Raw genomic sequence first — 144,179 nt, forward strand, 5'->3', positions numbered from 1 at the left:
TATAGAATAAGCACAAATCATGCCTCTCTGATTTGTCATTGCTAAATAAAAGCATTAGAGGACTGCATATTGCCAACTGTGCTTTGGGGTTTGGGGTTTTGTTCCCAAGTGATGTGGGGATTCTGGGTGGTTGGTTGGGGTTTTTTACTAAAAAAAAGTAAGAGAACAGAAAGGGAAAACTGTCACTATATGTTTGTTTAGTTGAAAGTTTCAAGTTATTGGAATGTTCATCCTTTCATAAAGCTAAACCAGGATGTGTTTTTTACTTTTTTTTTACTGAGTTACTGTTATAAAACAGTGCATATGGAATTCATGCAGGTTAAATTGTCTGCTTCTGGAGCAGCTCTGTTCATTTCCCTGAGCTGCTCTGGCATCAGGCACTCCTGTTTCCTGATCCTCTGGATGCTGAGGTGTGGAGGCTGCTGGCTCCAGGTACTGCAGGGATGGGCACCCATCGGCCTGGGTCACCTGGAGGCTCCCTGGTAGCCAGAGGGGGCATAGGAGAACTGATAAAATGAGGAGTTTGGGGTGAGTTAACATAGGAAACAGAGAGAATTCTGTGATTTAGGATTGTTTTGAAGGACTTGGATGTAAATGATGTGTAATGCAGTTACAGATTAGCCTTTCTGCAGTTGTCTCCCACATGGATTGATTGCTTGAGCTCATTCTTGTACATAGTTCTTTAAGTTCAGCTTAAAATAACACCTTTTCATTTTTTACATAAATTTATAGTTTTCTCTTTGCTTGCTGTCCCTAAGAACACCTGATTACCAGTGTTCACTGCAATTTCTGTGAGAATAAAATCACAACCATCAGTGTGCTCTGACTGAGCTCATTCTCTTGATTACTGTCTTTGACTCCTGATTGCAAATAAGCTTTTAACAATAAAACCATACAAAAGAAATTAGAAAAATGTCAGGGCCAGATCTACTAGTCCCTCCTGAGGACTGCAGGATTGACAGAAATACTCAGTACAACTGATGAAATGAGAAAAATCATAGCTCATCTTTGAGCTCTGAGCTATAAACCTTTCCACTTAGCAGAGCTCACATTTACTAGAGTTGTTTGTTAAAGCATCTTTTGTCTCTGATCTGTCTCTCAAATGCAGTTTAATCACATTTATCTACTTAATATTTTAGGAAGAGAAGTCCTAAAGCTTAGGGAAAAGTGATACATTGACTTTTATTTGACAGTTCAGTATATTGCAAAGGACATTGCATTTCATGGAAAGCTGACCCAGGGACGTCAACAAGTGCCTCTGAGTACTAATTTAATGCTTCAGAGCTTCTCTGTAAGTGAAACTCTTCTAGCACAGGTTTGATTCATTAACAGCAATTCCAGGCATGTCTCATCGAACTCCCCCTTCCCAAATCAAATTGCCTTGCAAGTCATTACCATTTTTACTTGATTTTTTAAAGTGTTTTAAATGTATAGTGTGGTTTTCAGGTCTTTCAAATCTCTATTCATCATTCTCAGAAAACACTTTAAAGTCTGCTGACAGAACTGGGCTTCTCTCAAAACAGTATGGAATAGCATCCCCCTTCTTGCCTCCCTATCACAAAACCCATTAATGTGGCATAACAGAACCTTAATGCAGGAAAGAGAAGTTCAATTTCTAAATAAATCCAAGAGAATTAAAATCTCCTCTTTCAATCTCTGAGAGCACAGTTCTGATAGACCAGGTCACACAGCAAGGGGGGGGGAGCTCCTCCCTTCTCCATTTTTGGTTCTCTTGAGCAGAAAATCACTCAATGGCCTGGAAGTGCAGTCAGGTCAGATCCAAACATTACAGACCAGCAGGTAGGGCATTAACCTTGGAGACAAGAGTCACTGGTTCTAGTTCCTTCTTTGAGTACTTCTTTAGAAATTAAACTAAACACTCCTAAAACATAAACCATAAACTAGCCCTCTGCTTCTAGAAGAGTGAGCCCTAACCCGTGAGCTTCAGAGCCGTGCTCACGCTTGTTGTCTCTTTCTGGTTCCACACACACATAAAAAAGCATTATCTTTGTTTCCCTAACTGGCAAAAAATTAAATAGTGTTAGATGAACAGATTAAATTTTTATTTATATAATGCATGTGGTTTTGCATTAAGGCAGTCTAAATTCTTCCCAAGAATTGTTACAATATTTGTCTTCTATGGAGACAGGTTTAAGCTGGAAATACCATTATGATATCAGAATGCTTCTTTTTGTATTACTTCATTTTGCAGACAAAGAAGTTGTTTCATTGCAGATTGTTGACTCTGAAAGAACTTACTTGGAAAGTAATTTGCTTTTAATGCCAACTTCTCAGATTCAATGGATCAGGATTCAGATTATAATGTTTCTTGCCTTGCATGGGATCTCTGTGTGATCTGAGGGCTGGTGCTCATTCACAGACACAGCCTCTGAATGCGTTTGGAGATGCTGCAAGTTTTGGTTAAAGTTTTGGACTTGATAGACTAAATAGAAAAACGTAGCTTTTTTATGTCAATCTAAAGAAGTGGTCATACATTTTGAGCAGAATAGCTGCTTTTAAAAAAATTATTATAATTATTATTTGCTTAAATGAAGACATTTTTATCTAAAGAAGGTTGCTTGATAAGCATTTTTTGCAACCATTTAGAAACAGAACCATTTGGTAGAATGTGTTCCACAGTATCTGTTTGGAGGCAAAAAATGTTGAGCAGATCTGCAAAAGTAGGATGACAGTCCCTTAGATAAGCTTTTATATTTTGTCCAGACATTCCTGAAGCTTCCACCTCTCATTTTGTCCATTAATGTTCTATCCTGATAATGCCTGTTATTTTGGTTCGCTGAGATTAAAGTTGAATTACTATTGCCTGGGCAAATCCCTCTGGGGATGATTTAGAAATCTTTACAAAATCAAACTAATTGCAGAATGATAAATTAATTAAGCTCCTCAACATTTATTCACTTGGAATAATTCCCAGATAATAAAATATAGTAAAACAAGTCTTTTTTGTAGAATAATTTTCTTTTGCTGAGTGTAAAAATCTGAATGTAGCTTCTTACTATTGGAGTATCTCTAACATAATAGTGTAGATCACTGTAAATGAGCTTTGTTTTGAAAGTTCAGTGAATTCCAAGCAATATTTGAAGTCAGACTTTCTGTGGAGAGCAGAGGTCTCTAAGATAAGCAGTCTGTTGCCTGTGAAAAATATGTTCAAACCACGTATAGCTCACTGTGGGAGTGCATGGTATCTGTAGGCCATGTAATGATTCATGATTTATACACAAGCACTAGTCATAATAAAGAAGCACAAAAAGAAAACAAATTATTCAATTGCAGCCTTTTCATATTAATTGTGGTTGCCACTGTTAACAAATTATTCAGTCTAGCAATGCAGATAGAGGTGGGATTTAGGAATGCACGTATTGAGGACTATGCTTGCTTAAGGAATTAGGCTTCATCTGAATTTGCCAAGCATGAAGGAGATCAAGTACAGTCCAAATGACTCAGCTCCTCTCAAGTTCAGGACTTCATCAAACACACCACAAGTGCATGGCAGCCTCCCTGAAAGACACCAGAGTCTTACTCTGTACTTTCCAAGCAAGAGAGAAAGCAGCTGCACCTCCCTTGCTGTAGATTCCTGTGTGGCAGGCAGGGCACCTCCAGTAAGTGAACAGCCCTTTCTGTACTGCTGGACAAACTGTATTTTTCTAGCAATTTTGTTCTCCCCAGCAAGTGCTGCTCCTTGTGCATGCAAAAAGCTCTTCTGATTCTGCAATTGGAGTGTGCTGAGGTAACACCTCGTAGGAGCTGTATTTTACTTTCTTCACATCTCAGGGGTTTTTGTGGCCCACGTAGCTGACAAATGCTCAGATAGGCATTCCCAGATGTGTCTCGCTTCCTTTGCCACGTGTATGGAAACATAATGTGCATAAAAACCTGGCACAGTCAGGAAAAGATCAGAAGGCACCCAGCTGTATTACTCAGGGGGCACTGCATTGCTGAATTTAAATGTTTGAACAAGCAGGAGTAGTATTAGGGAATCATGGAGAAGAGGAAAAGGTAGCTCTTGCTCCTTCCTGTCAAGCTTAGCACATACAAGTTCTCCTTACACTCAGATTATGGGAAGGAACTGAGGGGATACAGCACAGCAGGGCTTGCTTGTGCTGCAGTGCTCGATAGGTGATGGTGAAAGTGCAGGTTTGACCAGCCTGATCTGGAACTGGGCTGGCCAGAAAGGAGAGCATGGTTTGCTCTGTGCACTGCTGGGCTGAGAGGGGCTTGGGGCACTGAAGAGTTTTGCCTGGGTTTCAGAATGAGCTTCTGGTAAAAGGGTGTAAAAGAGAAATCTTTGCACTTACAGACCGTTGTAAACTTTTTGACATTCTTAAGTTTTCATGTTCTCCAATTTTTCCTCATGGAATAAACAGAATTAGTTAGTTACTCTAACTTAGTTAACAAAGTTAGTTACTCTTACCTCTGTAACTTTCTGCCGTGAGCCATTGTCTCAATTTTTGCCTCTCATTTCCAGGGGCACAATTATTTTGCAACTGGTTGGGATTTTTCCAGTTGTGTTTCTTTACATGAACTATCTCAGCTTTGCAGTGAAGCTCTAGTATATTAAACAAATGTATGCTCTAAGCATTGTGTCAATTTGATGTGAGTGCCTGACAAATAACCAACGTTTTCTATGTCTTGCATGGATTTAAGGAGGGACAATCACGTAATTCTCTGTCACTGGCTCTGCCAACCACTCACATTTTTTACTTCTCAAAGCAGTGAGCAAGGTTGGCTGAACAGAGCAGGACAGAACTAGTGCTTGGTATGTCTCCAATTTCCCAACGTTTTAATCTGTACCGGATAAAATTGAGTTGGAAGCAGAAGGGTTCCTCTAATCTGTAAATAAAAGCTGCAGCATGTTACATACTTGCTGTTTTAGTGGTGCACCTTCCTCAGGTGGAAACCAGCAATGTGTTCTGCACTGAAAAACCATGGTTTATCCACCTTGATCACATTGCAGTAGGTTCAGATTGTGCCTGAAAATGTTTTCCAATCAAAAGAGTCAGGATGATTTTTTAAAAAACGCTGATATTCTTCTGAAAGCTGTCAGCATCAGAATAGCAACAGTTGGGCCCTTTCCATCTGTACTTTTTGTTGCTGGATTAATTTTAGATGTGCTGCATATGGATTATGCATAAAACGTTGCCTCCCTGCTTTTGTTGTTGCTGCAATTAATTCCACAGTAAGTAACTCTTCTGGGGATTTCATGGTCCAGCACGTGAGCCTCTCTGACAGCGCTGCTGGCTCTGGGAACAGACACGTACTGAAACCTAAGAAGCAGCTCTAGGTGCATTGCACAGACACTCGTGGTTCTAAAGCTGCCTGTGGCAGGGAGCTGGAGAGGCACAGCCCCCAGCAGAGATTCCATCAGCCCTGGGCTCTGTCCAGAGCTGAGTGTTATTAGTGATGTGCTGGGCATCCCTGTCTCCACCTGTGGAGCTCTTGAAATTATCACGCTCTGGAACTCAAATCAATTTGGATGCAAATGGCATATCTAGTTTGATTTGTCACATTTTCTCCCTCAAATATTTTCTAGTGGCATCAAGGGAGCAGAAACTGATGGTTATATGATAAAAATATGTCCTCTGGTGACTGTCATCTATTTTTTCAATGTAGATTTCCTCTGCTTAACAGCTGCAGGTTGTTTAAATAGTAATGGGGGGTCTGTTGCCATTTGCATTAATCAGTAATTCTTGAAAATACAGCTAGCACAGGGAAACAGGGCTTTTGTGTTCTCTTGATTGAAAAAGTTGAAATCCTGCTTTAGAAAGAAAAGCATCCCTTGGTGATAATGTTCACATAAAGTCATGTAAATGAACCAAATGTAGCCCCTTTAAACTTGGAACCTTTACTAGCACTGCACTATTCTTGTAAAATACGTATATGTGTTCTGGTGCTGCCAGTGAGTATTGGCACTTCAGCATAGATCAATACAGCACAGAAGAATCACAAGCAAGAGTTAAATTTTAGTGCAATGGAGAAAATGTTTATTCTGTGCAACTTTTTCTATGTAACTAAATTTTTAATTTCAAATCTAAATTCCAATTAAACAGTGTAAATAGGAACTGAAAGCCTCCTTTGCAAGGTAACTATGCACTAAACTGAATGACAATGAGAGGAGATAAACATTAAAGTAATCTTTCTGTAGTGTTTCCTATTAATTAATGCTAATGTGTCTCTTCAGACGCTGTAGCATTACAGTTCCATTTATATGCCTTTTTGGGACAACCAGCACAGGGATTAGATGGTGGAGCAAGGACAATCTACAAAAATCATTTCAGTAGCATTGTATTGAAAAGAGAGAAAAAAGTTAGTAGAGTCAAGGTTTAAAAAAGAGAAATTTAAACGTAATATGTTGAAATCTTGGAGACATGGGTGGAGTGACAGAAAGATAACACAGTGTGAATACTAGATGGAGGAAAGCCGCAGAATCTTGAAAATAGCCTAAAAGTGGGGTATTGCCCCCAGAGGGCCTATTGAAATTATTAATTAAGTGAAGAATAATTAAGAAATGCCCAAATTTTATGAAGTATTTGTGACAATAGTGAGATTTTTCTTCATCTGAATGAGTGTACTTGGGTCACAAAATCTCTAGAGTTAATCACTCATGACAAGTATTCTCACAATCAGAAGAATTTTTTGTCTAAATCAGCCTTCCTGACATATAAATTAATTTCTTTCAAAGATCTAAAGGCCTTTTATCTGAACTAATCACCTCCCTGTGAAATATCGCTAAGACTTCTGTGAGAAGAGCAGACTGTACCTGCAGTATACAAAAACAAACAAAAAAGTAGTTTATCTGAAATACTTTGTGACTGTTTAACTTCAGTACATGAAAACTGCCTTCAAATATATCTAATAGTGAAACTTTTGTGGGAATGTGCTAATAATAATACACCAGCTTGTCACCTTGGTTAGAACCTGTTTCTTTACAGAAAAGCTTTCCTAGGAGAAATGCAAAAATCAGATTCCGTGTCATGGCTGTCTCCTCCTGACAGCCAGCACTACCTGTGCCAAGTTATGTCTTTTCATGGTCATTCCTGCCTAAATAGCTAAATGTTATATGGGCTCTCTGATTTACTTTACATCTTCTTGCTTCCACAACCTTTCTCAAATATTCAACAAATATTTCAGACTATCACTTTTATTATAATTGTGCTGATAGGATCGTTGTATATGAAGATGCTCATTTTTAAATATTGAATTTTATTTAAGTTCATATTTAAAATAATGTAACTAGTAATTAAATGATATAAATTAATGTTATGCTGCAGGTTAAGAGAAAAACCTGAATAACTTAGCACTCTGAACTATGAATGGAAGGTTTTCTAAAGTGAACTGATGCCGGCAAAAATATTACAGAGACAGAAAAAAACTATGAAAAAAAAAGAAGATAAAACAAGGTTACAAAATATTTGCTGACCTTTTATTTCTTTCAAAGTTGCTTCCTAAAAATCCACTGATCCAGTATCAAAGCAAAAAGGGTCATATTATTGATTTAGTTGAAGTATCAAACTACAAATCTGACTCCACCATGGTTTTAGCTGCCAGGCCAGCTTTTAGTAAATATGATCTCAGATAAGATGCCCTGGTTTTAGTGTTCTCAGCTGAATTCACTGTAAAACTGGGAAAGCTTCTTTTCTTCTTTGAATCCATAGATAAAGTGTGCAATTATTTGTTACTAATCACTTCTGAAACACTGAGGAACAGAGGGACCAAGAAAATCTTAATCCAGCTCATTCAAATACAGATTCTGTTACCATAGGTTATTAGATGTTTTATTGTTGAATAAAAGCTTTTGAAGTGCAAAACATCCAAAATCTCTTTTTCTTTGTGTTATTTAACAAATCAATTATAAAATGTTGTTTTTCTTCAAATCCATTATATTTCAGTTGCCATTCTGAAAACAGCTGGATGCATACCACCTGTTAAAACAGCTTTAATCTGTAGCTTGAATCTGTAAATATTTAATTAGAAATATTATTCACCTGTTACAAAATTTAAATGTCAAGATTCTGAGTACATGTGCATTTTATACAACTAAATTATACATTGCATGTGCATATTATTAAATTATTATATAAAATATAAATTACATGTGCAAATTATACAACTTCTTGAATATCTGCATCATATTCTTTTGGTCAGCAAAGGCGAGTATCAAGTTTATTGTAAAGGCTTGCTTAAAATAAATTTATCTTTGAATCTGCATATGACCATAATTTCTAATTAATGAGAATTATTCATTTTCAAAGACAGCAGATAGTACAAATATAAAGACTAAAAGTGGTCTGTTAACTTTGGATTTACTGTTTGCTGGCTTAAATCTTGAGTAAAAAGACTGTTTGAGACTTTAATTTTATCAGTATTGCACAACAGCTGAAAATTAGTTTAACTTCTGATTTTTAAAATAACTCAAAAGAGAAAATGAACTTAGGAAAGTATAAATTTTTTATTTTTTTAATTTTTTTGTGCTGAATAATCATCATGGAAGACCAAGTAAGTATAGGAAAGAAAACTTTTCTGACCTTTGTGACTTTTCAGTAAGTATACACTAAAATTTACTGACTACTGACCTGGTGTAAACGATACAGGGAGGTAGGGAGGTGCACCCAGACTCAACTATGCAACCCACAAGGACGTTTTATTAGTCACAGACCCATCAACTTGAGCTGGTTCTGTCCTGGGGGAAAATTCATATTAAAAAAAAAAAATATGCTCTGGCTTCTCTTCCTATAGAGAAAAAATTATCCTCCATCTTCTAATAAACAACAACTGGAAAAAATTTGCTCCATGGGACCTCCTGGATCCAAATTAGCCAGGCAGCAATGATCTTTGTTGGGCACCAGCAAGAGGCAGAGCTGCTTGCTTGCACTATAATCCACAAAGGGTCAATGTCTTCCAAAGCCTTTGCGAGCCAAGAAGCAAACTCTGTACTACAAATTCAAAAGGCTGAAATATTATCAAATGCCAGTTGGAGGACAGAGATACCCATATGAGTTTGTGTCCCAAGTAATCTCAGAACCATTTTCTCCAATAAAGGCTCCATCTTTCTCTGTGTTTTATCAGAACTAGTCAGTCTTTTCTACTACTTTGTTCACTAAATCACAGTTTAGGCTCTACAGACTGTAACACGAAGATAAGAGTTTGAAGTCTAAATGGAAAAAGATTTATCTCTGTGAGCTGCAGTTTATGGAACTATAGCAGATAAAGAAAAATATATTTTTGGAGCTCATTCAGGTTATTTTTCTTCTGCAATCTGCTGTGCTGCTTAACCAGCAAATTAGGTAGGTCAACTCTTCTAGGTGATAATTTAACAAACAACAATTTTGTCCTGCCAATCACCTGGGACAGTTCCAAAAGGGAGCATTATAAAGACTAGAATGTACCTTTGTGGCAACAGAATAATTTTGAATAACTTTTTAAAATTTGCTTTGATACAAAACCTTTCATGCTCAGTGGTCTGAAGACCTTTCACTCAGAAAAGTCACATTGGAGCAGAAGAAGAGAGACTGTACATTATAAAAGTCATGCTAAATTCTCAGGTTTTCAATGTTACATTTTGACTTTTAGGCTTCCCCTGACAAATCCAAGCTTACAGCATGTAAAGTATTAGTTTATTATATACAACAGGTACTTTTTTTAGCTTCATTTGTGAAAGTGAAAGTATTTCAGCCATCTGAACTTTTGTGGATAGCTAGGAATCAGGGATAAACCACTAGGACAAATCTAATTAACAGAGCTTGCCCAATTTCTCATGAGTTGCCAAGTGTTGGGATGTCAAATATCCTTCATAAGGCCTCACTGAAGCAGGTAATATCACATCAGGATGTTATGGCTGAAGAAGTGCCTCTGGTCTGAAGCCCTCCCTAGGAGAACAATAAGTTATATTTTTCAGGATTCTGTAGGATGATATAAAGCTCATCTGGGAAACAGCAAACTTGAGTTTTCTGCTCGCAGAATTTTATCCACAGCCTTGACTGTACTTCTACAATACAATCAATTCAAAGAATTCCTTAAATGCAGATTAGCATCAGCAGTAGAAGGCTATGGATCCATGTATTGCTTCAGGTCTATTTTGGTCCAGTTAATATTGAATTGCTTTCTGCAAAGGGCCTTCCCCAGAAGGGCCAGACGGTGCTTCTGGCACTTGGGACAGTCTGCTAACACACTCACTCTCCAAGCAAGGGGCTTTGGGTTTGGTGTCAGCCTCAGCCATTGCCTTCCCATGTGCTGAGTGACCTGAGGCCTTTGTAAGAAACATGGATAGTGCACAGCCATCCCCAAAAGGAGGTGGCCAGTGAGGTGCAGAGCTCTGGTTCTGCTGGATGCACAGCTCCCAGGCTGTGCTGGACTGGCAGCCTGGATCATACGGGCTGGCTCTGGCTCTGCACACCGCTGTGCCTTGCAGGAGCTGAGACAGAGAAGTTCAGAGGCACCTATAGTGTGATGGCATCTAGGTAGGGCTTTATTGGATCACAATTCCAGAAATATTTCATTCAATCCCACAAAACTTTTGCCTCAGGGTAATTTTTTATTAGATGTACCATATATCTGCTCAAAAATTACTATTTTTTGGTCACATATGCATCAAAACAAGAGCTTTATTTCACTTTTTTATCACATTCAAATTTGAAAACAAGCTTTACCAGCATTAGAGCTCTTAGTGATTTGAAACAGGCCACAAATTTTCTACTGTTTTTCTGTTTGCTTTCTTCTTGGTTTTGCTGTCCTTTTCAAGAAAGTGATCACTCACTATATCTTTATCTTCATAATGTTTTAGATGAGAGATAAGTTTTTTGTTGGGGGTTTGTCTCTGATGATTCATCTATAAATCATGATAATTAATAAAATAATTATATTTAGTTAATTGCCAATCAGTTGTAAGTTGTTATTAAAATTTGGTTTCCTACCAACAATTACTCCTCAGAAACCATATTTTATTCATTCTGTAAATCTATTGCACTGTTCGTAGTGCTATTATACCTGTGACACTGTAATAGCAACAGTGAAAATCAAGTCATCTTTCTGCTGACAGAATAAGAGCAGTAAATGTCAAACTAATGAATATAGAGTGGGCATATGTAAATGACCTAGGAGAGAAGAGAGATTCTTAACATTTCTCATTTTAAGCATAGATCAACCTGAGTTTCACCAAGTGAAAGACTCTTACATGGTTAATCTGCACTGGCTGTAACTTGATCAGAAATAATTTCTAAAAGGGCTTCATATTCTTGCTAAAAATTATATGAAGTTCAATAGATATCCAGCTTGAGAAGAATAAACATTCTGAGCTCCTATTCCTCTCCAGGCCGAGCTCTGGGGCCAGCGGTGCTGCCAGAGCAGGGATGCGTTGGCATGTGCCGCATCCTGCGCGGTGCCCAGGCGCTCTGCTCCTTCCCAAAGGGCTCAGGGAGTGCTGCTGGGGGGGAAGCTGCCTGCTGGCCCACTGCCCCCTGTACAGCTGCCTTCAGGAGCTGCCAGGGAGCCCCAGGCTCAGGACACAGATAGAACTGAGGACACAGATAGAACCTGCTCTTTGCCTTTCTTCTGGAGAATCGCCTGTACATGCTCGGTGTCTCAAACAGGGCTTTTCTCTGATGTGATTTCCCATCACGGCTTCTGCTGCTGTTTGTGTCTTTCATCTTTCCTGAAACTGGTAATTGAAACAATAAGAGATGAGATTTGTTCAAAACAACTGAAATTGTTACATGAAAAATGGGGGTTTTGATAGTTGTTTCAAAACACCCTCTCTTCTAAAAATCTCTTTTATAATATGCTGAAAAAAATCAAAATATCTTCTCTGGCTTTCTTACAAATTAAAGAGCATTATTGGCTTTTTTTATTCAGCTGGAAATAATTTCTGTTTATTTGGCTAAATACCCAACCACGATAAGTGGTATTTTTAACAAAATAATTCATATAGGTAGTCAACCATAGGAAAATATTCTGGCTAAAGAAATAAGCATTGATTTAACAGATTTAAAAATTAAAAAGGCACTGGTATGAATGAAATACATTCATAAACATAAACATCATAAATAAAACACCTGAATATAATTTTCTGAGGCTGTCCCAAGATGAATGCCATCTGTGCATCCATAAAATAAAAGATTATCATAGACAAGAGGTTAGATGATATAATTCAAGAAATTGGACAAAATATGCTGGCTATTCTGAGCATTCTTCTCTGGACTGAAATGCCAATAATATTTTTCAGCATTCACCCTTCCCTGCAAATGCTTGTATAGATGAAATCAGCTTTTGTTTAGGAGTGATCAGTCTCAACCTGCTCCTAAGGCCCCTGCCAGGGCTCTTTGTACCGGCACTTGTGCTGAGCAACCAAACCACACTTTCTTCAGGAGAGAAAATTAGAGATTAAAAATCTCTCATTCTTCCAGTTCAGAGCTATCCAACAAGTATAGGTACTTTCTTCAACATTGAATTAATTACAGTGAGGATTTTACATTAGTTGGGCTGAAAAAACCCAGACATTTTTGTAGATGAGAATGTCTTCCGTGTATCTAAATTAAAATCACTTAAACAAATGGATTCTCTATTTAATATAGCATTAGTTCGAAAAAAAGCACATGACACGGGGATTAGTATTCAGTAGACTCCTTATTTTATTGTATAAAAGTAATTACCTTTTAAATACTATCCAAATTAACATTTTAATACTCTTCTAGGCTTATACATTTTAAAAGCATAATATAACTTGGTACCTAATACAGCAGAACCCCGTTTCCTTTTCTGCTAAATTAGTCTGCTGTATAAATTTGAATAATTTGCAATGCAATTGGCAGCAATCCTTTTTATTACAAATAAGACTCATATTACAACAAAAGATATGCTATGTTTTCAGCACAGGCCACTTAGAATGGGAAGAGTTTAATTTCATCGTATTTGTATTTCTATTTGGGGAAAAGAGTCTTTTATGTTACCCATCTTTATGTTTACCAGACCTTGTCAAGGTAAAATATATGACCCAAAATGGAGTTCCATCTCAATCCTCTGGGGAATTTTGCATATTAAAAGTCCCAGCTGGCTGAAATGACACATAGAATTCACTTTAATCTATTAAAATTGAGACCATCTGACTGTTTACGTAGTATACGTGGATATGATTTTTGTGCTTTCACATAACATTTTTTATCAATGTATATTGTGATAATAAGAAAAACTCTTATCACTGAATTTAAATTTGCTCAGGTCTGAAGCAAATTAATCACTTTTTCATATTGATAAAACCACATAATTTAGTAAGACCTTAACAGTAGAACCAAGGGGACAGCTAGGAAAAACCTTTAAGTTTGTAGAATAAAAGATTAATCTGGAAAAAATCCAAATGATAAGTGAAGTGCGGGAGAGATATAATAAAGTGGTAGTAGACTCATCCACCAAATATCTCAGTGGTCTGTTAACCACAGGAGTACATGGGGAAAAGACAGGATTGAGTGGATAGTGAAAGATCAAGGGGTGTGCAATTTTTAAAATTATTTATTTTATTAAGTGACAATGATAACTGATAAATGCCATGGTAATAATCATAAGGCAGCCCTGTGAAAATGCAAACTGCTCACTGCCACATCCCAGAGCAGGTTTTAGTGAGAGAGCTAGAGAGGCATCCTCTGCAGATCCAGAAGAGTGGTTCTGAGCCTTGTTTCTGGCATCATCCACACTGCTGTTATTATATCCACATCCTGGGCACTTGGATTATTATCTCAGTGTGAGGCAGGCCCATGTGCTGTCCTTGTCCTGTGGGCTACTGAAACTCCTTATCCCAACAGGCTGTCTCATCTCCTGACCTCTTTTGATCAGCTCTATTTCCTTCCTAATCCTCTAAAATATTGTGTGCATTATTTGCTGGTATTGGGCATGACCTTGGCCTTGGCTCGCTCTCCTGGCTGCTGTGTGGGTTTGTGCATTGGTTTCAGAGGTGACAGCCCTGACAGGTACAGCAGGAAAAAAAAAAATTAGCTTTGTCTTGTATGGCAAAGTATCAGAACTGGGTAGTTCCTAATGTTCTCTGTGTTTACATGTCTGAAAATCCCTGGGCAAAAAGCTTTTTTGGAGAACCAGGTAGAACTGCAACTTTACAGGTCTGTGATGCCACAACCTGTCCTAAAATATCCTCGTAATTTCTCTGAGATTCTGGGAATGTAATAGCTAGTAAAATAAATAAATGTTTATCAGGTAATAATAGATTCACTAGCTTATTTTCATACATTTTTCATACATTCACCCTGAAGTACAAGGGACATATGTGTGTGTTATATTTATGTATAGATATATCTGCAAAGAATTGTAGCTCACTCGCAGCTAAAAGCTCTGACTCTTGCCCTCTATTAGGTTTCTCTTAAAATACACATTTTCCCTTAAGCTTAAAATAATGACATTAAAAACCCATACATTTTCACAGAAAAATTTTACTGGTGGCTATTTTTTATTTGGGTATATATTTTTAATCATTTTAAATATTCATATAATGTATAATTTTTCCATTTCAGTTCAAGTTAAGGTTTTGACACAGCATCATGAGCAGGGAAAATGACAGTCTAATTCAACAAAGTAAAATTGTTTCATTGCCTTTGTGAAATGGACTTGCAACTGAGACCATGAAGCTTGAAACAGAGTTTCAGAATATTACCACTGCCCTTCATTTAAAGGTTTAGTTTTTTTTAAAAAAAAAAAAGATAAACCCTCTCCCCCTTTTTCTTCTTTTTTATTGTTACATTTATGAGCCTCTCATCTCCCTTTCTCCTAGGTTCAGTTATAATATTATCTGCCAATGTAGTTTTGCCTTCAGCTGAGTTCCTCTGAATGTATTCTCATATAATGCAACCAGAACCGGTCCACTGGCCACTGACAAGAACTGTCCAGTTTCCTCTTACATACTTCAGGTTCACCAAGTCAAAAGCATTTCTGTGTCATTCCCTTTGGAAAATAAAATAAACTGGTTTTGTTTCAGATGCAGAGTTCCCAGTGAGCAGTCATATCAGTAAAATACTGAAATGAGCCTTGCTGACCTAGTGAAAGGAAAATCTGCTGCTCTGGTGCTCTCATGTAACCACAGGAGTTCTCTTAGGGTGCCAGGATCATGTGGAGAAGAAGGATTTGGCTCTCTCTTGTAGGTTTTACATAGGCTTAACATATATTTTATTTGCTTCTTATGCTGATCCCTTGTCAATAAGAAATTAATTGGCCTGTTCTGCTGTGTCTGACTCCTTATTTAGGCAGCTATGGTGAACTTTTATATTAATTTAAACAAAGAAAATTGAAGTCCCAATGGCACATGTAGCCACTGTGTGATTTACCAGCAGCATTTTGGTTGACCTGCAAGTAAGGGACTAAGATACCACAAATCCCACAGCTGTGGAAATAAGGCAAGTGCTCATCCAGGTGTACCTTGAAAGAAGACAGACTTTGGGAATGGGATGTGCTTCTGCCTTGAGCACTGTATAACTGTGCATAGTTTAAAAACTCTGAAGGGAAATTAATATGAGAAGTTAAAAAAAAAAAAAAATGTTAAAACTTATGCTTAAGGAAGAATGCCTTGAATCAACTTTCCCTGGGAAAAATGGTCATTTATACTCACCTATTTCGTTTTTGTCAAACCAAAGGGATCTGTTTTAATTATAACAAATCATTGGCAGAAATAATACATCTTAAGCACATTTTCAAAAAAGAATCTAATAATTCTCTCTCTAGCTAGCCAGTAAGACAAAAAGCAAAGTGCTGTGGAAATTCTCCAGCCTTTTATACATATTTGAGTTGAAATGACAGAAATTTATAAATTTGCAGGTCATGAAAATTACATTAAAGCAAAGCAATCATATTTGTAAATTAGCAATGGTGTAATACATGTGAATTCTAATTTTGTCCCTTTAGTCACTGCATAACTGAAAGCAGCTTTTTACAAAAGTTTGGGAGAACCAACCACAAGTATGTTAAAACAGACATTTACTTAATACAACAGAAATCTTTAACAAAAAATTGGTCTTTTATTGTTGTCATTCTCAATCCCATTGCAGGGGTACAGCATCTCTTTAACAAGCTCTGAAAGCATCCACAGAGACAGCATTTGCCTCAAAACCTCTTTTTTCTAGTACAGCAAAATACATTCAGTATCACTGGCAATCCCTGAATATGAATACCAATATTAGGATCCACAAGCATAATAAGCATACAAATGTTGTTCTACATAGTCTAATGTGGTGGAAACCTGTACAACGCTTTGAGTTTTAGTGGCATTGCCCCTGCCCTGTGTCAAACTTATTGCTGAAATTATTTGGCTTTCTCAGGCAGAAAACTATTTCCATTTGTGTGTAGCAGCATTTTCCTCCACACAAACAAGAAGTGAGTACTTCCAATAGAAATATATTTAATGTAATGTATTGAGCTCATGGAATATTTTCAACACATTCCCATCAAAGGAAGATGAAGTAGATTTCATAAATCTATCCAGTTCTTTGGAAGCCAACTCTTCATTTTTCTTCTTCCTGTTCTGGCTTGACTTTTTCTGGCTGCTTTGAAGCACATTTGGTCATGACTCTTTTTCCCTGGAGAAATCAGAACTTCTCCTGTTTTTAAAAGAGTGGATGAATTAGATGAGAAATATCCTGGAGCAACTAAAAGTTCTGACCAAATATACCACTGAAATAAATAGAAACATTTCTTGAGAGGCAATTAGATCATGTCTATTGAGATAATTCTCTAAAATCCCATACAAATGAGGAAGCTTGGGCAAGGTGGAGCATTCTGGGGGCTTTCAGTCCTTTATACTCATCATGTTTCAGGTCGTTGTGAGAACTGAGGAAGCTCTCAGTCTGTTTTACACAATTCAGTGGCAAAAGCCCTAAATTCCTTCATTAAAGGAAAGACTTCTTCCTTGCTTTCATAAAATTGCCTACAGACAAAGGATTACTGCAAAATCTTTGCATGGAATATGCAAATTCCTGCCTCTCTCCTCAAGCTGGGTGAAGGGAAACACCACTCTTGTGCAGCGAGGCTGAAATATTGTAACAGAAACATCTTCAAGATTACAAGGCCGGGTTTCAGGGTATCCCTCTGCAGTCTTGCAGCAAGGTACTGTTTTGTCTTGTTTTACCTCCCTGTTGAAACCATGGAATCATTCATATCTCTAATTGCATCAGGAGCAGGCATTTTTATAGACAAACCTGCATTCTGACTTATTTCAAATATTTTATTACGTGAAAACACATCCTGGCAAAAAATTATCCAGATTAAAGGAAAGTTGGTAATTATACCCAAGTTCAAAACTTCATATATAGGAAAGACAAAGATATTTTAAATCCTATGTTTTAGGCAATTGTAGATTTTCTTTTAAAACAAGAATAAAATTCTGGATTTTATATCATTTTCCCTAGAGCATGTTGGTTTTCTCTTTTCTGGGCTGATAGAAGATTATTTCAGAAAGAAAATACTAATATTAAAAAAATATATATTTTGTAGCATTAACTTTATGTGCATAATTGAACTTTGATTTCTTTTCTTTTAATGACAAGTGAAAGGGCCTTAGCATGATTTTCGCTTGCTGCATTTACTTCTTTCTTTGAAGACAGAAGTAAAATTTATGGATTTGTCAGCTTTTGCAACTATTGTTGGGAAGTAAATATTCATTTCATTTGCCTAATTTTGTATTTTCCATTTTGGACAGTAGATTTGACTGAGGAATCCCTGTTGTTTTCACACAGATCTGGTTAGTTTAGCCAAAGATGCCAAGTTTCTGAGACAATTATGAGTTTATCCAGATGCATTCTTTTATATTTTTCCATGCTTTAAAAGAGATTTTTCAAAAGGGCTAAACTAAGTTTACTTCAATAGCTTGCTTTCTCTTCTCTTGCAAAAGGTAAAAATAAGTATACTTTAAACACATTTTTCTGGAACTAGCAAGACCACACAAAAACTGAATTAATTAAATATCATTGGTTTTGACTGAGTAGATGGAAAACTAGAGACAAAATATTTATTCAGTCTGGTGTGTTGGTTTATAAAACTGTATGATCTCTTTTGGAAACTTTGATACATTTGTATGCATTTTTTTCTGAAGTAACTCTCTATGTAAAAGATGGCAAATGAGAGAAATTATAATTTCAATCAGTAAAGCCACAAAGTTACACAAATCATCAAAATATCATCCTCAACAATCACCATTTATTAATATCTTTTAGAAATAGCTCAATGCGGGTTTTTTAGCTTGCAGCACTTAGAAATTAATCTGGGAATCATAAGAATCTTTCCAGTTTTCAGCAAATAAAAGCCATTCTCTCCTTTTTTGTGATGTCCCTATGTGAAAATAGATTTGGAAAAATAGCAGAGTAGCTGCTTTTTGGGTGTGGGGAATGACAGGCCTGTTTGGCAAAATGTTTAGAAAGTGGATATAGAAAACATAATTCACTTCAGACTCATTCTGAACCCACTCTTTAGTGGCAATAACAACCTTAGAAGACTTAAAACCATGAAGAGGGATGGAAGTTTGTAATTCTTGCAAATTTTAAAGATTATTCTTCTGATTCAGTGTTTCTCAAGCTATTTTTAAGTTCACTTGCTTGAGCCCTTCTCTTAAAGAAAAAAAATCTAGTCCTCACAGTCCCTACCTCCTCAGCATTTGAAATAAGAGGTGCCTTCTATTCCAGGATATTAATAATTTTTCATATTAAAACCATTCCCCAGGTCTCTTAATTTTCTCTTTTCTCTTTCTGTGTCTTCCTGAGAAATATGTTAAAAACAAGAACTATTTCTTAAGAAAACTGCGAAGAGGATTTGATGACACATTGATCTTGCACTTTTTCTGAGAATACTGCAATTTAAATACGTTTTTTTTTTCCTGAAAGATTAGAAAAATAATGTGAAAATTCAATAGCTAAGGGAAAGCACAAAAACCAATGGCATTGCTTCTAACACCTTTCAGTTCTGTAACTGCAGCATCCTTGGTCATTAATTCAAAACTTAAAATCCAAAACAAAAATCCAAAAACTTAACTCAGTAATGTTCTTTTAATAATGCTGCACTGTTTGGAGCAATGGCTGCCAGAAATCTGTTTTCCTACCAGGATGCAGGGGTGAAAGAGTGAGTGGATTTTGTCTGCATTACTTATAGTATTAATTTGATAAATAATTCCCTCCTTTATGTCTCATTGCACTAGATTTATTTGCCACCCTTTGACACATCTTTCTGCAAGTGTTGCTGGCTCCAAGCAGAGCATGAAAGACATTGTTTTTCTTTTATTGAAACTGAAATTTTCAGTGTGGAGCAATAGATGCATAATAACTAGAAGATATTAACATCAATTTGTATGTTTTACTACTCTGCTATTTCTATTACTACCCAGCCAGACTCTTGCTAAACAGAGGAGTTTGGCAAGTGCCAATCCTGTGTTCAGTATTAGATGTACAGGCTGGTAGGTGGTGGGAGCTGGAAAAAGTGTTAGGAACGAGGTTCCTACCACAGACAGTCTCCCTCTAAAAAGCAGGGGCAGGAGGAGTACAATTCTCACTTTCTCCCTCCTCACTTAGTCAGTGTTTTGGTGGCCTGCCTGTGCTCTGGTTCCTGGAGTATTTTATTTTCATTTTTTTCACAGTCCTGTCTATCTGATTCACCCTTCTGGCTTTCCTCTGGAAGCACATATAGGAACACACAGACCACGAGTGCAGTCTCTCCTTGGATTTGCTAAGAGCACATGTTGACACAGACTTCTCATTCACCCATTCTTGTATTACCCCTTTGTCAGATGTGCAGTGAATTATCCAAGTGAAAAATGCTACTGCTGCAGTTAGATATTGTGATGCAGTTCTATTTATCTATCTTTTTAAAACATGGAATGTCTTATTCATGCTCCCGATTATTTCCTTCTTGTTCTTAAGGCCTCTTTCCATTATAATTCTCTCTGAAAACATTCTCTTCTTCTCAACTTCTTCTCTGTGTGATTGAGCAATGGGACATTCTTCTAATCTTGATACCTTCTTTACTTTTCCCCTAAAATACAGCTCCATCTAAAAACACTTTCCAGTGGTCTATATTTTGGTTTGGGTGTATAATGAAACTTTGTACTAAGTCTTTTGGTGGGTTTTTTGGTGTTTGTTGTTGTTGTTGTGGTAATGTTGTTGTACTGGTTTTTGGCTTTTGGTGTGGTTTTTTGTTGTTTTGTTTTGGTTTTGTTTGTCTTTTCTTTCTAAACATATCCAGAGATCAAATATGGATGTCTCCAAAAACTTTAAGGATTGGTATACACACCATAAGAACTCTTATTCTTTCCTGGGCTCTCATTACCTGAAGCAGATGGTAGAGGAGAGCTGGACTCCTGCAAGATGTTTTCCCAGAGGAAGGAAATTGACTTTAGTGACAGCTGGGCAAATGTCAATTTCTGACTCACAAGACACATATTTTATTTAAAAAAAAAAAAAAAAAGGAAAATTCTTATTTGGAGGAAACACAGCTTCTCAGGTTTTCCTGCAGAATAAAAATGCTGGAACTTCTGTCCAGAATTCTAAAATCACCTTCTGAGTTTTTATAGTCCCACTTGGAGCCTTCCCAGATTCATCTATTTGTATATTCTATATATATTCCCATATATAGCCTTACACAGAAAAGAAAAACCTACAGAAGGCCTTGAAAACTTCTCACTTATGCTGGAAACAAGCAGACAAACAAACAAACAAAAAATCCCGCTGTTCTGATAAGTAATAAAGAAGCAACAATAATTTCATGTTGAATATGGAAAACATGCTTGAGTTAACATGAGCTCTGCTCCATACTCCAGAGCTTGTGGATGCTCTGGGCCCAAATCTCTTCTTGTCCCTGTGCTTAATATTGGAACATTTAAAAGAAATAGGATTGTCTCACATCAATTTGAAACTTTAGAAAATCTGAATCTTTAGAAAACTGTTTTGAAGCTGGAATACAGCCTCTTACTCTGTGATTCTCTTCTGAAAATGAGGCCAAAATGTACTCCCTACTGTAGTGTATGAATGCATCTGAAATTACTGAAGCATGTTTCAGTACACATAGCTCAGCACATCAGTCCCAGGGCTTGTCTATGTGCCAGTCAGAGGCTCAAGTGTTTGCAATTACGTCTGCAGGCTTGGAACAAGGGATCTGGCACTGACTGCTCCCTACTTAGCCCAAATTAACATCACTGAACTCATTTAAGTCATTTTTGCTTCATACTTAAGAAAGTGGGGACAAAAGTTAGCCTAAAGTGTGATTTGGTACTGAGGCAATTTGATAATGAACATGTCTTCTTACTGATGTCCCAACATGTGAAAAAGCAGATCAAGTTCTGAAGAAATCTTTGTTCACTTATGTACCCTCACCTTCTGCTCCAGCTGGAACAGGGTGGGCAGTGCAAACTTGGGCCAAAGAGCTCATCTTGATCTTATGAGTTGTTTTATTATTTTAAGTTATTGTAATAGTATCTTACACAATTGCTACATGTTATATTAATACATTACGAGTAATATATTAATATAATCAATATGTTTATTATTCATTTTTAAATTAAAAAAAATTTATAGTCTTTGGCCTGGCTGGGCTGATGGAAGAGATATTACCAAAGTCAGGAGAAGTAAGATCACATACTTGGACAAACTGCAATGGTGGTAGAAAAAGCTAGAACCAGAAAAAGTAAATTATCTTTATTTGTACACACAGCAAGGCTTTAAATCACTTTAAGCACAAGTGATGATTAAAATAGGTTTTCAAGAATAAAGTCCAGGTGCCTCTGAAGTCATAAGGTCTTAAGTTTATTTTTTCCTTACTGACTCCAGAAGAGAAAGAAATCCAAAAGAGTAGAAGAGCTTTCAAATAGACAGTAAATGAACTACTGAAGTGGAACAAGGACTAGCCATACATCAACAGAAACGGCTTGAGCACAGTCTCCATCTAGATTAGAGAAGTGCTCAGCTGAGAAAGCCAAGAGAATTAAAGAATGAAGAGATGGACAAAGACCAGACAGATCCTGAAATAAACTGTCATCAGACACATTTGTTATATTAGAAATATAGCACAAGATTACCTGGTGTGATTTGCACAGCAGCACTGCAGCTAACTGTGCTGCATGGCTGTATGCAGCAGTAGATGCTGGTCCATGTGACATTACTCAAACTCTTACAATCAAATTGGAAGTGTAACAAATTCTTTCAGTGCCAGAGTTGCTGTGCAAAGGCAATATTAAATTTCACAATATAGTTCATTTCCAGGCAATCCAGTAAATCAATATTTAATGAACATATGGGGTATTACAATAAAGAATATTTCTATGCAATAGAAGTTCTTTGAATCAGCTTCTTCTTTAATGATTTTTGTAATACTAAAGTGGAAGAAAACGAACTTTTCACCATTCTCAGGTCTTTATTTCAGCTAAGAATCTCTAGGACACAAGGTGCATCCAGCATTCAGACCTACTAAACATTTTTTGGGCCAAACAAATGAGTTAGGCCCTTTTTCCTCACTAACAGCTCAAACATCCTGCACTACATTTCACTTTTGTCCTTTCTTATATTCCTCTTACACCCAAATTCTTTAGGTGATGGTCTTGTTTTTCCAGGCTGATTAGGACTGGTGGGCTCTACCTTGTTTTTTGATGACTGCAATTGCTCAAGCAGCCTGGTTCTTCCTACACACTTCTTTCAAACCTGTGGGGAAAAAGCTAATGTGATAAAACAACAAATTACCACAGTAGAGGATGAGTGACCTTACAGAACAAATTCTGGCTTTTCTGCAAGCTTCAGAGCCTCGTGCATCCCTGCGGCTGAGAGTTTGCGGTTGATATTCCTGTATCTGCATTGCAGCAGGTTGCGATAGGTTGTCCTCAGGTCCCGGTTGAAGAAGGCATATATAAAAGGGTTAATGAGAGAGTTTGCATAGCCCAGCCATAGAAATGTTCTCTCCACCCAGAGCGGGATGCAGCTGCACGCTGTACCACAGATGAAGGGCCTTGCAGTCGAGAGGAGGAAAAAGGGCAGCCAGCAGACTGTGAAAGCCCCAACAATAATCCCAAGGGTGGTGGCAGCCTTCTGTTCTCTTTTGAAGATGGAAATGTTTTTCTTGTCATGCTTTAGGAGTCGTGAAAAATTAGTACATTCTTCAGATTCTTTGTGCAGTTTTACAAGTCCATTCACAGAAATCCCTTCCATTTCTTCCAGACGGGGGAAACCAGTGAACTTGTGTTTAGCAGCACTCCTCCTGGCAGCTTTATAAATCTGATAGTACATGAAAAGCATCACTGACATCGGAATGTAAAATGCAACTGCTGTGGAGTAAATGGTGTAGCCAAAGTCTTGACTGATGAGACAAACCTTTTCATCATTTACATTCTGGGCCCAGCCGAAGAGCGGGGGAATGGTGATAGAGGCAGATAAAAGCCAGACACACAGGATCATTTTGGCCATACACTTCCCATTCTGCCTTACAGGGTACGTAAGAGGCCTTGTTATTCCCAGGTACCTGGAAGGATAACACAGAGTTACTACAGAGGTTAACTGCTAAAAATTATCTCACGTAGTCTGCCCTAGACCAAAATCTTTGGCTGTTTTCTGTTTCATAATTTTCAATCCTCTCTTTGCATGTATTTCCCAGCTTTAAGTTCATGTGTCTTTCATGTCAAAACTTATAGTGATTGTATGACACATAAAAGGTCTTTTACTCCAGAAGGAAATCTCTCATTGGCCATAACAGGCTGTGATTTTTATGCATTTATTCAATCTTCACGCACATAAAAGCATATTGTGGCTTTTAAGAAAATTCTGAGACCTAAATTTTATTTTGCTACCTTAAGAAATCTTGGAGTATAGAAGAATGCTCATCCTACAAAGTCTATCACTTTTTTGTATTGAGTGGACGGTTATAACAAGCAAGCATTCATCTTCACTCTTCTTACATATGCAGCAATTAGGAGGAGCCCTGCCACTAAACTGAAATGATCTTTCTTTCTTTCCTTCGTGTCTCAGGCAGGAACAACAAACTGCGAACTTATATCAAGAGTAGACTATTTCAGTACTAAAATAATTTTTTTAATCATCACTTAACTAGAAAGAAAAGATGTTTATTCACTATCCAAACTTTTACTGAAAAAAAATAAAATCTGTCCCAGTTCAAGAAGACCTGAGGAAGAAAACAGTTTTATAGACAAGAAAAATGTTTATAACGGGTCAATTTTTCGTAGAAAAAAATAGGTCTGTTGACAACTTTTATGTTTCCTAATTTGTGGAATTTTAAACTAAGTATCTTTTTCTAATTACAAAGTATTACTATTGCCCTATATAGCTGGGTAAGAATATCCTAAGTTTGAATTTACTTTCAGCTGTAGAAAATTTCTATATTTCCTCTCTAACAGTGGGAATTTTCTTGCATGGAATCAGATGCGTTTATTTAGACCTACGATTTTTAGTTTAGATTTTTAGTTTCAATTTTTGCTTCTGCTCAGCTGGAACCTACCTATGAATTACTGTTAAGTTTTTTAATTGTTCTTTTTCACTTCCTCCAATAGAATTTAGGGAAAATCAGTGTGAGTTGTTTTGTTACTTGTAAAAGAAACTATTTCAAATCAAGTTTCTGAATAATGTTTTGGTTTCAAAAGATAATGTTTCAAGAGATAATGTTTCAAGAGATAGTCAGTGTTTAATCATATTGTGAAGGTTCTGGAGTGTCACAAACCAGAGCTATAGCAATGTGGTTCAAAATATTTTTGGGGAGCATGTTTTCTCTGTCTATTCACTTAGCACATCAAATATGAGATTTGCCTGACTCTGTGGATTGGTGCATTGTTCATTTTACTGCAGTGCAGTAAATCATGGCCAGTGCTCTTGCTTTATAAAAGCACCTGGGTATAGCACAGTTATGGAAGTAAAAGAAACATAATTTAGTGATCTGTTCCAATGAGTATCAACAATCCTGTTCAACCATGTCACTGGTTTTATACTGCTATTATGACTAGCATTACACAAAGGACAGGTAAATTACAGCAGGTCAGTATTTTGCCATTGAATCTGTGCCTGGAGGGGCCATGAACTGAGAATTCTTATGGGAATTGTCTGGGATCAGAGCAGTGCAATCCTTGGACCACACTGTTAAAAAGGGCTGCTCCTTGTGCCTCTCACCATCAGCATTAGAATAAAGCCACTGGCCCAGCAGCCAAGGGCATCATGCAGACACCATGGAGGTTCCTGTTTTATAGCACCATGGCCAAAACCATTTTCACTCCCAAGGAGCTGAGGGTGTTCCAAGGTGCACCAAGACATGGAAGAGATAGTGCAGTGAAATTTCAGTTTAACTAATTCCAGTATACATCACACAGCTTTAAGCAATGCAACTGCAGCAAGGGTGAGCTCTCAGCTGCAGACTTTTGGGGACAAGAGTGGCCTACCCTTAAAATTTGTCTGAGAATAGCCCGATTTAGGTACAAAACAGTCGAACTCATTCTTTGTAGGCAAAAACTTCTTGTCATTTACAATGTGCTGGTTTTAAAAAAATCCTTAAAAAGTTGGTCTGCCTTCCTGAAGTATGCACTTCTAAAGCTGTTACCTAACTGGCCACTAAAAATAACACACTTTTGAGGTGAACTTTATTATGTAGCTAAAAAAGTTAAGCTGGATTTCTGTAAAAATGAGATCTGTGGGCTGCATACTCTGAGTGCCTACTGATGCATTCTCATGCACCAGAATGTAACAAAAAGAATTCATGAAAGCATAAGTATCCTGAAAAGAATGAAAATTCATTAGTTTTGCCCTGGCATCACTTTTTTTGGAGTGTATCTTTTCTTCAGAAATGCTATTTGAAATTAAAATACGTTAATTAACATAAAAATACACCAGCATCCTTTCTGCCTTATTCATTTTGCTAAATGTAGTATGATAGGGAGAAAGAAGTCAGCAGGCACAAATGAAGGAATGTTATCTTTTAATCTCTCTATATGAAACCCATTACCCTTGAAAACTCATTTGCAACGTCAAAATAATGTAAATCGCTACTGTTTTCTAATACACTAGAGATTCATAGTGTATTATATACAATAGATTCATGAACTTCAAAAATATTGTGTCAAATTCAGTGGGAAAATATGCTTTTTAATTAATAATCTTAAACTTGTACTTTAATTAAAAATACTTAAGGTGAATCAGCTGAACTTAACATATCCAAGTGTAAGTAACACCTTGAGATCTTATTACTGGGAAAGAATGAAGTCAGAGTCCCTAAAAAGCCCATTTCATGTGTCTCAGTTATCCCCCACATGAAAGAAGTGTCTCAGACTTGTTATTCTGAGATTTGTTTCTTTCACATGCCACAGATGTTCATTTTGATCTTGGTGAAGAAACTGTGCTTCAGTTCTCACTTTTAAAAGAAGGGCAATGCTATTTTGTATTCTTCCTGCTCTGAATTTCTTGACTCTGTGGTTCTGCCAGACAGGGCATCTCTCCATATTACACCCAGCACAGTGAGGTCTGTATCTAGGTTATTCCCCAAAAGCAGATGAATGGGCTTTATTTCTTCTAAACTGGTCATGGTATTTTCCATTCAGCACTGCCTGATGCTGCATGCAGAGCACTGAAGTGCAGGATGCTGGACCAGTTGGGCAGCCCTGTGAGAGGCACAACACACGCAGCAGTCATGTCCTGCTGCCATTCCAGGATGCTGGGTGAGTGTAAAACACTGAGAAGGAACAAAACAGCACTGCTGTCTAATGGATAGAGCAAAAAAGAATGATGTGAACACTTTTCTACTGCATCACATATGTGGAAAACAGACCTTTGCTTCGAGAGCTCAAAGTAAACAACAGAGACCAAAAAGATGGCAAATGGCAAAGGGCAGAGTAAACTTCTTGTTAAATGCATGTGTAAGAACACATGAGCACATCCCTGTTCTGGGCTGGTTTCTTATAATTTCTTCAGAGTCTCTTCTTCCCCACTGGGGAGTTTGGAAGTTGGTTCTTCTGCTACTGTCCCATTCAGGTGTGAGGCACAGAGTGTGCCCAGCTCTGGGGAGGAAAAATTACCCCATCTTCTTTCTTGAGCACTGTTTACATCTGGGAGGGGGTAAAGAATTGCCTCCTTTCGCCAGCCATTGTGCACAATTGCCACTTGCCTCACACAATGAACACCAACAATGGAAAAGGTAAACAAACAAATCCTTTTCTTTTGCTTTACAAAAATCTGATTCCCTGTGACATAGAATTCTTCCCCAGTATCTCTAAATGGTTAGCATTTAATGACAAGAAATTGTTATAGAAAATTTAACATAAAACCTTTTTAACTATATAAGTCTGCTCCTGAGATCATTTAGCTTGTGGGCTTTTTTTCATTCTGGCTTCTCTGCCATCATTCCATTACAATGACTACACAGAATAGTTTTTATCATACAGGGCTAAAAAAATCTCTATTATCACTTTAACTGTAGATCACATAGGCACATGGGTCTAGTCCTCACACCTTTTGAAATATCCAGCAAACAACCTCAGACTTAACAACTACATTGACTTAATGGAAAAAAAATAGTAACAGGATGGTCCAATTTGTGAACATGTGTCCTAAATCTTCCTTTCCTATCTCCATTATATGGCTAAAAGATAAAGAGTGAAAGAACTTGCCTGCCACTGTGAGCAAAGTCATAGAGCAATAGAAAATCGTACAGTTAAGAGAATTAAAATAATTTTGAAGCTTCCTGCCCAATTCAGTAATAAATTGAATGCATCATGGCATCAGCATCACTTATGCAGATGTTGTACCACACATGTAGTTCTTTTGGTCTCCGTGTACTTTATAGCCAGGTAGAATTCCATTCTAGTTAGTCCACATTTATGTCTCAGAATTCACTGACTTGATCTAACAGATTCCAGAATCAAATTAGATCTTTCATTATCTGACTATGCTTTTATGAAGCAGATTGGATTGCTATGGAATAAGACTAGAAACATTATACTGGAAATGATACAGATATGTATTACAGCTATTTCTGCCAGGAATCATAACATACTGTTTTGTTATCACTTACCATTTGATTAGAGTTGTGCTTAATATGGGGTTCTGTCAGTTCTCCTACTGCTGTATTTTAAGAATCATAAAACTGCTTTATTCTGAAGACACAACAGTGCTTTCTCCTTTGCTTCTCTGTTTCTCTAGCACAGAAACTTTCTGTCTTCAATATGTATCTCCCTGCAGGATTTCTTTGCAAACCCACATCTATAGAATCCTGTTCTGCATTTCACCTCCAGTAATAACTTATTTTGAAGAATTATGCTGATCTACTGGCTTTTCTTCATTGGCTATGATTCTCTCTTTCATAATTTTTTTCTATTTGGTTCAGCTCAACAATAAGAGACATTTCACAAGAACAAGAGCAAATGCCATTCCTAAAATCTATCCAGCATTCAAAAATATTCTCTCCAGTATAGTAATGTATCTAGATAACTTTTCCTTTTCCTTTTCTTCAAATCTAAATGTTACAAGTTGAAACAAATACCAAATCTATTATTTCTGTTGTAGCTATGTCAAAACACCTAGCAAATACTGTTTTCTTTTCAAAGATTATGTGTTTACACAATGCAAGAGATGGTCTGTCCCTCAGACTTCCTTTTAAATAAAACAAGCTATACAAGCACACAAACTGATCAGGGAAATACTATTCCCACCACATACTTAAGTAATTGAGACAGAACTAAAAGAACAGAAATACAGGAAGACCTAAATGGGGGATGTGAGCACTGCAGTGCACAGCTATGGTGCTATATATAATGTGATAATTACCTTGTTAACTATTGTACAACAGTACTTTACATTTCTGCAATACAGACTAGCCTTATAATCACATCATGATCACTGCCAGTTTATTGCCTGGGAAGAGGGGCATATTTCAGAGGCAGCAAAATACTTTTCTTAGCAGAAATGACCGAAGTTACTAATTTCAGTGCATGCATGAAACCTTTCAGAATATGAATTGGGTCACTTTAAAACCTAAACATAAAATATCATACAGTGGTAGAGTGAGATTACAGAATAACAAAATCAAGACACTACTCAGTGGAGAGAAAAATACTTTGATTAGTTCTATGCTCCAACTAGTTAAATGTTGCATCTTTCCTATGCTGTGAATCAGTACACAGTTTATAAAAGTCTTAGTACAGTGGTCAACTTCCACATCTTAATCACTGGAAATCCTAGAAAGCTCTACTTCATCCTTCCCAGCTGATGGTGAATGAACAAATACAAAATATCTTAAAATGTATGTTTTGATATCTATTTTTCTAGATGCTTATGCTTCATCAAATTTCATCAGATTTCAACATTATTCTTATCATTGAAATGGTGATGTGTTAATTTTGCTATTTGGAAGAATGAGAACGAAATACTTGTTTTGCTTTCAGTAAGGTTATCACTTTACATTATTCCCCTTTTTCTTCTTAATGAAATGTATTTTCCTAAATTCTCTTTATAATAGGATGACCTTCATTTCCACTGCTATAGTGGGTACATACTGAATTTATTCTACATAGTAAGTGTTCTGACTTGATTTTTCTTTTTCTCAAAAATCACTGTAGGGGTTTATTTTTGATGAACTCAAGAAGTGTAGGCTTTCCTGGCAGTGGGGGAGGATTAAATCAATCAAAATTAAATATCTTCATTCTAAAGGAATGTAATTTGCATAGTAGAAGGTTGCTTTCTCCTCTCTTACATTTCTTTTAGTTTTTCTGTGCTTTCCTGGGCTTTCTTCCTTTCATGTTATGTAACTTTACAGCTTCATATTTTTCTTATTTATTTTAGCTCATTTTTCGTACTTTTATTTCACTCGTTTCACCTTCTTGCTGTCTTATTTCTCTTTCTCTGTTATCTCTGTAGTTTTGCCTCTTCATTTTTGCCTACTAATCTTAGACATCCATTCCATAGATAGGGGGATGCATTCTGTTCTCTTTCTAAGAAATGCATAACACCTGTATTGCCAGAACATGCATAACATCTTTCCATTCAACTTCTACAACCTTACTTCTAATTCTGAAACCATATTGCTCTTTACTCTCAGACCTTGGCAAATTTCTTTCACCTGCCCTCACCCTTTGCCTTTCATTTTCACCCTGCATGACTGTCAAAGCATTTATCACCTGTCACATCCCCTTCTCACCTTCTTGACAAACCTGTCCAGTAGCCTTTCATTTTCCACTACAAATAATACATTGCTTGGAAGGAAAGCTCCCAACATGTAGTTGCTGATATTTACCTTGCAGCACTACCTGAATGTTAGATAATATGTATTTCCCACACAATATTTTCAATTACCTTTATGAATATTCTAAATTACAGACTAAATGTTTTTTATTAATTCTCTTTGAAAAAAACTGCACATGTATATTTTCCTTATTCTACCATCACCAGAGACATTAATGTAGGAGATGTAAAGGAGGGAGGTGGATTTCAGCCTGTTTAATCCTTCATCAGCTTCCTGGAAACCAGATATATTTGAAAACTGAAAAGGGTTTGGACACAAATTATTTAGAATTAAGTTGCATTCTGTAATGGAAGACTTAATATTTTAAATGTTTTTCAAAATGTCTGAACTCCATCTTTGTGGGTTTCATCATCACTCGTTTCCTGTATACAAGTGTGGTTTGCTTACTGAGTGCTACAGGATTAATGATATACAGAGCTCAAAAGTGCTTTTCACCCCACTTCTTGATAGATAATCTGTAACACTTCAAAAGCTCTCCAAATCTGGGCAAATCACACAAAGGAAGAATCATTTTTCTTTAGACTGTTCAACAGCGTGGAAGGATGAGGGAAAATAGAAAAATAATTTCATAATTTTCTAAAAGAAAATGCGTAACGCCATCGGGGACGTACTACCCACTTCTGCCTTTTCACATACACACACCCCCTCCCTGATTTCACAAGCTCCTTTATTTAACACAGATCTATTTATTTTTGTGGAAGGAGTGAAGAGTCAAAATGTTTTTCCTAAATTTTTCTTTTTTCTAAGTAAAAAGTTATGTTAATCAAAATATAGAATAAAATATGATTTACAATACATACTAGTAACATTTTAGGAATATACCCTAGAGAACAGCTTCTCAGGCTTTTCAAGAATTATCTAATTTTCTGAAAATTTCTTCGTGAAATTCACGATAGTATATACACAAGCTGCTTCACAAGTGCAGAAGCCTGTGAATACAGCTTCGTACCCTGTGGTATCATTCAGAGTACTTGTTAAGTCATTATATCAATCAAGGAGGAAAAGGAAAATCAAAACATCTTCAAAGTGGCAGTTTTTTTGCTATCTTCAATAAGGGGATTTATATCAGAAAACACTATTTCTATTAAAATTCACATTTCAATTTATTCCATATTGAGACCCTTTTTATTATCCCAAAACATTGTAGACCCATAGAAACAAATGCAGTGCATCATGTCAACTGTTATACCGGAGTGTCTAATTACATGGGTTTTTTACATTCATTTTCATCTGTATGTGTATGATGCAGTATTTCATTTTATTAAGTTATTACAACATGCCTGGCCTCATTTTGAGATGGCAGAGAAGATATTTAACCTTCTGATACTATCTGGGAGACTAAAAGAGGAAAAACTCCTTCTAGGAAAAGAATTAAAGAGGAATTGAACTCTTGCTTATTTCTGTCTGGTTGTGACATTCATTAGCAACTGAACACGCAGGAAAATAGTTTGGAAAAAGCAGGGGGAGAGGTTTTACCTCATGTGGTCTTTTGTATGTTAGTGGAGAACTGGGTAATTGTGCAAAGGGAAAATGAATCTGAGTAAGTGATGTGGCATGACTGGAGGGAGGTGGTGCTGTCAGTGAGCTTGAGGAGCAGCAGAGACCCTGATGTGAGTGCACACGGTCCAAACGCTACTGAGGCTTCAGCTACTGAGGATGAGGCTTTACTTCAAATGTTGCTTAACAGCATTACAGGGGACTTATTCTCCCCTTTAAAGATCTGGTTTCTTGAAGCACCAACTCAGATTAAATCCCTACTCTTTTCAACAGAGGCAGTTTCTGAACAAACAAAAACAAAAATGGAAAATAATATGTTTTGCAGATAGGACCTGGAAAATCCTCGTTTTCCTTGTGTGTTCTCCCCATCTCAACCCTCTTGTCCCTCACACCCAGGGGAAATGTCAGAGAATGTGTGGAGGCTCAATCTCAGAGCTATGAAAAACTGTATTTTGTATTTTAATCAGTCATCAGACTACCATAAAGCAGAAATGGCTAAGGTGATTTTCTCCAACTTCACTACATGAGTCACGCTTGGATTGACACTAAACATCAACTTAAAAGGAATTATTTTGAAAGTTATAATAGTGTTTCAAAATGAAAGCCTCCCACAACTATAACTAGAAAATCATGACTGATGTCTTCAGTACAATTAAATTAAACATTTCAGAAATTTCCATAGTATAAGTGATGAATGAAATGAAAAACCACAGCCCACTGAACGGATAATACCAGTATATTAAAACAAAGTATCCTCAGGGAATAGCTATTTCAATGTGCTGATATTTATGTCCCTTCTCTTCCTTCCTAGAATACAAACAGTTTAAACTTATTATCTCCAGATAAAGCACTTAAGGAACAACCCCCTCTAGAATACTTCTTCCCTCCTCCCCCTTCTTTCTCTTCCTCTCTCTGAAAAGACAGGAAAAATGCAGGAAAGACCAGGTCCAAATTCTCCTCTTTGCTTCTTCATGACAGTAATTTTTCAAGAGCCCTAAGGAACACCTGTACAGTCATTATGGGTGAATCTCAGTACAGACCTAACCTACTTGGACATTTTTGACTTTGTCCATAGCTGTACTGGCCTGACGGCACATCTGATTTTTTTTTAAATCACACAAAAGTTTTGCTGTGTTCCACTGGATCAGGTATGTGAAAATTATAAATGTTGACCTCAAGATGTGCTTGTTTGTCCAAGCCTTGCCAGACAAAAAAACAAACTATAGCAATAAACTTTGTTTCATATACAGGAAAATCTAAGTCTATGGCAGGTTTAATTAAGAATATTCTTTCAAAAACTTTGGGATGTACAAAGCATCTTGTATAATGTTTATCTAGCTGTTTTTTAAAGATACACACGGGAGTTACTCCCCCTACAATAGCAAAATCATTTCTCTCTTCCTAGTATGAATAAGTCTTAACACAGGAAAAATCATATCCAGTTTTGGAAGCAGAGGCTTGGGCTGGAGAGTGCACAGCATGAGGGGAAGCTATCAAGGAAGGAAGGCAGGAGGTTAGATCAAATTGTGAGTCTACAATTCAAGAACCTTTTAGAAAACAGCTGTTAACTGTCCTTTCCAGCAGAAACTTTTGGTTCAGTGACTTATCATTAGATGATAAGGTGATTCCTCCCCTGTAACTTACATAAATGGCTATTTTGTGTAATTTCTTGATATTTTAGCAGTATATTTTCTGCTTAGTTTGTGGTGCAGAATGAGATTATTGTATCTTATCATCTTCCATGCCAATATAAGGTTTACTGTAGCTACCACATTTCTCAACCATATGTCATTTATTTCCTCAGCACTCATTTTAACTAACATGTTCACTTACAGCATGCTTAAACACCCAGACTTGAGTTCTCCCTTCACATGTTATTCTCCTGCCTGCTGTCATTTTTCTCACAAAATATTTCATTAAGTGATATTTTGGAACTTAGTATCAATAAACTGATCAGGCTGAGTTCTCCTATATAAATGGGAAATAGAAAATTTTCAGGAATTTAATATTACTTTATAAATATTTATTCCCTTCGCAATCATTCAGAATCCACAAATACAGAGTGCCCTTTAACTGAAGGAGAAGATTGAAGGAGAGAAAGATCTAGTGATGAGAAGTAACTGCAGCAAAACCCAACCTGCAGTCAGTAAAACTGTACATTCAGCCTTTCCCAACCTCAGTATTTAGTAGTTCATTTGTCATAAAATTTATTTTTATTTTTGCCAGCATCCTTTGGAATGAAGACAGTAATGGAAAAATGGACACTATTTCTTTCTAGCTAATGAATCCTCCACTCTAATGAACTTTGAACCTCCTGAGTCTTGCTCAGACCTGCCAGGCTGTGGTTCCACACAGGTGTCTTTTTTCAGCTTGCACCAGTAACATTCATCCAAATCCAGAAGTCCATACTACCCATTTAAGATGTCACCAGGTACCTTTGTAAAGGTAGCTGCAAGTAGAGATCACTAGACAAGAAACCCAGGGAAAGATCAGCCAGGACAATGTGTCCTCTTTGTCTAGATGAACATAGGCCTGCCCACAACAAATTTCCATTATGGTCTATTCTTTTTTTTCAGCAACATCCTTCATATTTTTCTTTCTTTTTAAAATCATGCAAAATCCGCAACACTAAATATTTTTAAAATATAGAACACATTTCAACACAAACTGCTACCACCAACTTCACAGGCATGAAAACATAGTACAACCAATCTACAAAATGAACGTCTTGCTTTTTTCTTGTCAAGAAAGGAGTTTCTGGCTCTCTTCCCCTGGGCTTTCTGTATAGAATGACAAAATTTGAGGACAGATTCAGCTATTGATTTTTCACAAATACCCATTTTTCCAGCTCAATGTGTGATTGTGTGATCACAATATCTTCATAACACCTTTCCATGTTTCTCAGAATTTAGAATTATACATTTATGCTAAAACAGAAATACAGCTGATGATAGATTATCTCCTCCTCTAAAACCTTTAAGGATAGCAGGATGTGAAGATTATCAAGCATCCCAGAACTCTCTTTTATTTACATTTTCCAGATGCTACACCACACACAAAAGCAGTGGAACAAGTGGGATCAGCAGAAAGAAGCCCTTCCTCCCACCTCTCAGTGAGTATGTCTTTCCTTTGCTTTTTTTTATTCCCTCAGCAACAAGTTGGCAACTCTAAGGTTCTTATGAGATAGGGTGGCATCAGCTCTGCATGGATAAAAAGTAAAATGCCTAAGGTTTATTTCTGTGACTGCAGCTTCCAATGAAAGCAGCTTTCATTGCCAGGCTGAAAACTTCAAACATTCATCTGAATTTAGGAGCAGAACATGGGATCAGTGTGGGCTGAATCACCACAGCTGGCCCATGGACATCTCAGGTAGCTCACTGCAAACTGCAGGTGTTTGAGAAGTTTGACAAGATCCTCCCTTTATTTCAACAGCTCAGTAGCAGTGCAGAAGCTTTGTGTTAAGTAACAGGCTTTAGAAATGTTAAGCTCCTTCTTGTGTTGTTTAATTTACAGACAAATGGTCCACTACGGTATTTTATTTTCAGGGTGTTTTTTTTTTTTTTAAATAATATTGTGTTCTGTTAATGACCATATTCATTTTGCAAAAATAGCTTTTTCATATGAGACAATGCACTTTTGAGACACAACAATCTGTATTGTTACTAAAACTGCTTGTGATAAGAAGTGAGTCTTCAAATGCAGATATTTAGGGCAAGAAAAGGAAACTGCAGTACATAATTCAAAAGTTAAGTCTTTTGAGCCAAAGCTGTACCACTTCTAGCATCAAAACATCTTATTAGACTATTAAAGAAAAGCTTTGCATCTTGTCAGCAGCTCTTTTGGGTCATGGGTATAAATATTCTCAAGTAATTTGTGGCCAGACAACAAACTCTTTTTTCAGGGATTTAATATTTCAACTATTTGCTAAATGTCAACTTCTACAGCAAACAAAATTCAACAACTCACATGGAGAACTGCTGACAGAAAATTCTTTTGGCAAATGGTACTGTATATATATTTCATGACAATCACAACATGTTTTCATGGCTTATATTCATGAAGACAGTTATGTTCTAAATTCTACAATAAGTTTAGATAATAGCACATATTTCTGTTATCTCTACTTATGCCTTCCATTTTTACCTTCTCCTATTTATACCGATTGGCAATTTCTGAACGAACACCTGTTATCACAGTAAATCTTCTAGGGTACTATTCTTTACTTTTATTTAAAAATTCCTGTATTTTCTCACATGGGAGCAGTGCTCTAGTGAACAGATGCTACTGCCACAGACTTGGAATTATTGCAGCTACCTTTCATGTCCCTCCCTAGAGATCTGCAAATCGTACCTTGAAATACATTGTCCCCAGTCTCCTACACTTCTCATGAAAAGCAAACAGTTTATTTATAAGGTACTTAAAGCTCTTTATTGGTGGCCCAATTTCACTTGCAGCAGCAGTAGGCTACATTTCTGATTACAGATACTCGTATGGTTGACAAGAAATTGTGATTCGAATGCCACCAAGGGCATCAGCATTATTCACTGGCAGTGAAGGTGGCACAGCTCCATGGCAGGTTATTGGGTAGAGACCTTGTGATGTGTTTGCCTGGATCCCCAATTACAATCTCTTCCCAAAAACTGGAGAGTTTTCAGCCAAAAAATAAAAAAGTTACAAGTTTGTATATAAGTCTGCCACAAAAATAGTGTTCTTGCAGGTAAATCTTTGCTGCCAGTTCAGATTTTACCCAACTTGGTCAATGTCTGAGATACAACAAGCTCTGTCAATACTCCCTTGGTCCCTGACCAGTTTTTTTCCACAACTATTAATATGTGGCAAGCTGCTGCTTGGCCCTCAACCTGCCACACCATGCAGGACATAATTTCCAGTGTGAGAAAAATGTTACCTTTCAGATGGGTCTGCCTCCACTTCCCACAAGCTCCTTAAGAGACATAAGACATACACAAAAATAGATTTTTGTCGCTAAAAAACTTTTCCTTGTGGTTATACTTTAAATTTCAATAAGCTAAAAATTTTGGCTTTAGATGTTTAACTGTACCAAAATCCCACCCTTTTCCTTGATATATATCTCAGGAAAAAACTTTGCTGCCAATTTTTCCTTTAAGACACAATGTACATCTAAGAATAGACTTCGGTTTTCCTTAACTTAAAAACATTATTTTTGTAATATCCCTCTTGGCTTTGTGTTTCGGTTTGTTTTTTAAACAATTATGACAATTAGCAATGAAATAGCTATCAGTGATGAAATGATAGCTTGTGCTAGCTCCCATTTGATAGCAAAGGCCTCAATAGAAAGAATATGTTCAGTACTGATTTGATTTCCATGCACATCTCTGCTCTGCACCGCTAGAGAATTCATTCTTGTCTGTGCATTACCCAAAAGCCATGTTTATTGTTAGAAGTGAATCACTAACAGATTTGCATACATGCTAATATGTACAGAACCACACAGATGTATCAGATAATCTAGATTTCTATACAAAGCCTTGAATAAACACCAAGGTACCAAAAGAAAATCAATGATTCTCATTCTCTAACTTTGCTATGTTTGTTCAAACAAAATAAAAACAAATTTTCACTATGACGTATTTAGTCCTGGGATCTTTTGAAAATGAAAATTTGCAGTAAAAGATTGTTCAAAAATTTTCAGCTGTTTTTTGCCTCTTTTCAGTACATATAGGAATAATTACACTAATCAATCCTTTAGAAATAGTTGGCTATCCAGTACAACAAGAAAAACTAAAGCCTGTAAGCTTTCCAGGTGAAAGAAATTGTCCTCACCTTACAGACAATAGTGACCATTAGAACATAACTGTGGTTAGCACTTTTTCATGGTACTTGTGCTTTGGGCATGCGGATACCAGACCTTGTGATTTTGCCCAGTCTTTCTTCTGAGAGCTGCACCTCAGCAGACTCAACTATTTCTCAAGCTCTTTGTTTTCATACAAAACCTACAATGGCCAGCTCTCTTCAGACTTTCTGGTCCAAAGAGGAAGGACCAGATCTGTGTGTTATATATTGAGGGGAAAAAAAAAAGGTGTTTGTAGCTGACAGACAGCACCATATGTACTTCCCAACTGCAGATGAAGAAAGTTTCAAAAGTTGCCACAAATACTTCCAATTCAATATTTCAAACTCAACAACAATATGAAAAATAATTCTGTGTTTCTTTGAAAGGAATGATACTTTATATAATTTTCAGGGAGTTTCAGAAATAATTTTCAGAGAAAATCAGGAAAGTAGAAACATTCCCTGATTAATTTCTGTTCTGGACTCTTGTGTGAGCATGCTACTACTATAGAGTAATCTTATTTCAGTGTAAAAACTACAAAAGCTTTGATGTTTCATTCTATGATACTCATCCAGTTCAAGAAAAACACTAGGAAAATATATTTTGGTACCAGTATAATCAGGTTTCACTACACATCATGCCTGTATGACACGCGTTTGCATTTTTGTGACTGATATTAAGATATATTTTCAAAAGCTCCCTTCAAAAACTAAGAGAAGTGTTTTTAAAATTGCATTTTTGCTGTGAATCTTGAGGCAAATCCAACCTCACTTACAGAAACTATTTTTGTGACCTTGATAGGAAAGAAATCACTTTTTAAATGTCTCTAGAGTGCCCTGCTTGGCAAAAATGTGAATTAATGTTCCCTTACCTCTGACTTATCAGGCTCCTTTGAAATGTCTGGATGAACCCCCAAGAATTAGAGACCCCAAAATCACTTCTGAAAACTCATCCAGTGTTAAACCCTGGTAGGAGCAAACAGAAGATAGTTTCAAATGTTGGGGGGGAAATACAACACCCAGTTTCAAGAAAAGGCATTCAGGTAAATGTGGTTTAATCTCAAATTTCCTGCTACTCACTGAACTATAACTCCCCATTGATGCACCTTGAAAAATTACCAATTGCAGGCTCCTTTCCACTGCCACCTCCAGGTTATCTTGCATCCACACTTTGTGACTCCTTTTCAGTAACATTGCTTAAATGCATCCAGTACAGAACAGCAAGAGAATAACCAATCCACAGATTTCTTTTCTACTACATCTTTTAGCTTCTCAAATTTGGTCAGCATCTACTGTGCAGACACAACACATACCCAGCAAACTCCAGATCCTATGCCTCTTTCCTCTGTAAAAGGACAAAACTCCTACTCATTTTGATGTTAAAACTTTTTTTCTGCATCAAGTTTTGACAAAATAGTTCATCTGTTTCATAAAATATCTTTTTTTCTTAATTCCCACCTGCTTATTTTGCATCTGGCAGCGTGTTCATGAAGCATAGTGTCTCTGCAAAGACGTAATAAAACAATACTTGTGGCTAAGACCTGGTTACTCTGTAAGTAAGTGCACCTCTTTCAGGCTGCCTATGTGACACAGGAAAAGATACCCAAGGATGTCACAGAAAGGTACCTAAAGAAATGGGATTGTGTTAATGCAACACAACTCCCCAGATTAATTTACTTTTTTGGCGTGGGTTCTCAGTGACACATAAATACTGCACTGCCTTATAGTACTGAATGCATCCAACTCCCAATTGAACTTCTTCATCTCTGATATTCAGACCAAAAATTTATTCTGTACCTTTTTTGCAACATAAATAATGAAATGGAGATTGCATAAGCGTTCAGCAATAAATTCTCTGCAAAAGAAAGAAACTACATCAGGTTAAGGAACATTCTTTAAATAGACTACATTAGAAAAACTACATGGAAAGAAGAAATACCAAATCTGTTCTTTTTCACTTCAGTTTATCAATACTGTCTATGTCTTTCATAAGCTAGACAAGTTATTTACAGGCTCAGAAATAGTACTGTTGTTTATCAGACTAAACAATGGAAAAAAAGGCTCTTGTCAGGGTGTCTGTTGTTAGCAATTAGCTGCCATACTGATCCCAAAACTTTCTTCTGCAATATAGCCCTTAACTGCAATAATTTCATCACATACTTTTCCTACATTCCCTTTTAGGTTTTTCCTTATTTCTCAGTTATTTCTGTGTATATATATATATATATATATATATATATATATATAACAAAATCTCATGAGTGGCACTACTGGTTGCTGCCTATGTTTATTCTAGATGCAAAGTATGTATTACATAGAGGATTTTTTCATAGCTATTTCTGCATATGTATTCTACATGGATTTTGTGAATGATCTGAGCAGGGTTGGCAGAACAGACTGCTGCCTTTTCCACCCATGACACTGAGGCAGAAAAAGTCAGTATACCAAATAAGAAACCACACAGGACTACTAGGAACCATTAGATTCAGCCGTTTTCAGGTCATATTATCATCTTGGGATGTAGGTAGAATTTAGACATCTTGATTCTATTGAAAGCATTTAAATCTTTAAGTTTTGCTCCAAATTCTTCCTTTGAGGAAATTTGAGGTCTGTGCAATTTCTAGACATGGAATGAGGATTCAAGAAGCCAGTGAACTTTTGGACACATTCTAAGGAGAAGTATAAGTACTCATACTTGGAGCATGGCAACACAGGCAGGGAGAGAGGGCTGATCTTTCAGGATAAAAATCTCAGGATCAACAAAAAGGCATATTTTGCATTTTTCTATTTGCATAAAAATTCTAAATTCTCATCAATGTAATGGAAGCCTGGAATACTCGTGAATTGTTGGCCAAGATACAGACTGGAAAAGCTCCCAAAAAAGTGTTTCATTACTGGTGTGGGTGTGGAGAAAGTGTTATAATTCTTCAACTGTATCTGAGTAGTTATGTTTCTTTATCACTTTCTAAGCCAAAGAACTATTTTTAAATTGAATTAAAAATTGCTACTTATGCAGTTATCCTGTGGATACTCTCCAAAACAGCATTTCTGTAGCTATCTTTGGTCAGAACAGCATGATGAATCAGCATGAAAACAACACCAGTTCAAATATAATCAATTCCCTTTATTTGTTCATTCGCTACTAAAATAAGGTTTGTATCCATCCCTCATTATTCACTCCTAACGTTTTCTCACTCTTAATTGTAAAGAATGTAAAGGAACTGTGATGTGATATAATCTATTCAATTCAGAACCAAAGAAGTGGAGCCCTAAGAGCAACAGAGAAAAAAAAATCCAAACACACTAATAGGAAATTCTTAAAGAAGACTACTGTTCAATTATCCTGCAAAAGTCTCTATAACTCCTACCTTTCTACAGAGCTAATACTCATATCACGGATGAAAGGAATAGCAAAGGTAATCATTGAATGAGTATCAATTTTTCTTGCTGTTTAATCCTTAAATTACATTTATAATCCATTATAAATCCATTAGATTACAAAATTTGAAAAGGCTGAAATACTCTTGTCTCTCTTGTTTTATCTGTTTTTTAGTTTCTCTGTTTTAGTTCTGATAGACCTGTCTGTAAGCAGATAGCCCTTTTCCAAAGTGGGGGCTTAAATACGATAGGGATGCCTAAAAATTATGTTCCTCTCAGGTCACCCTGATAAAGATCTGTGAAGGATTTTATGTCATGAAACAAAAGATATGATCTGAAAAAAAGCATAATAGTCCAAATCTCGGTAACTTCAAGGACATATTCTCATGATCTCTGCAAATTTATATCTTTGTGGATAATCATACAACCTTTCCAACCTAGCTGCTTCCTTGTGCACCCCATGCAAAGTTAGATATCCCCATCATAGCACACTAATATCTACTTTGCACCCTTATTTACCTAACTTAGAATAGAAGCACCTTAAAAAGTATGAGAGGTGCTTGGCGTGTCTAACTAGGAAAAAAATACAAGGTTTTCCAACAAAATGAAACCACCCCATTTGTATACCCCATGCTAAAATTCTTCTTTCAGAAGCTGATATACTCAGCTAAAAAACACATCCACCACTAAGGGCTGGGCAGCAAAATCTCTCTGTGAGCAATAGGCTTGCCAGCTGCTGGCATTTCAGGGCTCTCAGTGTCATAAGCTGAGTAGCACATATTTGTGTAAGGGAAACAAATCAAAAAGCCTTTTCAATTTACTCATTTTATCCTTCTTGGTAGCTCCTCAAAGCCTCTGTTTTACTAACTTACTTGTTTGTTTAATAAAAGGTTATTATTTCTCTTTCTAAGCCCTGCCTAACAATTTGTAACAAATATGGTTGACATTAATTCAGTAGTAATATTCTTTCAACTATTAACCTGACTCTCATATCTGCTTCAGGAAGAGCCTAGAGATTTAACAAATTTTAAAAGAGTCAGTTTATTTATTGTCTCTGCACCTCCTGCAATAACCTCATCTTTTAGTCCAGGAAAGATGTTACCGGATCACAACAAAGGTTTCCTATAGTGCCCTAAAGAACCAGGTGACAGTGTAATTCCTAATTATGTTTCAAAAATGTTTCTTTTTCCTGTCTTAGCCCTTCTTCCTAAACAAATGTCTCCCATGTAGCCTCAGGATCTTCAAGACTTAAGTACATCTAAATCAGTACATCATCTAATTAAGTACATCCCCTGAGGATAGTGGCCAGCTTGAAGGATAGTGAATTTCACTCACTTTCTCTGCTTCTGGAATTTCTGATTGAAATTTCCTGGTCCTGTATTTGTATTAGTTGCCCTGAGATAGTAAGACTAGTAAGGGAGGTATCATCGGTAATTTTCTCCTACGTAACAGAAAACATAGAAGTGTTTTCACCAAAGCCTTGGAAAAATGGACCTTGTGAAAGTCTGTCCCTCTAATGCACTGGATACATTGTGACCTGCAGCTCCTGTACCACAAACCAAACTTCAACTCGGAGGTATGTGTTTTCAAAGATAAATTTTTCTCAGTAATCATTCAAGGATTTCCTAACTAAGTACATGTAAGAACAACTGCTGATATGACAGCATCATTACCATCAATGTTAAACTGGCAACATTTCATCATTCACATTTGATTTTCATAATGTCTCCCTGGTTTGAATATTTTGTACCTATGCACAATTCAAAGATTTCTTAATATCCAAAACTAATCTTTGGCCTGGCTTAGCAGTGTTACAGCAGTATAAGATTAATTATTTTTAAATAGGATTAAAAATAATGGAGTTTTTTTAATTCTTTATTGCCAAGTAGTTGAGACATTTTGTTAATGAATTGCTGCCTTGTCTCCTTTTATTTATGATACCTACTATCTCAACTACATAATGGATTTGGGTGACAGAGGTTAAGCATCATAAGTCACAGAATTTTAATTTCAAATAGGTAGTAGACAACAGTATAATGAATTATGAAGAGATGGTGTTCAATAAACATTCAGTGAAAGAAGTGAGAACACAAAGACAAGAGAATAATTCTAGTTTAAATCAGCACTAGCTGGTGAAAAGCTGTCATTTACAAGAGGTTATATTCTTTCTCAATACAGAGATATATCTCTTGTTAGTATTTCAGGGGGAGAGGGGAGTGGAGGGGGAACTGAGAGAAGACAAGAAGAGATGAAGTCATCAGTGTGACCAGTTCAGTCAAGGCCCCTGTTCAGTACACAGCAGTGACCTCAAATGTTAAACTAAGAAATAGAAAAGAGTGAAAGCTCAGTGCTACAGTGTGAATCATCACACATCCTTAAGAAAGCTTAATTATGTTAACCTGTTTCCAAAAGGTTAGTAGAAATGGAGATGGAGAGCTCAGAGATGGACATAAGAACAAAGAATATAAATACTTTATGGGGAGAGAGTGTAAAAATGAAATCACCCATCTTACAAGGAGTATAGAAAAGCAGAGAATAGCATTGGGAAGGTAGATAAGCCTGTTCATATTCTCTTGCAATACAGGAATTAAGTTGAAAAATTAACTTAGATAAGTTAAAATTAAGCAAATGCAGTGTTACAGCAATAAAATAAAAAAAAAAATCACAAAAAACCAGCAAAAACGTAAACGGTTTGATACTGTCAAAGTCTGTATGTGGATTTCATTGCTACAAGATGCTTTGCAGCATTCAGATAACTGCTGGCCAATAAAGAAGTCACAAAATAAAGAGTCCTGGAGCAGAAGATGCTTGTACAGAAATTAAAGTTCTGAAATTAATACAAACTGTGATGCTCCCTGGTACAAAACTACCTCTATTTACTATAGGAATCTCTTTTGAAAGACTGTTGCTTTGCAGAAATCTAATGCAGAGCTTTTCTTAAAACTTTCTGAAGTAAACACCAAGGCTGCTGTTGGATATCAGAGTTGGTAAACTACTTCTAAAATCTAGTTACAAAGTTTTTCAATTTCAACCAATTGTGTGGAGTTGTAATGAAAAGTTACCTTCTAGCTGTTCAAATTCTTGGCATAGAATTTAGGCTGTGGAAAAGGGAAGCTACAGGCTGCAACTTATTTTAGAATAGAACCTGCATGAAATAAAGGAATCTGTCAGCCTTCCTCTGAACGTGGGCTCAATGGTGTGGTTTTTACACCAGAAGTGAACACCTAAGATATTCTTCTGCAGTGTGTAAACACCTCCTTGTTGCTCCAGTGACTGTATCTTTTGGAAGAAGCTAAATGTCAACGAGCATAACTTACTTTTTAAGACAGCAGGTGAAAAATTTTAAAAAACAAACGTTTAAAAGCAATTTTTGCTTCAAACAAAACATTATTTGTCAAAAATTAAATTTAACTATTCTGGGATTGTCCTAGAACAACAATAAAACCTTAGTAAGCTAGAATTACTGCACCTTCTCTGATCTGGTAAAACTCCACTGAACCCAGAGAGGTTGCACTGTCACCAGCTTCAAAAGAATCAGCTCAAATCTACCTGTGGAATAAAGCGGTTTAAAGACATACGTTCCAAATTTTAAAGCAGCTGAAAATGCCCTATCACTTGCATAAAGCCATGGTAAACGTTGACAGTTTAGGTCCGGTTTTGCTTTGACACCTTGGCTCCCGAGTGACAGCAAAGTTACCCAGAGGGATAACCAGGCACCTGGGCTGGCATACGGGCGGCAGCTCACCCTGCTCCGGCGGGCTCCTTCGAACAGAGAGGCTGCGGGCTGGCACTCGCCTCGCTCCCTGCTCTGAGCACGGCTCATTTCCGAGGGACCCGGAGGAGGAGGCAGGAGACCGCTGGTGGGACCGCTCGCTGCGGCTCCCCCGCGCCGGGGCCGGCGGCCGTCCTGGGCGCCCGGGGCTGCGGGCGGCGGCGCGGGGCCGGTCCCCCGGAGCGGCGGGAGGCCAGGGCAAGCCTCGGGGCGTCGGGCTCTCTCACCTGTCGATACTTATCACACAGAGGGTCATGATGGAGGCCGTGCAGCACATGACATCCATGGCGATGAAGACGTTGCAGAAGAGGCGCCCGAAGATCCACTCGCCGCCGATAAGGTCGGTGACGCTGACGAAGGGCATGACGGCCAGGGCCACCGAGAGATCGGCCAGGGCCAGCGAGACGATGAGATAGTTGGAGGGCTGCCGCAGCTTCTTCACGAAGCAGACGGAGATCACCACCAGGCAGTTGCCGGCGATGGTCAGCAGGGTGATGAGGCAGAGCACGGCCCCGATGAGAACTTTCTCCGCGCTGCCGTAGCTGAGGATCTGCTCCCCGCACTGGGAGTCGTTGGCGGGGAGGGGGCTCGCCGTGGGCAGCGCCGACGGGGGGGGCGACGGGCCGAGCTTCGCCAGGCTGCGCGGGGGCCAGGAGCCGGCGATCATCCTGCCGCCGCTCAGCGCCCGCGGCTCCTCCAGGACCAGGGCCCGGAGGTTACCGTAGAGGTGGCTGCCGTTGAGGGCGAGCACCATGGTGGCGTGAGCAGCCCATGAAGCCTCGCCGCCCGTTCTCCGGCTGTCCCCGGCGCCGGGATGCTCGGGCTCCTCCTCGGGCTCCCGGCGCCGCCCGCCCCCTCGCAGCCGGCCGATCGGCCCGTGGGGGCCCAGCCTTCAACTTCCCCCGGGGCAGCCGAGCTCGCCCACGGCGCATCCCGGGCGGCCGCGGGGTGGGCACGGCGCTATCGCCCCCCAGCCCGCGGGCAGAGGGGCGGGCGGGGGCGGCCGCTCCCTCCCACCCGCGTCCACCGCCCGCTCCCACCCGCGGCTGCTTTCCGAAGGCGACAGGCGGTGGGATGGGAACCGCTCCGCCTCCCTCTCCTTCCTGTCCTCTGAGCTGCAGGTGGGGCTGCGCCCCTTCCCCGCAGCCCGGGGAGCCGCTTCCTCCTGCGGCTTCTCATTCGCGGCCGCCCCAAGCGAGGGTCGCTCTGGGAACCCCCTGTAAATGTGTAAATGTGCACGTGTGTATGTGTACATGTATGTACCCAGGTCTCACCCGGGAAGCTGTGGGCGGGTGGCCGCGGCTGGCGCAGAGGCGACCGCAGGCGGAGCTGCCCCGGCCGGAGCGGGGCACGGTCCTCTCCCTCGGTTTGCCGGCTCCGGCACAGCCCTGAGACACGTCCGTGCAGAAGCATTCGGGCCGGCAGGACCCCGGCTGCTGCTTGAAGAGTTGATAGTGGCCGCTTTTTTAAGATCTATCTCCAACAACATGGCCAGCACTGAAGCACTTCTCTGTGTATAGCCTGAAAATTCTTCGTCATATTAAGTTGATGTGAATACCATCACCTATATTTTCTCATTTACTAATATTTTTATACCCTGATTTTGAATTTACTCAGTGTTCCATGTGTAATTCCTTCAGTAAAGCTAAAACCAACAAACTCCCATTGCTTGAATTACCTGCTTTTCTTGTAGGTTCCCTGGACTCTTACATACAAGCCAACTTCTGGAACTCCCTAGCGTTCTCAATTCTCTAAGTCCTATTCTTGGCTCCAAGTGAGGTGAAAACTAACTGTTTGAATCGTGAATTATCCATGGGATGCCAGCAGAAGATCACACCCCTTGTATATAACATGCCAGACAGATATGACTGAAAACAATAAATACCTGCTCCTGAGTGTCCCTCACATTTTCAACATGAGATAGAAGCCAGATGAACCAGAGAAGGAGAGGAAATGAAAAGCGTTGGTCGCAGATGTTTCAATAACCATGGGGTTTAAATGAGGGGAGATCTTGCAACATAGCAAGTTTTATTTAAGTATGCACTGGACAAGGAAGAACTGTTTGTATGGCTCAGTAGTAAGGATGCAGGATGGTTGCACATTATACCAACTTAAAAATCTGCTTTGAAGACAAACCTAATAAGTATCCAGTTATTGGGGAGAAAAAACCCTAAAACCCTCAGCTGACAGTCTTATGGACTAGTGGAACACAAATCCATAGCAACTGAAACTTCCATACTTGACTCACAGAATGTCTTGGTTTTAATGAAATCTTCCAGTCTGTCAGAATCTCCTGTTTTCTCCATCTTCTTCCTGTTGGAACATGCGCTTTCCAACATGCATGACTCTGCATTAGCCCATATGTACATATGAGCATGTACGGGACTGAGAGGTTGGGCTCAGCTGTGCCTGACACAGATTGAGCACAGGCAGAGCCTCCTGTGGTCAGAAATGAAGGGTTTGGTAGTTCAGTTGCTGCCCCTCCCTACCACCCCCACACCTTGATTTGATTCAGATAATAAAATAATCAATGGTAAGCTTTTTCCCATTCAGTCAGGTGTTTTCCTACACTTTGTTAGTTGCTTTATTGTGTCCAAACACAACAAAAGCAATAAAATCACAAAATAAAAATCCCTGTTTAACCACCCAAAATGTGTAAATGAGCCTTGAGCTTCAGGTGGGTTACCCCACCAGATGATAAACCAAGTCTTTTGTCCTCCTCAGTTAAGCAAATATTAGGAAGAAAAAGGTCTTTTAAATGGCAAGGACATATTTAGATATGTTAAAACATTAAGGCAAAATTTGGAGAGAGATTGTTTCTTTATTGGTTAAACATATTTTTTAAAAATAGTATCTGAAGTACTAAGCTAAGGAGTTAGGAACTTATTAAATTTTGTTCAAAATACATTCTTATCACAAAAGCTGATAAAGTTGTACAGTTTAATACTCCCAGTAAAAGCAATTTTTCAGTCACTTAAAATGTCACAAAGGCAGAGCAAATTATAATCTGGTGCTTCCTGCAAATGTGTTAACACAGTTCATTAAATCAGTCATTCTTCTTGACAGCTTTTTAATACACTTCTGGGATGTGACTCTCTAAATGTTCTCAGTGGATAATACACAGGATCATTTGTATATACTCCTACCCATTCCAACCCAAAAGTAGGACTGAACATTGTCTTTTGTTCTGTATCTTGGCAAGACAAAGCAGCTGACACCTCTCTAAAATATGTTCCTTGAAAGCTTTTTACTAGGACACACCTAAAATAACTTCCAGTTTCCCAGGCTGGGCTGATTCTGGTGAGCTGCTTTCCATGAGGGTTTAGAGGGTTTCACGTGGCCAGCGTCTGGAAAAGCATAGAGAATCAATCATTTCATGAGATGACATCTATTCTAGGTACTTAAAATAACAATACAATACATGAAAGTAGGACTTGATCTTTCCAAGAGCACATCCCACTTTTGTCTTCAGTGATCCTATTTAAAAATTCTAACATGTTGTTCCAGACAGCATACAGAAGTGAAACAAATGTCCAATTAGGTGTCAAGAATAACAAGCTGACATTTGTTCTCTACCCAAGAAATTACGTTTTCACCTTCCATTAGGTTTAAAAAAATATCATCAAATCATTTTTCTGGCTGGGCTTAGTGAAATACTGTTCTTTGAGTAATTTAGACTCTCTGTGCATAAAAGCCTATTAATATTTCCATATACCTCCAATTCTGTGCTGAGTCCTTTGTCCTCCATTCTTTCTGCACTTATTGAAGTTAAATGGTTTTGTTAATATTTGATAATGTACTTTATCTGCAAGTCTCACCCTTGGTATTTTATTGTTGTTATACAGAAAAATTTCAGATTATAAAAATAAAAAAAATTCAAGAGAATTTTTACTTTTATTTTTTTTCCCCTCTCCCAAAGTAGTTAACTCCTTTGTTTAATTTTTTCCCCCCCTCCAGAAACAGTGCCAATCACATAACATCTTCAGCACCTGTTATTCATACTAAGTGTATACTATAGCAGTGGCTATTGGTACCAATTTTTTGCCCCCATGTTAGTGAGATAAGGTAAGACAGGTCATTAGGGCTACCCAAGGAAATAGAGTTTCCCAAGCACATGCTGATTTAGTGTGGCCAGACTGTATCTATTGAAGTGCTTGTGTTGAAAAACCTCACACTAAATCCTGGATCCTTCATCCCTCTCTGGAGGACTTAATGCTTGCAGACAGCAGGTCTGTGCTAACTTGGAGGATCCTGACTGAAATGGGTCAAAGAATGCGGTGCAAGAGCTTCAGCAGCAGAGGAGAAAACGCTGACAGCCCAGCATGGTAACACCTTCCCTCACACAACTGCCTCTAGAAAACAACAGCCCTGCCCATCTTAGCTTAAAAAGTTGAAGGCACTGCTACACTCCCCTTCTTAAACCATTCAATACTGTATACATGGCAGGAAGGTAACATGAGTATGCAATGCAATAAATAAACAGATCAGAAATTTTTCTTGTTCCTTTGTTCTTTCTTTTCATTCCCTTTTTTTGTTCCTCCTCGCCTGAGAGAGCTTATCTCCTTGAACTGTTGTTTTCATTTGCCTCTTCTCTTCTCTTCTCTTCTCTTCTCTTCTCTTCTCTTCTCTTCTCTTCTCTTCTCTTCTCTTCTCTTCTCTTCTCTTCTCTTCTCTTCTCTTCTCTTCTCTTCTCTTCTCTTCTCTCTCTTCTCTTCTCTTCTCTTCTCTTCTCTTCTCTTCTCTTCTCTTCTCTTCTCTTCTCTTCTCTTCTCTTCTCTTCTCTTCTCTTCTCTTCTCTCTTTTGTTTTCTTTTTCCTTTCTTATTAACCAATATAAGATTGGTGAGGACCAGCTGTTGGGAAAAATAAATAAAGTATAGGTATATATTTCTTCTGCCTTGGGGAAATACGTTGTCAAAGCATTTAGAATATTTTATCAGAGACTGACTAGAGGTATTACTGAAACCTCGATTTTTATTCCCAGCATGTGCTGTTTAGCAAATAACACTCTTGTCTAACTACTAGCAAATATGTTGCAGCTGCACTTTTCTTTTCTGTCTTTTCTTGTCTTTGTGAAGATAAATCATCATCACTCTGTGGCAGTAAAACAGAGAGGTAACTAGTCCCATATTTGGCTTTTCTTACCATTGTCAAAATAAATACTTGCATCTGTGCAACTTAAATATGAAATTATGTCTTCCCTTTTTTGGAACCAGCAAATACTAACAACGGCAAGCTGGCATCTGAAAAGAAAATGAACAATTAAGATGACACATGCTTAAAACTCTGTATCACTCAAAATGAGAGCTCCCAACTCTGAAAACTCCATCTGTACCTTTACATAGGAGTTTATTGAGGTTATGAGGTTATGAAAAAAGTGACTGTGCCATTCATGTTACTGAGTTGCTGAGGCAATTAATAATAAATAAAATCTTAGCATCCTAAAAGTGAAAAATTCAGAACTAAAGCAAAAAATGAGCTGCCCATTGAAAACCTATTAGAAGAATTGTGACGGTTTCTGTATTAAAATTTACTGAAAGGACTGTCTTGAAGTCTAAGTGCATTGAGAAAGAAACACTTGGAGTGAGATCTGTTTTCACCAAGAACTTCAGGACAGCAATGAAACAAAGCATGTTAGAAGCTTGCAGCTGAACAGTGAGGACCATAAGGATGTTCTAAACAGACCACTGAGGATGGCATAAATAAAAGCAGTAATATCTAAATAATAACATAGGAAATAAGCCTGTGCACTGTTTTGAGTACATGACTCGTGATACCTAAAAGTGTTTTGTACTCAGATTCTTACACCATTACAGCAAATAGGGCTCTGCAGATCTTCTGCATGAAGATCTGGTTAAATGCCATTTTAAGTGCCTCAAAGAAAGGCTTCTTCTGCTTGTATATTGCCAAACATGCAGGCTGCTTAATCCTCTTTGGTATCTCTGAACACTGCTGCAGTAGGGCCATTCAGAAATAACTGATACATGCTTCTGGATCACTTTTTACAGTCATTAAGACAAATTGAGTTAAATCAAACACTGAGCCAAGGAAAACCTGGAATAATATCTCGAGCTGTTCCATTTTCACACACATTAAAGAAAAACCTTGGCAGTGCCATTCAAGCTGGGCTGCTTGTTCAAATGGCTGGCAGAGATCATCTGCTGATCTGATCTAACAGACAAGCACCTTACGTATGCAGATGGACTAAACCAGAACATCTTTACTGAAATATCTTAACCTAATACAGTCAAGAAAAAGATGCTGCCACAGATGTGGCATGAACAAAGATGGTTTACCAGCTGGGCTTTTTTATCCCTTTCAGAGCAATGAGGTTTTTTCCTGCCATACAGATGTAGGAGCTGTTTTCTACTGACCCTCAAAGATGCTTCAACTCTTAGCCCAGAGTCTGCAGTTTCTCTGCTACCACCATCCCAGCTATTTGTAACTCATCAGACAAGAAGTCCAGAAACATGGCAAGAAGGCACTGCTGTTTCTCAGCCATACTTTGTTAACCAAGTGATCTCGTTGGTAGAAATGGGTCCCAGGTCCCCACTGCTCCCGTGCACACAGCTGGCACAAACTGCATCACAGTCAGACCCTGTAAGGAGGAATGTTCAGGGTTTGGCAGAAGCTTTGGCCTTGACTAGAAGCATTTTTGGTTTATTAAGAATTCAGAGCTCCAGATACTCCACAGACTTCCCGTGGTGAGCATTCAGCTGAATTTGAAGATAGAAAAAGCAAAGAACCCTCGCTCTGGTCTGGCCATCTCAAGTTGGATAGGAATTGCAGACCTGCTGTCTTCAGCAGCTGCTCTAAGTCACAAAAAACCTTCTACTGAGAATTTCCATTTCTGTTTTACATATTCTGTGCTATTTATCAGCGGTAGAACAATATCTGTACTTTTTGTGGCAGTGCTACACAGTGCACTTGTACCTGGTTTTTGGTCTATGACAATCGTCAGTCCTTTTCCGTGTCAAGGGATAACTTTGACATGGCAGCTCGGAGCTTTGTAGGAGAGAGAGCAACTGTAAAACTTTAAATAGAAGAGATTGGTTTTGACTGTTATTGGCAACGTTCAGATGGAGCCGAAGCAGTTTAACAGGGGATAAACGCGCCATCAGAGCAGGGTTACCGCTCCACCTGGTGGGCACCCGGCGGCTCCGAGGGGCGCGGCGAGCCTCCCCGGCAGGCCCGGGGAATGTCCCTCAGAGCCCGGGGTGCGTGGCAGAGAATGAACCACGGAGGATCAGCTTCAGGGCCCCCGCCTGAGACCCGAGCGATCTCCCCACAGCCTCTTCCGGGCCACAGCAGCCCCGTGGCGAGGCACCGGCCATGCGGGTGGTGCCGGCCCCTCACGGGCGGGACTACATGGCCCAGGCTGCCGCGGGCGGGAGGGGCGGTGCCGCCGCCGCGCGCGCTGTCGTGCCCGGGCTCGGCCCGCCCGCCGCGGCCTCAGCATGGCCGGCTTCGCCGACCTGAACCTGCCGCAGGGGCTGGACAAGAAGTCCCTGCAGAGCCTGGTGGAGGCCGCGGCTCACCGTGAGTCCCGCGAGCGGGGAGGTCTCGGTGGGGCCGGCCCGGAGCTCGGTGGGGCTGAGCCGGGGAGGGCGGACTGCCCCGGCCAGGAGAGCAGCGGAACGCGAGCGGCGGCTCCCCTGGCTCGGGAGGCACAGCCGGAGCCTGCAGGCTGGGGTGGGCCCAGCGGGACTCCCCGGGATGAGCCTTCCCTTCCCTCCGGGCAGGCCGACCCTCGCCACCCGGCCCGGCGCGTTTCCCCCGGCCCTTTCTGCGAGCCAGGTGCCCAGGGCTGAGCTGCCCAGCGCTGGGTCGCAGGGGAAGCTCCTGATGCGCCTTGCAGCTCTGTCTCTGCTTGCTTATCGCAATAAGCTGGTTTTCTCCCAACTTGGACGAGTTTTTCCGCCTGCAGTTTCGTACGGCCCGGATCTTTTCCTGCAGGGCTGTTGTACAGCCACGTGCTGCCTGTCCAGTGTTCGGGGCGGGTGGTTTAAATACCCCTGGCAAGTGTATAATCTTCCTCAGAGCCCTTTGAACGATACTTCTCCGTTTAGTCGGCATCGTTTTGAACTGCTCGCTTTGTTTTTTCCGACAGCTGTATCTGTACCAGCTGCGCGTTGTCTGTAGTTTAATAACTGTCCTGAATATACTTAGCAGTTTTCCATAAAGAAAGTCATAAACAGGGCCAGACCCTTGGGGACACTAAGCGCAAGTATTCGTATTCATACAGCTCTGCCATTGAGTAAGAGTTGTCAGGTCGGGACTGTGTTAAAAGCCAAACAGATTTTTTTTTTTTTTTCTCTATTTTAAAGCACTTTTTTGGGTGAACTAGTGTTTTAAAAAAATACTGTGCAGTCTAGACATGCATGTGATTATTAACTGTAACACATTTAATGAGTATTTTACAGTTTTCTCATTGGATTTGTTTCCTTTTTGTTTACTGGACAAAATATTCTTAACTGTGTGTTTTTCAGTGGGATATTCTGTGGTTGCACTTAATCATGTCATCGATTTTAAAGAAAAGAAACAGGTAATTTTTTGGGGGGGTTATTTGTTCTTGCTGTGTTTTCTTTAGTAAACCTGCAGCTTTATTGCATGTTTCCGGATAGCTTTAGCTGCAGAATGTGCATCTAGACACAAATACAAATCTCTCTATTTGTAACAAAACTCCCATTTTATGTTTCAGTAGAACTGCCCTGGGATTAATTTTTAATATGGTTCCTGTACTGTCCCACAAAAATAGTTTTGTTAGCATGGTAAATTTCTTTTCAATATTGGAACACAGTTTTGTTTACATGTAAACCTACCCTGTGACATTTTTAATAACTTTGTTCTGTTCTCTTTCAAGGAAATCATCAAGCCAGTATCCCCTTCAGAGTTGTTTCCATCTTTACCTATTGTACAAGTATGTCTAGTTGCATTATATATATATATATATATATATAGTTATTCTGAGTTACCTTTTTTAACCTGTGTGTGTTTGGATATGTGATTTTGTGTATGAGGTGTTAAGTAAAAAAGAGAAATTTGTCTATTATTTCACAGTTAAAACACGAAGCATTGGGAAAATTGTACACTCTTATCAGGGTAGGCTCCATTCATTGTTTTAGAAATTATTTTAAAAATTGCTTTGTGTGAATTCTGAATCTGCTTGTAGTAGAATAATTACAGTACAATTCTTGAAACTGAAGTTGTCAAAATAACTTTGTGGTTTTGATGGAACAAAATTTGGATATAAAGAAGTACAAGACTGTGTTTCGGGTCACTGACATTGATTAATTCAAGAACCGCTTTTCCTTGCAGTTGTGGCCTGCCTGAAGAATCATGGCAGTAATAAAACATACTCAATTTTTCTGCATGATTCTTTTTCTTAAATTTTTTTCCCTTTCTATTCATCCTCACCCAGAGAAACACAGTAAGTCATTCTTTATAAGGACAAGTATAATATCAGAGAGATAATGTAAATTAGGGAAGTGTAACTACAGACTTAGAAAATTAGTATAGTGAGACTATAAGAATGACACCATTTTCTTTTTATAGCAGACTAGGGTGGAAATTACCACAAATTTTTGCTTTGGATTTTTAAAATTTTTTTATATTATTCCTTTTTCTGTAGGGGACATCTAAAAAAATTAAAGTCTTGACCCGGTTAACACTTGTTGTTTCTGATCCTTCCCACTGTAATCTCTTGGTAAGTATACTCAACAATCAATTTTGCAATTTCTATTTCCTTTTCTCAATGAATGAATGAAACTTTGGAAATTCTATGGGCACAACATCCTGGAATTTATAGGGTACTCAGCAGGGATTTCTGAGATTGCATCTTTAACAAATAATGTGATCATGAGGAGATGCAGACTTACAAGACTGGATATGGCTTCTGTTCATCGTTTGGCAGTATGGAACAGCAGTTCTGTTTCTTGATTTCTGGAGTTCTGTGCATAAACTAGAACACCATGGGCAAGCCTCGTGTCTGGTTATGTTTTTATGCTACAAGATCAAAGCAAAAAGTATAAGTGTCTTAGCAAATGGGTGGGACAAGCCTCAAACTGAGCATGAATGACTTCACTGTAGAAACCCGCTGTGTTACTGGCTTTGTTTTAGTACTTGACAGGGACAAAGGATTTTTCTTCTCATTGTCTTGGTTGTAACCATTGTGCATAGCTTTGACATCTGCCATAATTCAAGGTAGTAATTGTTTGCTCCTTTTGTAGAGATCGACATCTGCAAATATAAGGTTATATGACATCATAGCAGTATTTCCAAAAACTGAGAAACTGTTCCATGTAAGTACAATCATCTCATCAGTAATGTTTATTCAGTAACCTTTAGGGCCTAATGCTAATTTAATTACATGCTTTGTTTTGATTTTATTTCCCATTTTATAAAGACCTCATGGAGTTAATCAAACATTATAGGCTACCTGGTCAGTTGATAGGGTGAGGGGTTTGGGAGGATTTGAAGGAGCCTGCAAGACCCTGAGGTGACAGCTTAAAGTCTGAAACATCTACTTCATCTGCCTGATGAATGGACTTGTATGCACCTGCACTGTGGTTCCCTTTGTGTGCCTTGTACTCTAGTGAGGAGAAAAACATCCTTTTTCCCCCCAGTATATGTGCACTTTTCATGTAGAAAACTTCTGTCTTCAGCTTTAACTTCTCAGACTCTTGACAACTTCCCTAAAATGCGCTTGTGATCTCCTGTTAGAACTAATTATTCCTGGTCTCTAAAATGCTAGGGAGGATAAGTAAGAAGCTGTGGAAGAACATGAACTTAAAAGAATTTTTCAGCAGAATTCAAGTATTAATTATAAGAGTTACAGCTAAATGAAACCAATTTCTGAATTTTATTTCCCTTGCAGGATTTTAGGGCTCTTGGGGTTGTGACAGAGGCAAATGGTTTAAAATATTTTTTGAGGGCCACTCTCCACCTTTCTTTTGATCTCTGGCAATAGTATAAAATCTCACATCTCAGTTTATCATGTGTTACAACAAGCACCGGAAACTAGGTAATCAGCAGGGGTGTGCTGTGAGGGTTTTTTGGAAAAAGGGTATTCTTTCACTTAAGTGTTATTATTGTTTATTTTCAGCCATATCATGACTCCTGCTGCAGTTGGACGTCCAGCTGTGGCAGCATTTAAACTGGCATAAACAGCCACTCATTTCTGCAGGTCCCTGTCTTTGCTGCTGAGGCTGCTTGCTTGCTTAGCTGCATGGCAGTTTGCTTTGAGGAGCCTGGTTTTGGCTGAGCAGTAACCGGAGTTTTTGCCAAGTTATTTTTCAGGCAGATCCACTTTCCCAGTGTGATTCAGCACCCAGCCACGCGGAGAGTTGTGCCAGGGCAGAGCAAGTGGCTGTGCTCTGGCAGGCTGGTGCAGACAGTGCCTGGTTAAGCTGACACTCTGGCAGGTGATGGACAGGGTGTGAGGAAAGAAGCAGGATTGTCAGTGAGATTATCTTCATTGCTTCCATGCTGGCAGCACTTTGTGCTGGGGATGGAACCCAAGCATGTTCCTTGCAAACTGCATGAGATGAAAGACTTCATCCTTACATTTTTACATTTAGGGCAGGTTTGTATGGTTGTCTTTTGTTTAAAGATTTTAGAGTGTCTCACTTTGTGGAGATTTTAGAGTGTCTCACTTTGTGGAGAGCTGGTTCAGTTTCACAGAGGTATCACACAGGGAGTCTGGTGAAAGGGACATTACACAGGGGGTTTCAGCACATACAGTTTGGCTCTTACAACTCATAGATATTTCATTATTAAAATAAAGCTTTTAAGAGTGGGTCTTACATGACAAATTAACTTCCTATTGGCTTTTTACCTCTAGAGCTTCGTCTTTCTCACCAGCAATTTGGCACTTGTATTTTCTCCATAGAACAAGATTTTTCATGTTTTTGTGAAAAAAATTACACCAATTTTAGCATGGCCCAAAACTAGTCTGTGCCCTTTTGTCACAAGCCAGAGAAGCTCTTTTGTGAGTGAGTGTGGCAGTGATACATATTGAAAGATGTGCTTGACACTCAAATTCTTCAAATAATTTATATCCTTAAGGAGATGAGGAGGTCATGTTTGCCAGCTGTAGAATGGGCTCCTTGTTTAAGTCTCCCAAAAAGATTGTTTTGGCCTGCAACAGGAATGCCCACTCCATGCAGGTAATGGGGTCTGTACTTGACACTTTTCAAAAATTTTGCTTTCTGAGATTTTTGACTGCTTTAATAATATTAGTTAGCTCTATCTGCTGCTTGTAAGCACTTAGCACATCACCAGTATCTAAAAAACTTATATATGTAAGTCTGAAGATGTAATGCAAAGTCAAATTTCAATGTTTATTCCTTAAACATTTGCCAAAGCTTGCTTCAGAGCATTCAGACAATGGCAGATGTATTTATTAATAGCTGGTTGGAGTTTCCCAGCAGATGGGGCTCTTGCCCACAGTGCTGCCAGACAGCTGCTGGGCTGTGCAACTTGCTGCTTGTCATTTTCTGGATGATGTTGTTGCACTTCAGATTTTTTCAGCGGGAAGGGTAACCCTAACCTGCCTGCATATCTTGTCTGGCTTGTCTGGGAACCAAAGCTAGGCTGAACATTAGAGTTCTTGGAGAAATCTGCTCTCCGGTTTTCCATACAGTGCAAGAGTTCCTCATGGGGAAATACAACTTTCTTTTGTTTGTTTTTCCTTGGTGGTATTTTATGAAATACTCATGTCACTGGAATCCTGTAGATATCCCAGCTTTTGAGTCACCCCCTCTCCCACTGTGTTTTATTTGCAAAATGGTAGAGTATTCCAGTGTTTCTGGAGCTGATTAGGAAGGCTTGATTTCTCATCACATAGGGCAAATTTCATGATGTCTGTTCTTGCTTTCCTTAATTTTTAGCATTATACCTTCCTGAATTTTTTATGACCTCACTGACATATTTTCTAGGGCATGATTTGGAGCTATTTGTTCTGTGCATGTTCCCATAAATCACCTCTGTGTAGTAGTTTGTACCTCATGTAGGAAAATGAGGGAAATTGACTGTAGTAGGGCTGAACTTCCTCATGTAAGTCTAATTCTATGCCATGAATTCCATAGGCAGCCCATGTCCTGCCTAATGGAGGATAAAGGTAGGGCATGAGGGAAAAGTTTAGTCTGAATGTCCTGGCAGAGACATTTCAGCTTCAAAAACTTTGTGGTTTGACTGCATGTGTACTATGGCTGTCTTGTCTAAGACAGAGTTGTTATCAACAGCTAAGAAGCATTCCTAAAGCTGGGCCTCTGTTCTTATCTCCATCCAAATTCCATGTGAACAAACTGGTAGAAGACCAGTTTGCCAAGCAGTAGTGTGCCTTGTGTTAGAGCAGCCCTTACCCCTGGGGCTTCTCACAGCCCCCACTGCTTTTGTGCTGGTGGGAGGAGGGATGAATGGTTGGCACCTGGCCCAGGTGTATTTACAGCAGCTGCTGGCAGGTTTCTGAGTGCAGAGAGTTCCCCTACACACAGAAAATTTCTTTCCAACTTCTTCAGCCTGTCTTACCTTCCTTGTTACAGCACCACTTACAGACATTAGTCTGGCTCTGTGTAATCATCCTTGCGGAGTAAGCATATATAATTCCTGCCTTGAGTGCATGAGATTCATGTACATCAAGGACTCCCTTTTAGGTGCCCTTAATTTTCTCTGTATCTCTGTGAGGAGCCTCTGCCCCTTGTTCATCCCCTCCATCTCTTAATACAACCCGTAAATTGTGGTGTGAATTCAAAGCTTAGCTCTTAAACTGTAGCCTTCAGTGCTGTCTCCAGACTCTGCCAGAGGTGTGGCTCTCAGGAGGAGCTGCACGTTCTCCACCAGCCAGGAAAAGGGAGGCTCTGAGGATTGGTTTGCAGTATTGGGCATGTAGCACCACTAGTCACAGTCACATTCTGCTTTTTTTTTTCATTCTTTTCTCTATTGCTTCTGGTAAAAGTAATTAATCCTGAAAACAAACAGGTGCTGTGCTGGAAGCAGAGCATGATGGTACATGGGGCAGTTCCTGGGCTCTTCCCTTCGTAAAATGGGGTTGGCCTTTATAATCTGTGAGTTCTTCTGTCAAAAGCCAGCATTGCTTCTGCCTGTCCTGTGTCAGATAAAAACAAAGAAGCATTGGGGTTGACCATTATTTTATTGTAAAATTAGTTCTGTAAGAAAGGGAAGAGTTGGGTTTTAAGTCTCAAATGCTGCTGTTCTATTGGCATGCTTGCAAGGCATAGTACCTCTTAATTTTAAAACTGAGCTCGCCTTGGAAAGACATTTTTTGCATTAAGAAATGAAGGAGAGTATTAGTAGACCTTAAGTTGGTTATGCATTTTTTGGCATATCTAATAATGTGTTGCTATTTCTTTGCTGTAGATTGCTTGCACAACACTAGATGTGGATCTGGTCTGCATAAATGTAACAGAAAAGCTGCCATTCTACTTCCGAAGGCCCCCTGTGAATATGGTAAATTTACATCTAAATTGTTTTCTTGCTGTTAGACTGACATTAAATACAGAATTTGAGTCAAATTCCCTACTGCTTTCCTCCCACCATTCCTATCCAAGTGGTTCTTTTATTTTCTTGCATAGTGTATAGTGTTGTTTCAAATGTCCTTCACTTCAGGGCCTCCACTGCAGCATTTAATACACAGTGATGTATGTTGTTTCTTTTTCTCCTCTGTCCCCCACTTAAGAAGGCAGAAGTGGTGTTCCCAAGGAGTGGAAACAGAGCCTTAAGGCCACTGTGCTGCTAAGCAGGGAGATAGGGTGTGATTGCTGACTAAGCTGCTTCCCAAACCAGGAATGGTACAGCTCTGTCAAAATGGATAAATAGTCCTTTGATTTAAAAGACAGGAAATGTGAATGGCAGTGTTCATTTGGGAGAAGGATGTTGTGCTGGTTACTTGAAAGACAACTGTATTGAATCCATACTTGGACAGAAGAATGTCTTGGTAAATGAAGCAAATGTAGCATTGCTAAATATGTGCTGTGGGACCCAAAATGGCTATCAGTGTGGATCAAATGTAGTTCTGCCTGCTGTTGGTAGTTTGCCAGAAAACTTAATCTGAACACTTTCTTTGGGGAACTGGTTTTCTCCTCGGAATATATGTAAAGGTTTGTTCCATGTGGGCATTCTTAGCTGATGTAGAACTTAGTACTCAAAAATTTGAATTTAGAATTGTCTAGTAATCCTACTTCCTTTTCTTAGAAAGTTTGACCTAGACTAAAAATTCAAAGGTATCTAGATTTAATTCTGAGACAAAATAAAAATAATACATTGGCATGTATGATAAACTGAGGATTTCAACATTCCACGTGAAATAACAATTTTGTATGAAACACTGTATGAAAGTACCCTAGCTGTCTAAAACTCCAGCAGCTGGCCCAGGTAACGAGCTATGTGGCTCTTAGAGCTCTGTGTTGGGAGACATTTTCCTTCCAAGCTACTTCTCATCTTCACACTCCCAGCTTCAAGGCAGTCTGTCTATTGGACTGGTCAGTGCGTCCTGGGGCAGTCAGCTTTGGTTGTTAAGATGCCAGACAGGTTGGCAGGCAGCTGAAGTGGTAGGGATGGCGTTAAAAATCACCTTGACTGGAAATGGGTGTATTGCCATTACCTGTTTGGTTTTGATAAATGCAGGCTTCTCTTGTTTGCAGCTCTCAGGCCAGTTCTGTGTAAAACATTTGATGCATATATATAGCTTCTGTTGTGCTTGCATGCAGAGGTCATGCATGGGTGGGAGCTGGATTAATTCCAGCTGTATTCAGTTACTGGATTCTCTTACAGTATTACCATTACAGCATATTTTAATAATATTTGTGTAAATGTAGAGTATCATTTCAGGCAAATGGAGGATTGCCATGGAACAAAGAGCTCCTGGCTTTACATTGTGTCTTTATCACTAGCGCATGTGCAAGTTGCTTAACCTTTCTGTGTTTGCAAAAACAGGAATACTAGGCTTTTGGTGAGGCACTTTGACAGATAGCAAAGGATGTCAAAGCAGCTGAAAATATAATCAGTATTACTATTTGAAACCTCTTCTGTGACTCATTCTTATTTAACGTTGTCACAAACCCCAGAGTATGCTGTGAGACAGGAGAAGGAGGGTCCTCTTTGCTGCTTTTGTGCATGGAGGAATTCTTCATCTGCAATACATGAGTACTGGGGGAAGTGGTCATCTTTCTTACAGCAGGGTGTGGGTCTAGAGGAGTAGGGTCCTCAAAGTTTCAGGACAGCAGATAACCAGCAGTGGTTCTCTGTGTCCTCTACTCTGTGATCTTGTGATAGTGATAGCCAATCACAACAAATAAGTGGTTGCTATTTGTTAAACCTCATTTATCTGTCGTCCAAGATTTATGCACATGTACCTGGTGTACAGTGAGGCCTTCCCCCACTCTCCTTTCATGCCATGCTGTGCTCTTACTGGAACAATTCTGCCTTAATTTTTTCATATGTGACACAGTTAAACTGAGAATAAGCTGCAGCAGTAATAGACAGCAGTTGTTAGATTGTTAGGCTTCTCTCCTTTTGATTTTTGATCACTCTCTTTCATGTGAAGGCAATAGATCGAGGCATTTACTTTGAACTTCTTTACACGCCTGCCATCAAAGACTCTACAATGAGAAGATACACAATTTCAAATGCCATCAGCCTGATGCAGATCTGCAAAGGAAAGGTAAGCTCTCAAAGTGAAAACAAGGTAATTAAATCAGTTCAAATTCTTTCTGGAGTTGTACAGTCTGAGCCATTTTAAATGAATTTGATGTTGGGACATCTGAAGCAGTGACTAAATCTTGGCCTACTAATACAAGGACACAATCATTCTAGCTCCAGATACTTCCAGTCTTGCACCACTGCATGCTTTCTTCTTAAGCTGTCAAGCTGTTAGATTCTTTTCCCAAAACAACCCATGTGTTGTTATGGTATGCAGTTCCCAAAACAAAGGTGGGAGGGGATGGAAGGAGATTAAAGGGCCAGACATCTAAGGTTTGCACCAAACTGAAATTCATGTATGTCTTTAAAATCCTCCATTTCGTATTTCTCATTGGCCAAAAACTCTTTTGACTGTTTACTTTGAACGTGGGAACTAGAAAACAAGAAGAAGAAAAGTAGAAACCTTGTTTTGTTAGAAGGTTAGTAAATTCTGTGTCCAAAATAGACCCAACAGCTAGCTGGCTCTCAGCCAAGGCTTTGCTGCAGTCAGATGAACTGGATTCTTCCATGTTACTGAAACCCAAGGAAAAAGTAACTTAGAGATGCCTGCAACCCATTGCTTTCATAACTTACCTCCTCTCAGGCTACCAGGTTAAGCTGTCTGTTATGCTGTGTCCTCTCAGGCCAGACTTTTTAATAGGGGCTCATATCAATACATATCAAAGTTAACAGAAATTGTAGCTCCCCCTTCTGTATTGTAAATGGCCTCTGCCATATATGGCTAGTCCAGAGAATCTGGATTTGGCATCTGAATGGTGACTGGATTTCGAAAATCTGAAGTGGGATGTAGAGCTTGGAAGGTAAATTAAAAGTAGATCCATCATTACCTCAGTTCTCCTCAAGCATGGCAGCTTTTATAGAACAGCAGGATGGGTCAAGCAGATTCGTTTCCTTGGTGCTACAGAAGAAGTATTTGCACAGCCTCTCCTGAGAGGCCCAGCTCTGGCAGTTAATGACATGAAGTACTGACTTGGACGTGACTTCTATGCACACCAGACCCCTTTCCTTCGGAATTCCCTTTTTAATGTTGCTTTTCTTTCCTCTGTGCAGTTCAGGATGTGCTTCTCACATGGTTGTTGATGAACTGGAGAGCACCAGTTGAGTTGATGTCATGGACAGGGCAAGTGAGATGTTCAGGTGCTCGGTCTGTGCATGGTGCCTTTTCTTTCTGCATCTGTCAGTCTAGTGTTTCGTCTGTGCCTGGAAGGTAAATCAGCTAGAGCTACACAGGACAAGTAGTTGTTGGGCACTGGAAGAGGACTGCTAGCTTGTCTTCATTCTTTGCATCCAGACTCAGTTGTGGACCAGCAGAGATGGTTATTAGCCCTTACTGAGAGTTTGCCTCTGTCAGTGAGGTAAAGGCCCTTGTTTAAGTGAGACATGGGATGGGTGGTCCATAGGCTGCTTCCATTGGCACCTGGCACACAGCTCTCATGTTCTGTAACACGTAATTGCTGAACCTGTAGTAGCTTTTGGATCCTTTTATTCCTCCTCTATTATAGCAGGACAGAAAAACCTTCAGAAGTTTATTTGTGTTCTCAGAGCTGGCATTGAGTGGTGTCTTTAAAACATTAAAATATGCAGGGAATGAAAGAGAAACTCCCCTGCCTTGCCAGACAGAAGGTGTGCATAGCCACAGTCCCTCACCTCCCGTGTTTCGGTAACTGAGTTGGAGGCTGCCTGGAGCAGTGTACTGAACAGCTGCTGTCTGCTCTGCCTGGGGAGATAGTGTTTTGCCTTTTAGTTTTCAATTTAGTTGTAGCATTGGATTTGCCTTTGCCTGCCTCTCCTTCACTTGCCAGCAGTGCTTTTCTTGTCTGCTCTTGTCTCCTTCCTCCATCTTACCCATCCCATAATGAAAGCCAGTTGCCTTTGAACCAGGCAGAGCATCTCTCCACTGCACAGCAGTGCTGGTTTGAGATGTCTCATACAGCTGCTCTGGGAGCTTCCCTGAGCCTGGGTGACAGACATTAGTTGATACAGTTTGGAGCAGGAAACGAATTTTCCCAGCAAACTCTTGCAGTCAGCACCACTCAGGCTCAAAAGCACCTTTGGGATCCATAGTGTTGTCATTTTAAAGGTGAACACTTCAGAAAAAAAAATGTCCCAGGCTCCATCAGGATGTATGCTGTTAAGTCACTTTGATGTATGTATTGCTTCTGCTTCTGGCTTTCCTTATAGTGATGCAGAGTCATCTGTCCCATCCTCTCCTCTTCAGCACACGAGGAAACCTTGGGCACAGTGTGAACATGCAGTCATTTTTACGTAGGTCTTTCTGCTGTTGAGTTCCAGCTGCACACAGGGCATTTTCTTCCAGTGCCTGCCCAGATCTCTATGCTGGGGAAGTGGCAGGGGAAGCAAAGCAGTGTGGGGAAGGGATCTAAAGCCCCACTTTGAAACCAGAGATTCCGTGATGTCTTGGTAGTGCTGACCTCAGAGAGGAAAAATCTGTCTCTGCCTCAGCACAATTGTAATTCTTGCCCACTCTAGCAGGAATTCCCAAAGTCTTTTATTCAGTATAATAAAAGGTGCAAGGAGATTTTGCTGCTGCAGTTATCACCTGAGCTAAACAGGATCCCCCTGGGTGAGCATCCTTGGAGCTTAGCATTGCAGAAAAGCTCTGGCAGCTGAGCTGTTGGATCTGCCAGCCCATGTAGTCTCATACCTGTTTTGCAGAAACCTTCTGGGAGGGGAGGGAGAAGGATTTCTCTGCCTGGTGATTTTCGTAGGGTGCCAATGTTGAGGAAAATGAATATGTGGCACAAGGTGGCAGCCACTGCCTTAGTGTAGATACATTTCCTGAACCAGTGTGAGTGTGTCAAGGCTAGCATGAATGCTTAGCACTGCGCTGTAGTGCAACAGTATAGGCTGAAAATTTGGGAGCACCAAACTGTCTCAAGGCACTATCTATAAGCTGTTTCTGGGGGATCCTGGACTACTAAATTCATTTCTGTTACAGCTCAGGGTGAGTTGTTGTTCGTGTAGGGCCTTTTTCAGCTGGTGTAAATAAAGGGGACACTTTTTAACACAGTGCCTGCAGCTCTGTATTTCTTCTTTACCCTTAAGGGCACTTTGCAGTCCACCGTGAGAGATACAGGCTGATAGGTGATTGCTTAAGGCCATCACTCTGGACACTTATACTGCTTAGCCAATCTCTCTAAAATGTGATGTACTTATTCATCTTCTGTCTGGCTGTGAAAGGTTTGTAATTGCAAGGGAGGGCTTGTGCCTATGCCCCTGTCTGTGTAGGTGACAGGGCAATGACTAAGTTTATCATGTCCCAAATTAAGATTCCCACCCTGATAGAGTTCACTTCATCTGAGGGCATCAGATACTCTGATGTTTAATTGGGCTCTTAGCTGAACTTAGCTAATGCTCATAAAGTTTTTGTGTCTCGCTGATTTTTTTCATTTCTTGGTGCTGTCTGACAGATGAATTTTTGTTCTCCTTTGTTTTCCAGAACATAGTTATATCTAGTGCAGCTGAAAGGGTAAGTCCCAGATTTTTTTGATTTTTTTTTTTTAAGTCAGAACAATCTGAAGATTTATTTGTGGCAGAAAATACAGCTTGAATTACACATTAAGCATATAAAAATTGTAAATTTAAATATGGTTGCCATTACCAAATAATTATATTGTGGGTTTGGGGATTTTTTTTTTTTTCAGTTGGTTGTTTTTTTGGGTTTGGTTTGTTTTGTTTCTTTTTTGGGGGGGGGGGGGGGTTTGCTGCTGCTGCGGTATTTTCCATGACAGTTTTCTCCCAGATGGAGACTCTTATTTGCCAAAATAGTGGTATTTCTTACCATCTTCAGTAGCTTGCTATTATGTAGCATTTAATCTTGCCTATCTAATAGCCTTGTCCTGCCTGCTCAGCAAAAGCGTTCACATATCCAAACTTCTTTGTTTTGTTTTAGCCTCTAGAGCTCCGAGGTCCTTATGATGTGGCTAATCTGTATCCTTTCCCAAAGTCAAAGGCAGCAGTTAGTAGTAAGATTGTAAAGTTTGAAGTGGTTTTGAAATTTTTTTCATCCTTTGAAGTCCTTGAACTTTATACAGTGGTACTTGTTGGTGACCTATTCAATGAATTAGGACTCTGAGTATGTGTGGAAGATCAACAGATATTGGTCATGGGGTGGCATGAGAAGTAATAATATATACTTAGTAACACTAACTAATAGTGTTTGTGTTCAGCTACAAGAATGGTTTGTTGTGATGTGCATTAATGTTGTGTGGGTGTAAATGGAGAAGTTAATAAAACCCATAAAAATCTATGGACACTATGAACCAAGAAATTATTACTTAGTATCTCCAAAGTGCCACATTTTTGGTAGAAGAAGCTATAAAATCGTATTTATGTAAAATTAAAAGTTCCTATCTGAGCAGTAAGTATTTTGGTTCTGAATTTTCCCGGTCTTTAGTTACACATGTAATGTTAAACAAGTGGTTGTGTCCTAGAAACAAAGGAGAGTGTCTTTTCTTCCCTTCTTTTAGGAGTTCAGATGCATTTTTATTACTCTCTCCATCCCAGAAGCACATATCTGGCCTGTCCCTGGAAGGAAAAGAGCATGCTCTGTGTCATGAGAAACATGTGGGAGGCTGTGTGGCCTGGAAGGATTTTATGTGCAACGTTTTCTTCCCTCTTAAAATGAGTGGTCAGGCTCAACCCAAATTAACATAACTAATGTGGTGTCATCCCTGCTAAAAGTGATTGGAAACTTCAGCAAAATGCTTTTGTATCAGACAGTGCCCTGTCCCCAAAACTGAAATTTCCCATGGGGTAATTTTTTCGCTTGATTATGCATATCTAAAATGTTCCCACATTGACAGACTTCTATTTTCAAAAGTGCAGCTTCTTGTCTGGAAAGAAGCAACATTGCCAGGAGCTTTCCAGGAGGGCTGCTGGGGAACTGCAGCCAGGAGAGTTGGGTGCCTCATTTCTCTGCTTCTGGATAACCTTACGCAAAATGTCACTTTGAGTTACAGCTTCGCTAATTCCCAGTTATTTGTAGAGTAAGGAAATCTACCCTGCAGAGAGCCTTCCCTGTTCTGTTTGTTGCTTTCTGTGTGTTTTGATCCTGAGCAGCAGTGACAGAGGTTTGCTGTTTGGCCTCCCAGAAGGCGAAGCAAAGGCAGCTGTGTCCACCAACTGCAGGGCCACCATGCTGCATGGAGGTGAGCATTTGTAAGATCCTCTTAAGTAACATGTACATTTGTTAAACTAAGTTCTTGTTGATGCATATTCTCCAGAAGGTCTGACCCCTTACAGAGCAAATCAGATCAGGGTTTTAGCTTCTTTGTCCAATGAATGAAAGGAGCTTGTGTGGCTTGTTGCCATATTGGCAGATCAGTGGCTGAACTGATGGTGCTTTCTGTGCTGGAGGACTCACTCAACCAGGTTAATGAGTCATAAATGGTTGAACCAATATAGAGAGCTGCCTGCTGTGCTTCCTAGTGAAACTATCCCATTTCAGAAAGGTTGGAATGCTGGTCTTGGTGACACTGACAGAAACAAAGCGATTGTCTTCCAAAAAATGGGTATGCATGTGTTTTGCATTTGCCTTTTTGCAGCATGGGTGCAGAAGCAACCTTAGTCATGTCCCTTTCTGATGCTGTAATATGTGGATTAATTCTGACTCACTCTTCAGTGTGGATCATTTCAAACTCATGGAAAAATCAACAGGTTCTCCTCCAGCCTGCTACTCATCTACATAGAAATATAGAGTTTGTCAAATTTATATGAGATTTCGCAAGCCTGTCATCTGTCTTGTCTGTGGATTAAATAGCAAGTGTCATCTCCCTTGTCCCAGAGAGGATACTTGCCCCAGAATAAGTAAATATATTTCATCAAGGTTCTTGCAGAGCCTCTCTGCTAATAGAGTATGGGAATCTCTTCTAACTAAATTTTGCAGTAACTTTCCACCAGTAGTTACAAAATTGGATTGGGCTCAATAGGTTATTTGACAAATGTGAGGATTTGGTAACATCACACACCAGAATTTCACAATAATGTTGAGAGTTTGGTAAATAAAATTCTTGAATACCATAAAGTCATTTCCTTGGTATGTAGGGGATCCTCTGCCACTACACTTGTGTCCACATAGTCTAAGTATCCTGGGATATGTGAATGCATTTTTTAGTATTTTTTTAAGAACAGTATGTTTGGCTCAGAAATGCTTTTGACAGTGCTTCAAGAATGTGTCCTTCTGTGATTGTTGAACTGACTAAGCCTGGTTTCCTATGGTTTTGTGTCTCGGCAGCTCCTCCAGCCCTGCAGACCTTGGTGTTCCTTGGTTTGCTATAATTCTACACCCACCATTGTATTTCCCCATGTAGTTTCTCCACTCTATAATGCAGTGAATCCTGAGCTCCTGCCCTTGCAGGCTGCTTCCCTGCTGTGTGTGCTGGCTAGCTGGCTGCTCAACATGTCCAGCAGTGGTTTGGGGCAGAGACACCTGAATTGAATATGCCTTAAATGCATTTTACTTAGTTGAGGTACTGGTACTGCAGCTTCTGCTTGTGTATTCTAGAAACTCGAAGGAGTGCCTGTGGCGTGGTCTACACAGTGAAGAAGCCTCGCAAGGTTGAGGAGGAAGAAACAGCAGTGCCAGCATGCAAAAAAGCTAAGACTCAAGCTTGAGGACTGAACCAGTTGTCAACAGAAGCCTCCATCTCTTCTTTACCCAGTGTTGAGTCTTCCTCCAACTTCCAGCCGATCTAATTTTTCCCTTACTACCTTGCTTAGCCTGCAGAAGAACTATTCTTCCAGCATTCAAGTGAGGAAAACTGTGACTGAGACTGCTGAACGATATTCACCACATCTGAAAGATCAAGCTGGGCTTCTGGCCAAGGTCAGGAGACTGACTTTTCACCCTGCCTTAGGTCTCCTGGAGTTAATGCAAACTCAACAGAACATTTCTAACATGGAAATTTTCACTTGTATGTGTGCATTCCTTTTTTATTAAAAACATGTCTAAGAACACATGCCTTCATAGTCTAGCTCTTCTGATTTCTCAAGTTTTAAACACATCTCTGTACAACTGCAAGCCAATAGATGAAGTTTACCTTCAAGTGGCCTATGAAGAAGAAGAATAATACAGTAAAAAAAATAAATTGGTTCCTATTCAGTTTTATGATCAATGAAGATCCCAGGATTTGTCAGTTACTCGGAGGTATCTTGGATTTGGGTTACAGTAGGAGTGACTGACCTGACTTGCCAGATACATATCCCAAAGGCCATCTGTGTCCTCAGCTCTTAAATCCAAACAGATGTTAGATCCATTAGATGTTTGCCAGAAATGGGAAGGAAGAGCCCGAGGTTACACTGAGGTGTGCTCAGCAGGGGATGTTGCAGTGTAGGAGCTGTCTCACCTAGGCCTGAGCAGCCTCCACCTCACATCATCTTTACTGCACCATTTCCTTCTTCACTTCCTGCTCTGGAATTGTTATCTATGCACGTGTTCATTTTGCTGCCTCTTGCTTTTCTGTTTTCCTTCATTTTATTGCCTCAGTAAACCTAATCTGGCTGCCAAAAAACCAATCAAACAGATATAATCAGCAGAGCATTTTTGGAGCTCTTCCAAATGTTGACTGAAGTTTTTCTTTTCATTAAATGAATATAAAACTCACATAAGCTACTGTACTAACATACTGTTGAGCCATTTTTACTGTGAGTATTCCGGTTCTCTACCAGTGCCCAACAGCAAGTTGAAAAGTGGAAGTGGTAACATGTAAAATATACTGCAGAAATCCTGCAGTGGGTCATTTTTGAGCTCTTGGTGACTGGACTGAACAGTATAGATTAAGTTCTCATAGATTTAACAGTTCTATATAATGCTGGTGTAAGTCACAACAGGTTTTGCTTCATTCAACAATTACAAAATATATTTCCTGTATGTTATTAGTTGTTGAATTTGTGACTTGAGTCCATTTTATTACACATATTGGGGAGTTTTTTATATAATGTTTTTTATATATGTGTGTGTGTAAATATATATATATGTATAAAGTATTTATGGTATTACCTCTAAAATGATGCTCTAACCAGAGAAGAAGCAAACTGTTTGGTGCAGTTTTCTGAATGACATTAATCCTGCCTTGGGCAGAGAATAACCTACCTTGAACAAGACAGAAGTTCATTGGTAACTAACATATGGAAGGAGGCTTTGAATGCTTGAGATCCTTTTTGCTGCTTGTTTGACTTTAAAAAATTAAACTCTTCATCTTTGTCCTTTATTAGACACAGTGCTTCAGGAGCTGATTGAAAAGTTTCTTCTCCCCCAGTTTCCTGAAGCACATTGCTGTGGCCACCTGCGTGCCTGAATGCTGCTGCTGAGGTGATAAACAGACTGAGAGAGCCAGCACTGATCATTTCTGTTTCCTGCAAAGCTTGCTCCCAGTGTCCAGGTAATTGGGCAGAAACAAGCAGTGAAGCTGTGGCTTGCAGCAAAGGGCAGCAATTGAAGGCATATCGTAATTTCTAGAGAAGGATGTATGCACAAATTTGGCCTATGGTAATTAGGAATTTAATTGAATGCAGCACCTGAATACCCCTCTACTCTGCTCTCTCCCACCTGGAGTGCCGTGTCCAGCACTGGGCAGCGCAGGAAGAACATGGAGCTGTTGGAGTGTGTCCAGAGAGGGTCACAAAGCTGGGAAGAAGGATGGAGCATTTCTGTATGGAACTGCTGAGAGAGCTGGAGTTGTTCAGCCTGGACAGTGGAAGGCTCCAGCGCCACCTTAGTGGGGCCTTTCAGTATTTAAAGGGGACTTATCAGAAAGATTTCTCCACAATTTTCATCACAGCTTGTTGTGATAGGACAAGAGGTGGTGGGTTTAATCTAAAAAAAGGTGGATTTAGTTTGGATAGAAGAAAGAAGTCTTTTACAATGAGGGTGGTGGAGCACTAGCACAGGTTGTCCAGAGAGGTGGTAGATATCCTATCCCTGGAAACATTCAAGGCCAGGGGGGACAGGGTTCTGAGCAACCTGATCTTGTTGAAAATTCTCTGCTCATTGCAGAGGGGTTGGAATAGATGAACTTTAAAGGTCCTTTCCAGCCCCAATTGTTCTATGATTCTATGAAATGGGACATCAGGCCCTGGTTGTCTTGCTTCTGCTAAAGCAAGGAAGACGTGTCTGCCTTTCCTAACAGTACTTGACATCTCTCTTGGCTTGGATAACTGGAACTGTCTTGTGCTCCACATAGTGACTAAGAAATTATATTTTTTAAATCAAACTCAGTAATGGAACTGTAACTTTCTTTTACTAGCTATTCAAAGTACAGTGTTTCTGCTTTCACATGTGTCTCCGTTTAACTAAGTCAGTCAGATGGGGTTTATCTAACAGTGGCAGGGACGTTGCTCAAGGGATGGCTGCTCTTGGCAGCTGAGACTTTTTTTAATTTTTAAGAATTTTACAGCAGACACACTGTGAACTTCCTTTAAAGAGAGACAGAATTACCCCATGCATGCTCACCACTCCAGCAAGTAAAAAGAACCACTCTATTAATTTAATGTGAAATGGATCAGTTCAAAATTTACAGAAAAAGCAGTACAAATTTACAAATATACATAATCTGATTTTGCATTCTTCTATCATCATACTTTGTAGTAGTCAAATTTTAAAAAAATTCACTTCCCTGATACAGTCTCCTCTCACCTTCACAACATTGTATCTGAATCCTTCAGTCCAGAGGCGTACATGGTGGTTGCAGCTCTGTCCTCGAGCTCGTTAGCAACCACGATTGCCAAACCCTGAGTAAACACCATTACTGAACTACTTCATTAAATCCACTTGGCACCTCAGTATACCTTCTTCCATTGCTCTTCCACATACCGCCACTCAATTCACAGGTTATTTTAGTAGTGAGACAAGGCAACAGTTACAAGTATTTGCTATTTAGAGCTATTGGAAGGCTTGAGGAAAGTTGCTAATCTAGTTGAAAATGCTGCCATTTAAGACAAAAGGATTTGTGTTGCTGGCAAAAATTGCATTTAGACCATCTATTAAAAAAAAAAAAATAGCTTAAGTAATGAGCATCATTAAAAATTACTTTTAAATAAATAAATAATAAATAGAAATAAATAAAGCTATTTTAGAGCTAGTGGAATTTTAACACTCAACCTGTGTTTTAAAATAATTTCTTTGCAAGTTTCTTGCAGTTTTCAGTGAAGGCACCTCAAATAATCCAGTGTCATAAATATTTTCAATATATGTTCAAGGACATTTTCATCCAGGTTTGTGGAAACCATTTCAAAGCAGCAAGAAGAGCATGGTCTGGTTTCTCTCTTCAGAATTTGCCTAGACGGGCACTCTTTTTGGAATTGTCTTTCAGGCTGTTGAATATCTCTTTGGTGCCATTCTGCCACTGAAGAACAAGATCCATAGGGGTTTTCCCTTCCTGGTTAAAAGAAACAGGAATATTTAATTTCATCCAGTGATGGCCAAGTCCTTGTTCTTTCCTAAATATTTGTTCAGTGCATCTGCATGATGTGAATCCCTTCTGCATACACAGGCTTAGACTTACTCTTGCACCCCTGAGGTCAGAGTACTTCTGCTCTACAAATCTAGTCCCAGTCCTGGTCAGACCCATGACGAAAATTCCCTGGGTTTCAGTGTGTTTAGGCAAATGCTGTGACCAGCAGAACATGTGGGTGTTCCTTTTGTTCTAGTTTCAAGTGATTAGAAACATATTTAGGTGCAATCTCAGTAAGACACTCTTCGTATAATGTAAAATTCAGATAAGAATGAATTAGGGTATGAACCACAGGAATTAAGTAGGACCAATTTTTGTGTGCAGACAAAGTCTGAGTGAGCAAGTCTTTGGCCTTTGGGGCTGTGCCTTCCATAATTGTCATACTCCGATGAGGGATAATGCTGGGAGCAGCCACACTTCAGGGAGGTGGGCAGAGAGTGCTTCAGTGACTGTTTTCTTCCTTGTCCCCTGGGTTTTGACCAATTGTCAGTCAAAACTGGCAATGTAAAACCCATGCCACTGCTGCTAGGTTTGGATCTGGGAGAAAAGTCAAGTGTTATATTTAACAAGTGGTTACAGAGCTGGAGCAAAGCTGCCGCTGCAGTGGCTCTGAGCACAGCCAGGGTGGGATTGCTGTGTCTGTGCTCAGCCACAGGGGTTTGTTGCCCAGCAGTAAGGTTAACAGCCAGTCCTCCAGGTGTAGTGCTGGGGCTGGCCCTCAGCTGTGGCTTTAACTAAAAGGAGATTTCTCTTACAAGCTCAGAGCTTTGTTGTCTCTGTGGTGGCTGAAGCCTGGGAGTTGTGCAGGAAGTGTCTGTCTATTACATCTTTTCATTATATGAGTAATTAAAATAAATCACAGAAAAGTGTGATGTTGTCTAAGTGCAGATAGTGGGTTCTGGTTTTAAAAGAGGTACTGAGTTTTCCTCTCTTCTCTGATCTCCCCCAAGTTACCCTTTCCCTGTCTCAGCTCTGCTTTAATTAGCTCTGAAGTGATCTAATTAAGTCTGTTCAAAATAGTCTCTCCCGGTCTTGTCTTGAAAGCCGTGGAACGGCTCTGGTGGGAAACCTATTTTAAAGCATTTTAAAATCACTTACGCAGTTCTTCAGAGTCAGATCTGCTCCGTGCAGAATCAGAAGCCTGATGATTTTGTAGCGGTTCAGCCTCACGGCGTCGTGCATTGGCGTGTCTCCTTCCTAGAGGTGCGGAGCACATTGTGAGCGCTGCCGGGGGCACTGCCGGCCGCCCCAGCTGGGGGCTCTGCGGGTCTGTGCGGGGCTCTGTGGGGCCGTGCGGGGCTCTGTGGGGCCGTGTGGGGCTCTGTGGGGCCGTGCGGGGCTCTGTGGGGCCGTGCGGGGCTCTGCGGGGCTCTGCGGGGCCGTGCGGGGCTCTGTGGGGCCGTGCGGGGCTCTGTGGGGCCGTGCGGGGCTCTGCGGGGCCGTGCGGGGCTCTGCGGGGCCGTGCGGGGCTCTGCGGGGCCGTGCGGGGCTCTGCGGGGCCGTGCGGGGCTCTGCCGGGCCGTGTGGGGCTGTGCGGGGCCCTGTGGGGCGCTTACCCTGTCCCTGGCGTTGAGATCTGCCTCGCAGGCAATGAGGTGCTCGCCGCAGTCGTAGCGACCCGTCCGCACTGCCACGTGCAAGGGCGTGCTGAGCAGCTGAGGGTCAGGGAGGAGACGGTCAGTGACAACCAACAGGTCAAAGCTGCTTCAAAAACAGCTGCTAGAAACTACTGGGAGTAAGGGACAGCTTTTCGTCTTCAATTAAAAAAGCTGCAGACTTCCTGAAGCACGTACCTTGTCTCTTGCATTTATGTTTATCCCTTTGTCCAGTAAGAATTTCAGAACATCCAGATTCCCACCCCGGCATGCCCAGTGCAGAGCTGTAGAATGAAGCTTTAATAGGAAAAAGAAATTAAAAATATTTTAATACAACATTATATTGAAATGTTATACTTAAAACGTTATATTTAAAAAACCTATTTTAATCAAATTAATTTAATTCATTTAATCAAGTTAAATTAATTGTATGCGATTTAACTTAGAGCACATCACTGCGATCACACAGTGATCACAGTTTCCAGTAAAAAAAAGTTGTTTCTGGTAAAACAAAAATTGTTTCTAGCAACAGCTTTTCTTATTTTGTCCTAATTTCTTTAGTACTGTGAATTTCTCACTCTTCACATTCATTGCGTATTACTCCTAAAGACAGATCTTGGCAACGCTGCTGTGGGAGAGGATGTGTTTTGTCTATTCTTTGAGCTTAGAAGTTACCTTTAGCCAGGTATGTGGCTGGTATATGCTATTTAATTTTTTTTATTCAATGCCTTTTGGGTTCTAAAATGCATAGAAAATGAAGTTCAAGGGAAAGAATAATTCTCTTTAAAAAACAAACAAATCCCCAAGTTATGCAAGTCCACAAAGGGAATTAAAACCCCTTTCCTCTACAAGATTTAGCATCTCTGCCCTGAGCTGTGCTGGAAAGAGTCCCTTGCTGGTCCCATCTGCCTGTCATTCCGTGAGCACCGGTGGGTTAAGCAAGGGGAGCAAGGCTGGACGGTGCCAACTGTTCAGCAAAGGGAAAAGGGTGGAGGAGCAAAGAAACAGCTGCAGAAGCTGTTGATACTCAGGGGCCCTTGTGGCCAGAATTCCAGAGGAGCAGGGGGCTCTCCCAAGCACAGCCTTGAAATCCTGGTGTGCGTTGTGCTGACCCTGGACACCTGCGTGGGACAGCGCTGTGTGAGCACCTGCCAGCAGGCTGAGGTGGGAGCCTGAGCCCAGCTCTCTTTTTGCCCTAGGCTTTCTTGTTTGTGGCACTCTGCTGGCCAGCACTTCCTGTGTTTTCCAACCATTTTGGCACAGGGAGGCAGATGCTCCCTCCTGAAACCTCTTCTCCACAATGTTATTTTAAGAATAATCTTCAAAGACATTGTAAGGCCTTTCAGACTCCTCCTCTATGAGAAGCACTTCTATAAATGGTTCTCCTGGCACATACAAGGTAATGAGCAGATTTTGGAGAGAGGTGTGAGTGGATGTGCATACCATGTCTTTCTGTTCAAGCTGGGCCCCAGCTTCCACCAACTTCTTCACCACCTCTAGATGTCCTTCAGAGCACGCCCTGTGCAGCGCGGTGCGTTTGTACTGGCAATTGAAACAGTGCAAAGTTAGTTATTGTATATGGCACAAAGGTATCTTCAAATCTCTTCTCCCGCCCTCCCTCAGATGATGGCAAACATACATACATACTCCATGCTGATTCCTTTTAAAGTCCTAATACTTTTGTGACCTGAAATCTGCTAAAATTTTAATAGCAACCTGATAGCTGAGAGCTGCCTACCCAGCATTTAAAAGGATTGGAGAAATACCTGCCGTATGGCATCCAGATTTAAAATAATGCCTGTTGAGTTCCCCATCCAACATGCTACACTGTGTTTTGAAAGTGCAGCTTATGCATTATGGAGTATGAGGGCAGACACTTATTTCTGTTGTTCTGCAGAAAAATTTCTTACCCCTTTTTCCATAGCATTGGAAGAGCAACTTATATGGAAAATCAGGTTCTCCTGGGCACCAACAGCCCTCTTTTAAATATAAAGACTCTTTTGAGGTAATATGATTTGGAAGGGTCTCAGTGGCCACTAGAAAACTTGATGTACAAAACTTCCAGCATTTATTTACTTTCCCCCACCCCTCTTTTCCTTTCATGACAGTGGAATCTAAAAACCTCATGGTAAAAGTTGTTTTTGCTCTCTTCTGTAGCAGGCTTTGCGTCAGGAAGAAGACTGTACCTTATCACAGACATTTGGATCCCCTTTGTCTGACAGGTATTTTTCAATTACTGGCAACTTATTCTCCAGTGCAGCTTTGAAGAATGTGGGAACATCCACAGGTCCTGTCTGAAGGAAAGAATACAGAGAACATAAATGTGTGTGGCACAAACCCCCATTAATGTTTTCCCAGAATAAGATACTTGGAAGTAACTTACTATAACTTCTGGTTCAGGTTTCTTTAAAACAGGTACTTTCACTTTCTTGTATCTTTTCTTCTTCTTCAGCTCAATAATTTTTTCAAGATCTTCCAAGTTTTCAAGTTTTGACCTGGCCTCTAATTTCTTCTTCTTCAGCTGAAACAAATCAGGGAAGGCAGCAAGTTGAGCTGTGTGACCACCTCTTCCTTTCAGAGTGGCAGGAAACAGTGATACTATTCAGCTGAATTCAATTAAGACTGGATGAACTTTGAAATTAATTTTTTGTTTTTTTAGATAGGGCTAGTTGACCATTACAATAAGTTGCTAACTATGTGAGAAATTCTACCTCATGTATAACTTTTCATATACCGTTAGACCACTCCCTAACTTCTTGAGCCATATGCTGTGACATTAATTTAGGCCAGGAGTCAGAGCAGCTCTGCTGTCTCTTCTGGCACAACAATTTTAAAAATCTCATGTGCAGTTTATGAGAGCTGGAAAGCTCCTGCAGTTTCAACTGACTCACTTCCACCAAGTGATTTTCTTCAATCACTTTTTTTTTTCTTTTTAATGATGCAGCCTCTAAATTACTGGAGCTTAGTTTTCTTTGCCTAAAAACATAACCTCAAGATAAGAATAAGGTTTAGAATGATCCCAGCATTTCAGTCCACAAGTGTTACTACATTTTGGGAAGCCATGAAGAATGTCCTTAGTGTCCTTGATGGGGCAGTTCAATAAATGTTTAAGTCTTCTCCAAACCTGCTTGTAAAAAGCATCTGGGCATGAAGTCAGTGTGGGGCACTGCTGACACCAAGGGCAAGTGTGTTGCCTGAACTGAGACCCCACAAGGTGTCCTGGACTTCAGAAGGGAGACTCGAGCAAGGGCTAACAGGGTGAATACAGCTGACAGATTCTGTCCCATGGTGTGATTAAGAGTGAATACACTGGTGACACCCTGTCACATAGTATACAGTTTTGTCAAATGAATTCTTATTCAAGTTATTTCCACCTCTTTTTATTGTTCTCTGCATTTGTGGTTTGATCTGCAGATCATTGGCCTAATAGAAAATAATTATGTTGACTGTGAATAACTGGAAACCCACAAAGTTCTTAGGAACATGCTTTGAAGGAACTCAAAGGAACAAACTTTGAAGGAACTTTGTAGCCAGTAATGATGTCTCTGTTGAAGTTTAAAAAGTAGGTTTTATTCTAATGTTTCTGAGACTGACTTTCTCACTCTTCATTTTTTAGAACAGAGTCTTATTTCCCCTGCTACTTAAACTTCATCGTTTCAAAATAATTTTAAATTTTTAGGCCAGTTGATTACAAATTCACAAAAAAAAAAAAATAAATATTACAGCTACTGTGTTATTGGGGGAAAAAAACCATCAATTCTTAGGGATCTAGGGAGAATTGTCATGCTCCAAGAACAGAAATTGGTACTTTTCTGTAGACCACTATGTGTTTCATTTGTAACTGTTCTTCCCAAATGTGCTAGTAAGCGTAATGCTGTGTTTTCATAAAAATAATATTTTCATGTTAATTAAGGCTTCTGGCTTCATAAATGCACTCTTACACCTTTTGTGGGTTAGTTATTTTTGGTAGCAGTCATTAGGTGTGCAATCTGAAGGTGTCTCGCTGGTTCTGCTTGCTCCCCCCTCACTGACAGCCAGCAGCAGGTGACCCCTGGGCAGCTCTCAGGGTTTCAGTCAGACAGTATAGGGGATGCTTTAGCTTCTACCTCCAAGTGCTGCTGCCTGCACCCACAGACTAGAGAGGTGAGCAGATCTCCATGGTCCTCAGTGGACTTTAGACCAACCTCCTTTGTGGTGGTCTCCCAAAGATTTTTCTAGCTCCCCATGCATGTATTTCTAGCTTAGAGAGAGGCAGAACTTCAAGGACTGCAGCAGGAGATGTATACATGATGATAAAAATCCAAGCAGAAAACACAAGAGCCTACCTCTGCTTCTAGTTTTTTCTCCTTCTCATAAGCCAGATCACCTCGGGTCAGTGAGTGCTCAGGGACTGTCTTCAGGTCCTCCTGCTTCTCTAACCTTACAGCAGCTTCATACTCTCCATTTTTGAAGTCCTCAGGGAGGAAGCTGCCAGTCTCTTTATCATCCACCTTCTTCCCAGTCACCTGTAAATGCAAACACAATATAATATCATCAGTGGATTCCTGACTGCAGTAGCCACCACCTGGGAACATGGATTGCCTAGGGCTGACTGCAGCTCATCCCTGCCCTCTCTCGGAGTGTGTGACAGCCAGGACAGGCCATTCTGCCTGTGCCTGCATTAACTGGGGATGCAACTGGCTTGGGCACTTCTCCCATGCAGTTAAATCAGGTTGCTGAGTGATTTCAAGGCTGGTTTTATCCATTGCTGTCAGTACCCAAGTCCCATTTATAGCAGAATGGCAGAAGCTATGTGATGCTGTGCAGCAGCACAGCTTTCAATAGTTTTCAGAAATATTTCTGATGCCCAATTAAGCGTGTACAGAGATAACTTGTTAAACTTAATAGAGGCAAATGTGTATTTTGAGAGCGGTTCATGTGGCCTAGACTGCCTTTCTGTTTGATTGCCTTGTAAAATTGTATTTGTTACAGAGTCTAATGCAGAAGAAACTATGAGCACCTTGACAAAGAGTTCAATACAGCATTAACTAGTTAGGCATTGTATCTTAACAAAGCCATCTGGGAAAATAAATGCAGTGCTTCACTGAGTCATTCCTGTTTTCCCAGTTTCTCAATCAGATCATTCTTAGTCTGAATCCTGCAGTGGAATGTCCCATTACTTGTGGTCTAGACCTAATTTTTCAAAGACTTTTACATCATGAACAGCAGTGGCTGTAGGAATTGCTAGTTTATTATTAGAACACAATACAATTATTAAGATGTTAATTTAGTATTATAAAATACTGTAGTTTCCCTGCATTAATATGTTGTCCCAGTCCCTTATTAGATTGGAATTACCTAGTGTGATCATAACATTACTGGCTTCTAAAAATATATATAAATTAAAATCAAGGACAAAGTCAAATAAATAACTAAATTTTGATTGACCTTTTCCTGGTGAACTGTGATGTGTTGTCAAATCAAAACAGCTGTATAGTTGTATCTGTGGTGAGACCCTTTCCCAAGAACTTAAAATGAAAATATAATAATATAACAAAAAGTATTTTACACATAGAGTGCTGCAGTGCTGATAGCCTGCTAAATCAGAGATCCACAAGTGTCGTCTTTTTCTGCCTGCTCTAATGACAATCTAGAAAACAATTAATTGTGAGTAAATGAAAGAAGGTTGCACCTACCAGCTCTTCTACTTTCATCATCATCGTCATGTTTGCTGGTGAGCGAAGGCTGTGCTCCTGTATGGCTGAAACCTCCCAGGGCTCAGGCCAGCTCTGCAGGGACCACCACGCTCACTGCACTTATATATCTTTGGGAGAACTGTGCTTGAATGAGATAATCTTCCAACCTGGGAATCCAAGTATGCCCCTTGCGCTTGCCAGCTGAGAGGTGGTTCACGCTCATTCCAGACACGTTAACGAGCCAGATCTGGTGTCCAGGCAGCCAAGGGCGTCAGCCGGGCGAGGAAGGGTGAGAGCCCCACAGTCTGACCACACCAGTATGGGAATCAGAATGAAATGTGAGCTCATCATTCCTTTGGCAGTGACTGCACTGCTCAGCAATGCGAGCCATTCTGTGCTCCCAGTGCCCACTAGGACAGCTGTCTGTTGATACAGCGTTATAACTTCATCTTCTTTTTTTTTAATTGACATTCAGATGACTGTAAGACACTGGAAAGGGTAAGTGGCTTATGTACAGGGCTTATAGCAATATCTTTCTGATAAATGGATTACTTCTAGTCTCAAAAAGCCATTCTCTTCATTGCTATTTATTCTTGGGTGATAAACACTTTTAGGGGAAAGGCTTTTTCTCATCATGATGACAGTCTTCTATATTTGTTGGAAGGAATTCTCTGAAAGGATTACTATAGCAGAATGATGTCTCCAGTGCTAAAAGGGCCTATGACACGATAAGTTACAATCAGTGTAAGATATCAAAACACTAAGATTTGCATTTTTCTGGACCCTTGTCAATGATTATAAGCCAAATAAAAAAGGGAAAACTTAATACTGTTTTCTCAGGCAATATTTTCCTTCTGAATATGAGAGAATAGGTGCCCAGAAGTGATTTATTTATTTTTTCTGATAAGGTGAGATACACACAAATCTATGTAAATAATGTGTGTGTTTTGGGGAAAAAGAGCTATTGAATCCTTTGGGAAAGCTTATCTTATGCTAGGAATCAGAGTAGTCTGGAATCAAGAGAATGATCACTAGCAGAAAGCAGTTTTATAAGAGGAAGAGGCACTAATCTTTGCATTCAGAGTGTGGATAAATGCCAAGAAACATCAGTTCTGTGACAGTGCAATGCCTGGAGCGCCTGTCCAGTGAGGTATGCAGGTCACCTGGCTGAAATGAATACAGCAGCTCAGGTGCTTCAAGGACAACACGTACATCAGTGCTTCACCAAATTGAGACCTATCTCGGGTGTTGTTTATATCATTAGCATCATTAGCATGCTGCATTCCTGACATTGACCTTTCAAGGTGTCTCTCCTCTGAACTATCCCCCAGTAATCCGAGTACATCCAAACTTGTCTTCTAGTGCCCATCATACCTATGCCCTCCCTTTCCCTGAAATGAAGCTGGACATCAGGTGGTTCCTTTACCACTCAGAATATATATGACATTAGAGGATGAGTCCCAGAACGAAAATAGAGTATGTGCTAGCAACACAACCTTTCAGAACATTTTTTTCCAAACTTAAGTACAGCAACGCTATCATTCCCCCCTAGTGGTATGTTCTGAATCACACTGCCAGGCTTTTTCTCACTGCAGTTTTGTACTCCTGCTAAATGTCTCTATAAGAGGCAGCTCTGGCTCTTTTTTTTTGTGTGTGTGTGTTCTAACAGCTTACATCAATCTGTTCAATTCTCTGATTTTTATTTGGGAGATTGTCTTGAAATCCACAGCCCTAACGGGATGGCTGTGTAGAATGCTTCTAGTTTAGTGAAAACAGATCACAGCAGAGACCTGGCACAGAAATATAGACGTTTGCTTTTAGAACAAAAACTGTTTAAGGAACTGCAAACTTCCTCTGGACTCGTTTTTTTGAAGCTTACTTTTCCCTTTTTTTCTTTCCCTTTGTTTTTTTTTTTAACAGCTTGATATATAAAACTGACTCAGCAAAACCTAACGTGGAAGCTTTAAGTGGGTAGATCTTCCTCTGCAAATGGGACATAAATCCAGAGCCAGAGTAGCTTTACAGGAAAACTCAGTGCCCTGAGGGGAACCAAGTTCTCACGAGTGCTACCGAAACACCACAGTTTATTCATCTTTAAAGCATCCCATCCATGACGATTAAAAGAATTGTAAAGAATAAAATATTCCTTGATTATCCCAAGTATCTATTTTAAAAGAGTGGCACCCAGAAACCCACTTTAACCTAAGGCTGGGATCTAAATTAACCTAACAGTAAATGCTTTAAAGCTAAATGTCATGTAAACAAAGGCAACACTATTGAAATAGCAGAAATGCATCAGTTTGTATCAGCTAAGACTCTTGGCTTATCACTATTGCTTAATATTGGAGGGGGAAGTAGATAATGAGCTTGTAACCTTGTACTGGATGGTAACCACTCAATTGCCTTTCATCAAGTGATTTCTCGTTAAGGTGGTAATAGCAGATGTCAGTGGGCGAAGTGTAACAGGAATCTGAAAAACTCTTGCCACCCCACTGAAGGATAAGGGCAGAGAAATCATCTGCAAGGTGTGAGGCAACTGGATATTGTCACAAAAATCCTGTACAGAGAAAATACGAAAGGACAGCAGGCACAGCATGACAGGGAGAAATCTGTGGCACACCCTGTTCCCTGCTACCAAAATGGAACTCTCTGACTAGAGTAAAGAATGTTTGTAATTAATTTTTCTAAGTGATTAATGGTAGAGTGAAAGCATCATGTGATAAAAATGATATTGCCACCTCCTGTCAAGTGTGTGACCATCGTGTTTTCAACTCGTCTACCTTACATTTTCCAGTTCTCTGCCCTTGGCTCTGCCCATGCACCCATAGATGCTGCCCTTGAATGCCACTGTGCCTGAATTCCTGTTGTCCATTTCCTGCTGCTAAGTAAAGGTATGAAAAAATCAGGTGCTGAGGAGTGGTTATGGGCCAAAGAGATTATTGAGCCAGCAAACTCTTCCACATGTGTGCAGTCAAAGATAAATTCATAACCAAAGTACACAGAAGAAGTAGTAACCCACAAGTTACTCCTGCTTGGATTAGTGATGTGTTAGTGTGTAATGGCATGTTTATTTTGCAGTGTGTGTGTGCACCCAGCACTTATATATCCCAGCACCTTACATATCCACAGGCAACAGAGCAGTATATAATTGCATATTGCAAAAAAATGCATTTATTTCCTCTTCTTTCTTTTTAGCTGTTGGTTTTCCATAAAAGATAGGAAACACTTTTATTTGTCTAACATATACTCTTCGATACTTTTGTCAAGAAGTTAATTGATTTGAGAATTAGTTAACTGTGATATGATAATTATAGCACTCATTTTTTAACTTTTTCAACATAGCAATATATATATGTCTATCTGCTTTTTCTAAAATGTTCAGGAAATTGCTATATAATCTGATTGGAGAGTACTTATCAATTTTTTGGGTCTAAAACTAAAAGGAAGTATACTGTCTTCTCAGTGGGAAAAAATCCCACAAAACATTTTTATCCAGGTATGTTAAGCTAGTCAAATACATAGTTAGAATGTAAGAATTTATTGAATAAAAAGATGAGGTTCATTTTTCCATTTTTTCAGATCATTAGCAGATTGCTGGTGTGGCCAACACAGTTCTCTGGTGTCAAAACTCAAAGCAACAATGAGTCAAGAGTTGCATCACTTCAGATAAGCTTAAAAAAACCTCTTCAAATTACATAAGGGTTGGGGATCTCACATAACAGGAAAAAATACAACTGATTTCTGCTCAAAAACAAGGTGTTTGAATGTATCTGAGGCTGTGAGCTTCATCACAATAGCATTTCTACAACACATGAATCTAGATAACTCATTTGAATGGCTCTCAGGGAATAAGCAAGTGCACCAAAACACATCAGAAGTTGTTATCTGTGGTCAAGTGGGTTTATCTCTTAGGTGCTTGCCTTTCTAGTTAGCAGTACAGGTCAGGGTCCCGCTGCTCCAACCCGTGCTGATGCTGTTCACATAACCTCTGACTGCATTTGTGTGTGGGAGATAATGTACATCATTTCCTCAGCTACTGCAAAAAGGCTTTTCTGTGGAAGTGTGGAGTTGTCTTAAAGGTTTCTACTGTTCAGAACTACTCCAGAACAACTCCAAGTCAGGCAGGAAAAGAGAGTGCTTAAAGTAAAGAACAGTGAGTGCCTGCCTGCAAATCCTGGCCACCTGAGTCGCAATCCAACACTGGCCACTTGCTCTGCAGTAAAGCATGGCCAGTACTTCTGAATAGCAGCAAGGGAGAATTCATCTTCACTCTGGAGAAGCTGTGGCATTTTTAAACTTTATTTTTATTTAGAATTTCACATTGCCTGACTTAAAACCTCCAGTTATTGAATCTTGGTAAAGCTTTGCCTAAAAGCTCCTAATTGCTCCCTCTCATCCCAGTAGTGCAATGCCTTTTTTTCTATGTAAGTGTAAGGGGCTGCTGTAGTTTTGGGTGATAGAAACATCCCTCTGAAATGCTGCATGGCATGAAATGCACAGGACAAAATCCAGGTCCTAGCTGTCCTTTGCTCCACTTACATAGCAAAAGCAGCAGCTCAGGGGCCATTGGAGAGCTCCAGCAGGAAGCAGTGCAAGACTTCACAGGCTGTACCTGAGGAAGTGATGGTCACTTGCAACTGGCTGCTTCTGTTTTAGGAATTCCACTCTGCAAAGGTGTCAGATTTCATGTGGAGTTTTTGACAGCAGTGACCAAGTAACATCCAGCCATTGCTTTTCCCATTACAGCATATGTTGAAGTAGTTATCCAACAGGATTCCCAAATCCCTCTCCAGGCAGAATCAACCAAATTGCATTCCTCCCAAGGGGAGACTTTGAGAAGCCATCAGGTCCAAGTTTCTGCTCAAAACAAGGTAAAAATTGAACTCAGGTAAGGCTGTTCCAGGCTTCATCCAAACAGATCTTAAAAACCTCCAAGAAAAGAGTTTTCATAACATCCCTGGCCATCCTGATCCAATGTCTGATTTTCCTCGTAGCAATTTCTTTTTCCTTATATATAGCCGAAACTTCCCCACTTTCAATTTATGATCATAGTGTCTCATTCTCTTCCCACAAACCTCAGTAAAGAGCCTGGCTCTGCTTTCTTTGTAACTTCCTGCCAGGCTGTTTTTACTTTCCCTGAAACCTTGTCTTCTCCAGGCTGGACAAGTCCAGCTCTCCCAGCCATTTCTTAGACCATGAGTGCTCCAGCCCCCGGCCATCCTGGGACTGATTTTACATCATTGTTTGGACACGTGATGAAAATACTAAACTATGTTGTACCAGGAACTGATCCTTGTGGGAATCTGCTGGATATAGTTCCACTCGTTACTCTCACCACTTTGCAATCTGTCAGTGTGCCAACTTCTAGATCTTCCAAAGTGCATCCTTTTAATTCCATACAATGCATGCTTTTTAATCATACCGACATATGCCATGAAATGAAATGCCTTTGGCAAGACCCAAGTAAACTACATTAATATGAATGCTATTCTCAACCAGACCTTTCATTCTGCAAAAAGACACTTTTTTATAAAGCTTTGCTTTGCATCTAGCCCCACAGGTTGGCATCCGTTTCATGTAATTCGTCTGATTCTGTCTTGATAAAGCTTTGGTTAATAACTTGTCCCCCTGTTTTCCCAGAACTGAGTCAGGTCAGCCAGCCTGTTGTTAACTCTTTCATCATTTTCAGCAGTCAAAACATCTTGGGAGCTAAGAAAAAATGAAAAGGAGCTGTTCTGCTTTACTGGCACTGAAGTTGGCCTGTGATATCTTTGGATGCAGCCCACATGGATCTCTACCTGAGGGAGATTCCTGCTTCTTGCGAATAAAAGTGAGCTCAGAGAATCAAGGTGATAAAGTATTGGATGGATTTTGCTTTAAAATATGAGGATGTTTTCATAAAGCATTGATTTTTTAATCTCTGAGCTAAACAGTAATGTGTCACATCCCTGTTATAAGATGTGCACTCAGGCAGCCTCTCTCATTTATTGGAATTGTATCCACTATAATGTTAGAAACAGCTTGAGGAGAATTTTAAAATCACTATTACCTGATATACCTGATAAGGGAAAAAATAACCCTTTTAGGTTTTTATTTTGGGGAAAGAGGGATTATTGTTTTGGGTTTTGTTTTTACTTTTAACATTTTGCAATTAAAATGTAAATGTGCAAATCTGCTTCACATTAAAATTGCTGAAAAGCTATTTCTCCTCTTTCATGAGGTTTCAGTAGGATATCATTTTTATCCAAGCTGTGTTTAAAAAATATTTCCTTTGATTCCGATAATACCAGTGCGGGTGGAAAAGCATTGATGCAAATTTGGAGTTACATTACATCATATGTTGGTCATCCTCTTGGGGCTCGAAGACAGTTACTTCTGTGACTGCAAATAGGACACAAAAATACTTTTTCTCTTTTCTGACAGTTTATTATAGGTATACAGCGTATACTAAGAAAGAAGTTTGAGCTTAATTTTAGAGAAGAGAGCAAGAAAAATGCCAACAAAAAAAAAAGACAAGCAAAAAACCCAAATACATCTTTTCCTCTAAAGTTTCATAATCAGACAAATTTATGTCTGTGATGAATTTGGAGAAAGACCTTGTGTCCTTCTGTAACATAGAAGTTTTACAGGAGTCTCTTGTGAAACTGGCATGGGGTTTCTGTATTCTGTTTCATTTCAGGTTCACAAAGTGTAGGGAGTGCGTGCAAAGGGACAAAAGAGGTCTAAATTGGTTTCTCTGGGTCTGAAAACTGCAATGTCTTGATCTACAGACACTGTTTTTAGGAAGTTTCTATTTCACAAAGAAAAATACTAAAAATCTCCCCCATAGCTATTCTGTCTCAGCAAAGGCATCTTCACAGCACAGCCAGCTGGATAAGGAGACCATGGGGTAGGTCTTTTCCTCAGAAAAGCTGTTGTTATCCAGAGGAGCTAGAGAGGTGACTTGGCTGTGACCAGGACCAGCCAGCACTTCCTGAAGCTCTGCCCATATCTAATTCACATACCCTGTGAGATATTTGCTATGAGCTCTGCTTCTTTTTTCATGTTTTTTCAACCATCTGTGTGGCAAAGACAGTGTAGGCATAGGCTGTTCACACTCTAAAATCATAGAAAGAGAGGGAAGATCCTTCTTTTTCCTCCCCCTCCTGCATCGATAGAGAGGATGCAGGACAACATTAATCCAAATGAAACACTAAATTTCATGGGGAAGAAGTGCAAAAACAAATGCATACTTTTTTTTTCTCATGGATATAAGAAAAAAAAATCAAGAAACTGAGATACTGAAGGGCAGTGTCATTTGTCACTGCCCAGTTTTTCACATGGCCAAGGGTTGTGGCTGAGTGACCACAGGAGTGAATGTATTCCCAGAGTTTCCTGCCTGAATGGCAATGAAGAGGCCAGTGCCTTTTCTGACACTTGGATTTAGACAGCTGGGTTGTCTTTATTGCAAGTGAGTGGCCAGTAAATTCTGTTGAGTAACCTAATGTTTTCATATGGTGGTGTGTGATGAGGAAGGGAAAAGGCATTGCTTTCCCACTAAGCAGCATGAGTCAGAGAACTGGTTTGGAGGAAATGAGAAATCACCAGGGGCTTTGCCAAGAAACTGCAGCTTGTGAGACACAGCAGAGTTTGGCTAGTTATTTTGTTTTCTTCATACAGTCTCTCTGTAATTCTTAGTTTTGGCAGAAAGTGGAAAAGAAATATTGAAACATAGAATGTCTAAATTCCACCGGGCTCCTGGCTTTCCTGTAGCAAGGAAGAGTTGGACATCTCTGACTGACTACAACTTTGTCTGAATTCCAGCTCCAATAGGTATGGAAAAACTTTTTCCTTTTATTTTTCAATATGCTTAAGCCTTACTTGTCAGAGGCCAAACACATGGTAACAGTCTGAGCTCTTAGGTTTGCATGTGCTGGCTCAGAATGCCAGACTGATGAGGTTAGATCCAGGTACAGGTGAATTTGTGATTACCCTTGCAATTTCCTTTTGGGCTTTACTCTTTCAGTGTTTGATCACAGAAATCAGGAGAAATGTTTCCCTGTCTTTTGGGGAGAAAAGAATTCACTTGAGACATATAGGGCATCTGTCACCTCCTGTCAGAAATCCCTACAGGTGACCTAGAGACTTTACTGCTTCATTTTCTATTGACATTTCAAAGAACTACTTTTTTTTACTCAGCTGCATAAGCAATAGTGCACATGCTCATTATGTTCTTGGGCGAGAAATTATTCTAGACAACAGATGAAAGCAAATCCAATTTTGCTTTTCTCTTTATTACAAGTTGGTAAATACTTAGCTATCAACCCAAGAAAAGCAGCAGCCTTGCTGTCTGGGTTATCTCTTTATGTTTTTGCTGCAGTATGTCACCCAGTTTTTCTAAAATTTATACCACCTGCACCCAAGGGCCATGGCCCCCATCAGAACTTTTGATACATGCATGAAATCAATGAATACATGTTTATTTGGTGGCTGGCTGTAACAGAATGAAGACATTGAAAAAGCTGTCTTTTTCCTGGGTGCCAGAAGTAATTTATATATAAAACTCAGGAAAAAAAAAGTAGTACCTGGAGTATGGTGTTAAAATGTAATTTTATTTGCTTTTAATTACAGCTGTACATTTGAGAAGGGCACTTTTTAATCTCTTATCAAAGCATTCTATTTTCCTTTGATCTAACAATAATTTATTGAGTGCAGTTGCCACCAGCATCTGTAATTCTTCTTAAAATCCCTCTATGCATTCCACTTTCTTCCAGGCTGGCCTTTTTCTGTCCATCATGTTAAACGAATTTTCCCTTTTGTTTATATGTGCATCTTCCATTTGTCTCCACTGGGGTTAGAGGCACTCACATACAATGAATAGTCCTTTGAAGTGTATGTTTTCTTCATATTTTGTTTCACATGATCATTAATTAATATGATTATTTGCCACTCAGGGAGATCTCAGTTATCTGTATTAATGGAGCCTTTAGAATGGGGGGGAAAACAACCCAAACACTTTCTTGTTTGTTACTGTCTAGGAGTAATGGCGGGGACATGTAGCAGCTCTCCTAGATACAGCAGCACTCTGTCACCAAGTGATAGAGTTTCACTGGCATCCTTAAGACATTTTAATGTAAAGAAAAACTAAAATGGAAAGTTTTGGATCTGTAAAATGTTGCCTCTGTCACCTATAAATTCCAAGGTAAGTGGCCTTAGTACTTTGAAGCGACCCCATTGCTGTTTAGTACACTCAGTGAAGTCCTGGTCCTCCTCACACACACAAGGCATCTTGCATTGATGGACTGTCCCAAAAACACTGACTTGGCACAGAAGTCCTCCAGTGAAATGTGCACTTCTGAAAATGGTATCTAATACACTCTGAGACTACAGTACCCATCTCTTACTGAAAATAAAACCAAGCAGAGTGGGCTATAGCCATTACTTAGCCATCAGAAATCATGAGGAGATTAGACACCAACTCAGAAACAGAATCATGAAAGTTGCAGGCTCTTGGCCTGAGTGTATCTCTGTATTTATTATGAAGTTACAGATGGGTGGAGTCAGTCCATATGGTGCCTACAGACTTTTTTAAAGTATAAGCCTAAAAATACAAAACTGAACAGCTGAATATTTTTAGTTTTTGTACCTCCAACATTTCATTCAAGCAAATAATTCAAAGGCTTTGGGATAAATGGTAAATTTTCCTTGTGCATTTCAGAATATTATCTCTATTTCTCTTTCCAGGTAGTGTAGGCTTCATAAGTTGTATGAGTTGAAGTCTACTGCCTAGAATCCATAGTCTCCTGAGATGTCATAAATGAGTTTGAAGCTTCCCCAATAATCAGCTCTTACCTTCAAGCAGCTAAAACTCAGTTGGCTGAAGCTAATATGTCCAAAACAAAGATGAAGCTTACAGAAGGTGGCCTTTGCCTATTCCCTTGCAATGTAAGAGCATCATCAGTTAAAAAGAGAAATCCCAAAATCACAGGTTTGTCTGCCTTTTTAAAACTCAGTAACCACAAAATAGGTGCTACATTCATCATCTTCACAGAAGGTTGTGCCATATTGTACTGGACTTTACCCTGGTAGCTTCAGTTCTCTTAAGATGAAAACCAACAATTTCACCCTCTCTTTGACCAGCACATAGCAAATTTATCTCATTTTTGTCCTGCCAGCTATGTGCTGCTAGCCAGTGAGTCAGTTCTTCAAGAACTGTCGCATGAAGCAGAGCATCCATATGGAAATCATCTCTAGATGCAATAAAATTGCTACAAACCGCCATGTTGTAGTGCACAATTTGTGCCAAGACTTTTCACTTCTCTTTCAGGACAGTATTCTCTTAAGTCAACTAAACACAAAAACTCAACCACAAGACATCCCAGCTGATAAGAACAAGTTAGTAATACCAGTCCTGCTCACAGGAGAGAAAACAAAACTCTGAAGGTTCATGAAGTACTTCTTACTCTAAGCATAGATTAGTTTCCACAAGCATCTCTTCCCATCTGTCAAGGACAATTGTCTGTGAGATTTCTGCTGGGCTGAACTAGTGCAGAGTTCCTCTCTCATTAAGATGGCTTGAATAAAGGGAATAGCTCCTAATAGTATCTTTTAAGAAATGATAGGATGTATTTATTAGTCATAATATTCGTGAGAAAGAGGAGCCAAGTAACTATCGGAAGCAGCAGTCAGAAGTGGACAAACTCGGCTACTGCGAGGAGCTGAACATGGAGCTACAAACACTCTTCTTGACCAGAGCAAGTGCCACACCACCTCCACAGCCTCTGGAGCTGAAAGTTCATGGAGTCCCTATGTCCAGGGAAAACATGTAGGGTCAGAAGTTTGCAGGGTTTTGGCTGAGGACTAAACCTCAGCAGCTGTTGACTCCCCCTTCTACTGTGTCTGCACAGGGAATGCGAGACCTTCACACTAGAAATGATTCCCAGTTGCAGCTGCTAGATATTCATAACAAATGTCTAATGGCTAAAATTGTGTGCTGTGGACAGTGTCATCTTTCGTGTCATATGGGGACAATTGGGTATTCTCCACTGTGGCTGGGATTTACCATCCTAACATCATCTGGAGCTGTACTCCTAGACCAGGAACTGCTGTCACCGAGCAGTCAGTTCAGACCCCCGCTGATGCTTTCTTTGTATCAAGTTACTGTATTCTAACACTGTAGATATACCAGAACTGGGTAGCTGCCACTGTGTCTCACTGCAAGAGAGAAAGTGTAACTGTAGCAGCCCTGTCTATGAATTACATTTGAATCAGATTTGATTCCAGGTTACAGCAGGACAAGGGACATGCACATCCCATTCCAGAGCGCTTGCAAATTTGTGCTTCCAAAGGCAAGGTGCCTTTTGTGCTGATATTGGGCATCACCAGGAGAAAACACAAGGAGGATTTATTGTATTGATGAATGGAGGTGGATGAACTGCTGCTGACCAACATGAAGTTTCTGCTGGTTTGCTCTGAAATACCTTTCTTCAGAATCACAAAATCTCTGAATATTCTGATATGGAAGGGACCCACAGGGATCACTGAGCTCAGCTCTAAAGTGAATGGCCCATACAGGGATTGAACTGTGACTTTGGCATTATTAGCACCATGCTCCAACCAGCTGAGCCTCAACTAATACAGTCTTCTGGGAGGAACATGCCTTTCTACTGGTTTACACTGTAGAACTAACCTGAAATAGCGTTTCCATGATTCAATCAACTTTCCAACCCCCAGAATCCGGCATTCTTACAAAAATCTTCTTTCTGTTAAGATACAATGAGGTGTCACAAACAGCCTGGGGAGATGGAAAGCACAGAGAAGCTACTGTAATGTGTAGGGGTGCAGTGCAGTGACCAAAAGTACAGTGCACCTCCCACATGGGAGCTGGTAAGGACACACACTGCACCAGCTCTGTGCGGGCTCCCGTGCATTCAGGGCACTTTGCTCCTGACACAGCTGATTATATGTCCTGTTCAGACTCATCCTGGATATGCTGGACTTAGGGAAAATACCTGGAACAATTCTGTTGTGCTCAACAGCCAAACAACCAGAGGTTTCCTCTTGAAGTGGTAAGCTGCATGTTGCCATCCTGAATCAGTAGAATTGGTGCATCTGATAATCATGTGGTTATCTCTCTTTCTTCAGATCTAAACTTCTATTTGCCAGACATAGATTTGAACTTAGGGCCAAAGGCTCAGAGAGAAGAGAAGGAAAGATCACTTGCTTTCTTTGCTTTGTTAGAGAAAAAATATTAGAGCCCAGTGCCTTTCCTGAGGAAGGACAGGTTACATCACATTAGATACTATCATCCTTTAACAGGTTCTGGGATTATTTTTGAAATTACAAAAACAACCACATGAGTTATTTTTTGTTTTCAGGACAACTGTTCTCAAAAAAATAAATCCAGCAACAAAGGGGAGTGGCAGGGAAAGATAGATAGTATTTGGTTTCACTAACAGTCTAGTCAGATGAAAATATCCCCCCTATATCTGACCCTCAGGGTGTGCTGCTGGTCAAGTGAAGCCAAGTTGCATAAAGTTCAGCCAAGAGAGCACCAACTTTGTCCTGATGAGGTGTTGAGGATGAGGTTTATTTCACCATATTTATGTATATAGAATCAGTTTAAAGAAGCACTGCAATATTTGTTATCATGTAGGTAAATGGCCTCACCCTGAGATGCACTCAGATCTCTTGCCTGGTGCTGAGTCACTGCACTCCTGTGGGACTCAATCAGAGCTTTGGATATCTTAGGGTTTGCCTCATCCAGAGTGTGATCTACTGGATCCTGCTGACAAAACCTCCTTCTCCCCTGCTGTTTAATTTTAGGATTTGGCACTGATGTGTATTTTGTGTCTTCCTTTGCCATCACACAAATAAATGAGGGTGGAATTCTTACAGAGAGATGAGGGGTAAAAGTCCTTTTTTGAGTAGTTTTGCCATTGCTGAGAACTTTTTCTCATGCAAAGCAGAAGTAGTTTTTCTGTCTGTCCCACAGGAAAACCAAAAGTTAGCAAAATTTTGGGTCAGTAATGCCTCTTTCCGTTTCTCTGTCGTGCATCCTCCCTCTTGACATGTACTAACTTAATTTTTCAGTTAATAATGAAGTAATCCCTGGAAACATTATGGTTTTTAACATTTGCAAGAATCTCGTCTCTGAGTTTGACTTGGGTTTTGTTGAAGAAAATGATCTAAGAAAGCTATTGGATTCAATCTATCACTTCATTGATCTGGATTTCTAAATTCACTTACCTCTGTGCATTTGTACAGAAGAGCATCAAATATTTTAAGGAGCATTTTAGCTCAAATTCACTCTCTGAGCTGCCAAGAAATAACAGTTTACATGAAATGATGCAGCTGAGAAGGGAGAAATAACCCTAATGATTAAAAAATTCAGGAACTTATTCAGAATTTAAATATATGGGTTTTGGCTTTCATGTACATGAGAAGAATCCTTCCCAGTCCCTCTAACGGTGGCATTGTGTCTGCACCTAGGAATGTTATAAACAGATCATAGCAAAACATCATTCAAAATCACATTTCTTAAAATTATAGTCACAATATGATTCATCATGAATGCCATTATACTAAAACTAAGAGGAATGGTGATGAATTGTATTAAATGCACATGTACACTTTGCTGTTTCCTATATCTCTGCTATTCCTTCAGTGTTTCTTTTATATCCTTTCTAACAAGACAGTGAAAGAGAATCTCTAATTCATAACCTCTGATCTTGATACTATATTCTATCATATTGAGCTGTTCCTGAAATAAATCCCTCTAGTTTTTTATGTCATTTGTATTCTCCAAAGCCCACCCACGTAATTGGAAGCTTTGAGGCACAGTATGTGTGTTCATATCACAACAAAAGAGAGCTATCCACAGGCTGCAGAATTGTGGGGCATTAATTTACATAATGTAGGAACTTATAAATCATAAGATACTTCTCTATGATAGTAGGATTTAATATAATTTATTTACATTCATACCACATCTTAATGCAATTGGAAACACTTCTATTTGGTTATCACTGTACTTTTAATAAATGGTGTAAGAGTTTATTAGAATATAAGGAGGCATTGACCAAGTCAGCTGTTTTGTACCAGAAAAATGTCCATTGCAGCTCACAGATAGTTAAAACTAAAACAATCTCTATAAAGAATCATTAACTGTGTTCTTTTGTTTTAAATCCCAGTCACCCCTGTGCTCTGCTAGCAAGCTGTGCTGAACCAGGTGTTTCTGCTAAGGACCAGGGACCAGCTGACCTTCTCTCATAAAAGGGGAGAGGAGACCAGACCATCTCCACTGAGAAGGCAAGCAGGAGTGGAGCAGCTTTAGGTGACAGCAGACTCCTCTTTAGCCTTGAAATGAGGTAAGTGTTACCTTTTTTTTGGGCTGCTGTTGAGGGAGATACACTTGCTTTGTTTACACAGATATGCTGCAGTCTGTTTACTGTGTTTAACTGTCATTTATAATGTGCCTCACAGGAACTGTGATTTGAGATTATTGCATTTGTCATCTGAGATGTTTTGTAGAAGTCTGGACTTCTCTTTGGAATCTGTTCTTTAACTAGCTGCCTTTCCCCAGGGTGACTGGGGAGAAAAGAAAAAAAAAAATTTAAAAAAAGGTGGTGTAAAAACTTCACCAACTACTGTGACTGTAATTGAAGCTGTTTGCTCAGCTTCAAAGAGTTCCCTAATGTTTAGGACAGAAGATAATTCAGAGGAGAGGTTGGGTATAGGACCTGTTTCCTGTAGAGCAGTGAGAAAGGGGTAAGACATGAACAGAAATCTGAAGTTTGTGTGATGGACCACTTGTTGCTCTTCTCAGGAGCAATTTCTTCAAGGAGATGAAGGAAAAAAATCCTATGTTTGCTTTTTGATGGATCTGCCTTTGTCTGCTACAGCCTTTTAGTTTCTCGTTTGAAAGAAAAAAATATTGAATATTCAGGTGGCCAATCTAACATTTGCCAAAAAAAAGCCCTACCCTCTCCCCCCTTAAAAACCTGCTGTAAATCTGAGTTCATTACACTCCTTGTTCCCTCTTTGATCCCAGTTCCTCCCTTCAGGCTGTAGAAGAGCTGAACTAAGAAACCACTGAGGCACAGGGGCTGCCCTGAGACCCCCTACTTGTTTCAATATATCTGTGAAAATCACTGCCAAGAATTCCAGGAGATGGGGAAAGAAAGGGGTGTGGGATGCTTGTCTTGAAATGTTGCCAGCTTCCCATATGTAGAGAAGTGCTGGTGTTTGGCTTGAGCCCTGCTCTAAGGGCTGTACCTGCACTCCAGGTCAAGGGCTGAGTCCCAGAGGCAGCAGGTTTCTCTGTTTCTGCTACTTTGGGACAGGCCAGCAGATGTTTCTGAAAAGTGCCTGCTGGCATCAAGCTGTGTTTTGACTGGGAGTACTCCAGTGTCCGCCTTGGTGCTTATTCATAGGTAGCCAGGAGCTCAAAAACCATGTTTAGTCAATTTGCCAAATACAGCATATGTGAAGAAGTCTGATTTTCAGGGATGTTTTTTCCCTTTTGGTCTTGCTGCTTCACCAGAGTCAGAGGGATCTCCAGCAGTCTTCATTCTCTGCCTCTCTGTAGCCACCAGCAGGCCTTTGCCAAGGGCCCAATGCCATCACTGGCTTTGCTGAGGGCCTGCAGACAGGGCAGGGACTGTGTGCCTTGTAGTGTGATGGTGCATTGGTTTACCTTCTCCCTGGAGGGTTTAGAAACACCATGACTTGTTTTGTACCTCCTGTACCTGTATCCTGTGGCAGCCAGAGCAGATGAGCTGGATGGCTAAATCGTGCTTGGCTGCAGGCAACAGCCAGAGCCTTCCCGTGGCCGTCCAGCAGTGCCAACTCTGCACAGCTCCTTGTCACAGGCACCCTCAGCACACGCTAATTGTTCCTTTCCTGTCCCCTGGCAGCAGTGAGGCTGCAGAGGAATAATGCACAGCAAAGAGTTTGACTCATGCACACCTTTAGCCTCTCTGCTCAGCAATGAGACCTGCATTTGCACATCAGCTTACGGAGGAATGATTTCCATAGCAACGGCCAGGATATGTGGGATAGTATGAATGCTGCCTCGGAGAACATATAAAGCACCTTCTTAAGAAATAACTGACTACACAGGCTTTCAAAAAAAAAACCAAAACCCACTTGCAGTTGGCGATCTGAAGGGAATGTTGTGCAATTTTTTTGGTTTTGTTTTCTTTTGTTGTAAAACAATTCTATTCATGGGGTTTTTAAATATCACCCTTTTTAAAATACATTCTTGTGTAAAGAGTATGGGGTATTTCTGCTTTATAGAAACTGTTAGTGGATGCAGAGAGCATGGAAAGATCTGTGATGATTCTTCAGCAACAGAGAGAATTTAATAGCCTGAATGAAGACCTGATAGGGAGTTACCTGAGGCAAGCACCAAGGGGAAGGGAAGAATGACTGCTCCTTTGATTGAGGGGCAGGGAAGCAGGAGCAGCTGGTGGTCCCTTTAAGTAACAGGTTTTGTAGTTATTACTGTGGGGCAGACTTTGTTATCAGAAGACAGGGAGGCAATGCTCTAGTATTTGGACATGCAGAGAGACAAGATGTTCCCATATGCATGAAGGAATGAAAGCCATTTAACTCCTGGCTACATGCATATGTATGTCCTCCCCTTGCTGCTGTTCTCCTGCTTCTTTTCCTCTTTGGTTTATTTTTTCGTTTGTTTGTTTGGGGGGGGGCAGGGTGGAATGGGTTTGTCGCACAGCTCTATGTATCCACAAAGCAGCCCAGAGCCTGGACACCCCCGCAAGGCTTCACTGGGAAATGTGGCAAACAAGTGTATTGGCTTCTGTAGGGTCAGGTGTGGTAGTGTTTCAGGAGGGTTTTCCCCCTCCTTGGCCCTTTCAGATCGGGGAGATGTGTCCCTGGGCACACATCTGCAGCCAGCTCTGTGGTGCCAGCACTGGTTACCTGGATACAAACAGCTCTGTCTTTCCAAATGGCATGAGACTGGAAGGAATTGCTTCAGCTCATTATAGGTGGAATGAATAAAAGCAACAAGGCTGATTTCATCACTTCCTTACTAAGGTGATATGTAACCAACAGTGTGTGCTGCACTGCAGCACAAGTACCTTAAAAATAAACAGTTTTGAAAGGGGAAAACTTCTTCATATTTCAGAAATGTAACAGTTAATTGTTAATTAACAATTAAATATTGGAAATAGCTAAAACCATTGGAAATCTTGAATCCTGTACTTTAGCTGGATGCTGCAGACAAGCCCCATGTGCTGTTGAATTCCTGTCCCTTCCATGCATTGAGAAGTCTGGATGAGTTTGCACAGCCCATCTACCTAGATTTTTTTTTAAAAAACTTTTGCTAACTAATTACTATCCCTTAAAGACTTACTTGTTGACTTATACAACCAGCTAATATTTTGTCCACCTGGTGCTTTGCCAGTGAGAAGGGCAATGTGAGGACAGTGACAACTGGCTGTGGTTCTGTATGGACCCTGTGTGCCTGTAAAGCAGCACCCAAAGGATTAGCTGGACCCTCATATTTACAAATCCCCTTTGGAAATCTATGTACTCTAACTTTGGCATTTGTCCTGAGTAGGGATTCTAAATCTATGTTTTCATATGGGAGCAGAGAGCAGGGCTGTGAGATTTCTCCTGACAGTGGAGCTGGGAATGGCAGGCCCTGTCTGCAGGGGTCAGTAGTGGTGGGTTATCCCAGTGTCTGCTGCTGTGGGGTTTAGATCTCAGGAACAAAGCAAGCTATTTTCTTTTAATGAGTATCGTGTACTTCCAGCTTATGCCTTAATAGGATTAAACAGTCCCGGCATGGCCTTGGCAAGGTTGCACATTCCCTAGGGCAGGGAAGTCTAGACTCACCCCTTTGATGCTGGCATGTGAGGAGTGTGGCTCTGTGGGCACCCTGGCAGGTGTGATATGGCTGAATCCAGCCCTAAAACACGCTGCCTTTGTCTGGCATCAGCTTAATGTCTTGTATGTATGTATTAGCTGCTAACATGGGTTCTAAAAGGCAAAAGATGAGCTGGAATACTGCATGTACTCATGTAAACAATGTAGTGAGGGATGCACTTCTCTCTAAAGAGAATTGGGATGGGGCCTTTAGTAGACCAATGTCATCTCCTTCTGCAGGAATCTTTCCCTCCTCCTCTTTTTCTGTCTTTGATTGTCTCTTCTGTATATGACTTTGACATATACAGACATTTAATGTCTAACCCAGTGTGATCATCTGAGAATATCCTTGTTTATAGAGTTGCTTATTCCAGTCTGATGTGTTGCAAAGGAGGCTGAGAGTCTGAACCAGAGCAGGATGACACAGTTGTGTAAGCAGCAAGTTTCACTCTGGGAGCAGGGGGTCTCATGAAGCAAGACCTGAGTGCCTTTCCCTCATTCCTCCTTCTCAGCAAACAAAATATTTTAATATACTTTCTTCTCCCATCAGCTACATCTCCTCTGCCCACATGCCAGCTCTCCTGGCAAGTTTCAGATGTGGGAGTTGTCGACCTGCATTTCAGTGCCAATATTGTGGAGGAAGAGCATGTGCACTTCCAGGGTGGAGTTCTCCTCTTGCTGGTGTCTCTGAAGGAAGCTCTGTGGAAGTGAGTTCCAACTAAAATCAGTGACTGTAGAAGACCAGCGCTGGAAGCTGTTTTTGTTTTATCCCATGCATCTGTTTTCCTCATGGCAATGCAATGTGTCTGTGTCAAAGCTATAAAATACCTCTTTTCCAGAAATTAATTATGAATACATGAGATGACATTGCCATGTATGCTGAATGGAGAACAAAAAGGAAAGGGCAAATTGTAATAAAAGTCCTTTTATTGGAGCAGTAAAGGCCCCCATGATCTTCCACCTACCCTTTAAGAAAGTGCCTCAGCTTGCCAGCACTGCTAACAAGTAGATGGCTTTAGAGTTGTTTTGTTAGAGGAAAAATAGATTAAATATGGCCTTGGATTTTTCAGGTATTAGCTCCTGAAATAAATATGAGGAAGAGGGTCTCCCTTTAATGCTCTAGGGCTCATGCTAAACATGTGCCTTGGAAAGAAATCATTCTCTGCTGCTAAGTCTGGCCCTTGGCCATTTTTCAGGGAAGAACAAGCAAACAAGGAAATTCAGAGTCTTGCCAGAGGGTGAGGGTGTGACAGAAATGGGAAGATGTGGCTGCACACAAACTTGCACCTTGCATAGCATTTTTGGTAGCTTCCTTGGCAGGAGCTCAGCTGTGGATCTGAGATCCTCATGAGACTTCATTGAAGCATGACCTACATTCCTGGACTTGCAGGTGAAGAAACTTTGAAGAGGCTCTTGTGCTCCATGTGAGATGTTATAGCCAGGAGCAGAGGAAGAGATGGAAGAGGATATGTTTTGTTTTTACTTCTTACGTAAACTCTTCTCTAGGGAAGAGAGCATCTATTGGTGCAGCTGGTTGTACCCCTTGGAGGCTGGTACTGGTATTGGTGATTCCCTTCTGAGAAGGGTTTAGCTGAGGTGTTATGGGACTCTTTCTGGGTTGTGTCTCATGAAAGTACTCCCATATTGACTGTGCCTATGAGATGTTCTCACTTCATGGCAACAGGGGTGGTATTCCTCCTCTCATTTCCCTACCAGAAACTATTTTTTACTTTTTAAACAGTCTGAATCTATCCTCAGCTTTGACCACCAAGGGCATAAAACTCTGCTTTCATCCTTGACAGGGCCTACTGAGCTCTGGGTTTAAGCCAGGGGATTCTGCAGGTCCATACCCAAACTCACCCAGTGTTGCTTGTACTTTAATTACCTGCTGCTGCAGGTTGTGCCTGCAGACATCTGGAGTTCAGATTCAATCATCTGTGGGAAGATGCTTAAAGGGTATCTTAGAAGAGCAGAGTTGAGTTGGTGCCCTGTGGGGCTCCTGTGTAAAGCAGAAAAGTATCATGGATGGCTTTGGGAGGGAGGAACTAGATCAGTTTAACTTGGAAACACTTTACAAGTGAAAACTTCACTGCTGGATGCAAGAAAAATGTGCTGAAGGGATGTTGTTGAGGAGCAAAATAGATTTTAGCTACTGTGCTGTAACTCCTTGGGTCCCAACATGGAGGAGGGGGTGGAGGGAGGCAAAGTATGCTGGTGTTGCTTTCTCAAGGCAGAAAAACTGAAGTCCTGCCCCTGCTAGACTCTGCAGAACGTTTTGGTAGAGAAAAGCATGAGCAGGAAGGTCCTGCAGTGAAACAGGGAGAGAAACTTCTGCTAAATGGTGTGCTAGAGAAAATGCCTCAGGTTTTCCCAGAGCAGCACCAAGCTGTAACAGAGCTTGGTGAGCAGCTTCTGGGGGTGGGAAGTTGTTCAGCCTTGTCATCTGGTACAACAATGGGCATTCTGTTGTGAAGAAAATGCCTCAATGCACTACAGAGAAAAGAAGACCTCTCCAACACCAGCTTTTGGAGGGTAGGAGTGGTTCCTTGTGCCATGCCCACATTTTACACACTGATGCTTCTATAAGGTTCTGCAGAACCTCATTTTAACATGCAGAATCCTAGTAACTCCTCCTCTGAGTGTTTGGGAAATTGGCTGGGGCTCATGTCTTGTGTTGGGAACAGATACAGATGCCCTTCTCTTGCTCTCAAGGGGTGTATTTGTTTCACGGAAGCGCGCACAGCAAACTCCTCCACGCGCACTTGGCAATTGCTGACTGCTGTCTGCACTCAGTCTGGTGCAGCATGACCACTGCCCAGGGCTGCAGCAGCAGTGGAGCTGTGAGGAGGGTGCAAGCAGCACTCTGGCTGCCCTGAGCACGGCCCCTGTGGGTGCTGCTGCTGCTGCTGTGAAGCTCACCTGACAGTGCTCCTGCACTCTCACAGCACTGGGGCACCAGCAGAGCTGGCACAGAGGGACTTCCTGAGACCTGTGAAGAGCAGCTGTGCCTGTAGCACCTTTAGCAAAAGAAGCACTGGACAGGGACTTATACTCTGTCAAAAAGCTCCATCACTCTCAATCTATTGCCCACTGCTCTGCAGTGGTGTACTGGTGAGCTGTCAGCCAGACCTGCAGGTCAGTAAAAGCACTTTCACATGTGAGCCTGGAAGGGAGATGAATCTTTCCTGGGGTGGTCTTCAAGACAGTGAAACTTCCTCCTGCCAGCTAGACATTGCTGTAGCTTTCAACAAAAAAATCCCAGGAACAAGTCACACATCCTCCAACCTACAGCACAAACATATAGTAATATTTATGTTCTCAGGGGAAAAAAAGCAACCAAAGCAAGGGACTCTGCACAAGCCTGAGGGAAAGTGGGTGTGCAGGGGAAGAGTGAGGAGCAGAGATTAGAACAAACAGCATGTGACAGACCTTGGCTGTGTTTTCTAATGCTGGCTGGAAGGTGCTCAGCTGATAAGCTGGGTATAGGAACCTCTAGTCAGAGCAGTGCTGAAGAGATTTCCATGGATCACTGTGCTTTGGTTACTAGGGCATTAAGCAGTCTACTTCAGTCCTTTTAGAAATTTAATTTTAAAAAGGATATAACAGTTGATCCAGCTCTGAAAGCTAAATGAGATTTCTCAAGGTTGCCTTGATCTTCTTGAATGGACATGGAGAGGATCTGGGTCAAGAGCATTAGCTGTACAAGGCACACCTCCAAGCACTATCTCAGGATGAACAATGTGGTTTGCTATGTGGCAATGATTCCTGAAAGAATGCACTCACCCATGTGCACTCTTTTTAAATGAGGCTCGAGTGTGCTAAAAGAAAAAGAAGTTCCAAACTTGCCTGTGAAAACTATGGTGAGCAGATGTCTAAAAATGGAAGGGAAGGGGAGACAGAGGGAAGAAGAGAGGAGGCAGAGTAGCTATCAGGAAGGAGATTGCTACTCGTGATGGAAGAATGCTTTTAGGTTTGCCTCAACATGTTTGTAAGACCTACTGCTCCATCTTCATAAGGATGGGTCATTTGAAGCAGTGAAAACTGGCTATGGAAATACTTCAGAGTCTTCATCACAGATTTAGCCTTTCCATATTTCTTTAATTACAAGAATTTATCTTGTTATTTCTTTTTTTTTTTTTTTTTTTGTCTCATGGTATTACAGGGGTTTTGATAATCTGGCATAGATCAGATGTGGTAGGAGAAATGGGAATGACATTGAGGTACTCTCTGCAGGTGGTAGAGACACAGTACGTGTTGAACTTGTGCAAACTGGCCCACGAAGAATTAGTGGGGAAATGGCATTTATAAGGTATCTGTAAAATTTATCGTAAGAAAACTTTAAGAAATTCTTTGGGATAAAACTTGCCATGCTGATAAGTCTTTTGGGACAGACCTTCCTGGGAATTGTTCTCATTTTCAAGAGACGGGTTTCAGAGCTCAGATCCAAGGATCTGCAGTGTGGGAAACATTGTGGCAATTTTCTCTAGGAGAAAATATTTTGACATTATTTGTCTTGCATCAGTATCATTCCATAATAAACCATATCTGTGCTTTTATACTTGCTACACAATGAACATATCAAAAGCAGATGTATTTTCTATCATAAATCTGAACAAGTGTGATGCACACCTGCTTAGTGCTCCAAGCACTTTAAGTGCAATCCTTCCTGTGGCATTGCTTCAGTCACTCTGGAGGCCTTCAGTCTTCCCATGATTCCAGGTTATGTTTTCTCAGCTTAATAGTAAATATCCATGTGGACAAATAGCATTGCTTTAGCTCCAGCTTGTGCTTGTGCAGAAGGCTGCACTGACACGGCAGCCTGACTCCTTCAGTTCAGTGGAGGTTAATTGCAGCAGCCAACACCAGGCTTCAAGTGGCCGCTACTGTGTGGATTATGGAGTCTCTGCTTTGACTCCAGTTGCAATTGGTGATTTTGTACTAAAACTCTCTTGGTACTATCATGTGAATAAGCTGTGGTATTACAATTGCAGCACTCATCAGAGTGATCATAAAAACTTTAATATTCTTGTCCCAAGCTGTCCCCTGAGCAAGATGGAATAACATTTCTCCCTGTCAATGTCTGAATCACTGCAAGACCAACTCCAGTATTTCCTAACGCAGTAAAAGCTAGTCTTCTTTGTTTTCAGGTCAAGCTGAAAGTAATTTTTATGGTAATGATGTGAAGTGATCAAAACCCTATTCAATGCAGTCAGGAGCTCAAGGACAACCTTTAATCTAAAGCAGAGTTGAGAGGTCATGTAAGGGTTTAGGAAATCAACAGAATATGATCTGCAGGGCACTCTTATCAGGTTTTGATGATCTTTTTTCTTTAAGATAACTTCATCGTGAATGTAAGCATGTAAGTGTTACTCCTTGGCTTTTCCTTCTCCATGCTTTTCTTGTTTAGTTCTTAAATACAACAGACACGGTGCTGTAATTTCTCTTCTATTTAAAATTATTTCTCATTTTCTTTTGCTCTCATTTTAAAATCCTGATGATAAGACTCCAGTTTTCTAATTTTCCATAATTCCAAGTTCTCCCAACTTAAGGTTGTTTTTCCCCTTGGACCTCTATTGCTCATAATTTAGGTTCTGCTGCTGCACAAGTGGCAGTTTGTTTGATTGATTTCCATTTTCTCTTCTGCCTAGAGCAAATTTCATATAGCAGCCACCTTTGATCCTTGCTCTGCTACAATACAATCTTAACGGTCCCTTCTCTCCACCCCTGCCTCTCAAACCTAAATTCAAATCACATAATATCAAGTAGCCTGAGTCTGTAAATAAAGGATTTGCTTTTTCTGTTCTTCAGTCCCTCAGATCTTAAATATCCACTAAGATGGATTCTTATTAGTTGTCTTGATTTCATGCTGTTTTGTCGTTGAGATCTTCTGAAAAAGTTTCCCTTTGGCTTGCTCCTGCCATCACTTCTAAGCTGGATCCCAAAAGCTCCTTAGTCAACCTCAGGGGCTTTCTGCAAAGCAGGGATCTCCACCTGCAGGGAGGTAGAGGGTCCCTTGAGAAGTAGAACTTCCCTCTGCACACCCTGGCTCAAAAGTCCTTTAGTGTCTCTGGAAGTAGAACTGATAAATGGTTTGGGTTTTTTTGATATATTATCTTTCCAAACAAAAACACTGATTCTCTAAAACAGACTCATCTTCTCATGGAGACTTGTTCTTCCTTAAATTCTTGTTACTACGAGAAGGCAAAAGCAGAGTGGCAAATAGATGATGATTAGGAGGTTTCTCCTGGACAGCTGCTAAACTCTTGCCTCAATAGGACATGGTAAGGTTGTGAATGTGGTGTCTCAGATAAGTTCCTGAGTCACTGAATTATTTCATGATAGAATTTTTATGCATGTTTACCACTCAGTTTCCTCTGTTTTTCCACTCTTCAGGGATTTATGTAACAAAACAGTGGAATAATGTTTCTGTAAAACTCTAACCTTATGCTGAGTTTCTATTTTTGAATTGTATATTTGATTTGTTATGTGTGGAGGTTTGCTTAGGGAGCTCTTGGTTGGCACTTGTTAAATCTGTTTGCAGATTACTAAATCCTATTGCATAAGAGCACATCCATGTAGCCAGGGGCCACACAAATACCTAGAGAAGCACTCATGGGGCCAAATTACTTCTAATAGCTTTTTTTTATGTGCACATAACAGTTGTTTTCCTGCCAAGGAAAAGTATTGCAATAAACATAAAATAAAAAACGTGAATAATTGGAAGTACTTCTATCAATTAAATATACTTCTAAAGAGATAAGAAATGTAGAGCATTTAATGCTATTTACATGTGATGTTTGGCATTCATTCTTTAAGTGTTGATACAAGATTCCAGCAAGAACAGATAACAAACAGTGAGGAAGGTAGTTTATTCTACTGATACATACTTGGCTGTCTGCTGAGGTGGTATATTCCAAAGTGGTCCATTCTTAGGAAAGTAAGATGTTCCCAGCTGGATGTATTCCTTCCATAAACTAAAACTAATTTTTTTGTTGGTTTTACCCCATCCATCACACTGAATAAACCCTGCATAAATGAGCAGAAAAATGAGTGATAATCAGATGTTCCACTTGGCATACTGGACAAACTTATGGAGATGAGCAAGCATGAATGAAAATGATCACAGTGGAAAATGAAAAGAAAATGGACAACTAAAAATTAGGTTTGACATAGTCAAGAACATTAAATATTTTTTATATCTTCTCCTGCTATGACTGCACCATACAACTACCTCATACCATTTTATATGCATTATGGAGACAAGTGAAAACTAAAACAATCTAAAATGCAAGCTTTGCCAAAGTAATTAAACCTCATTTCACTGCTGTGATGACTGCCTGGACTCTGCCTTTTGCTCCCTGTAAACTCCTTTTTCCTGTGTGATCTCGCAATCATCTGCTGTGGCTGTCCATTAGTGCATCTGCACCCACACGGTCTCAGGCTGTTGAATTCACTCTCACCTGAGCCTGCTGCACATTATAACCAGGCCTCCTTCACTGAGGAAAAGCACTGAGCTGGCACCTGGGTAAGTCCCTCACACAAGGCCTTGGGCACTGCAACATGAATTCTTGGCTGAAACTTGCAGGTACAAAAGTAATGTGAATAAGTAACTACACATTATCATAGTGATCTGTGCGTTCTTTTAGAAGTCAGTCTTTTCAGTTAGTCAAGAAGTGAAGCATAAAATTATAGATGTTAACTTGTTCTAATGTATTTTGGCTGACGGTCTCTTTTGCTTATTGTGCTTATGTAGTTGTTTGGCCATTGAAAAAACATGAGAGGAAAGGGCTTGTCCTTCAGTAAGGGGAGTGATTGACTTCCAGTGCACAAAGGACAGTCACTGCAATCAAAACAGTGATAATGCAGCTACCTGCAGGCAACACAGCCCTTCAAGCAAGCGACAGGATTGTGTTATTATTACACACCCTGAACTCTAGTTACTCAGAGTCACTCTGCCTTCTACCTGAGATGGTTGAATTGTGAAGAATGCCAGAAGAATACTACGGATTTGTGCCAGGCACTCCAACGTGGCATGATGAAGTGTAGCAGTACTAGCTGGTCATGGAGGATCAGTAGCTTTGCCTGGCCCCATCTGCTCTGGCAGTGTGGCTGCTCGTGTGGTTTGCAGGGTCATGGCCCATGTGACAGTACAGATGCAGAGTTTCTCTTCCAGTTCCATGTAAGGTAACACTTCACACACGGCATCTGTAGCTATGTGCTAGAAAAAACAGTTTCTGCTTCCCCAGTGCTGTCTTTACAAACAAATCTTAGTGTCCTCCAGCGGCACTTTCATGCTTCATTCTGCTTTTTCATTCCAAAACTCTTCTGACTGCATCTGTTGTGACAGGTATGTAAACTTCTTATTGAATACCTCAGAATAGTTAGGTAGACTCAAATTCATAAGCAAGTTATAGGGGACAGCAAGGCAGAGAACTGGAAGTGAAGCTCATAGCAGCCCCTGTCCTTAAATAAAGCAACCAGCATTGTCTGGAGCAGGCAATTCATTTAATACCCAGCTGCAATTTCCTAAAAATATCATGGATGTAAAATCATTCTCAAGTTCATCACAGCATTGCAGGCTTGTGCTTGACACCCTGTGAAAATGAAGGAAGAGGGAAGATGCATTACGAACTTCTGTGACAGCTCATTTCATTTCTAAAACTTCCTGTTGCAAAAATTCAGGTCCACATTGTTCCTGTTTTTGTGTGACTGTCCTTGCATCTAAGCTTAATGCCAGGAATGGTCACCAACAGAGTGACTATTAAATAAACATTTCAGCATCTGGTTAGAAAACAAATATTAAATCTGTAATCATAAGGTATTTGGGAAAGATGATGCCAAGAGTGATTTGTTTGTGATAGTGGATCTGTTGGTAACATCTAATACAGAATATAGCTTGTGTTATGTCTTCTATTTTCTAACATCATGTTTAAACCTGAGGCAAAAATAGTGAGAGGAGGCAATACTTCAGTTAACTTTTTAAATCAATTTACAGTAGCACAAATGATGTCTACTTCCTCCTTCTCATCCCCCAAAGACAAAGGCTGCAGAGGGAAGGGGAGTGTATTCAAGTCCTGCTAATTTCAGAAGCTATCAGAAATGCTGCCACCTCAAAATAACAGGTTTGCTCTCCCAAGCACCAGCTGATATAGCCAAGAGTGAATTTCTATAGTAGCAGGGGGAAGATTTAAATAGGAAACTTCAGTCATGGTCACTCAAGTTTTCTTTTAGATCTGAGCTTTGCCATAATTTTTTTTTTTCAAGCCCAAATTTCTTTCACTCTTCCACAGCCACACACTAGATGCACAAATGAAAGTACTTTGTAAGAGGTAGAAATAGAAAAGTTGGTTTATCCATTTTAAGTGTTGTTTTTTATTTAAGAATTATAATATAGTTATAGTATTTAGTTGCTATTGAACCACCTACAAATATCATTGGCAATAGAGGAATACCCAGTCTTCTGAAGACTCAGGGGGCTAAAATACATTCTGCAGCTAGAATCACTAGAAAGATATTTGAAATTTACATCTGTAAATTGTTCATGGATGTATGTTTTTTTCCTCTAATTGATGCAGTTTCTCCTGTGATAGAGTCTATGAAGCATTTCTGTTGAGCATCAACACAAACCTCTTCAAAGCTGTGCTTCTAGAAACAAGCTGAGGTGTGGCTTGCAATCAGAGCTGCAAGCTCTGAATTAGGAGGGGCTTTTCGATAAGCAGCTAAGAAAAACATTGGGTTGACATTAAATTAAATTGGCTTGGATTTGTCTTCTCAGGAAAATAAAAGATCTTCTTACCTGCAACAGTTTCACTTGACCCCAATGCAGCTGTGGCATGGCAGTGTTTGGTGTTTTATGGAGGGGCACAGCTCCGAGCCGTCACATCTGTGCAACCCTTAAAGCAGTGCCAGTTCACTTGCTTTGTGCTTGCTAAAGGAGCCTTCTTGCACTGCTTTTATACAACAAAGATGTGTAAGAGTTCATGCATATGTAGCTCTTAGTGATGAAAAGGTTGTTTCCTTTAATTAGCACTAACTTTTATTTAACAGTAAAGTAATATAGGTTTACTGGTGTGGCTGCAGAATCTGTAAACTGAGTGATTCAATAGTATTTCTTGTATTCTGCTGATTACTGTGAGACAAGATTATATAAAAAACTACAGACTTCTTTCAGTGTTGGATTGTAGATGTGGAATATCTGATTTAATCCATTTCATTCAAATACTCAATTTTTAGCTTTGCCCATTCATGAGGAAGGTTAAAATCACAACTTGGGCTGGGACAGAATTTTAGTCAAGAATAATATGAATTATAACCTTACATCAGAATATTTCAGCACTTATTAAAAAAAATTGCTAAAGCAGAAAGAGGAAGGTTTTGAACATACTTTCCATTCTACAAAGCCCAACAGGAAGAGCTTTGCATGCAGGTGTCCTGTTTGTTTAAATTTCTAAATACACTCAATATTATATGAAAGGCCACTCAGCAGTGTCTTAGCATTGATGTTAAGAGGAGGGTGAATGTTAAAGTGCCACATGGAACAGTTGCAAAGCAGCATGGATAGAGTCAATGTAAATAACTTCTCTGTCCTGGTAACTACATCATCAGCTGTCCTTAGGTCACCTGCTCCCTGCTCACAGCCTTCCCAGGTGCATTCTAAGCTGTGATCAGCAGTGTCTGGGAGTCTGTCCTGCTCCCACAATCTTCCTGATGCACCAAACCCAAAACATTGCTTCTTCCTTCGGTCTTGTTCCCCCTCTCCGTGGCTTATTTAGGTGGAAAGCTCCTGAAATGCAAATTTGGCCAAGCACTTTGGACCCTGCCAAACTGCATGAGGTCTTTAAAAACTGAGGACTCTGAGCGTGAAGCTGTAAAACCCATGGCTTAGATTTCTAAACCCCTAGTAAAAATTTTATTCCTTGCTAGACTGGCCCTTAAATTCACTGCTCCCTGAGTTTATGAAATAATAGTCCCTGGGACCCTCTTATTCACTAGTTGTGATATATATGATTGCTAACCAATCTATTTTCCTTTCTAATTAGCAATAGGAAAAGGAATTGAAGTTGTTTTGTCCCTGAGTGATACAAGGGAAGTCCAAGCCTGAGGGTGGCACAAGATGTATTCTCTGCTGTAGGCAACAGAAAAAAAGTGTCTTTTTAGATTATTAAGAATTTATGACCTCAAAAAAATAGTAGTCTATCTGAAATTATTAGCTGTAAGGACAAGGGGAAGGTGGTTTTTATTCAACTGGGTATTTAAGAGAAGAAAACCTGGCCACCCACTACTATCATGAACTACTTCAGAAAAAGATGTAGGAACTATTGTCCAAGTTCAGTGACATGTTATCCACTTCTCTTTGTGACCACAGGGGTATCTGGTGGAATACATTTATTTCCAGGCAAGAAAAACAGATGACCAGTATCATAAAGATCAGCCTAATAATATCACCTCAATTTTCCCTCTAGGGAGCTATAGAAGAAAGGTATGTTGGAGACAAGTTTGTAACAGCGTCCCCTAAGAAGACACTCCTGGACACTTGCTGCTTTGCTCAATATACACTTTATTTCATTGCTCTGACTGTGAAAGATGAAGCAGAAATTGTGAAGAAACATGCAAAATGTGTTCCCCAAACTTAACCATTAACATGCTTATATTAAATGGAAATACAATGTTATGATTGCCAACTGACTGCATCAGGTTTTACTTAATTTGCGGCCTGACCTAGTAACACAACAATAATTTAGACACATTATTCTCATTAGAAGAAAGGAATGGTTTGTTGTACAAAAGACCAATTAGATAACTTACATCCTCTGTACTAAGAGCTTTGGAAATCAAACCAGTGTCTATGTATAATTCCTGAGACTAGTTTGTCTTTCATGTAACCCAGAAAACCACCACTTAAGGAATCGTAATTTACCTTTGAGGAGCCTGCCGCTTCTCTGCTATGGATTAAAGGAATAAATTAGGTCTTAACAGTTAAAAAAAACCCAACAAAATCAACTCAAAACAAACAAACCCAACACTGAGATAGAAAGGATCACAGGGCATCTCGGCCATTTGTCCTCCACAAAGTGGGAGAGCCTGTATTTTTAAGTCCTACTGATGATAAGTTTGTGACTGGTCACACTTTCCCCCTCTCTTCCTTTCCTCTTGGAAACCCCTGGTGATGGATATCCTATGCAGAGTCTACAAAACCCTCTGCAGAGATTAACTAAAAGGATGATTTCTGCTCCCTTGGGCTGTAAGCTGCCTGTTTCTCTGGAGTGTTTTGACATTTGTAAATCCTTTTCCATCTAGTGTGCTCCTGGCATAGTGATCAGACATGGCCTTGATGATGTTACCAGCACTCTGTAAGCAGCTCACAGAGTATGGGTCTACTTAGGGAAAAAAGAATAGTCAAACCCAAGCAGCAGAATTGTGTAGTCAAGGAATATAATAAGAAAAACACCCAAACCATTACCTTAGACTGTTTTCTGTTGAGACTGCAGAAGGTTTCCCTCATGATTTTTAATTGCATGATTATAAAATTTGACTCAGTTTTTGAATTGCACAGCAGCTCAATCTGACAAAGTGAACAGAAATAGAGAGTTCATTCCTTGAGTTTTCAGTGATCATAAAGAAGTTAACCACATGGAGGATATTTTCAGTCATGTAACTCTGTATCAGTTTTTGCCTCCTGGGAGTGAAATGGAGTCCTAGAGATGCCAAAAGTAACTAACTAATAATGTATTTTCTGATGACTTGAAGAAGCTCTGGGCCAGATCTAATACAGCTACAGTAGTTAAAGGCAATTGATTTATGTCAGTCTATGGCAGTAGAAGACTTAATCCTCTGTGTTCAGATGACACCACTTTGGAAAAGCACTTGTAAGAAAGTGTTTCTTTGTTCTCTCTCCTCCTCACCCACTGTAAATAGTCATAAGAATGAAATGGTGTGGCTTACCCGACACCATGGCCCCTTAGAATTCATGGTGCATAATGCTGCCTCTAAGCTAATCCTGTGATTCACAGCTCTCATAGTGGCCCACTCCACAGCCTGGTTAGAGATTATATTCCTATCAAAGTGCTCCTGCCCTTCCAGACAGTGCTGTAACAAATGGTAACAGGGATTTGGCTGATAGCAATGCAAAAGAGTTTGGGGACTCTTTAACATTTCATGGCCTTATTTTTGTCTGTGAGGTAATCTTTGCAGAGAGGTGCAATATGTTGTACAGCTTCCCAACTCTTTCTGAGCACCCAAGCAGAGCCATGCAGACACTGAATCTGTTGTACAGGGAGGCCAACACTACACAGCCCAGAAGGAGATACGAGAGCCTCCCCAGGGCTGGAGAGACAACACTCCAGGGCACTGAGATACATCAGTATGTTTGCCACTGCAGTGGAGAGAAGATGTGTCTGAGAGCTGTTAAAGATGGAATTGGCTCTACTGTTGCCCCAAACTCTTAAGGAGGTAAAAAGTCTCCCTCTTGATTTCTTCAGTGCATGTCCTAGTTATGGAGACTGTGTGCTAGGGGGTCGGGATTTGAGCCAGTGTTTGGCGACTCCAGAAATCAAAGACTTAGCACTTCAACTCATTTGCAAGTACCGTATAATGAGCTTTGAGAATTCTTCTTTAGTCTGAGTTTGCTCTCAGAAGAAGTTCTGTAGCCTATGTATATTAGGGCAGCATAAATGACAGATGAGTCAAAGCCTTTTTCAGTCTCTTCTCTTTTGAACCTGTAGAAGAATTATCACACTTGACTGTCTGTGCTCTCCTGAAATTAATTAGAGCTTTACTTCCACTACTTTTAGTCTCAGTAAAAGTTTTGTTTCCAACTTATCATGACGACAGTGAAAAGCTCCTTAATATTTATCAGCAAGTTCAGCACTTTCAAACTCCCAAAAAAGTTAAAAGGTGAGAGTTTAGATTTTTTCCCCCCTGTTTTCAGATTCTAGAAGGTAACTAAAATCTTGATCCTAAGAGAAAATTCTGCACAGAACTTGGACTCAGCTTCATTACTTGAAAAGGAGACTGATATCCTTTAAGCTAAAGACCCCAAACCCAAGCCTGATCGTAACTGAAGTACCCTTCAAGGCTCCTGTGAGCCTTCCAGTTTCATCGAATAGAGACACTGCTATGTTTTTTTTCCCCTCATTTGCCTTAGTTTGAAAACTTATATTTTTAACTTTGAGGTGCATTTTCAGACATTAATTCTGAGAAACCTGTGTATTAGCTCAACTCCTATTGAAGTCAGCAGAAGCTTCTAGTCAGGAAGTCACCATAAGCCAAGCTCACCAGAGTGACCAATAGTGATGAAAAAGAAAGGAGAATGGTCCTAGTATGGAATAAGGTGCCTCCCTGGGATTTAGAAAGAAGCTTGGTAGCAGACTATTAGTGTGATCTCAGCTCCTCACTTTTCCAGTGCTACAGTTACTCTTTCTCCACAGAGAGAATATTTCCTTACCCAGCTGGAAATTATCTGAGATTCCTGTCAAATAAATGATTTTATGAATGGGAATTCCTACAACTGACGAAAGGCCACACTCCTCTGGAGTGCAACTGTGACTGCAGATCTCTGGAGTGGTAACATTTTCTGTCATTACCTTGAAATAAGGGCCACAACTGCCACACTTCAAATTTTTGTAAGAAGCAACAATGTGACTGTGTCTGCTTACTGAGAGGTTCTGGCCTTGTAGCTGAGTCACATTTTGATACTCCTGCAGAGGGCAGTGGAACATACTCTGGATACAGGACATGTCCAAAACATATGCTGTTGTCTTCCTGAAAAATGGTGAAATTACAGGTCTTGCTGGTGGTAAGAAATATTTTCTTGCATTTCTGCTCTAGAACTTGCATGGATCATATGCTTGTCTGCCCAACATCAGCCAAAAAAGACCCTTCCTTAGGTCTCCTTCAAAAGAAAAAGCAGGAACTCTGATATGGGTGGGGATGTCTGAAAGGTGGGGAGGAGCGAGAACCAAATCTGAGGGAGATGGTTGGGACAGTAAAATCCACTCTGCTTTTTCCTCTGTTGTTATTCAGGATAATGTACTGCTTAATAGTGAGGGAAATCATGCAAATAAGAGCTTCTTCATGTCCAATTTCTTAAACAATTGACAAAGTAAAGACAAATGCAGGCTGCCCAAAGTTGTGCTGTTCATAATGCTAAATGCAAGCTGTTCTCTTGTAGCATTTTTTGATCAGGACAGCTAAATGAGCAGAGGGGAGTGCAAGGCTGTTTTAACTATCTTTTGACATGTGTATGTTTATATACATATTTATTTTAATTTTATGTATACAATTGTGTATGTATTACTTTTGGGGCTACATTTGGACTTTACTTTTTGCCATTTTTAGATTTTAGTTTGTTTCCTGGGTGGATCTTTCCAAAGTGAGCCAACCACACTTAAATAAAAAATTTAAAGAGTCCATCAGTCCTGCCTAACAATCTCAGCTTTTGGCAAAAGCAGCAAGAAGTACCATTGACATCTTATCTGCTCTGTCTCTAGTTTAAAATACAAAAAATAACTGACTGAAACATTGATTTATTACAACTATAAGTTAAGCTCTGCTGCTCAAAAATACAGTTGCAAACTGGACCACTTTTAGTGATATACCCCTGCCATGGATCACATTAGAATGAAATAGAGGATCCAAATCTAAAATGCTTAGTGTAAGATCTACTCATGCAGAAATCTTCCTTTGCCTTTTTATTATCTCTCTGGCCAAACATCCTCTTAGGTCCATTGCAGGAAGCAATATAAACTTTACCTTCTTCCACGTTTGTTAAAATGTCTCTCATTGAAGGCAGAATCAAGAAGAGCACTTGATGCAGATTATGCTGTGAGCTCTGCAGCTGGATAGTGATGAAAAAGAAATTGGTAAAGAAAGCATTTGAATCCTGCCTTCTTATGGCTGAATGGAAACAGAAAACTGGGGGGGAAAACTTTCAGAGTGGGATCTTGAGCTAGAAATAAGTCCTCTGTACAGAAAGTATTTGAATGATAAATTATAAAGGAAGAAGCCTTTTGTATTACTTTTGGAAGGTGTGTGGATTTGCATCCTGCCATTTTGAAGGAGGCCCAAGTACCAAATCTGAGTGTTTTATTGTAGAATAATGGTAGGCTATTATTTGTATGTGTGATAAAGCCACAAGGGAGAAGATAGGGAGGTGAGAAATTCAGCATGTCTTTCTCAAGTGTATTGTCTTCTAGCAAGAAAACAAGATGAGTTCTGAGCAGTTACATTTAATATTTCAAGAAAAAAAGGGTGATTTCTAATTAGTGCACATCTGATTCCCCAAAACTACACGTGACAAAGAAGTTTGATTCATTTAGATCTCAACTAAATCTCACCAGCAAAAATGTGATTCTGATCATAAGCCTGTATTGAATTGAGCTTGTGCTACCATATTTGTCATTTTACAAACTGATGCTTGGTGCAAAAATAGAAATATTAACATGCGCTGATGCTTGTACTGAATCTAGCACACATAATGGAGAAGTTCAGGAGGTAGAAACCACTGGCAAACTTCCATTTATCTAAATGTTTCTCATTTAGAGATGAGAAAACAATTCAAAAGTAATAAGAATTTTACAAATGTTATGTGTATAACAGCATTAAAGTTCTTGTCTGCATTAATTCTTTGTTATCTCAGGGTTACTCCAAGTCCAGAGTGTGTGTATTTTGAAAAACACACATGTTAAGTTGAATGAAAAAGCTTGAGTTTTACACTATAGCGTAACTGCCAGAGGTGGATTGAGCTCCTTGGTGGTGGGGAGGGACCAAAACAATTTCAGCTGCTCGGGTTTCAGAATTGTTTAATTACTTCTGAGCTGCTGTGTAACTGATGCAAAACACAGATAATGGGCTGGGGTAAGGAAAGCAAAGGCTCTCAGTAGATCAGTCCTGAATGTGCATTTATTTCTGCTCTCAGCAATTGTAGCAGTCACTGCTGCTTGCTGGGGATTTTGTTGCCCTGGGAGAGGAGGCCATCAGAAAAACAACCACGTGGCAACTGGTACAGCTTGTCTGCTAAAAAGACAAAGCATGATTGTGGTGAGAAAGGCTACCTCCAAAACGAGCACTCAGGCTATTCCTGGAACTCGGAACTTTGCTAACTTGTCTCTGTACACAGACTTCCCAACCAGCTATTTATGTGTACCTGAATAATCACTACACAAAACTCTGCTGTTACCCCACACCAGGAAAATACAAGACTCTAAGTATGTTTCTTAGACAGTGGCTGTATTTCTTGTGAGAGAGTGGTCCATTAAACACAAGAAACACTAAAGTCTTAAATTTAACCAGCATATATTGCAAGAAACTAATTTTGAGAATTAAAAATCAGTACTGAGACTGCAGCTAATTCAGAAGCAAGGAAACAAGTTTATCTGGTCCTTTGAGTGATGATAGGTTTCATAAAAAATCTTTGGGTTTATAGTCCTTTCTCATAGTATCAAATCTAATCTACCTACCACTGTAAGTATTCACAAAGACCTTCCCTTTGTTAAGTACTAGAGTTTAGCCCTGCCTTCCTGAGCCGAGCCCTTGGAACAGCGCCGCACCCCTGAGTGATGCTCCTGCAGTGATGTCAGCAGCTGCAGTGAAAAGCTTGTTCAAGTTGTCACGGATGGGTTTCCCAGCTGAGGATTTGTTTACCTTGATTTGTTTACCTAAGAGCACTTCAGTGGAAGCTGCCGGGAGCTCTTTCCAAGCTGCAGAGCCTGGCACAGATGCAGAGGCCGTGTCCCCCTCGCTCCCCGGCGGGGGGAGCCCTGCCCGCCCTGCCCCGCTGCGCCAGGGGAGGAGAGGGAGCCGAGCGAGGGCTACAGCTGCGAGCACAGACAAGAGAGAGGATGGGCCGTGTGTGGAAAGCTGGGAGAGGGCTACGAGTGCTGCCGTCATCCCATCATTAGTAATACGGATCTCAGCTCAGGGCAAAGGTGTCTTCCTTATGCGTGACATAAGACCCTGTCTCCTATCACCTGTGCAAATGTTTCTAGGACAACGTAAATTTGTCCACTCTTGTGGAAGAGAGGCACGTTTGGGCTATTTGCCAGAAATAATTTCTTCTAAAATATGATCAAATTGTCGGTTCAAAGTAAGTTGCATCAGTCTGCCCAGGGTGCTACAATTTCTGTGTCATTCACATGATAAAGCTATTAGGAGAGAACCTCATCCATGGCTTTTTTCTGCTTCGTTGCAAAGCTAACACCCCTCCAGGTCTGGTAACTTGTTACGACTAACAGCTTGGTGGAAAGGCTGAAAATAGCTCTTGGGGAGGGAAAAGGAAACAAAGGAGACAATTTTCCAGAGCAGAACCAAGGAGGTGTTTTCTGAAAGTTTGCTTTGATCTTGTATATAGTGAAAAGGACTGTGTAAAACAAAACTGTATGGCTTACAGGATAAAAAAAAAAAAAAAAAAAATCTCTAAAGGTATTAAATCCTCATTCTCCTGCTTATCTGAACAGAGACTTGTACCAGGTTTCTTGTCTATGGAAAAAAATAAGAAATTAATTATATTGATGGGTTTTTGATTCTTCAGTAAGAAATGTCATTCACTAAGTAACATTTCTTTGATGCACTATATTGCTTCATTGATACTAGGATGATGAAGCATACATTCTTTGGTAGTAGCTCAGTAAAGTTCAGTTGTATTTACTGTAAGGAAAATAAAACTAATGTGGTAAATGAGTAAAAACTAATGTGCTATTATGATGTTTTTAATCTGTGAACAATATTTGCCTCAATAATTTTCTTTTATGTGTCTGGTTTGCTGTGGGCAGGAAGTGCTTTTTAGGTATTACCAATATATTGCTTAAATTGCTCTTTTCTTTCTTTGTGATTTCCTTTCTGTGGGTCTTGGAATTCCTCTTCTGGTTTTCTAAGGAAACAGGCTTATGCAATCATGTGATTTGGATGTGATCTTGCATCTGTCTGTCCTGCTGTGGCAGCTTTTTAACCCACTAGTAAATTTTAACCAAATTGGAGAGCAGCAGCAGTTTCCAAACAATTTACATTATTATATATTTGTGAAAATCAGGACCTTGTTACCAAGGAGAGAGAGAGGCTTTAAGAGTGCCCCTAACAAGGGAGAGTGCCTCTACTAAGGATTCAGCTCCTACAAGACACAAAAGATTACACATGAAGAACTATGTCATGAGTATCCTAAATCCAGATGAAACTTCACTTAAAATGCACACAGTTTGCTCCCAGTGAACTGAGCTCCCAGATAAAATCTATAGCAAATCAGACTCCGTGAGCTTTCTTTACAGAATCGTTGGTTTTGTGTATGTGACCTTGGCTGAGGGTGATCAAAATTCTGCCTGTACATTATTATCCTTGTTTATTTAGACAGATCTGGATTAGGCACGAAAAAAAATAATCATAAAAATGCTGCATTTTATGATTCATTAAGCTTTTAGTTTGCACTTCATGACATAATAAATAGAAGTGCACGAAAAGCATTTCTAGGGCCCTTTATTAATTGCTCTGTTTCTGGGAAATCTGCTTGGAAAGTGGCCTATTAGTGCTGCTTCCTCCCCTCTCCTGCAACAGCATGCAGTTCTTTCACCTCTAATGAAGTTTAATCAACACAGAAAAAAAAAGTGGTAGGCGTTCCAGGTCACAGGCATTGTGGTGACTCAAACACTGAGTGCTTTTGACAGACTAGAATGCACTTTGCAAACCTTCCATTGTTCTTCTTGTAAGAACAAAGGTAAAAATACAGACTCCTTGCTGCATTCTCTGCAGCAGTTTTGACTTGATGGAGGATGATTTGTCACTCCATTTTTGCGTATATGAAATAGTGAATGAAGTCATCCTTTTGGCACGTTACTGCTGTTTGAATTCTTGTTCTGTTGTTCAGTACTTCAGTAGTTCTCAGGAAAATTAACCCCAGTGATCCACCAGTTATTCTGAGTAGAGCAACTGGGTTTTATTATTCCGAGATGTTAAATGTATTTTCATTACATAAATCAAGGTGACGCTTCTTATAAAAATATGGCATTTCTTATTAAACATTTTTAATGCCATAGGGTATTACAGACCAGATACTTGTGAAGATTTCATAATTTTTTCTGTACTTAGAAGTTGGTGTTTCTACTATTATTTCCTTGTTGGGGAAAAGGGAAGACTGAGAATAGGCTCAGTTTTATAGTTACAGTATTTTATACCTGAAACAAAAGTGCTGTTCTCACCTACAGCTGTAAGAAAGCTCATACACAGCATATGTTTCCCTTTCATATTGTTCACCTCCCAGTTCCAGGACTGATGGAAAGTAAGGGCATTCAGCTAGGAATCACTTGGATTTTTCTGGGGTTTTTTTAGAGGTGGGGATTCTTTAAAGATCTGACACCTTTTTCTTGCCGCACTCAAATCTAGGCAGGGATGAAAGCTGAGCTGAGACTGCTTTTTGTGCTATGTAGTTACTTCATGTTCATAAAGGACTGGTGGTGGTGCAGCTTGCATCCCTCTAACGATATTGCTGGTGTGCCAGAGGTAAATGGAGGCAAACCACTGAAGTGGGATGCTTTTCAGAGGTGCATTATTATCTTTGTTACCAGCTGCAAACAGCAATTCATGGAAAGTGACAATCTGGAGGCTCCTTGACTATGCTGCAATAGTATTACTTCATCAGTGTTGTACGATTTCTAACCCTCTCTATGAGGACAGCTTTCTATTTTTTGCTGTTAGGGGAAACCATACTGCCTGGAAAGATATATTAGGATGACATATTATATGGTGTTGGGAAATAGATTTGCATTTGATTGGCTTATTCTTGGAAGATTAGTCTTAGAGACAAACCACACATGAAAGTATTTCTTCAAATGTCATTCCTTATGTTTAATGTACAACTTGAAAAGGAAGGCTCTGCTAAGAGCAAAGATGTTTAAAAACATTCTCAGGATTGACTGCAGTCAGGGAATAATGCCTGACCACCAAATGCTTTTATAAAACTTAGTATTATGTGTAAAAGGATGCTCTTGGCTTCAATAGTTACTTCCCTCCTGTTCTTTTGCAATAGCATCTCCTGGCTGGGCTCAGAAGAGCTGGTTGTCAATGGGAAGCCTGCGCAACAGGAAGGAGAATGACTGGAAAGACCTAGTAATCTCTCCTGCAACCCCAGTGATGCAGTGAAAGGAGCCTCCATTGTTTTGCCTTCAGCAAAGTTTGCTGGGAAAGCAGCTATCCTGTGATAGACAAAATAAGTACAGCCTTCTAAGAGGAAAGGATACGAACAGGTTTGCACTGCCATCTTCAGCCCTAGGAAAAAATGGAGTCTTTCACGCAGCAGGCAGAACATGTGGCTAAACAGGGATTCCCACAGCCTGCTAGAGCAGCCAGGGCACAAACCCAGGCACAGGGATGCCAGAGATCCTCATAGCGAAGGCGCTTCTGCTCCTCTTCATACCTCACTGAACCCACTTGCCAGTCCCCCACACGTAGCAGGTGCTGCAAAGGGACAGTGTACAACCCCTCCAAGGTATGGCAGGGGGATAGAAATATAAGGAGAAAGGAGTCAACAGTGAGACATGAACCTGTGTTGGGGAGGGAGAAATCTGGAAAAAATGGGGCTGCTTAAAGTTCTAAAATGGAAAATGAACCAAGAGCAGAGGGAGAGGATGGGAAGAAAAAAGACAATTTGGGACAACATTTCTCCAAGTCTGCATTCCAAATCTGAAAAATTGGTTGCAATTTTCCTCTCTGATACGAACTCCTCTTCCCTTAAGCAAAACAGCTTCGCTAGTGGTCAGAAGATATATGGTGTGGTAAGGAAGTGCTTAAACAGCACTTAAGACTTTTCCATTAGGTAAAAATACATATTCAACAGAGAGACATATCATTATTGATTGAATTTGCTGTGATGTTTTTTATATTTTCAAAGATTTCTTACTGACTTCTTGGAGAACACGGAACATGAAGTACTCTGCTGAGGTTAGTGGGATATTTGCATTATTGACCGCTTCTCTCACAATATCTGGAACATATGTCATAGTAGTTCACAAAGGATTCTACTAAAAATCCAAAAATGTCCTAAAAATACTTTAATACTACTTTACATAAAGCCACACATCTCTGGAAATCTAGCTGCAGAGTGAACCATCACATTACTACAAAGCTGAATAGCTTTAAATACAGAATGCTGAATTTCCAAAAGCTGCTGGCAGGAGCCTCTCTGTTTTTTGCACTACTAAACTGGTGTGCAACAGGCTGTCACCGTACATTTGTTCCACATTTTGCTGAATGAAGAATGAATGCAAGGCAGCTGAGGTACCTTCCCTGCAGAGAGCAAAGATGAACAAATCAGAAGCTGCTGCAGGGGTGGAAAAGGAGAGGTGTGGGCTACCAGCAGTGATGCTTATTCAGAGATTGTTAGAGAAGGAAGATGCTGGGGCTTACTGAAATTGCTGGAGCTATTATATAAGCCATTAAAACAAACATACAAAACAAAAAAGCCCACAACTAAAAAAAAAACCCAAAAAAACCAACTCAAAACTGTTAGCTATATGGCATTTTACAGCTAAATGGGAAAAAAAAAGTCCTTGTTTGGTGTCTCACAACTGGAAAATGTTTGGCAGTGGATGGATGTTCTCAGAGGACAAATAGTTTTTAACAACTACCAGGAGTTACTACCAGACTCAAGTCTGGCTAAGCATTAAGAACGTGTGAACTGCATTACCTAATCCCACTAGTTGTGAAGCTGAATAATTTAACTTTAATAATTTAACCTTTAGCCTAGGATTTGCATCAAATCTGTTGGGTAAAGGAATGTGACTTCTTGCTAACAATTCCTTACCCTTTACACCCCTAGGAACCATGTAATAAAAGCTGTTGAGAAAAGATGGGTGAAATTTTATGAGAAGAAAGATGGCACTAAAGTAGGCATGCTGTCAGCAGGATTAAACTAGGGCTGGTGAAATGTGCCTAAAATCTGTTCTGAAGAAGAAGTTTTATATCTATCAGGCAGGCTTAGCATAGCTAATGCCAGTGTAAGTGGATTCTGTCACATCAGCGTGCTTCTTCCTCCAGCTCAGCCAGTGAGGCACATCTGATAATGCACAAGGACACCCTAACCACTTGTCTGTCTTCAGTGGCTTTGCTGTCCAGCCAACCTCCTGAGCCAAAGATCACTTTAAATAATAAACATAATAAACATAATAAATAAACAGAAGATCAGCCCTTGTTCTTCAAAGGGAGAAGGTGTATTTTGCCTTCAAAGTTTCCTAAGTTCTCCCAGTCCCTCAGTGTAGTGTGGCTGGGGCAGCACTGGAGGTGTCTGAACATCACTGAGGGGCTCCATCTAATGGTTTAAGAACTCTTGTTCCAAATGAAATAAGTAACAGGGGTCTCAGGCTAGCCTTACTCAGGTTTCTAAGGCTGAAGAGACACTGAAACACTAAAGGCTATCACTGCCCAGGGTGTGATCTCATTTAGACAGATAACCTTTCATTATTTATTTCATCAAATACTGTGACTCATTTTTGAGCCTGGTCCTTGACAACTGAAATAATTAATCTCAAACAGAAACTAAAATTCAACTGCATCATACAGGATTTTCAGTTTGAATTCCCAGCTAGTTATATCTGGTCTTTTAAGATCCAAAGTTCTGCAGTCACAGCAAAATTAAATCTACTCAGCACTATCTGTCAAAGCATTTCTAAAACTATTTGAAACTGAAAACAGTTTACTATTTAATATAAACATTCAAATATCCATGTTTTGACATTTATTTTTTAAAAAGTGATTTTATTGTTTTTATTTTTGCATATACACAGATGGCATTGATAAAGCTTTACTTGTGTGTCAGTTACTAAACCAGTTCTGATCAGAATGTGGTGGAACAGGATTATAAAATTACAAAAATTATTTAGTTCCAAATAGGAAATAAATTCATCATCAGGAACCAGACTTTTCCTATCTCAGACACAATGTGTAAGGGCTTTTAAAGTAAGTTTCAAGGGTATTTACTAACCTTGATTTTAGGAAAATACCTAGACATAACATAGTGTTTTAAAGAAAGAATGCCTTTTGTGAATTATAATTTATACTTGACTGGTGCTGCTGGTGCTCTTTTTTCTTGCCTTTCCTAAATGTGTCATTGAATCACAGCATCACAATAGGGATATGAGATTGTAAAGGAGGACATCATCCCAGGTAGACAAAAACTATCCATATCTGTGTGATTCACCAGCTCAGTTGTGCATCCATGTTTTTATTAGCTCTTCCACAATAATATCTATGCAATTGTGGGATCTTCTCTTTCTCTTTGGTTGGCCTACACAAGTCTCTAATGCATTTGCTTAGTATACTTAAAATTAGTAACTAAGTATACTTAAAATCAGTAACTAAGGATATGTGGGGCTGGGCAGTTTGTAGCAGAGAAAATGTAAACTGAGAGAGGAAGAACAAAATTGCAGTGATTACAGTCATGCAGCCTGGCAAGCCATTAACATCATTGGCATATTTCATTCACGTGATCTTGTGGGCAACAGGACAGAAAAAAAAGTGGCGTCGTTTCTTTACTTCTCCCTGCAGGTTTTGTCAATGAAAAGGCCTATGAGGGTGCAAAATTCTGACACTGCTGTGGTACCTGCAGTTAAACCTCTGGTGGGCAGAGCAGCTGCCAGTGCAGCTGACAAATCACACAGACACCTGAATGAAATCTCTTTCTGCTGCTTTTATTTTTCCAGACTGTTTCCTCATGTTCTGCTGTTCTTTCTCATTTCATCTCTTCAACTATAAATCAGTCCTTATCAAATATGCTGTATAGCAGTGAAGAAGTAACACCTTAAATTGAAAATTCAAATTAACTCTATAACAGTGAATATGGATCCTGAATTTGGCAGAAATTTAGATGGTATATTGAAAGTTTCATTACATAAAATTTGGGGGCATAAATTCTTTTTAGTCTCACCAATTCATCTTGTAGATTCTTCCTATTTACAGCTTTGGCTATGTGCAAACAGATTAAATGTTAAGCTTAGCTGTCCACCTGCTTCCATTGATTTGTCACTAAGGATGTCTGTAAATTTGCTTAAAGCTCTTCTTCGAAACCTTGACTTTCAATTATATCCACCACTATGTTTATCATCAGCTTACAGAAAACATAGTTTGGACTTTTAACCAGTGTTACAGAATATTGTTTGGTTAGTATTAAGTTTATGAAGTCTAGATCTCACTGGAGTTCAGGTGGGTTTTTGAAGGAAGATCATAGTCCTACAGTTTGTCCATCTTCTGGCTTTACTTCCCTAATAATGCTTCAGCTTACTGACAAGTTCTGGCTATATTTTGAGAGAGAGACTCGGAGGACATGAAGCTCCTGGAAAAGTACAGCATAATTTACAGTTGGGGATTAAACCTGCCTTCTCTATCTGTGGGTACTGGGGTATTTTTAATCAGGATCATGGGTGGTAGACATTTCAAACCAAACCCTCACACGTGTAGGTTTGGGTAAAACACTTTCCACATGTGGTGTTTTTAGGGGCCATATTAGGCCCTCTAAATACACATTTCTCTCTATACACACAGTACAAAGCCACGTGTCACAAGCTTCCATTTGTACCCTAGAAGGTGAGTATTTTGTGTTTTGGTCATTGTTTGCTACCAGCCCTGCTGGGACATAAGCAAATGGATTTATCCTTTCTGTTTCATCCTCCTTTGTGTTCAGAACAGGGATTTATCCCATTGAAGTTTTACTTCCTGAGGAATTGGAACATCATGCAGGGTCATTGTATTATCATCTGTTATTCTCCCTGGCCTTAGTCATGGCTGCACATACCCAAAATAAAATCCAGAGTCGTCAATGTGTTTTCCTCTGGGATTAGAAAAATTGAGAAGAGAGAGGACCTTCAGTGATTTGTTCATTAAAAACCAGCCAATCAGAAGAGAGGGCTGAGCAGAAGGAGGAGCCAGAAAGGAATAATCAGGCCCTGTGAGCAGAAGAGGCGGGAGCAGAGTTGGCACATGGCCAGTTGCCGACAGCATTTACATGTCTATGCATAAAATTAGTACTATGACAAATCAAATTATGAAAGCACTATATTTCTTCTGCATGGATTTGCGGTTATAGACTCTTCATGTTTTATTAAAAAAATTTCACATAGTGGGAGAGTTTTCATGCATTTGATAAACAAAAATATCTTGGTAACTGTTCTGATTAGAAGTATAAAGAACAGTGTGTCAAATTCTCCTTCCTTATCTCTTGGTTCAAAATCTTTTCTATGTTTGCTAAGAAAATATACTACTACCCTAACACCTGATAAGTAAATCATTCACTGACTCACTTTCAAAATACATATATATGTATGTATTGCCTGATGAAAATTTAACTTCTCAATACCTGTTCAGACTGCTCACATGTGCTTTTACAGTAGTTTTACAAATCATTTAGGATTAAAAACTGCTGGATCACTGCAGTCTGCAAGGAAACTTATAAGGAAGATTACTGTATTCTCAATCATGGTGCCATTAGGTACATGCAGAGGGGATTAAAAAATGTATAAAATATGTTAATGTTATGGGGCAGAAAAAAAGCCCAGATTTATACTGTGCATTTTATTATGTGCTAAAAATAGATTTATATTTTTTTTAATATGTGCATACTGTGTCATCCTAAGTATTTGGTAGTGGACAGGTTGATCCTTGAAGATTAGAAAAGCTTCCTCTTACATAGGAACTCTTCAATCCATCAGTCCTCAATTGTGTCTTGTCTGCTTCTTTTTAAAGCAATTCAAGGAAGATCTCTGAACTGTGAGATGGATTTGTCATACAAATCTTTCTCTTCCCTCTTCTCCGTGTACTGTTGTATCCCACTGTAAAGAAAAAAACTCCAGTATCCACAGCTCTAGTTATCTACATCTGGACCTCAACCACGTTGCCCTAAATATATAAACTCTTTAAATCGATTGTTTTTAATAACCAGAGACTAGACTGAAAATAAATACTATGTAAGAGGGACTTTTTTTCCTCTCTACCTTTTAAAAATCTTTACTTGTACATTCTAGTTGACATGCAAATAGAAATACTTTTGCCCTTTGAATACTAAGGTGCTCAGATGCCCCAGCAAGGACTGTGACAAGGTATACCAGATGAAACACGTTACCTTAAGAACTCTGAATTCTAATTTAGAAATTGACATAATACAAGAATTCAACTGGTTATAATCTATTCTAATTGTTAGAATTGCTAGAAAGAACTAAACTACTGTAGGTAGTTTAGTTGAAACACTAGAAGTTTGGAAAACTCCTGATTTCTAGGGATCTTAAAAAAAAAGAAAGTGTCATATTACTTCCTTTCACTTCAACAGTGGCTCAAAGCAACATTAGCAAAAGAAAACAGATTCCATTCAAGACATATTTTCCCTTAGGATGACTTAAAAGTGCTTACATGGTAGGGGTATACATGGGGCATAAATTTAGATATCTAGGTTCACCTCCTCCTCATGAGCAGCTACTTCTCTCAATTGCCTTGAGAGCTATTTTGCACACCACAGGCTTCAAAAGGGTAGTGCAGAAGCTTAGTCATGTCCTCATCTGTAAACAAAGACCAAAAGTGTCCCTGGTGACTTTGCTATTCTATCCTGCTTTCCTGCATTTATTCCATTTGGCAGTGTAAAAGTGATTGTCTAGTGTGGTCTCTGGGCTGTGAAAAGACACCATTCAGTAATTATGCTCTAAATGCCTTGGTAAGGGATTGTTTTCTCACGGGCCGGAGGAAGACTTTTTCAGAAACAGCTGCTGTGATTACTGAGCACAGGTATCAGTCTTGTCCTGCCCTCCCAAAGTGTTAGTGATTAGTCTGTTAAAATCTACTCTTGTAATTCTCTATGAGCAGAACTCCCCAGTAGAAAACAGAAACAGAGCTCATTACTATGAGACCATCTCTCTGAGCCCTTCTCCATTTTGGAGGAAGATTGCCCAGTCATTGACAGGTATTTTATCCTGCCTGTGAAATGACATCTTGTAATAGTCTCTTATAATTATACCTTAATTCCTATTCCATAAAATGATGAAAATCAAACTGGGAAACACCTTTCTGTGATATTACAACCAAAATGCTTCATAATAATACTATGATATAGAGCATGGTTGAGTTAAAAACTAGTGAAATGGAAGGAAGTAGAGAAAGTTTCTGGAACAGTGCAACTGGAGATAGGACTTGCCTTAAAGCACACGAGCAGGTCTGTGGAGACTCCTGATGCCTTTGCAGGAGTGCAGAATTCCCTGCTGAGAGTCTAATCCTGGTATTGCTGTAGCTGTGCTCCAACACAGAAGATATTTGTCTTTTACGTACATGTTTATAATGTACCAATAAATTATTAAATGTGCTGTTTACCCAAGGATCTCAACTGCTTCTGTCACAAGAAGTAAACTTTTAGATTTTCTTGCCGTAGATTCAATATCAACTTTGTACATAGGCAGCTATTCCAGCTGACGGAAGATCGATATCTGGCAATTCTTACTCCTGCTGGAGCTGAAGCCAGGCTGAGCAGGTGTTTTACAGCTCTTCCCTCTATGAGTGAAAGAAAACCCCCAGTCTAGTCCAAAGCCAAAAGAGCACCTCTTTTCTGCTGCATAATTCATATGTCCGGGTGTTTCAATATTTATAGAATAGAAATAAAGCAATGTTCAAGTTGAAAATATCCACCAAAAACCAGAACTCACAATTTAGTCTCGCTGTTGGTATGGACACTTTGTAATTATAGCAACACTAAGCTGTGCTCAGTAAAACCCAAGGGTGCTTTTTGCTGACCAGTAAACAATTGGTAACCTTGCTTGGAGAGCAAGGTAATTAGTAACACAAATTAAACACAATGAAAAATCATAGTGTAAAATAGTATTTAAAATAGCATCATGGTTCTAAATAGGGAGTTAGGAGTGATGATACACTCTTTTCAAATGGAAGTAGTTTTAGAGTGCTAAAGTAGTGAAGTTCTGGATGAAAAGGATTTATCATTCACTGGCAAGAAGTCATAAGAAAGCTGCATAATTAATGCTAGACATTTTAAAGTCATAATTTTCAATTTCTGTGTAATCTTTGGAAAAGGAAAAATGTACCTTGGCAATATTTCTGAGGAGGTAGGAAGGGCACCCACTGACACTTATGCATATTAGGTCAGAAATTGAGAGCCAGGGATCCTAAAGATCTCTGATATAGGAAAAGGTTGTGGTGTGCCCTTCACTGGAAATTTTATGAAGTTATTTGACATGAAAAATCTACAAATGAATTGAAAGTTAACTCATAACCCTAAATGTAGCAACTGCTGAAAACAAACTAAACAATTCAATTTTTCTTATTTTTTAGTTTTAGAAAATATTTCTCAACCACATATTTTACACTTCAGTACAACTTTCATGCTAGTTCTCCAAAGATGCTTTAGCAGAAGAGTTCCAGATGTGGCTGTTGCTCTAATCACAATTAACTGACAGCTTATAAAAACAATCATCTAAGGAAACATCTACATTTTACAAAGCTTGGGATCAAGAAGAAAGCCCCAGGGAACAGTTTAAGGCTTCTCACTCTACTAGAAATAAAATCAGTAGAGGATGTGAAAGAAAGATAATTAGAGAACTGAGTCTTGAACCAGGCAAACCATTTTCTCCTCTATGCAAAATCTAGCATGAAACTGCAAAAACTGTTTACACTAAAAATTTGGTATCATGTAAGAGATAAAATAAAAATAGAATCTGTAATTCACATTTTCACAGACACTTAATAGATTTAGATCTTTTGACCTTTACATTGCTACACACAAAACCAGTAGTGCCAACTCTTGTGCTTAGATTATTAGTCTCTTGCTATTTGTTGTCTCCTAGGAGCCAAGAAAACACGTGAGAAGATAAGTTCTTCTAAACTTATGTATCTGTGTAATTATATTTAAACGTATGGCCCTCTTGGCTGTGAAGAAACCCTTGAAAAGGGAAATCTGTATCCATCGTTTAGGTAGACTCAGAACATTTGGTGAGAGAACTGTCAGTACTGAAGTATTTTTTGCATTGGGGGCTTTATGTGCCTTCCTTGTTCTCTTAGTAGAGAAGGTTAATCTGCTCTGAGCTCTGTCCTGCTATGTCTAGACCATCAATGGTAGCTACATTTCCACCTTGTAAGAATACCTTGAATAATTTTATCTTCTGTATGTTTTTTTCTGTGACTTTAGTGTTGGCATCAGTCCAGTAAAATCAATGAGTGCTCAAGTACTTTTTTCTCCTTTGCAGATGAAAACTTATAGCCAGAAGTTTGGCTTACCAAACCCTGCGAAACCCTTAATGATAAGGGCCCAAGTCTGTTTTCAGTGAGCTTGATCCAGTAGTCTGAGGTACAGACAGTCTAGTTTCTTTTCAGTGAAGTTTCTTTTAATCACTAAAAATCCTCTGCATTGTGTGACATCCATTGACCATAAACTTTATGGAGTTAAATGCATTGCTCTGATAAAACCAATCTGGCTCATTATCAAAAACACAATTATAGCCAACAGCTAACTTGACAGTCAAGATCAACACTAGTCTGACCAGCAAAGCCTCAAAATATCTACTTACTGACAGGGTTCACTGCTGTCTAAATAGATGTGGTACTGTGATGTGATTTGGATGATGATAAAACATCTTTAATTCATATATACTGGTAATTTGTCCCAGGAAGTGATTAAAAGGGAAAAGTTCTAAGTAAGCAGGCACAAGATAACTTTCCTCTAGATTTATTTTATTTTAATGCAATGCTACTTGGAAAGCATCATGGATATATTATAATTAATCTTTCAAAACTAAAACCCTGCTTTCCATCTAGGAATGAGAGTTTAAGTCAGCAAAGCTGCTAACTTGCAGGTGAATGCTCAGCTGTAAGTTAGCATAAACTGTCCTGGCTGCTGGCCAACCACTCTACTGGCTTGCAAGGAAATGGTTCCAGCCAGGGCCCTTATCCCTTATCCCAAAACTTTTTTGCAAGAGGCAACATGGAACATGTTACAGGGACAGACTATTGATTCTGTTATGAGTACGAGGAACTTGAGTGCTTTACCATCAAATGCCAGGAAAACTTGATTGAGAAGCTTACTCATCTGGAAATGAGTCAGGGAAGTTCCCATGGCGTGTACTGAGAGTGCATAGTGGGGATTCCTATTGCAAAGAGCTCTCATGGCATGTATTTCGATATTACATTTATTGTCATTGCTGACTGTGGGATGAGAGTAAAAGGAACATTAAGGAGCTCCTTAATTAGAATTAATGAGTACATGAGTAATGTCATACAATTGTGTTATGTTCTGATTATTTCCTTGGCTAAAACTGAATGGAAATTACCAAGGCTAAGATATGAGTCACAGCCACCCCAGCAGAAATAAACTAAGGAGAAAATACCAATTGCTGGGTTGGCCTTTTGCCTACACCGGGGGAAGAGCGCGGTGTTTCCGTGCAGCCGCTGCTCACACACAGCAGCCCTGGCTGCCGAGGCTGCTCGCTCCGCACGGTGACCGCGTACTGCCCAAACTTTGGAGTTTTCGGGAAGCGAAGCGCTAAGAGCGGGTGAAGGAGAAGGGTCTGACTGGTGCAGTGCTGTTGCCCGCTCCCGGCCCCGGCGTGGGGCCGCACCTGTCCGGGGAAGGGGCGGAAAAGGGCAGCGGCCACTGCCGCTACTGGGCGAGGGCCCGTCCTCGGGGCGGAGGGAGCACACCCAACTCCCCGCTCGGGAAACGCAGCCACGGGAGCACCGAGGGGCAGCCCCTCCTCCCCGACGCTATCGCTGACAGCGGCGATGGCGCGCTGCCGCCAGAGACACCCCCGGTTACATAAGCAGCGCCTGCGGGTGCGGCTCCGCCGCTCGCGGTCCCGCTCCCGCCCCACGGGAGGCCGGCGGACAACGCGGAGCGCCCCGGCCGCGCTGGCACCGAGCGGGCAGCGGCTCCGCGCCGGCCCCGCCGCCTCAGCGGGCACGCGCAGGGCGCATGCGCGTCCCGGGCCCGCCGGCGCGCCGGGCATGCGCGGGGGCGGCGGCCGGGCAGCGTCTGGGGGCGGGCGGGCGGCGGGTGCCGGCGGAGCCCGCGGGGCACCGGCAGCCCCGAGCCCCGCAGCCCGGCGGGGGCTCCACCGGCGACCGAGCGGCGCCGGGGGCCCCCAGGGCGGCAGCGCCCGAGCCGGGCTGTGCCCCAGTTTGTGTCCAATCAGAGAGTGCAGCGCCTGCACCGGGCGGGCAGCAATGCGTAAACAAGCCCCGGGAACTCCTCCGCCCCCCGCGCTCCCCTCCGTGCCGCTCCCCGCGCCGCCCCGCAGCCGCCCCCGCCCGCCAAGTCCGGCGAGGCGCGTTCCCGCCGCTCCGCCGCCTTCCCCTCCCCCGCCCGCCCGCCCAGCCGGCGCCGCCCGCGCTGCCACACGCACCCACTCCCGCACACGCCCGCGGGTGCCCGTGGCCTCTGCAGGGGAAGGTAAGGGGGCCGCCGGGCGGGCGGCGGCGAGGTGCGGATGCGTGCGGGGGGGATCATGTGTCATAACAAGTTGTTGAACGTGACATTGCTCTTGAACTGCGGCGGCGGCGGACGCCGGGCCGCCGCCGAGTAACTTTCTCCTCCAATTCGGCGCTGAGGAAGGAGCCGGCGGCGGCCGGGCAGGGCGGCGGGGCTGGAGCCGGCGGGGCCGGGAGCGCGGAAGGCGCTCGGCAGAGGCTGATGCCGTTCGCGATGCTCGCGGCTTCCTGGGGAGACGGCGCGCAGCGCGGCGGGGGACGAGCGAGGGCTCCGCGTCTGGCGGCTGCTGCGGGAGCCGCTGCCGCCCCGGCGAGGATTTTTCTAGCAAGGCGCCAGGGCGGGCAGTGAGCGAGGAGCGGGTGCCGGTCCGAGCATCTCCTCCCGCGGGTAGTTATCCCCGCTGATGCTCCGTGGCGGTTTGGCTCGCTTCCGGCGTGATTAGCTCGGCTTATTATGTAAGATGTCACCGGAGGAGGAGAGGCACAAGCCCTCGGTGTGGCGGAGGGGGGGAACGCACCGGTCCGCCGCGCCTTGCCCGCTCCAGGTACCGGAGCGGGGGGAGCGGCCCCGGCTCGGAGGGGACGGGAGCTCCCCTCCCTTCGCAGTTCGCCGCTGGAAGACGGCTGCTCCTTTTACACGTGGGTTGGGTGTGTTCCCCAAACCTTGCCTTTGAGCAGAAACGTACCCTGTCCTGGTTCGTCTCCCATGTTTGATTGCTTCTATTCTCTCTCAAAGAAAAGAATAAACACTCGAGCATAAAAAAAAGTTTAAGAACTTGATTTTTGCTTCCTTTATGTGCATATTTGGTACACTAATATGATCTGGAGACGATTGAATGAATCATCAGTTCCCTGAAATAAAAGTAAGTGAATCATCTCGCATACACACGCACACAAAACTGTGAGGGAGCATAGTTGGTACCGTAGATAGTGAAAGGTTGGTGTCAGTTTCTGACACGCAATGGGATGTCAGAATTACAGACAATGCTCAGAAACTCAGCAGGTTTCCTGCGGCTGCTTTGTGAACTGTGAAAGTTTTGCACCATTCAATTGCAGTTTTTATGGCTTAGTGGTTAAATGGTAACCTCTTTCAGTTATCAACTTGTTACCCATAATTTTAGCCAAATTGTCAAAAGGGGGATGTAAACGATAGGAATTAAGTAACTGTGTTATTCAAAGTGTATTAATTTTTTAAAAAAACTTAAGCAATAATACCTAAAAAGTATCATGTCCATGCCCTGAAGCCAGAGACAGATCCCAGATGCTTTTAATCTGGGTTTTGTTTTGCTTAGTTTTGTTAAGCAAAAATAGTCTCTGTTGAAGTAAAAAATATATAAATATGTATTTTTAAAAGCTAAGTCAGTTAATTTCATAAACATGTTGGAGTTGTACATAGATAGACTTCTGTTCCTGGTCCTCTTACCTGTTGGTGTTTTAAATGGGATAGAGTCTGGATCCTATATATAGTTGTCCTTTGAACTCCAGCTTGCTTCCAAAGTGGATTTTTCATCCTCCACATTCTTCTCTTCCTGTACTGAGGCAGAACTATGAATTTTGCAAGATTAATTTTTTTTTTTTCTTGGCATACCTGCCACCATGAAGAAACAAAGTGGCTGTTTCTAGCGGGGAGGTAGTGCCTTACACATACAACCACCTGGTTTTACAGTATAAAGTATGTGAAGGTGTTTTTATGTCTTGCTAGTAAACTATTCTGTTTTCTGTGGCATCAGGTATCCCTTATCGCACTGCCTGTGTTTTGTACCTCTCGTCAATCTCCACACGGGAACAGAAAGGATTGCTTTGGGTGTTTGTCACTGTTGGGGAGAAAGGACATGTTATCGTTTTTGTTTGTCTAGAACTATGCACTGGCACTTCATAGTATTAATTAGAGGATTGGAACAGTGTTGGGAAGTGTGTGGGAAAATTGTATTACTTCAGGGTTCATTGTGTGGCTTTTAACATCTCCCTATCAGAAATTCTGAAGTTAACCAAGTTGAGACTGCATGTGACAGTGAAAGCACTCTAATAGAAAATCTCTTAGGTGTGCTGGGTGGTCAAGTTAGCAAACAGGAAAAATAGTGTTTTATTTGTGCATTTCATTCAACAAATAGCATTCATCCTTAGCTATTGAATTTCCTTAAAAAGAAGATAAAAACATACAGTGTGTATGGCGTTATGTGCCCAGACCTCAGCTGAAAGCACTAAAGGAAATAATACTGGAAGTGGACATACCTCCCTGCTCTAGCTGGTTTTCCCTGCTCTATGAACATGATAGGATTCAGAGTGGAAATGAAAAATTCTAGGTTTCACTTCTAAATCTTCAGAATATGCAAAATAAAAGGAGATAAAATGTATTGGTTTAAAGTTGTTCCTGTGCAGCTCTATTTTTAGGACTGATAAGCAAACTACTCTGAGATGCACAGAAGAACTTAGAGAAAAGTGGAGGGAAATGCAGATAAAAGTGAAGCGTTTGAACTTTGTATCTTGATTTTTACCATGTTGGAGATACATAAGAATTGTTCTTAGCATGACCCACTGATGTGTATAAATATAAATTTATGCTAAATTTATAGAAGTTATTAAGTTATAATCTTTCTGTGATTTGAAAGACTGGTATCAACAGCATCTTCACATGCTCTTCTAGCTATCTCAATTAGAACATCTCAGTGAGGAAAAAAAAACCAACCCAAAAGATTAGTTCCTTTTTGCAGTTTTGGATGTAAAGACCCTTTTTAGAAAAATGCAATAGTGCCAAGCAAAGTTTTGATCTTTTCCTGTAGAAAGACATACTGCTGGTGTTGAAAAGGGGAATAATTTCTTCAACTATAGAAATCTTTGCACCAAGTACACCTTAGCTTGGGGTTGTTTGTTCCCCAAATCCTCAGTTAAAAAACACTTGTTGCAGTTGTCTGGGAAAAAGGTTTTCTATTATTAGACTCAATATTTGAAAGATTAAGAAACAAAGTTGGTTCTCCATCAGTGTTATAGCTATCTGTTTGGAGTGATGGTGGGTAGTGCATTAGACATTTCTTATAATGAAGCTTATTTTCATTATTACTGTGTTTTTATCTTTAATTTTTTCCAGTAGATGTAGTGGTGTGAAAAGTAACAGCTTGACAGGCTTTGAGACTGAAGCCCGTAATGAGCAGAGCAGGTGTAGCACTGGCAGGCAGTTCCATCGGGCTGTGACAAGAGTGTCTGTCTCAATGTGTGTCCATGGGAAATATCAGTGTTGCTGTCCTTACCTTGATTATTGGTTATAAAAAAAAGAAATGCTCACTGGCAAGTGTGGGCCACTTCTGGAATGAAAGATAGGTGCTGTTACTTGAGCACTATGGTCTCAGTAGCTGTCACTATTAGTTCTTACATGTGAAACAAATATTTTTGACTGGTTACTTAAAGCTGAAACCATTTATCCAATTATTAATAGTGAAATTCGTGCATATGTCAGTAGCTTTCCTAACAGCAGACCAGACTGTTCATTTACTACTGTGCATTGGTCATTTCTTTCCTGTAATGGAAAAATTTTGTTTGCCATTGGTTTATTATGTTTTGAGTTTTGAAAGGAATTAAGAAAGTAGCCTGCTAATTTGCCATAATACTCCTATTTTCATAAAAGATCTGACTAGGAAAAGACAAGGAAACTTACTTTCTGAGAAGAGGTTAAAGATGAGAATAGCAGTTATTGGGAGGATCTTCACTTCCTTGAGATGCTGTCGTGTCATTGACTGGTACATCATGGAGAGTTTCAAGTTGCTGTGATCTGTAATGGTTCAAGACCTACCTTCCCACACTGAGTCTGCACTGGCAGTTGAGTTGGTGCTCATTGTTTTGAAGAGGGCACACGTGGAGATGAAGCAATGAATGCTGAAGAACAGGTGTCCACACTGCAAACTGGGAATGCCTTTGGTGGCCCCTTTGCTCAGCTTCAGTATGGGTTCTTCCACAAGGAGGAAAACCACTTTGTGTCCCACGGTAATTCTTATCATGAAGAACCCTTCCCACACACAACATACCAGTGGAGATGTAGCAAGGAACAGCAGTGAGACCTAAATGGTGAATAGTGATATTGTCCTGATTCATGGCTATGATTCCACTTACATGCATGATATTGATGGCAGTGTTATTGAATTATTTTCTGTCAGCTGAATCTGTAAATAAAATCTGATACCAGCAGGGAGAGTCCTAGTTTGTAATTGCTGTAAAATTGCTCACATCCAGTTTGTTATTCCGATCTTTCAAACTCCTCCCTACAAGCTTGTTTTGCTCACCTGTTGTTGCAGCTTAGGTTTTGAAATACAAGCTCTTGGGGAACCCCTTGTAATTCAGTCTGACTTTTTGAATTGTGTTACTTCTATTAAAGCCTTCATGTATAAACAAAGCACCTTAAAAGTAAGGGAATACAAAATTTAAATATTCAGGAAATAGATTTCAGTGCTGGTTACTACAGATCAGATGGAGAGAGAAATTCTCTCTTCCACAAAAAAGTAGTTGATCTTTAGATAAAAGTCTTGAGTGATTCTTAGAGAAGTGTCACCACTGATTAAAGCAAATTTAATTATATTTATTTTCCTTTTTAAGAAGAAGAATGGAATATGTAAGAAACCAGACTCTTGATTAATTTCATAATGAAAACACAGTTCTTCTTTGAGATGAAAGATCATCTCTTAAATAGCCAATATATGTATTGAATGAAGTTAAAGATGTTTCTTTCTTTCATGGTTTATAAAATTGTTGTTTACTTTTTTGAAGAATCATCAGTACTAGCTGCAGAGACAAAAGATCCTTTATATGATATAAATGATAGTTTGAGTAAGTATTCTTGGTTGATTCTGGCTGTAGAATTTCCCTGCATACAAAGTGATTTTGAAGAGCTGCTTAATCAAACCAATATTTTTCAGCTTTCCATCTTAACTATTTTGAAATATCATAGATAAAGTAAATTTTTATGCTTTCATCTGAAATGCATATTTACCAAAAGTGCAAGTGGGTTGTTTTTTTTTGTGTGGATAGTGATCAGAGAATGCAAATAGATTTACTTGAAATAATGTACTCAGTGACAGTTGGTGTCTTACACAGGATCGTGTTTAAAATCTACTATTGATTTATTCTTGCGTATTCATTGCCAAAAATTTAAAATGTGAATATTCATGGGATTAACCTCCAATTCAAAATTACCATTAACTGCAGAGCTCTTCCAGTTTATTTATTGTCAAGCTGGGTGGAACCACTGAGACTTGTAACAGAGAAGCTTTAACATCTGGCTTCTCAAGGTGTAATAGCTCCTAGTCCATCCACTAGTACAGTAGGGAAAACGATACAAACTCTTGGGCATAGAAGCCCTTCTGTTGAAGCTCTTCTTCAGGTTTTGAGCAATAGCAGCAAACAAGGAACTAAGGCTGCAGTTCCAGAAGACATCTACAGCCACTGCTTAGAACAAAGGAAGTGCTGCTGCTATAGCTTACACTCTCTGAGCCCTGGCAGTCATTACACCCACAAATAAATTAGGTTTAACTAAACCACCAAGAAACAAGGAAGAAGTTTTCTGCTGCTCTAGAGTATTAAATAGACTTACAGATGGTTTGACAAGCTCCAGATTGGTGCTTCCCTTCTTTTTGGTACAATTGGTCCATTAGATCAGCTCTGCTGTTCATCTAACCACAGGTTTAGGCCAAATTTGGAAGAGTTGCTGTAAGTTTATTTCAGTTATGGCAATTAAATAGCTAATTTGATGAAAAGTGTGGTTATCATATATAAAACAAAGGGGATATTAGTATGGGTAGAAATCCTGAGGTAATGCTCTGTCCTGGGCAGAGGGAAAACAGGTCATTTGCACCTGAACACTGAAGGCTTTAGCTGGAGTGTCACCACACACTAGAGACAGTATCTCCAGTTAAGTGTATTGCTTTTGATATCCAGAAGATCTGTGAACCCTCATTTCCACATTTCACTTGGTGATCAGGACTAAGAAGTGGGGGATTCATTCTGGCGCTGGAAGTCTTGCTAATATGTGTGTAACATTGACAGAATAGCATAAATAGAACAGCATACAGTGTTGAAGAAATCAGTTCTCTAATATTTACTGAAGGTAATCTCTTGTCTTCCTTTCTTGGATGCTTTCTAGGCTGCTGCCCTAGCAGTGTGTTTGGGTCACATGGACAAGAGTTGCTAGAGCAGATTTGGTGTTCTGTGGTTCTCGAATATGTGGTTCTGCATCTGACTTCTTTCTTGGCAGAAGAGAACTCTGCCCACTCCTCCCGTCTAGCTGTCTTACACCTAGATTTCTCAAGCATATCTGTTATATAAAGAACATTTGCAAACATCTGCCAAACATTGGACTTTTGGATTTACAGTTTCCATCTTGTGGAGTGGGTGGGTAATACGAGGTAACACTGACAGGTAATCTGCTGACTGAAATTTCCTACAAGGGATGATAGCTACTTACCATGTAATTTTTACTGTATGTTTTCAAAGGAGGTGTCTTGACTCTCATGAATCAAAGGAGGAATCCATAAAAATAGAAATAGTTTGAAACATTAGCTGATGAAAAATGCTGTATCTTAAGCTTCAGTTTATCCACTTGACTTTATGTCAGTATTGAATATACTTGTAGACTGAATAACTACAAGTACTCCTTGTACTTACTTTAGTTTAGTTACCATAGACCTTGCCTTGAACTGCTTATAAAATTTTCAGTTATAAAATAATTCCAAGAATAATTTTAGGGAGAAGTTGTCATTTTACCCAGTGTAAAAATGTTTTTGGTAAGCTTTTCATTAGGACAGGACCTCAAATTTTATTTAATTATTGCCTAAATTTATTTTTTTCCCATTCTTGTGAAAATAGAAGTGTTTGATCTAATTGATATAATTATATATAAGTCTTTGAAAGAAATAATCTACATTTATGTATGTTCCTAGGTGGGGTTGGTGGGAGTTTACCTGTGACATTTTCCAAAGACAGTATCTGCAGCCAAGTCATTGAGTAAAACTTTTCCTTTTCACTGTTCCTCCTTGAACAGCAGAGAGAACAAGCAAAGAACCTGTCTTCACTTCAGTGCTTTCTGGCTTGGTATTGATTCTGTTTATTCACAAAGGTGAAGTCTATTTGACAGGTGCAGAAGTCGAACTGCTGACAGCTTAGACTGCATGGAGCCATAGTAACTCAACAGTAGAATTCCTGTAATTTGGGAATGGTTAAGTATAAAAATCAAACTGTTCTAATATAGCTAAAGGGCCAAAATGTTAGGACATTTCTTATTTTAGGTTGTTGGTGTGACCATAATTTATCATTTGTAGTGCTCCTCACTTCTGTTCTTAAAAGGCTTTCTCCCCAGCACCCCCTTATCATCTGCAGGTGAGTGTAGAACGGGCACAGAGGAATGCTGCAGGAAGACAAGGGATAGTCAGCTCAGGGAAGTTGAATACTGCCTTGGAGGACTAGTATCTGCCTGTCTTGGATACTAAATTACTATTTTTTGCTGGGTAGGTGATATAGGTCAGGGGTTCACAGATGACCTTTGGTTTTTAACGGTTGTGAGACACATGCAGCCAAATTTGCCCTTGTTTTGACATCACCAGTACAATCAAAATCAGAATGTGAAACAGAGCTGTTTGTACTGAGTCCTGAATGTCCTGAAAAGTTGAACCTTTGAACATCAGGTGTATGGAGATAAAGAGTACTTGAAACAGTTTGGACCTAGATTTCTATGTCTCCCTATACCATATCTGTAAATTATGGCTTGCAGTGTTGTCTTGTTGAACAGGTTGTGGAGAAGATTCTTTTATTAATACTATTTGGGGAGCACTGAAATACTTGAGGAATGAGTGGGTATAACTATGTGTGATATCAAACACCTGGGAGTAAAATAGTAAAAAATACTTTTATTCTAATTTGTTTGGTAGTGAATATAATATTAAAACCAGTGCTGCAGTTCACATATGTACAAAGGCACAGTTTTTTTTTCTCTGCAATTTTTTTGAAGTCTGTAATTTTCACTGAAGTTATAATCTCATTATCTTTATATCTTTAGCTATGGAATTCTGTTGAGTTTGGCTTCATGGAGATTTAAAAGAGATTGGTTTTGTCTAAAGGTTGAGCATTTAAGCAAAGGAATATAATGGACAAATTGAGTTCAGGGAGAGACATTAGTCATACAGGTATATTTTTACGTAATGTGCTTGGGTGTGCTGCTTGGAAGTACAAAGTGCTACTTTATTTCTTAAAGGAGTTATGCATTGAGGTACATCTGTGTAATTTTTAAGCAGATGTAAGCTCCTGCTGCCTGAGCATGAAGAAAATATGAAGATATCTCCTAATGTTTAGTGTAATATAATGACAGAGTGTATTAGCCGTGGCTCAGTGCCATGGTAACGCCATTAGGTGTTACCCTGAAATATGGTTTCTATCAGCTTCCAACACAGACACATCTTGCTGCTAGTAGTACCACCTTGAAACTTTTCTTGTCATTAAGACAAGCAAGATTCATTAAAAATACTTTATTAAGACAAAGAAAAGGTTCTTTAGGAAGCTGTGATAGTGATTCTATGGATGAGTTCTGAATATGGAATTTGCATGAAGAAAGGCAGAGTTTAGGGAAGAACTGGTTTAAGTTTAGGACAACAGAAAGAAACCCACAATGTTTGAACCTGGGCAATGCAGAGCCTTCTGTTATACATCAGTGAGTGGGATGTTATTGATCGTGCTTATTGGAGTAGGTGAAATTTATATTGTTCACAGCAATAAACCCTCACATTCCTTGAAAGTGGCAATTGACAGTTAAATGTTGAATCCTGGACTTTCCTACTAGTAAGAAAGGCATAAACATTGCTGAGCATCCTGTATTGAGTGAAGCCTCTGAAGTTTGTTTTGCAGGAGCTCTTTGTAGGCTAGAGTAGATCATACAGCTCAGTGTAGTGTTGCTGTGTGGTAGAACACTGGCATTAGTGATCGTGACCATTCGTTCAGATAATGGACAGTGGTGTGATGTGAAGTGCTACATTGCACCTCACAGGCTAATTGAATTGCTGAATTACTTTCTGACCATTTTTTTCCTAAGTATTTTGTGGGCTGCACAAAAACGCAATGCTCCATTATTGCTCATTTTATCATATTGCCATGAGCATCTTTCCCTTGGAAGTCACCAGCTCTGTAGGCCTCAGTCTCTGGATCTATACCAAATACAAGGAAAGCAGTGATTCCATTTAAGTTAAACAGGGCATGGAAATCCAACTGCTGACTGTGCACTTGCTGCTCTTTTCTCACTATGTACCAAAATTAATCAGTGTCATATGACCAGGAACTCCAGAACATTTTTGGGTGGTCCTAACACAGGAAAAAACTTTTGAAAAAACCTCTTTTACAACTTGTGCTTTTATCTGTTTTGAACATGCACAGATGCAGGAAGAGATGTTTAGGCTGTATTCCTTCTCTAGAGGAAAGGCAGAAGATCAGATCTTTGCAGGATACCAGTTTGAGGTACCTTGTGGTTAGGATGTCCCTACAGGACTGAACTGCATTGCAATTATCTGCACTTAGTGACTAAGAGTCTTCTTCAGAGTTGTATTCCTGTGAGCAAGCAGGTGCTAAATATTTTCCTTTGGAGGGGCTGGAGTTGCTGTCTATGTAAGCATATGCTTACAGTCATTTGTTTTTGAGGTCTCATGCTTGTGCTTTTCTCTGCAACACTTCTGAGTTAGCAAGGCTTCATATTCAGAGGTCTATTTTTTCATTGTCTCTTTTTTCTTTTCTTTGCATGTTCCTTCTTATTTCACAAACACAAGGAGCTGATCAAAATCCAAGTAGAAGATAAATTCTGGAATAAGAAAAACCCTGTGTATGCTGAAAGAAATCACAGAGGATTGTTGAGAAGAATCTAGAGTTCAAGTTCCGGTATGAAATTCTAAATATTTTCCTTGGAATTCAGGTCACTGTCTGCTCTGGAAGACAAACCTTGCTTAGCATAGATTACAGCATGTAAAGTAGTTCCACTGAGTCTGTGGAGGCCAGGCAAAGATTACTTTTTACTAGAAAAACTATGTTTAAATGAGTTCTGACTAGCATAGCTCCTACTCTGTTGTACATGGTATTCACGAAGATATTTTTCATCCTTTAACCAAATGAAGTATCTTAGATATAAGAAAACTTTTTTTTCTATATGGAAACTAGCCAAAAAGCAGGTCAACTTTCTAGTGCTAGATTTTTTGCCACTGTTAAAAATTTTTTGAGTATTATTTTTTTTCTTCTTTAAGATGTAAAAAGGAAAACCGTTTGTAAATACTACTTGAGATGCATTCTTCAGTCTCCACAATATAAAATCAAAAGACATTTCATTTTTTTAACACTGAAAAGGTTGAAATATTGCACACATTTAAATAATATAGTATCATTATTCACTTAGAAAATACCTTGGTCTATTCCTGACTATTTTCACTGAAGGCACTAGCTAGCATTCCTGCTAATTTAAGGGCCCACAACTTGAATCCTTTATACTTATTGCAGAAGTTCTAAATTTAAATCTGCGAATTTGCATAAAGCAAGGAAAAGGGTCTTTCATTTAAAATCAGATGGTTAAATCCCAATAAATTTTATTTAAATTTAGAAAACCTTAATTGCTCTTTTTTCACTTCTGTAGCACTAAAATTTTAATTTATTTGGTTTTTTGGTGCTCTTAATAATCTCCAGAATTGTGCTATATAAAGACTCATCAGGCCAAAAGTTTACTGACTGGAATCAGTCACCTAATCCTAGAGAAATGGCTTGATTATTTTTAATCTTATGTAGGTGAACTTCCTGGTGAAATTTCAAAACCTTTGTCTTTGAAACTGTAAGACAGAAGACTGGAATATGTTTTCCAGGCCTGTATCCTAGGTGCTCTTTCATAAAAATGGCTCTTCAGTATCCACTGCACTGCAATTCAAGCCATGATCTCACTGCTTCTAAGTGCCAGTTTCAGCTGGTGTGAAGTGCTGCTACCAGAAGTTTGTTAGTTCTGTGTTCAGCCAGAAGAAAGAACAGGGAGAGGAGAAACTCATGAAAATATTAGTTTAACAAGATGACACAGACCCTTGAGTTATGACCAGTGCTTTGGTAAAAATGAAATGGAGACATAATCTGGCGCTTTTCTTACAGTAATATAATCATGATTTCTCTACAATAGACATTTGATTCAAATTTTAGAGACAGCTTAATTATGAATCAAAAAAGCATCAAAAAGGAGGTGGAAGCAATGTAAATGTAAAATGTAAATGTAAAAACAATGTAAATGGGGAAGGTTAAGCAGTCATGTCCTACCAACTCCTTCCACACTTAAAACTGCAGAAATAAATCTGCAGTGTTCAGTTGCTCATAAGAGAAACAGCAGAAAATATCACATGGGAATAATTCTAAAATCGATATATTCCATGTAAATGTAATTAAGCTCCATGACATTAGACGAGTTCAAATAGAAATCTTACACACTTCCAAGTGCGTATTCCAGAGCTAAGATCTAAGATAATAAAATAGGAGAATAGGATAGATAGCAAACGAGAAATCACTATGTAGAAACTATTTGTAGGTTCTATTTACAGAGTGCCTCATTCTTCCCTCACAAAGCACAGACTTCTAAAGGAGTTTTGAAGGGTCATGGTATAATCAGCTGCCAGTGTCAAGGGGAGACAAAAGAATGAAGGTAGTCTTAGATGAATGGGCAAGAGGAATATCAAGCAGTTGTTGAATTACATTGATTCAGTGGTTGTTAATGCTGTGATCACCACTCTTTCTGAACTTGATTCTGGCAATTGCACGTCAAGAAGGATGCAGAAAATTTGAAAGCTGTATAGAGAAAACCTGAAAGAATTATAAAGTTCTTGGCACATATGCTTTATCATGAATGGCTTGGGGCACAGTTTAGTAAAAGTAAAGCTAAGGTGGCACTTCCAGACAGTAATCAAACCATCTCTTGATATAATCTTTCATGAACTAAATGGAAACATTTGACATAAAGTAAGTAATATTCAAAACAAGATTATTCAGTCTAGCTGATTAAAAGAAAATCAAACTATCTTAGCAAATGAGGTAATAAAAACAGACTAATTCAGACTACTATTAAGTAATTTTAATTTTTTCTAACATTTGAAACTAGTAATGATTTTTGTAGATCAGTCTTAACAATAGAAAATTAAGAAAGATGTTTTGGTCAAAATAATCTGTTGAATTTCAGGAGAAAATTAATAGTTTTAGTGCAACTCAGATTAGATGATTGGCCTTTTTTTACTTGGTATGTATCACAGTAAAGGTTCTGCAGTCAATCTTTGCTGTAACTTTTGGAAGTTTAATTGCACACAGTCCTGGCAGAGAGTTCTTTGTGCAATTACCTGAAATTGTCCAGAATTCAGATTGCTAATTCAGAAAAAGCAGAACAGAGGGACATCTATAACAAAAAGACAGCAGGATGGCATTAATCAGGTGAGACATTTTCAAGTACAGTACATCTAGTATGGTTTGTCAGCACTTTATAATACCTGACTATTTAAATTTTAAATGCTCTTTTATCTTCTTTTTCAATGAGTAGTATTCAAAAAGTATGTGGAAAGTAAAGCAACAGCTAGTCCTGCAAGAGATAGCCCTGGGATACAAGGGAGAGCTGTGTATTGTATTTGCATAACATGTTGCTCTCAAAGTAGGTTAGACATCTGCTTTAGTTTCCTGTAAAAATACTGTTCCCTGTTTGTTCTGTATTAAACCCTTCTCGATTTATATTTTTATGTTCTTTAAAAATAAACCTAGAAAAGATGTGTTGTTTTAACCATTAATAAAAACAAACTAGCTAAGGTGCAGAATGGTCCAAGATCAGTGTTCCAGAATTCTTTCAGAAAGAAGAAAGTCAGACTTGATTGAATGGCTCATATTTATTTTTAAAATAAGGTTAGAGAAAATAAATATTGTGTGGAATTGTATCCCCAGCTTCCCTAAAGTAACACAGGGTGTACGTTATGTAAATAAAACTAACATATGCTTAGGAGCCATAAGAAGTCAGGATTCCTATCTTTAAGGCTCCTTCTCTTCATTGTGGCAAATTTTTTCATACCACTGACAGAAAATAAATATTTTGTTACGATCAATAAATATACCTGTTAATAACCACATTCTTTAAGCCATCTTTGTACAATATTTCAATGGTATGCAAGATAGAGCTTTGCTTCAGATGTACAGTAATCTTTAAGCCCCTTTAGGAGATTCTCAGTTTGTTTTAAGAAATAGATTAAACTAGTTCTTCACTATTCATAGTGTTTTTCATATATGACAGTGATGCAGTGTTTATTTTAAGAGTCAAAACCCACAGGTTCAAATCCCCTTAAAATCAATAGGGAAAATTGCTTGCAATGACTTCTAACTTAGACTTTAGTACATTTGATTTCTATTTTACACATAAAATTTATGTATGAAAATTTAATGCTAAGTGTGTTTTTTATTTTTGATGTAATACAGCGTTTTAGTGCTCAGTGAGAGGACATTAAGAGTATTCAGTAATACAAATGGTACCTTTCTATGAATGGTGCAAAGGGAACAAGTATTTAGTGGGATGACACCCAAAAATACTATTATTCATATCTAGTATATTCCCAGTCTCAAAAATATTTAATAACTTGATATATATATCTGTCTAAGATGATGCCATAAATCTCTGTGGCTTCTTATGATGTATTTATTACCATATAAATGAAACATCTTCCAGCAACATAGTAAGCAATGTCCCTAACATCTGTCACAATCTTTTCACACATCTTCTCCCCCTGGGTGAGAATCATGTGCAGTACATGGCTATGTTTTGGTAGAATTTTTGTGTTTAGTTTGGGGCAAGTGCATTGAAAGCATTTATGTTGACAACTCATAATCAATGTATAGTGTCACGCAAAATTATTCTGATTATGCTAATTGACCTATAGGCAAACTAGAAACTGAGCTGGATGCTGCCTGGGTAAATACTTCATCTGGCACCCAGCCCACTCCTGCATTCTTCTCATCCCTCAGAGATGTTGGTCATGTCATACCATGCACATTTTCATCTGGCCATGGAGAAATGAGACAGCCTACATCTGCTTGTAACACAAATACAGGCTTAGTCACAAGTGTGTATAAACTCCCAGTACCTACTCATACATCACTGGGCAGCACAACAGAAAGGTGGGAAATCACTAATCATTAAATCACTAATTTTGTTCACTATGTTATTTTTGTGGGTTAAGCCCAGTGGGCAGCTAAGCACCTCAAATTGCTCACTCACTCACCCCAAGCTCCTATGAGATGAGGGAAGAGAAAAAGCAAGAAAATTTGGGCGTTGAGGTAAAAAAAAATAAATTAAAATTTATAAAGTGAAGGATAGATGTAAGATGAGAGAAAGGAAAGGAAGCAACTGGAGCAAAGGCAGTCACTGTCCACATCCTGCAGGAAGACTGATGAGCAGTCAGTTCCAAGGAAATGGCAGCTAACATCTCTAAGCCCCCTGTTATTCCTTACCATGACTTAATGTGGTGTTACATGGCACGGAATATCTCCTTGGCTAATTCAGATCATCTGCCTGGTTGCATCCTCTCCCAATGTATTGCACCCCTGCAGTCTTCACTCCATGTGGGAGTGAGAAAGAGAGAAGGCCATGGTGCTGGCCAAGCACTGCTCAGCAGCAGGTAGAACCTTAGTGTGCTGTCACCACTGTTTTGGGCAGGTAA

At 39.9% G+C, this 144,179-nt stretch overlaps 3 protein-coding genes and 1 long non-coding RNA gene across 6 annotated transcripts; 2 read left to right on the forward strand and 2 right to left on the reverse strand.

Annotated features, from left to right (window-relative positions):
* Nucleotides 1-21,885: 21,885 nt before the first annotated feature.
* Nucleotides 21,886-45,463, reverse strand: HTR7 (5-hydroxytryptamine receptor 7). Its single transcript, XM_058841470.1, has 2 exons — nt 44,932-45,463; nt 21,886-23,481 (listed from the first exon to the last, which is right to left on the reverse strand). Exons 1-2 carry the CDS (start codon nt 45,456-45,458, stop codon nt 22,731-22,733), a joined length of 1,278 nt encoding a protein of 425 aa, XP_058697453.1. The 5' UTR covers nt 45,459-45,463; the 3' UTR covers nt 21,886-22,730.
* Nucleotides 45,464-52,104: 6,641 nt separating this feature from the next.
* On the forward strand, nt 52,105-69,653 carry RPP30 (ribonuclease P/MRP subunit p30). 3 transcript variants are annotated; one of them, XM_058841243.1, is made up of 11 exons: nt 52,105-52,242; nt 53,193-53,248; nt 53,567-53,623; nt 54,335-54,409; nt 54,933-55,004; nt 59,083-59,172; nt 61,268-61,384; nt 64,883-64,912; nt 65,336-65,373; nt 66,514-66,593; nt 67,949-69,653. In XM_058841243.1, exons 1-11 carry the CDS (start codon nt 52,161-52,163, stop codon nt 68,056-68,058), a joined length of 807 nt encoding a protein of 268 aa, XP_058697226.1. In that variant the 5' UTR covers nt 52,105-52,160; the 3' UTR covers nt 68,059-69,653. The 3 variants fall into 3 exon arrangements, with proteins under 3 accessions (XP_058697226.1, XP_058697225.1, XP_058697227.1); XM_058841242.1 differs by lacking the exons at nt 66,514-66,593; nt 67,949-69,653 and adding an exon at nt 65,913-66,499 and having other exon boundaries at nt 65,336-65,408; XM_058841244.1 differs by lacking the exons at nt 54,933-55,004; nt 66,514-66,593; nt 67,949-69,653 and adding an exon at nt 65,913-66,503 and having other exon boundaries at nt 65,336-65,408.
* Nucleotides 69,654-70,906: 1,253 nt separating this feature from the next.
* ANKRD1 (ankyrin repeat domain 1) lies at nt 70,907-79,318 on the reverse strand. Its single transcript, XM_058841241.1, has 9 exons — nt 79,165-79,318; nt 77,815-77,994; nt 75,873-76,010; nt 75,676-75,783; nt 74,933-75,031; nt 73,688-73,786; nt 73,451-73,549; nt 72,993-73,091; nt 70,907-71,819 (listed from the first exon to the last, which is right to left on the reverse strand). The coding sequence occupies exons 1-9, from the start codon at nt 79,192-79,194 to the stop codon at nt 71,709-71,711; spliced, it is 963 nt and encodes a 320-aa protein (XP_058697224.1). The 5' UTR covers nt 79,195-79,318; the 3' UTR covers nt 70,907-71,708.
* Nucleotides 79,319-86,845: 7,527 nt separating this feature from the next.
* LOC131580241 (uncharacterized) lies at nt 86,846-118,360 on the forward strand. The gene is made up of 3 exons (XR_009277836.1): nt 86,846-86,976; nt 93,336-93,512; nt 118,046-118,360. It is a non-coding gene; the product is annotated as an uncharacterized LOC131580241 (long non-coding RNA).
* Nucleotides 118,361-144,179: the final 25,819 nt, after the last annotated feature.

The sequence above is a fragment of the Poecile atricapillus genome, chromosome 6 (genome assembly GCF_030490865.1).
Source record: "Poecile atricapillus isolate bPoeAtr1 chromosome 6, bPoeAtr1.hap1, whole genome shotgun sequence".
In the NCBI taxonomy this organism is placed as follows: Eukaryota; Metazoa; Chordata; class Aves; order Passeriformes; family Paridae; genus Poecile; species Poecile atricapillus.

Bases quoted from the DNA above. Each gene is read 5' to 3' on its own strand.
- HTR7 (XM_058841470.1), bottom strand. From the start codon at position 45,458: ATGGTGCTCGCCCTCAACGGCAGCCACCTCTACGGTAACCTCCGGGCC. The intron at 23,482-44,931 runs GTGAGAGAGCCC...TTATCCTTCCAG, and splicing joins TGTGTGATAAGTATCGACAG to GTACCTGGGAATAACAAGGC.
- ANKRD1 (XM_058841241.1), bottom strand. From the start codon at position 79,194: ATGACGATGATGATGAAAGTAGAAGAGCTG. The intron at 77,995-79,164 runs GTAGGTGCAACC...TTGCATTTACAG, and splicing joins TGATGAAAGTAGAAGAGCTG to GTGACTGGGAAGAAGGTGGA. The intron at 73,787-74,932 runs GTATGCACATCC...TTCCTATTAAAG, and splicing joins AGCTTGAACAGAAAGACATG to CTTCATTCTACAGCTCTGCA.
- RPP30 (XM_058841242.1), top strand. From the start codon at position 52,161: ATGGCCGGCTTCGCCGACCTGAACCTGCCGCAGGGGCTGGACAAGAAG. The intron at 53,624-54,334 runs GTATGTCTAGTT...CTTTTTCTGTAG, and splicing joins CATCTTTACCTATTGTACAA to GGGACATCTAAAAAAATTAA. The intron at 54,410-54,932 runs GTAAGTATACTC...CTCCTTTTGTAG, and splicing joins CTTCCCACTGTAATCTCTTG to AGATCGACATCTGCAAATAT.